At 45.0% G+C, this 121,896-nt stretch overlaps 1 protein-coding gene, 1 long non-coding RNA gene and 2 pseudogenes across 2 annotated transcripts; 3 read left to right on the plus strand and 1 right to left on the minus strand.

Annotated features, from left to right (window-relative positions):
• Positions 1 to 41,817: 41,817 nt before the first annotated feature.
• Positions 41,818 to 48,671, minus strand: LOC110340784. Its single transcript, XR_002382591.2, has 4 exons — positions 48,500 to 48,671; positions 43,797 to 43,883; positions 43,440 to 43,542; positions 41,818 to 42,921 (listed from the first exon to the last, which is right to left on the minus strand). It is a non-coding gene; the product is annotated as an uncharacterized LOC110340784 (long non-coding RNA).
• A 10,049-nt stretch (positions 48,672 to 58,720) lies between these two features.
• On the plus strand, positions 58,721 to 93,331 carry LOC101835491 (annotated as a pseudogene).
• An 853-nt stretch (positions 93,332 to 94,184) lies between these two features.
• On the plus strand, positions 94,185 to 94,872 carry LOC106020735 (annotated as a pseudogene).
• Positions 94,873 to 102,437: 7,565 nt separating this feature from the next.
• Positions 102,438 to 114,106, plus strand: LOC101835754 (placenta-expressed transcript 1 protein). The gene is made up of 4 exons (XM_021226704.2): positions 102,438 to 102,678; positions 107,213 to 107,417; positions 109,175 to 109,236; positions 112,976 to 114,106. The coding sequence occupies exons 1-4, from the start codon at positions 102,498 to 102,500 to the stop codon at positions 113,254 to 113,256; spliced, it is 729 nt and encodes a 242-aa protein (XP_021082363.2). The 5' UTR covers positions 102,438 to 102,497; the 3' UTR covers positions 113,257 to 114,106.
• Positions 114,107 to 121,896: the final 7,790 nt, after the last annotated feature.

Raw genomic sequence — 121,896 nt, forward strand, 5'->3', positions numbered from 1 at the left:
CTCAGGATGTATTGAGTTCAATAAAGGAACTGTGAACTTGATTGGGCAAGGTTTAACTCACTGGCAAATTGTTTGGCTCAATGCCATGAGACATCAGATGTAGGGGAGAAGCCAGCTCTGACAATGCAGTAATGGGACTTAGGTCATTCGATGAGGCTCCAGTTCTTCAACTGAAAAATGAGGACCAAAATATGTCATATTGGACAAGTATACATGGTAATGTGTTTCCCAACTACTGTGATTTCTGTCTGGATGTATCCATGTTCACCTAGTCTCTGAGTAACCCTTCTATGACTGTGACAGCTGTAACAAAGGCCATGCAGGGTCATCCAGGAGCAGCAGCACTCACCAGTGGGGCCCAACACCAAGGTTAGCATGTCTAGTCCATCTCCATCTTTTCTGCTGTCTTACATCACAAGGCCACTTCCGGAAGCCCTCATCACTGCTCCTTCCAGTACAGTCCTGGAGGAGGATTTAATGAGCCTGAAGATCCAGGAAATACACTGAATTAGCCATCAGGGAAATGCAAATCAAAACAACTCTGAGATACCATCTTACTCCTGTCAGAATGGCTAGAATCAAAAACACCGAAGACAATTTATGCTGGAGAGGATGTGGAGAGAGAGGATCACTCCTCCATTGCTGGTGGGAATGCCGACTCATACAGCCTCTTTGGAAATCAGTATGGAGATTCCTCAGGAAAATGGGAATTAATCTACCACTAGACCCAGCAATTCCACTCTTAGGCATTTATCCAAATGAGGCAGGTTCATACAACAAGGGCATCTGCTCCACTATGTTCATAGCAGCATTGTTTGTAATAGCCAGAACCTGGAAGCAACCTAGATGCCCCTCAACTGAAGAGTGGATAGAGAAAATGTGGTACATTTACACAATGGAGTATTACTCAGCAGAAAAAAACAATGGAATCTTGAAATTCGCAGGGAAATGGATAGCACTGGAAGAAACCATCCTGAGTGAGGTAACCCAGTCGCAAAAAGACAAACATGGTATGTACTCACTCATATATGGATTTTAAATATGGATCAGGATAGTGCCAGTCTGCACTTCCACAGATAGAGAGTCTGGGAAACAGGAAAGAACCTAAAAGATATGCATATATGCATAGTACCCAAGAGAAGAGGATGGAGACAAGATCCTCTGAATGGATGGGGAACAGGGCGAGGGGGGTAGTGGGACCTGGGAAGAGTAGAGGGGTAAAGAGGAAGGGAGTTGGTCATGGGGGAACAGGAAGTTGAGGGGGTGGGGGTAAAATAGGGGGAAGAGGGAATCATAGGATCGAAGACAGATCAGGCACCAGAGTGACCTCGAGTGATCTAAAGGTATAACATCAATTGGCAAGCTAAGCAATAGTGGAAGGACCACCTCGAATGCCCATTCCTGATAATGAACTTGATGTCTATAACTATCCGGGAGCCTTCATCCTGGGACTGATGGAAGCAGAGGCAAACACACAACTAAGCACTGAACTGAACCCAAGGAACCCAGTGACAGAGAGAGAGGAGTGATGAGCAAATTGGCAAGGAATGGGCTGGCAAAACCAGCAGAGACGGCTGATCTGAACAGGGGAGTGCTCTTGGACCCCAGACCGACAGTGGGGAGGCCAGAATGGGACTGATCTGGACCCCCAAATGTGAGTGTCAGTGAGAAGGCCTGGGCAACCTATGGGGCTCTGAGCTGTGGATCAGTGTCTATCCCTGGTATACAATCTGTCTTCATGTGCCTATGGCACAAAGAGAGATGCTCTCTCAGCCTGGACTCTTAGGGGAGTGCCTTGACCCTACCAAGAGTGAAATGATAGACTCTAGACATCCCCTATGTGGAGGGATTTGGCAATAGGGTGGGAGGGAGGGTGGAAGGGGAGTGCGGGAGGAGGGGAGGGAGAGGGAACTGGGATTGACATGTGAAACAAGCTATTTAAAATTAAAATAAAAAATGATTAAAAAAAAATTGTGTTGATGTTCTACTTAAAAATCACTGTAACTGGTGTCCATGTGATTCCTTATTCCATTTTTTTCTTAGAAATATGAAAGTTTTCTGTGTAAGTCTAACTCATTTTTAGTTTATATTGTGTAGAGTAGAGATAAGGGTCCAATTTCATTCTTTTGCATTGCATTTCCAATTTTCTCAATACTATTTGTTGTCGTGTATTCTTGGCACTCTTGTCAAAAATCAGTTGTGAATGAATACAAACATATAATCTGAAAAAAAAAAAAAAAATTAAAAAGACAAAACTGATAGCATTGTGCATTTTAGTGCAACAGCAATTAGGAGCAATGTACTCAGAAGGGCAGGAGAGATGAGGAGAAAAGGGATAAAGTGACCTCATAAAGACACTTAATTTCATTACCACCAGACACAGTTTCCCATTATTGCTCTTGGTGTTTAATGGTTTTATGATTCCATCTATTGATGCTTAGCTAGTTCATTAACTGTGCTGCTAAAAATACAATTATCTCCAACAAACCTTTCATCACTAATAAAAAGAGGTGGGGGAAACTCCATCATTACCAGAAAGCAATGGGGTGGACACATTGGTATAGTAACACCTTGGCCCCAAACTAAGAAACCAAGCAACTTCTTTGTTGTTTTTTTAACTGACTCCAACTAGCTTGCTGAACTGATTTTGCATACCCAATGGCACTGACGTTGATTGAGTCAAACTGAGTTAATCTATCATCAATTTAGTGATGAGGCTGAAGTATGAGAATCTACTTAACGGCGTATTCATTCACCAATTGTTTGCAAAGTCTTTCCTGAACACCTTGCTTTGGTCAGACAGATACCATATACATAAAGGAGGCAGGAGACATGGGGATCCCATCTTCAAAGGGTCTATTGAACAAAGACAGACAGACAGAGAGAGAGAGAGAGACAGACAGACAGACAGACAGACAGAGAGACAGAGAGACAGAAAGAAAGAAAGAGAGTACTAAGACTAGGGAGCCCCAGTTATTGAGTTGAGAGTTGCTGTTGGCTTCTTTCCAACCAGGTCCCACCACCCTTCTCAGCCCCAAATGAGCACACAGAGACATATATTAATTACTAAACTGTTGGCCGATGTCTAGGGCTTCATATTGGCTAGCTCTGTCTTAATTATTAACCCATTACTATTAATCTATGTATTTCTACATGGCCTTATCTTACCAGAGAATGCCTGGCGTATTCTATTCTCCCGGTTTCCACATGATGTCTGTTTCACTGTCTTCCTCTACATACCTTTCCCAGAATTCTCCTTGTCTCCTGCTTCAGTTGAGGGTCAAGATTCCTTGAGGGTCAAGACCTCCATTCTTTATTTGGGACAGGGGAGGAGAAAGAAGATACTGAGCAGAGCAGGAAGTGAGTGTGACTCTCCATCACGCTTATCATAAAAGTTGAAATCAACATGATGACCTTTGCAGTGTGGTAGTTTAAATGAAAATGCCCCCCAATGGCTCATAGGGAGTGGCACCATCAGGGGTATGGCCTTTTTGGAGGAAGTGTGGCCTTGTTGGAGGAAGTGTGTCACTAAAAGTATGCTTTGAGGCTTCAAATGTTTAAGCCAGGCTATGTCTCTCTCTTTTCCTGCTGCCTGTTGATCTGAATGTAGAACTCTCGGCTCCTTCTCCAGCACCATGTCTGCCTGCACGTCACCATGCTTCCTACCATGATGATAATGAACCAAACCTCTGAACTGTAAGCCAGCCCCAATTAAATGTTTTCCTTTGTAAGAGTTTCCATGATCACGGTGTCTCTTCACAGAAATAAAACCCTAACTAAGACACATAGCCTATAGGATTTGGTCTGGTCTCCAGCCACATTGTCCTTGCCTCTCTGGAAAGGAAGGCCACTGTATACAGTCTGGGTCTATAGTTAGGAGAAAGCAGAGGGATAACAAAAGTTAGGAAATCTGTTTATCCTAAGGGTGTTATTTATGGCTAGACTCATGCTTGAACATTTTGTCCCCAGATGGAAGTACTGTTTTAGGAGGCTGTGGAACTTCTGGACATACATACTAGCTGGAGGAAGTTGGTTACTGGGAGTGGGTCTTGAAGGCAATACTTACTTCTGGTGCCAACCTGAGCACACCCTTTTCTGATTGGCCAGCATGTGAGTAAGTCACACAAGATCCCATTATAGACCAAGCTGCTTTGGTCATCATGCCTTCCTGACCATGGAGCTGGGAGCCCACCCTCCTAAATTTCTCGTGCTAGGTTTTCAGTCATGGTGGCAAGAAAAGTTACCTCATGCAAAGAAGCCCCATCTATTCTTCTAGATCCCAGACTCTGCTGGGAAACCATGTACTCCTAGCCTCATCTCCTACCTTCCTCTTATGTCCTCTGCAAGGGCGTCATCACTATTCCCTGGCATGGCAGTCATTGTACTTGTCCTATCTCCATCTACAGTGTTCCTCCAATCCCCTGACCCGTTCCCTGTGGCCTCCTTCTGTATGTGTCTTGCCGTCACATGAGATACTATATGGCTCACTATGATATTTCTACTGATAGGCTTTGCATCTGAAATGCAGCAGGGATTTTATGTCTTGCTCACTATGCACTCCCCATCATCACATACACCCTGCCATTTAAATGGTATCTTTTGGCTGAGTTGTCTCCCAGCCCCAAGTGTACCCTCTGGATACTGTAATTCCAGGGTTAGGCTGGCAGATGACTTCCTCAGGTAGTCTCTCAATAAAGATTCTTGGGAGAAGGTAAGAGACTAGAGAAATCGGGAAGCCAATATTCTCCCTCTATGTCCCCTTCACTCTCCTTACTCTGTTGATCTATCTAAAGTAGGGATGTGTTGTTTCTGTCTTTCCAAGGCCAGCAAAAACAGAACCCCTTCACTGCCAGGGCTCCTTGTAACCCATCGCTCTGTGCCCTCAGCTTATGATACCTCTTCCTCCTTTTGCTACTCACCCATAGCTATTGTGGCCATTTCCTGTGGGAAATAAGCTCTGGGTCACTTAAAAATGTCACTTTGCCATCCCAGGCTTCTACCCCTATCCATCTCATTACAAGAGTCAAATCCCTCTATGTTTGATATACCTAGCATGGTTTCTCTTCCTGGCTGAATGCCAGTAGATACAATGAGTACAAGGCACAGGCGGAACTCAAGACACAAGCATGGCCCAAGGGACCCAGACAACTTAAGGATAGGACAGCCCTCTGGTAGAGATGACCCCATCCCTCAACTCCGAGAGATGTCAGGAAGCTCCAAGGAGTGCAAACTGGTCCATCAGTAGCCAGAAGCAAAATGCAGACTGACATTCCTTGATGGTGGAGTGACACTGACGCTCTCCTTCCTCCCTCCCTCCTATCCTTCCTTCCTATGTGTGGACGAAATGTGATGTGCCGGTTTCCTGTTCCTGACACCATGCCATGCCTTTCAGTCCGTGAATGCTCTCCCTCGGGAATCATAAGCTAAAACAAACCCTTTCTTCCTCACGCTGATTTTGGTCAGAGTATTTTTATCACATCAACTAATACAAGTAGTGATTCAGACTCAGCTGAAAAAGTTCTGAGGGTCTCCAACCTTGGGATGTGTCTTAGTTAGGGTTTCTATTGCTGTGAAGAGACACCATGACCAAGGCAGCTCTTACAAAGCAAAACATTTCATTCAGGCTGGCTTACAGTTTCAGAGGATCAGTCCATTGTTATCTTGGCAGGGAAACATGACAGCATTCATGTAGATGTGGTGCTGGAAAAGGAACTGAGAGCTCTACATTTTGATCTGCAGGCAGCAGAAACAATTGTGTGCCACACAGAGCATAGGACAAACATAGGAGACCTCAAAGCTTACCCACACTCACACAATGACACACTTCCTCCAACAAGGCCACACCTACTCCAACTGAGCCACATCTCCTAATACTGCTACCCTATTAGGGCCTGACTCTCTGCTGAGCCTCTGCTTGCTGCCAGGAATAAGGATGAGCTGGGTTGGGAAGCCTTGCTCCCAGGATTCCAGAACTCCTAGTCCAGAGGCCGTGCTTCCCATGTCAATGAACCCCCTCCCTGAAAATGACTTTTGGATTCTGTAATTACTCAGGAAATGTCATGTTTGCCACTGTGCTGTTAGTATAAGCAAACAACTCCACACCAACGTAAATATTTTTCATGGCATCATTCCAGCTCTCTGACGCATGTGTTTCCAGATGATCACACACGAGACAAGAGCACAGCATCCTCTGTTATGAGATGCACTTACAGGCGGCTACCCAGAAGCCAGCGCCACTCAGCTGGAAAGTCTGGACTGGCCCCTGCATTAGCCCATGTCTATGCTCTCCCACTAGAGACTGCTCAGTATCTGCATGAGTTGGGAAATGAAGAACTGATGTTTGAGTGGTTTTCACAGCAGTCATTAGTGCAGGTGTCACGGGGACAGAAACAGTTAGGAAGCCAATTTCCTGCAAGCAAGTTACTAGACTGCACTGGCCTCTGTTGCATGATCTGTAAAATAAGAATATTGATTTCATCAGCTAATCAAAATGAGGTTACTGTCAGGAGTGACTGTCCTCTGAGCCAAGCAACTGTCATCTAGGGGAAATCATCTGTGTTCCCTTGAAAAGACCATCCCAGCAGGGCTGATTGATGGTTTATGTTCTCTTCCAACAGCCAAATGAATAAAGAAAATGTGTTGCCCATATATTATGGAGTTCCAAACAGCTGTTTTTAAAAAAAAAGAACAAAATGATGCCATTTGAAGGAAAATGCATGGAACTGGACATCACCATGTGAAACAAAATAAGTCAAAGTCAGAAGAACAAGTATTGCATGCTTTTCTCTCATATGTGGAGTCTAGATTTGGACATACATGGATCTGTGTTTGGTATGCAGACTGGATATATATTGTATACCATATTAGCCTATATCACATGGAAGTAGAGAAAGGATTATAGTGAGGAGGAAAGGAGACTATAGGAAGCTGAAGGGAGTAGAGGAAAGTAGTGGAGGGACCAAACAGAAAATACAATGATAAAAAATGTATGCAATGTCATAAAGAAATTCAACGTTTTACATGATAACCAAAGAATGATATTAAACGTGATAGCTCCAAAGTTTGCTGGGACATTTTGCTAACAAGAATGTAAGAAACAGTCACATCACCCAAATTCTAGTGGAAAATTCAGAAGCATTTTGGAAACTTCTAGAAAGCCTTCAAATGCAGGACTGGGGATGGAGCATGTGCACATATCTTTAAGGCACTTCTTAATTGCTAATTGATGCAGGAGGGCCTGGCCCACATGGGTGGTGCCAGGCACATAGCCTGAGCTACTTAGGAAAGGTTGCTGAGTAGATGGGAGAATGAAAGCCAGTAAGATCATTCCTCCATGATCTCTGTTTCAGTTCCTGCCTTGAGTTCCTACCTTGGCTCTCCTCAATGATGGACTAATCTGCCAGTCAAAACATCCCTTTCCTTCCCCAGACTGCTTTTGTTCCGTGTTTTATTATAGAAATAGAAAAGCAAATTAAAACAGACTTGAACCAGCAATTCCACATCTAATTATGGAATTTTGAGAAAACTTCATCAAGAAAGAAAAATATCTAGGATGCAATTAATAAGTGGGGTACAGAACTAAATAGAGAATTCTCAATAGGGGAGTCTAAAATGGCTGAGAGACACTTGAGAAAGTGCTCAGCATCCTTAGCCATCAGGGAAATGCAAATCAAAGCAACTCTGAGATACCATCTTACTCCTGTCAGAATGGCTAAAATCAAAAACACCGAAGACAATTTATGCTGGAGAGGATGTGGAAAGAGGGGAACACTTCTCCACTGCTGGTGGGAGTGCCAACTCGTACATCCACTTTGGAAATCAGTATGGAAATTCCTCAGGAAAATGGGAATCAGCCTACCACAAGACCCAGCAATTCTACTCTTAGGCATATATCCAAAAGATACAAATTCATACAACAAGGACATCTGTTCCACTATGTTCATAGCATCATTATTTATAATAGCCAGAACCTGGAAGCAACCTAGATGCCCCTCAACTAAAGAGTGAATAGAGAAAATGTGGTACATTTACACAATGTAGTACTACTCAACAGAAAAAAACAATGGAATCTTGAAATCACAAGCAAATGGATAGCACTAGAAGAAACTATCCTGAGTGAGGTAACCAGTCACAAAAAGACAAACATGGTATGTACTCACTCATATATGGATTTTAGACATGGATCAGGGGAGTGCCAGTCTGCAATTCCACTGACAGAGAGTCTGGGAAACAGGAAAGAACCTAAGAGAGATATGCAAGGTACCCCAGAGAAGAGGAATGAGACAAGATCTCCTGAGTAGATTGGGAACACGGCGAAGGGGGGGGGGAGTGGGAGCTGGGAAGAAGAGAGGGGGAGAAGAGGAGGAGAGAGTAGGTCATGGGTGAACAGGAAGGTTGAGTAGGGGTAGAATAGGGAGGAACAGGATGAGAAATACCACAAAAGAGGGAGTCATATGTTTGAAGAGAGATCTGGCACCAGTGAGACCTCTAGTGATTTAAAAGGAGGACACCAACTAGCAAGCTAAGCAATAGTGGAGAGACTACATTAAAATGTCCATTTCTGATAATGAACTTGACGTCTACCTTATATGCCATCCTAGAACCTTCATCCAGTGACTGATGGAAGCAGAGACAAGCGCCCCATAGTTAAACACTGAACTGAACCCATGGAACCCAGTGACAGAGAGAGAGGAGTGATGAGAAAATTGGCAAAGAATGGGTTGGCAAAACCAGCAGAGACAGCTGATATGAACAAGGGGGAACTCTTGGACCCCAGACCGACATCTGGGAGACCAGCATGGCACTGGTCCAGACCCCCTGAGTGTGAGAGTCAGTGAGGAGGCCTGGGCAACCTATGGGGCCCTGGGCAGTAGATCAGTATTTATCCCTGGCATACAAACGGACTTCATGTGTCCATAACACAAAGAGGGATGCTCTCTCAGCCTGGACTCTTAGGGGGAGTGCCTGGACCCTGCCCTGAGTGAAATGACAGACTCTGGATATCCCCTATGTGGAAGAAAGTGGGGATAGGGTAGGAGGCTGGGGGAAATGGTTGGGGGGTGCGGGAGGAGGGGAGGGAGAGGGAACTGGGATTGACATGTGAAGCAAGCTATTTAAAATTAAAATAATAAAAAAGAAAGAAAAATATTATAGAAGTTTTAGGGGTTTTGTTTTGTTTTTGCTCTGTTTTTGAGGGGGGAGAGGGTATTGGCTAGTTTTATGTCACAGGCTAGACTCATCTGAAAGGAAGAAACCCCACTAAGAAAATGTGTCCATCAGATCAGGCTGTAGAGCATTTTAATTTGTTAGTTAATTAATTTCTTAATGATGTTGGAGGGTTTGGCCTATTGTGGGTGGTGCCATCCCTGGACTGGTTGTCCTGGGTTCTATAAGAAAGCAGGCTGAGCAAGCCAGTAAGCAGCTCTCCTCCATGGCCTCTGCATCACTCCTGCCTCCAGGTTCCTGTCCTGCTTGGGCTCCTGTCCCGACTTACCCCAGTGATAGACAATGTTGTGAAAGTGTAAGCAGCATAAACCCTTCCCTCCCCAACTTGCTTTTGCGTGTAGTGTTTCATTGCAGCAATAGTATTACCCTAACTAGTAATAGTATTACGGGGGGTGTTTATTTGTTTGTTTGTTTTGTATCAGCACCACCCTAAAGGCAAGCCAGAAATCTACAATGCAGAACTATTTAACTTGGCATCTCCTACTGCATCACCTTGCAACAAAACAATAGAATAGACCATATGTGAGCCCATCATAACACAGTTTTCAACATGCATTGCTAAGTGATGCTCGCTCACTCGGGAAATGCATACAGCAGTGGTTGTATGCTGTGAATCGTGTGAAGAGAAAACTCATGTGTACATATATTCAATGTGCAAAGGCTCAAGAAGAACACTCAAGAGAGCATCGTGAGGCTGTATGCAAGTGGCCTGCCTGTCTGGCACAGCTGTGGGCGGACTTCACTTTCATTGTGTCTTTTTTTGTGCCTTTTGAATCTTGCACTAGATATGTATTTTACTTACTATAAAACATTCAAGTAATAAATAATTAAAAGCTTACCCCACCCCTGCATCTGGATCTTTCTAAATAGTATGTATCCTTTCTACCTGTGGCACCATAGTTTATGAACAATTCACAGCATTTTCTACATTTCACTGTTTGTGAGTACAGAATTCATATATAATATAACATGCTTGGATACTTGTGCCAACCCCATCATTAATACTTTACGTGCATTATTTCACTTATTTCTCTATGACCTCAGATGGTAGAGACAGTTATAGCCTGATTTCATAGGTGGGGTGGTGGGAACACTAAGAATGCAGATAAATACTCCCCTAAGTGTCACTTGCACACTAGCTGCAGGCTGGAGATGTTGTCTGATTCCAAGACTATTTGACTCCGGTGCCAACACTCTTGAAGTTGGCCTTAACTGTCTTGCCCTGTTGCTCACATTCCCAACCCCCTCATCACCCCCCACACACAGTCCCTGGAAATTTAGGAAGAACTCACCGATGATTTTTGAATGGATGAAAACATGAGTGAACAATTGCCCCTCCCACAACAGCCTGCACGCTATGCTTCTAGGTCCTATGCATGCTGTTCCCAGACATAGAGAGGAATGGAAAAGAACAGGCCCGCTTATAAATAGCCATAGGTTTCCATTACCGCCTGAAAAAAATATGAAGAAGGAATTTGCCAGCCTAACGAAGATGAAGGGGCTGGCAGTTTCACGCAAGAAAGGATATTTTTAAGCAAAGGTGCTAAAGCTTAAACAAAATCCCAAGGGCCTAATCTGTCACTTCCACATGAAACATAGCTTGCTTCTTAGTGCTCAGAAATGTCAAGGAACCAAATGCATGGTCCCTGCCATGCAGAATCCATGGGCTCCCTACAAAAGCAGCAGCCTCAGCAAGGTCACCCGACAGCCAGAGGGCTGGACAGCAGTGGATCCCACGAGGGATCCCCCTTTTCAGCCAAAAAACAAGAGTTTCTAATATCCATGACACATCACCACCCCAAATAGCCAATGTGTTCACATGTGTGTCTCTGTTACAGACTTACTTGCAGAAAATGTCCCTCGGGTTTCCACTGGCAACTTGAACCAAGGCCACGATTCTCATCTTACATGATTTATATGGGGTTTAAATAATAAATTGCATGGATGTTGTAGAATTTGTAGTGCTCCAAATAGGTCATTAAATAAATCAGTGTATAATTTATATAAATGAACCTAAATCATGTAGTAGAAGGATTTCATTAGAAAATGTGTCCTGTGGGTAGCTAAACAAGAGGTCACGTGGGAACACGACTGTTTTTGGAAAAGTCCCTTCATTCGTGACCAAAGTGAAGTCACTCTGTGCTGCAGGGCATTCAGCCCAGCTTCCCACTAACCTTGCAGTCCTCGGGAAGATCTGCTCCCACCTCTGATAGCACAAGTCAACACACCCAGAGACTGAAGCAGTTCCAAGCCAAGCCAGCCTGCCTCCTACCGTGTCCATGGCAGATCCCTGTATCACAGAGCATGCCTTGTGCATGCTGAATGAGGGGACCCCTGGGGTGCTTCTGGGAACTGCAAGAATGCATGCCAAAAAATCCAATCCATGATGCTTTGACTGCCAGGTGTATTCATCCTGCTGTTGCCATCGGCAGATGTCTGCCTGATGCCGCCAACTGCCAGCTAGTGCTGACCCTGGTCTTCTACACAGAACACATTCCAGCTGCCTCCTCCTCCTCTTCTTCCTCCTCCTCACAGGTATAAAGGACAGACTAATCCAACAAGCAAATCCAGTCAATGTAGATTATGACCCTCAAGGTCTCTGCAACATCACTTAGTGACAAGAATCCCAAGAATCTTCACCCCACTGGAAAATGGACATTGTTAATCTAAGCCTCCACTAACCAGGGCTTGGATCCTGGAGGCTGATCCCTGGCATAGATATCATAGGAACAACTTCAACAGAGAGGAGAGGGCCCTGTACCCTTTTTTATTTTTTTAAGGAAATTTTGCTTTTTGAGACATGGTCTCACTGTGTAGCCCTGGCTGGCCTGGAACCCACTTTGTAGACCATGCTGGTTTCAAACTCCCAGAGATCCACCAGCCTCTGCTTCTTGTGTGTTGAGCACACAAGCCGGCTGTACACTGCCAGACCCATTTAGCCCTCTATTCTTTCAGAAAGATTAATAAGATGGACCTAAACAATATAAAAGATGAACACAATGTTCTAACAAAGTCCTCAAGGAAAGCGGAGAGACAGAGTCAGGGGAGAGAGAGAGAGAGAGAGAGAGAGAGAGAGAGAGAGAGAGAGAGAGAGAGAGAGAGAGAGAGAGAGAGAGAGAGAGAGAGAGAGAGAATCAACCAATCCCATTAGCCTCTATCTTTGTTAGTGTTTCTATTGCTACAATGAAATACTATGACCAAAAAGAAAGTTAGGAAAAAAAGAGGTTATTTGGCTTACACTTCCACATTATGATTCATCATCAAAGGAAGTCAGGACAGGAACTCAAACATGGTAGGAACCTGGAGGCAGAAGCTGATGCAGAGGCCAGGGCTTGTTCCCATGTTTATTCATCCTGCTTTCTTATGAAACCCAGGACCACCAGCTCAGGGATGGTACCATCCACAGTGGCTGGGCCCCTCCCCATCAGTCACTGATTAAGAAATTTCTCTGCAGGCTTGTCTGCAGTTTGATCTTATGGAGTCATTTTCTTAACTGAGGTTCCCTCTTCTCAGCTGACTTTAGCCCACAGCCTACTTTCTTGTTTGTTTGTTTGTTTGTTTGTTTGTTGTTTTCTTGCCTCACTGCCTGGTTATTTTTGTTCGATTAGGGTTATTTGGGGTATGCTTTGGTTTGGGATTTTTTGTTGTGGTTTTTGTTTTTTGTTTTTTTAGTGTTTTTGTTTTGATTTGGAGAGATTCATGTTGGTTTTGTTTGTTTTGTTTTGTGGGGTGTTTTTTTTTTTAATCTTTCACTTTGTTTTTTGTTTCTTTGAGACAGGATCCCAAGTAGACCAGGCTGGCCTCAAACTCCCTATGCAGCAGAAGATAGCCTTGAACTCCTGATTCTTCTTCCTTCACCTGATGAGAGCCAGAACTGCAGGTGTGCAGAGCCATTCCCAGTTTATGGTTTGGGTTTTTTCCTATTGTCTTATAGCTGGGAACGTGTTCCTTTTTATTTTTTAATTAGAAACAAGCTTATTTTACATGTCAATCCCAGCTCCCTCTCTCTCCCCTCCCCCCTCTGCCCACTACTGACCCCCTATCCCATCCCCTTTCTGCTCCCCAGGGAAGGTGAGGCCTTCCATGGAAGATCTTCAAAGTCTATCATATCATTGGGGGCAGGGCCTAACCTCCCACAACCCCCCATGTGTCTAGACTGAGAGAGTATCCCTCTATGTGGAATGGGCTCCCAAAGTCCATTTCTATACTAGAGATAAATACTGATCCACTCCCAGAGGCCCCATAGGTTTCCCAGGTCTCACTGACACCCACGTTCAGGGGGTCTGGATAGGTCCTATGCTGGTTTCCTAGCTATCAGCCTGGAGTTCATGAGCTCCCCCTTGTTCAGGTCAGCTGTTTCTGTGGGTTTCTCCAGCCTGGTCTTGACCCCTTTGCTCATCACTCTTCCCTCTCTGCAACTGGATTCCAAGAGTTCGGCTCAGTGTTTAGCTGTGGGTGTTCCTACCATTGAGCACCAGGCTCAGACTCCAACCATGGACTCCACCTGCTGCCTCTCCGATCCACCGCTATTCCCCCTACACCAGTTCCTCCATGATCCCTGCTCTGGAAAGTAACATGCCTCCTCCTGTTGTTGCTCCTTTGGTCATCTACTACACTGACCCTCCTGAAGCCCTGCCCAGCTTACCAGTTCTCTTTGCAAGGAAACGTACAGGAATGCTTTGGCAAGTAGCCTTTAAGTACTCTCATTGCTCCTCAGGCCTGCCTGTCACTCTTCCCTAAAACAATGGCATCACAGACATCATCAGTGGTATTGCCACAGTCAGCCTTCTCCAAGCCATGGCAGTGATACAACCATCTGCCTTGCACGTCCTGCTTCTATCTCTTCTCAAATGGTTTGTTCATTCTACAACTCTCACACCCTCCTCTCCAGTGTTCTAGGACCCTGCTTACCCCTACACCCTGCCCAAAACCACTTTCCCTGGGAAGCTCTCCTGATGAGTCTCACCCAAATCTAAGCTATACATCTGCTTGAGCCCCAGCTCAGTGCCCTGTTCATACAGCATACTACTTCCTGAGGACTCACTCACTCACTCAGTCACTCAGTCGCACCAGTCCTGGTACAACTTTCAGACATGTGCTCTGACCATCCAATGGTCTTCAGCAACAGAGATGTGGTAACTCCCTCTCTGTAGCATCCATAACATTAACTTTTCACACAGTACATACTCAATAAATTTAACTGTCTGACTGACTGACACAGAAGTCTTAATGCAGCATGCAAACCCCCTCTCCACAGGCCTCTAACCGCCCCTGAATGGCGGGCACCAGGAGCGCCAGGCCTTCCACCTACCCCCAACCCCGAATTACAGTGCACTGTTGCATGACTAACTCACCCTTGGCATGATAAGGTGAAGGCAGAGCTAAGGACAGCAGGGCAGAGTCTCAGGCCTGTCACAGAAGGGCATCATGTGCTGGTCCTCAACTGAATCCCCACGGCAGGATGGGAAGAGCTTCAGATCAGCCCTGGCAGCAGCGTGCCACGAGGCCCAGTGCCTCCTACTACAAACCCTGCCTGCTGTCAGCACCAGGGACTTTTCCTGTTTCCTACCTTGATGCTCCTCCCCCTTGCTTTTAACCATTGTTGTCGTTTGGATCTCAAGTGTCCTCCAAAGGCCAGTGTGTTAAGGCTCCCAAGTGGTACCTTTAAGAGAAAGTCAGATTGCTGGAGGTGCGAAATTTATATATAATCAAAAAGTACTTTCTTTTTAACCAAAAATAAAAACTAACTTTGACCAAGGTTCATATTTTGTGCCAATTAATATATAACTCTTACCTCATTGAAGACACACACAACAATTCCATTAGGTAAATTACCAGTGTTAAACACTGTTTTAAAGAAGGGAAACCGGGGCCTGGAGAGATGGCTCAGTGGTTAAGAGCTGACTGCTCGACACCCACAGCTAAACGCTGAACTGAACTCCTGGAAACCAGTTGCAGAGGGGGAGGAGTGGACCCTCCCTCATGGACCCCAGACTGATGGCTGAGAGGCCAGCATGGGACTGATCCAGACCTCCTGAACGTGGGAGTCAATGAGGAGGCCTCAGCAATCTATGGGGCCTCGGGTAGCAGATCAGTATTTATCCCTGGCATACAAATGGACTTTGGAAGCCCATTCCACATAGAGGGATGCTCTCTTAGCCTGGACACATGGGGGAGGGCCTAGGCCCTGCTTCAAATGATATGACAGACTTTGCAGATTCCCTGTGAAGAGCCTCACCCTCCCTGGAGAATGGGGATTGGGTGGGGAGTTGTGGGGATTGGTGGGGGGCAGGGGAGGAGGGGAGGGAGAGAGAGCTGGGATTGGCATGTGAAGCAAGCTTGTTTCTAATTTAAAGAAAATAAAGGAAGAAAGAAAAAAGAAAAAAAGAGCTGGCCGCTCTTCCAGAGGATCCAGGTTCAATTCCCAGAACCAACATGGCAGTTCACAACCGTCTGTAACTCCAGTTCCAGGGGCTCTGATGCCAATGCACATCAAATAAAGTTAAATAAATTTAAAAAGAAGAAGGGGAAACTGAGGCTCAGAGATATTAAATATCTTGAGTTAGTAAGTATTTCTAAAGTCACACAAATGGAAGGAGTACAGTTGGGATTGGAATCTATATCTGTTCACACTTTGTCTTGAGACAAGGAGTGCTTCCCCAAACAGTAGAATGAATCCCTCTTGGAAAGTAGGAAGTCAGAGAGATCAGCAGAGGGAAGGGTAGCTGACAGGAGATGTCCTTCTGTATGCTGTGAATACATGTTTCTCTTATTGGTTGATGAATAAAACTGTTTCAGCTGATGGACAGGCAGGATGTAGCCAGGCAGGAAGCATAGGCAGGGCTACCAGACGAGGAGAATTCTGGGAAGAGGAATGCAGAGAGTAAGTCTCAAGGAAGATGCCATGCAGCTGCCAAGAAAGCAACAGACCCGGGTATCACTGGCTTACCCAAGACTAAACACAGATTAATAGAAATGGGTTAATAATTAAGAGAGCTAGCCAATAAGAAGCCTGAGCCATCAGTCAGTTTATAATTAATATAAGCCTCTGTGTGTTTATTTAGGACTAAACAACAGTCCACAGGTAGCACAGTGAAGAAGAAGCTAAACACTGAGGGAGATTATTAACTGATTTCTAATGATAACTAATGACCACAGGGCTGGAGAGATGGCTCAGCAGTAAAGGCACACACTTCTCCTGCAGATGATTCAAGTTCTGTTTCCAGCACCCACATCAGACAGCCTCCATCCACCTGTAACTACAGTGCCAGGGGGACTCCAGACCTCTGGTTTCCTTGGCACCTGCACTCAGGTTCACAGATACACACAGGGAAACACACAAGTACACATAATTTAAAAATAAAATATTTCTGAAAGGACACTAGCAACTTTTCCCAGACTCCGGCCCATCCCAAGTGCTATGTCCACAAGTAAGATGGAGGAGTGGCTTGGTGGAGAGCAAGGGTTACGTGACAAAGCTGCAGTGACTAGCTTTGAAAGCAACCATACAGTGCTGTGAGAAAGGGGAAGGGGACCCAACAGACGGGCTTTACCTCCACCGCCACCGCCAACACCGTTAGCAAATAGCATTCACTCTGCACTTGTTGGATGTTACATGTGTGGTGTGGGTTATCCTATCGGGGGTGCGTGGTGAATTGTGCATTTGCACATGGGGGTGGTGCATGCATGGCATAAAGAAGCCCTAGGAGGGCATCTCGGCGGCACAGGAGTGAGCACAGCTGCATTCTAGAGGAGGGCTAGTGTGTCTTCTGTCACTCTCTCATTCTTTTGAAGTGGGATCTCTTACAAAACCTGAAGCTTGCCACTTCATCTAGGCTGACTGGCCAGTGAGCTCCCAGAGTCCACCTGTCTCCTCCCCACAGCAGGTGTTCCAGGGACACATGGCCACACCTGGCTTTTACAGGAGATTATTTTCTAGAGATTCGAACTCAGATCCTCATGCACAGCCATCTCTCCAGTCATGGTTTATATAATTTAACTCTCACAACAACCAATTAGGGGTATTACCAACCCACCTTCCACAGGAGACTAAGACACACAAGGCTGCAACAACTTTCTCCAAGCTTCATAGCAAACCAGCAGAAGGACGGGAGTGAAACCCACAGCTTCTACCTCTAGAACCTGGATCTACAAAGACAACCCCAGAAAGGATTCTTTTATTCAGCACCCTGAGTGACTCTGAGGTCCCAACATGGGCTCAGAGCACTGGGCTGTGGGTGAGCATGGAAGAACACCTCCCATGGAGGACAGAGAAGACCTGGAGAGAAAAGGGTGACCAGGTGTCAGCCCTGGACAGCCTAGAGGGACCAGGGTGAGAGAAACAGAGCATCCTGGCATCTGCTTGAACCCAGAGGCCTCCGAAGGGCCTGCAGAACCTGGAGACAGAGCCCTGAGTCCTTTTGACTCATATTTGCAGCATCCTGGGCTCGTCTAACGCTCCTCTCAAATAGTCACTATCGTGTGTGAGCAGAACTCTCCGGAGATGAGGGGCTCACAAGATCAAAACTAGCCTCGGGGTCAGAGAGAAAGCTGGAGCAGTACAGCGTAGCAAGCACAATCATGGGGACTTCAGTATGATCCCCAGCACTCATGAAAAAGCAAAGGCCAAGGACGGGGGACTGCATGCACTCAGAATTTCAGCACTGGTTAGGGCAGGGGCACAGAGAGCTGAGACAGGAAGATCTCTGAAGCTTCCTGAACAACCAGCCTAGCCCAATCAGTAAGCCCTAGTGAGAGACCTTGTCTAAAAAACAAGGGAGATGGCTCCTGAGACATGAGACCTGAGTATCCACACGCATACTCTCTCTCTCTCTCTCTCTCTCTCTCTCTCTCTCTCTCTCTCTCTCTCTCTCTCTCTCTCTCTCTCTCTCTCTCTCTCTCTCTCTCTCTCTCTCTCTCACACACACACACACACACACACACACACACACCTCGGTTTTGAATGCTATCTTCATGCTACCCAAAACTCCTTTTGTTTTTGTCTGAGGAGGTTATTTGGCAAGGTGTCTGAAAGCCTACCCCCCCAAAAAAAAGTCTAGAATTTACACCCCTTTCCATGCCTTAGAAAGAACTGTCATTTCAGTAGGAAAGGCATAAGAGCTGATTGCAATGCTGTGTGCGCGCAGAGTTGATGGCTGCATGAACAGTCTGTTTGCATTAGGACACGGGCCTGTTCACCAGGGTAAGTGCTGATGACTGCATAGAAATTATAGTGAAATTTCAGCCTGGAAGATTGAAGTTGTAATTGATCTCCATTTTCATATTCTGTTGGAGATTGCTGTAATATAATTATCATGAAAAATTCCACAAATAAATATGAAGCATTTGCAATATCAAATAATTGTGCTAGTGCCTTAAAAATATGCCAGGTTTGTGGTACAATACTCCCTCTCTGTCTACAGGGGACATATTCCAAGACTCCCAGAGAATATCTAAAACAGCAAATAGTGTCAAACTCTGTGTGCTATGCTTGTGTACATACATATTATCCACTTAAAATTAAACAACAGGAAACAATAAACTGAAACAATATTAATATAGTATTGAAATGGCCATCATTTGGTAAAATAACTTGAGCACAGCCCTGTGACACCATGACCTGCTGCTGAGTGAGTAACTGGTAGGCAGCACATACGCCATGGATACTTTGAACAAAGGACAAGTCTCCTATCAGGTAAGATGGAGTGAGGCAACATGAGATTTTACCAGACCACTCAAAATGTCATGATTTAAAATATGCTGTTTCTGTCTAGTGTTTCCCTTTTAGTATTTCAGGCTGCTGTTACCCAGGGGAAACTGACAGCACAGTTTGTGTTGTGGGAAACGGCGTACTGTAAAGACCCACCCTTCCCCATAGGGCATACATGAGAGCTTTGAGGCCTCCCTTTTTGTCTGTGGCAACACCAGACAAAGACAGCCCAAGGTTCCATTCTTTGCTTCATACATGAGCCACTGAACTGTCACGACTGTTCAAATACAGTAGGAGCAACGTGCCTGTTAGATAAACCAGAGTCATATCCGGAGATGTGGCTCAGTCGGTATGCTTGCCTAGCATGCACAAAACCCTGGGATCCACCCCCAGCACTCCATAAACCAGCCATGGAGTAGGCACCTGTGATCTCACAATTTAGGAGGTAGAGCCAAGAGGATCAGAAATGTAAGGTCATTCCTGGCTAGCTAATGAATTCAGAAAAAGAAAAACATGAAATAAGAAGTTGTTTTTTTCCTTTTCCCAGGCCCTTGAACTTAGACAAATCTCAGCCTGAGCCAGCAGACAGCCCTTTGAAGACAGTGGACAGTGTGTCCTCTGGGCAGACCATGTCTGGGCGGGCCACTGTCCTGATCCTCGAAACAATAACCACCTCCATCTAGCCTTGTTCACTCCTCTATTTTAAAAATGTCATTTTGCCTCATTTCTGAGACACTTGTGTGTCCAGGTGTCCTCCCTGTAGTGGTAGGCCCTCTCCATACAATAATTATTCAAATGAAGTCCAAGGCCTCATTTTACTTAACAACCACAGGCACCAGTGACCTATGACTGGCCATAGGATGACCCTGAGGGATCTCAGACTCACGACTATCTTCTGAAACTCTGAATCTTAGAAAGCACCCAGAGGCACACATGTGAGCGTGAGTAACACACCTGTGCTACCACGTAGTCATCGGTTGGGATGCTCCTGTTGCTCCAGGACTAAACCCCCGCGGGTCACTCTGTGGCCCCACGGACAAGGCTAACCAAGCCTTCCTTTACCTTTCATTTTCAAGCCTAACTGTGGGTTCAAGTCCCTGAGTGTCTGATTGGCCGTCCCAGGGCCAATGTTCTCGGGTCCAGAATAGGAAGACATCCCTATGTTGGCATCCTAGGAATGAAGCGGTGCTCCACATTCCACCAAAATTACTCATGGGGTGAAGAGAGCTTATGTCAGGGGGAGAGGAGTTCTGCCACAGCCTCCTGTCTAGACCCTAGATTTTTGCTTGTTTTCCAGTATTATTGTTAAATGATTTGCACTTAATCCATGACATTGATATAAAATCCACAAGTGACGATGTGTGTCTAAGGGCTTCCCAAAGCTATACACGGATTCTCAGATGGCGCTGCTCCAAGCTGCCCTGCCTCCCTCTGCCCCAAGGTGCTGAGGCACAAAGGATTGTTTTGCTAACCAACGAGGTCTTCAGCTCATGAAACTCTTCCCATTATCCCGAGCCACTTGTCACAGAAGAGCTGGGCCCCATGGGACAGAAGGAAGAGAAGGTGTCAGCATTAACCCGGCTACCTGCTTCTGCCGGGACTTCTGCCAAAGGCCAGTGGGGATGGGCAATAAATTGTTGTGCAACATGCCAACATAGCAGCTGGTGACCAGCCATTAGAGTAAGCTACCAAGCATAGGAATTTCAAGGACCCCTCAGCACGCACCAAAGTGAGAGTTATTGCAAAGCCAGGTGTTCAGCTCTAATTGCACGAAGCAGTTTGAAATGTTAATCTGCTCTTGGAAACTTCTCTTCTCTCACAGGGAGTGTAGGAGACAGAATCCAGGCCAAGGCTTAACGGGGACGAGTAAATACTCTGTTCCCTCATTTACTTACTCCTTTGAGGCTGTTTGAGCCACAGACTCACAGAGCAAGGTGGCTAGAGGTGACCTTGAGGGCATCAGCTCTGTGTCCTGGTGGAACCCGGCAGCAGTCATACTGTGCCGACCTGGTTCCTGGCAGGGTGAATGCCTGCTTCTAGAAACCTGTCCAGTGATGCCTCTTGCATGAAACACAGCAAGGCAAGGCATAACTCCAGTTCACTCAGGAATCCCTTAGTGCAGGATGAGTCATATGCACCTGTTCTAAGAAACAAAGTAAGCTGTGAGCATTAACTGAACCTCAGAACAACGGCTTCCATTCTCTTTATGTCCCTGCCAACTACATGACCTGGGACATGATCTATAGTCTGGATGTTGAATGTCCTCCCAAAGTCCATGGTTAAAGGTTCGATTCCCAGGGAGGTGCTATCAAGAGATACTATATCAAGAGATACTATCAAGAGATACAGGGGAAACCCTGTAGAAAGCTCCTAGGTCATTGAAAACACACCCTTGAAGGGAGTTGCGACTCCAGCCTCCTCCTGTGTCTCTTTTGCTTCCTGACTACAGAATGGTCTGTCTGCTCTTCCATGTGCTCCAGTCATGATGCTGTGCCTCCCCACAGGTGCAGTCCCTGAAATCCTCCAAGATTGTGAGCCACAGTAAGCCTTGGGTCTTTATGAATTCATTATCTCGGGTGTTTTCTTACAGCAACAGGAAGCTATGGCAAAAGTCTTAACCTGTCTGAGTTTCTTGGGGCTTCTGTTTCCTCTTGGATGTGGATGGGGATAATGACATGAACCTCATAATCTAAGGTAAGTATCAACTCAGTTACACAGACAAAGCAAGGTCTGTGGGTCATGAGTACACAGCATAAAATAACCAAGTCATCTTTATAGTAGGGCTTTTTCCTACTTCTCAGCCATTGTTTGTAACTGTATCTAAAATTGTTTGGTAAATATATATCTGTTATTACAATATGCAGATATCATAACTCTAGTTTCTGGTGGGGTAAAGAATGTAAGGGAAAGTGAAATAAATTGTGGGTGCCCTTTTAAACAAACTTAGCCTGATATAATATTGTTGCCCAACTTCTGGGCAGAACCCAACAAATTTCCCAGGGCCACAGGTGGACTACCCTGGTGGCTACTCACTGTTTACTTTGTCACGTGGGCAAAGCAAAGTGTCAGCAGAGCTCCTGCCCCTGTTGCCACTGCCTCTCTACCCAGCATTCTCTGTGGCTTAAAAGATGCTTTTTCCAGAAAGGATGATAAAGTAGAAGATGTACTGATTCGCCTCTGCTCATAGAATCTTGTTACATTTCTATTTTGAAACAAAATGAAGAACAGAAAACCTGGGTCTGCTAAAAGGTGGACAGCACAGCAGACCTCTCCAACTGTCACCAAAACAGAATGTTTTTGTAAAGTAAAAGAGAGCTGAGGAGATGGTTCCGTGAGTAAAGTGTTTGCTGCACAAGCCCGGGGATCTTGGTTTGATCCCCAGCACCCACATAAGAAAGCCTGTCCTGGTAGTGCACATTTGTAATCCCAGGATAGGGGAGGTGGAGACAGGAGATCTCCCAGGTTCCCTAGCCAGCCTGCCTCACCTACTAACCAAGCCTCAGGTCTCAGTGAAAGACCCTGTATCAAATAAACAAGCAGACACAGTTGGAGAGATGGTTCAGGTATGAAGGATGCTCAGGCTTGATGCGCAAGCCTGGAAACTTGACTTTGATGCCAGAGACCCATGTAAAAAGAGAACCTACCCCACAGAGTTGACCTCTGACATGTGTGCTGTGCCAGATACCAAACATACACAACATGCACACAGACACAACAAATGTTTTTAAACCAAGGTAAGCAATGCCTGATTAGCCAAACCTAAGGCTTACTGCTGCATTCACACACACACACACACACACACACACACACACACACACACACACTACAAGGAGATTCATTCATACAAATACTGAGAACAGGAGAAAGGGCAAAGAAGTCACAATGAATTAAGCCATATTGACATCAAAGAGCATCCTTCCAGGGCCATAGTGAGACCAGAGTCATTTTTGAAGCAAAAAATCCCCTTCCCCACATTAGTATCTGGAACCCTGGAGTAGGTGAGGGAGCTGCCATAGGGGCCACTAAAAAGGGGGGCTCTCTGGAGACTTCAAGGGTCCATCTCACCTACATCTGAGAAAAACCTCAATTCTTCTCACAAATGGGCAGGATTTCACAGTGTCTGCATCCCAAAGGAGGGTCTTCCCCTCAGCCCCTGGGTCACTTGCTTGTCTCCTTGCTATGACCTGACAAGAAGCCACTTACAAAAAGAAGGGTTAATCTGCGTTTACAGTTTAAAGGGATACATTCTGCCATGGAGGGGAAAGCATGGTGGCAGCCCATTCCACGGTGGCAGCAGTGTGGGCAGGGACTCTGCACAAGCAGTAGGAACACAGCTAGGACAATCCTTTCAGGTCACAGTGAATGTCAATGTGACAAAGCCCCTGAGAAGCCCAAATAGACCTGCTTCAACCCATAGGCCCCTCATTTACTTTGCCCATTCTTTCACCCAGAGCTCCGCTAAGACACGCCCCACCCCACCCCTGGTTCCACTGAATTCTAGGAAAGGGTGAAGAACATGGGCTGTGGATTCTGCTTGACTCAAGCCACAATTAAGGGTCTGTACTGGTTCCTTAGCTTAAAAAATAAAAAGTTCTCCAGACATAAGCAAGGCCCAACTGACCAACCGTGGACCTGTCTGTGAACAGCCAATTCTCTGTCAAATGTCCTTAATATTCCGTAGGTAGCACACATATGGCAGAATCTTCCAGAGCCTAGGATGCAGTGAACCTACCTCTGCAGCCTATGAGCCTTAGTGAGATGCTTTGGACTCCTGGCATTGTGTCAAGCTCAACATTGAATGGCACATCCCATTCTCCCATGTGATCTGTGCTGGGGAATCCAAGAACACCCACTCTGACCCACCCTGCAGAGACATCTGAAACACAGCCTGTCACTCTGGATGGCTTTATCAGCTGCTTCCAACATCACTACCGACTAATCAACCCAACCTTGACCTGCACCCGCACCTACCCACACTCCACTGGTACGCAGAACTTCCTCACAGCTTCCAGCACTGAACTATTTTAAAGTTTTTCTTTTCAAGCTGTTCTTGGGCTATATGATATTTGGCAGAAAAGAGTTAGGAGCACAAAGCTAGCAAATCAAAGGGCACACTTGGCGTTGCCTTCTGTCTCTGTGACGTCTTCATTTGACAGCTGCAGGCCCTCCAGCAGGAGGCCAGGAGCCCACAGTCCCTCCAAATGGCAACAACTTCTGCTGTTCCCTCCTCACCTGCAGTGGCCCAGGGGCTGTCACCTGAAGCCTTGCTGGCCTTAGTTCCCTTCCACAGCTTCACGGGCAGCCAGGCGTGTGTGCTGCTGACACAGGTGCCACAGGAAGGAGCTGAGAAGGTGATAGGAAGTGAGAAGTGGAGAGAGACGTGGTGTCTGCCGGGGTAGTGGCAACATGAGTCCTCTGGCCCTCTACACCATCCTATCCCCCTAGAAAGACTTTAACTGCTCTACCTGAAGACACGAAGTACGCACCACAGTCTCCTCCTTACTGCTGCAGCTGTGCAATCCAGTAACTCCCCCTGCCTCTCCCTCCGTCCCTCTGCAGCCCTTCCCAGACAGCCATTGCTCCCTTCCTGTGAGGTTTAGTCCCACGAATCCCTTAGGTGTGATGAATTGCTTAAAACAACCCTGAAGGGGCTCTGGAGATGTGGCACAGTTAACAGTATTTCCCTAGCAGGTAAAGCACCCTGGGGTCGATTCCAGCTTCACATAAGCCAGGAACGCACGCCTGCAATCCCACCACTCAGGAAGTGGAGCTAGGAGGAACAGAAGTTCAAGGTCATCCTTGACCACATAGAGAGTTCAAGACCAGTCTTTTCTACAAAAGACTCCGATTCAAACAAAATTCAGTTAGACAACCTGGGAAATATGAGAGTGATGGAGGAGATAAAGAGGGTTGTTAATAAATATCCACATTGATGGGTTATGCAAACTTGTTACATTGTTATCTCTCTGCTTCTGAAGAAACAAATGTATTTTTATATAATTTCATATTGGAAATTTAAATTTTAAATCAGAATACATATGAATGTAGGTGTGAATACACATATGTGGTGATATATTGTTTATGATTTATTAAAGTTTGCCTGAGGATTCAGAAAGCTAAGTCAGCCACAAGCTATAGAAGTCAGGTACACACCTTTAATCCCAGCAGCCAGAAGCTAAGAGGTGGTGGTATACACCTTTAATCCTAGGACTCGGGATCTACACAAAAGTGAATCAGTCTAAAAGAGAATTATAGCTCACACCTTTAGTCCCAGCATTAGGGAAGTATATAAGACAGAAGCAAGGTCTCAGAGAGGCATTCATTCTCCAGCCACACTGAGGAGCGGTTACAGTCTGAGGCCTGGTGAGAGCTCATGGAGACAGGATCAGCCCATTCAGCCTGAGGTAGAAGCGAGAAGCTAATGGCCAGCTTCTTTGCTTTTCTGATATTCAGCTTGAAGCTTGAAACCCAATATCAGTCTCTGGGCCATTTATTAATTCATGCTACATACATATACCTACAATGCATGTATATCCTAGTTTCCTACCTGGTGTCACCAGGTAAAGAGTGAGAAGCACCTGCCGCTGGGGTTCATGGGAGAGTGCCTGCTTTACAGAGTGTTGAGGCTGGTCCTGTTTAAGGAAAGCCATAGTCAGTGGTGAGTTTGAAGTCAACCCAGGCTACACAGCAATACCTTGTTGGAAGCGGGGAGGGGATCAACTGAGAAAGGAAGCACCCACATTGGAACGGCATTTGGTAGAGGAGCCGCAGGGCCATTGGCTCCTAACAGAGCTGACTTCTGAACTCTTAGGCTTTTTACCATTCACCATCTTCTGCAGTTTGCATCAAGCAACTTGAGTCAGAAGCCAAGGGGCAGTGCTGAGGCAGGAAGTTTTAAAGCTGTGCACCAGTCCACCTGCTGTTTCTATGGACCCAGATCCGGACTCACTCACTAACCCTCTCCCTGATCACAAAGACACCGTGGGCAGACTTAAAAGAACCCCTTCCTTACCCACTGTGTATGGAGCCATTTCTCATCAAGCCTCGAAAGTAAGGCCGCCCTTCCAAGTACAGGGAAGTGGGATTAATTGTCCAACCCAGCCCAGGCACCCAGCCTCTTCTCTTTCAGTATGTCCTCTGTAAAATCATTTCAGAAAAGGCTCAGTAAAAACAATGAACATTGTATTCTCTTCCATGACTCAGGTGTCCTTGTTTTTCTAGTTCCAACTCTGTTATATTTTCTTTTCTGAGGAGGATAAGTACACAAATGTATAATTAATAGAGTGCATGGCCCCCCAATTGAAACACTGTAGCTTCAGAATGACGTTCTAACTGTATAAGAGTGCATTGGATGTAGAGTTTGGGACTGGGCAAGTGTTTGTTTGAGTGGCTATGTTAATCTAGCTGTATGATGTTTCTATTGGTGAGTTCATTACAATAAAGTTTGTTTTATATTTAACAACCAGTAACAAAAAAATGTAACTGTACCACAGGAATATCAATTTCTAAAAAGTTCAGGAGTCAAAATCCACTTAAAAGAATTAGCAGAAGGCACATAACAGAATATATGTGGAGTATCAAAAGGTTGAATTAGATCAGTGAAGCTGAGACAAAAATAATCTCCAGGATATACTATTTAGCTTGTGGCAAAAGTCCAGTTGCCCTATGGGGACAAGGTCATCCCCTGCCTAGCAAGGAAGAGCTACCAATTAATCACCAGAACTAATGCTGGCAAAGCCTGCCCCTCAGCTGACAGCCAGATCCAAATGGTTAAACACAGTGGGACAGACTTTGGGAATAGTTTCCAGGAAAATCAAAGCTATTTTCTTCTGAACAGAAACATAACTGCCATTGAAAAGAATAAAGGCAGGCACAATTTTGTGTGTGTGTGTGTGTGTGTGTGTGTGTGTATGTTATGGTTCTTGGGGATAGAAAGCAGTTGATTTGAGATCAAAGCTAGAAGTTTCTAATCAAAGGACATCTTTGGGAAGTGGGGACTACATGCATGTTCATGTGTGTCCACGTGTATGAAGGCAAACGACAACCTCATGTCATTTCCTTGAGTGCCATCACCTTGGTTTTTATAAGATTTGTTATTATATTTGTTTTTCATTTACTTATTTATGTAGATGTGTGTATCTCTGGGAACCGAACCTGGGTCCTCTGAAAGAGCTGCAAGAGCTTCCCACTCCAGTCCACTTCTTGGTGTTTGAGACATGGTCTCTCACTAACATCTGAGACTCGATTAGACAAGGCCAGCTGGCTAGCAAGCCCCAGAGGTCCTCCTGTGTCCACCTGCTCATTTCTGGGATTTCAGGTGGGTACCACCATGCCCATCTTTTTATGTGGGTGCTGAGAATTGTACTCAGCTCATCGTTTGTATGCAAGAAACACTTGGCCATCTGAGGTATCTTCCCAACCTCTAAGCATCTTTATTTTCTTTTTTCTACATCTTCTTAATTAAAAAAAAAGTGAAGCCCTGTTCCTAGAAAGGACAGAGACAGGGAGCTGCTGTGTTACCTGGGTCTAAATTTCAAATGGAAGTTTTTTCCCCTGGGGAGATTGAAGATGAGACCCTCAGCAGAAAGGATGCTTCGAGAGCCACTCCTTTCCCTTTCACCCGAGTCCAGATATTGTTCCTGCGATTTGTCTGTGCTAGAAGTCCCATGGCCACCTCCAAAGGCTGTGACATAGACTTCCACATCCTCACTTTAGACTATGTATATCCTCTATTGGTGTGTGGAATAGAGATCATATTTCTCAGTATGCCTACTAATAAGTATGGAAAATAGGCGGAGCCAAAAGAAAGGTAAAGGCTGTTGAAATGACTCCGTGGGTAAGAGCACTTGTTAATTTCATGACTGGAGGTTGAGCAGCCCCTTGGGACCACATACTATGGGACAAGCACTATCAAATCCCTGCTTCAACCAGTTGAAGAATGAGCTGTACGTGTAAACACAAAACTGCAGCCTGCTAAGAGTTGACTTTTGTGCCCATCTTTTAAATGCAAGATCTCATTCTTGAAAACACAAAACTATGGTTTTGGAAAATATATTATTAGTTGTTAGGGGTCTCACGTGAAGGAAGGTGTGGCTACAAAGGGACAACAGGAGAGAATTTGTAAGGTTAAAAAAAAATGACAGGCCAGGCGTTGGTGGTGCACACCTTTAATCCCAGCACTCGGGAGGCAGAGGCTGGCAGATCTCTGTGAGTTCAAGGCCAACCTGGTCTACAGAGTGAGTTCCTGGACAGCCTCCAAAACAATACATAGAAACCCTGTCTCGGAAAAAAAAGACAGTTCTCTAACATCCTTGTGTTGGTGTGATCCCATGAATATATGATAAAACTCATATATCAAAATCTCAAGTCCAAAGGATCTTGCCTTATTTCTTGTGGGGGGAGGGGACCTGGGAAATAGAGTGGGGGGAAAGTGGAAGAGTAGGACGTGGAGGATCAGGAAGGTCGACTGGGGGGGTAGGATAGGGGGAAGAGGGAATCATAGGTTAGAAGACAGATCAGGCACCATTATGACCTCTAGTGATCTAAATGGATGACACCAATTGGCAAGCTAAGCAATAGTGTAGAAACCACCCAAATGCCCATTCCTGATAGTGAACTTGATGTCTATAACCATCCTGGAGCCTTCATCCAGTGACTGATGGAAGCAGAGGCAAACACCCACAGTTAAGTACTGAACAGAACCCAAGGAACCCAGCGACAGAGAGAGAGAGGAGCGAAGAGCAAATTGGCAAAGAATGGGCTGGCAAAACCAGCAGAGACAGCTGATCTGAACAGGGGAGAGCTCTAGGACCCCAGACCGACAGCTGGGAGGCCAGCATGGGACCGATCCAGACCCCCTGAATGTGAGAGTCAATGAGGAGGCCTGGGCTACCTATGGGGTCCTGAGCAGTGGATCAGTGTTTATCCCTTGAATACTAACAGACATCGTGTGTCCATAACACAAAGAGGGTTGCTCTCTCTGCCTGGACTCTTAGGGAAGTGCCTGGACCCTACCCTGAATGAAATGATAGACTCTAGATATCCCCTATGCGGAAGGAATTGGCAATAGGGTGGGAGGATGGGGGGGGGATGGTGGGGGGGTGCGGGAGGAGGGGAGGGAGAGGGAACTGGGATTGACATGTAAAACAAGCTATTTAAAATTAAAAAATGTTAAAAATAAAAAATAAATTCAGAAAATAAACAATTTAATAGCACTAGGAAGTCCCTGAAAAAAAATCTCAAGTCTACAAAATGGTAACTTGAATTAAAATTTCAAAAGGTATCTTCTAAGTAATCAAAAAGTAAGCAGGCCCACCAGCCCATGGTAGCACACCCTTTTAATCCCAGCACACAGGAGGCAGAGGCAGGCAGATCTCTGTGAGTTCAAGGCTAGCCTGGTCTACAGACCAAGTTCCAGGACAGCCTCCAAAGCTACACAGAGAAACCCTGTCTCAAAAAACCAAAATAAAACAAAATAAGCAGGCCCCTAGGGCAGTTCATTGCACAGCTAATAAGGGATAGGTAGTCACTCCTTCTAGGTTCTGCCAGTATCTAGGAATCAGGAGTGCTGATACCTATACCCACAGAGACCACTGTGTCATTCAGAGATGGCTATGGAAATGAGCTCTTAAGTGAAGGGGATGGGGGAGGCAAGTCACTAGTAGCAGTTAGATATTAACAAATCACAAGCTATTACATCCTGTACTGGAGCATTCTCTGCATATGGCGGTACATGGGAGACTTTTGAAGTGAACAAAATTAATCATCTAAAAAAAAAGAAAGAAAATGCTTCTTGTTCACTCTAGTTGGTTATAATAATTCTCTCACCACTTCCCCCTCCCAAAAAGAGTATAATGCAAGAATTATGATTTATTTTCTATACATATATGCCCAAAGGCTTCCAGTGATTTCCCAAAACCTAGAAGTAAGCATGGAGTTAGGGGGAAAAAGGTGAGGGCAAAGCTAGAGACATGCATGAGATTAAATCAGTCACCAGCACAGGACAGGGAGAACACAGACTCAATGTTGGGGATTGATGAGCAATCCCAAAATTGGGATTTTCTTACTCGTTTATTTTTGGGGTTGAGACTGGTGGTCGCTGTCTCAAAGCTCACCTTGAGCACTCCCGCTGACTCCATAGATCCATCCTCACACCCCCTTGCTCCAGGGGTAGTGTAGTTTATGACTTAGACCCCTTCTCAGCCCACCAAGGACTTTAGCCCCATCTCCGAGAGATGGTTTCCATGTGAAGTCCAACTGGCCTTGAAGCACCCTCCATGTCTTGTTTATCTAGCTCAGGGCCTTTTCCCCTCAATTCTAGGAGCCAAGAACTCAACTTCTCTAACAACAGAGAGAAGCCCTCACCCATCATAATCAAGAAGGGGTGCTGTCTGGAGAGACGGTTCATCAGCTAAGAGCATTGTCTGCTCTTCCAGGGGACCTGCGTTCAATTTCCAGCACCCACACGATGGCTGACAACTGTCTATAATGCCAGTTCTGGGGGGATCTGATGCCCTCTTCTGACTGCAATGGGTACTACATGCATATGGGGCACACGCATCCAGGTAAGAGAGATGCCCACAGACATAAAGTAGAAATAAAAATAAATAGGGAGAGAAAGAAAGAAGCAAACACACCAGCTCCCCAGAGGGGTGCTGTGAACTCCAAGCAGGTCCTCAGCAGGTCTGAGCCCTGGGCCCACTTGAACTACCAGCCACATGCTGCCTGGGTGCCCCAGCTCTTTCCACAGATTGAGAGCTGCTCCCAAGCCTGGAAGAATAAGTCAACTAAGACACATAGCTGAATTACTCCTTTCTACTCCATCTCACTCACCCCTTGCTTTCTGAGAACCAGCTCCCAGAACATAATTGGACATTTCCATCAAACGCCACTGGGTGGGAAAACTGAAACCTCTTAATGTCAGTAACTAGGCTAAGGCCCTTTGGCTGTTCCTAATTAGGAGACTGCAGCTAATTCTCTTTGCCACTTCAGGAAGCTGCAGGTTTCCACCTTGTCCATGCAGAGTCCTCCAGCTGGGATTGCCCAGGGCCCTCAGCTGTATGGTCCTGACTACCTCTCCCCTCTACTCTGTTCTGTGTAACAAGCTGCAGGAGGCTCGAGCGTTGAGCCTCGCAGTGGCCATCAAGGGGCTGGTGACTCTCTCACTAATGAGGGAGGTGAAAGGGCTGCACAGAGCAGCAGCCTTTACCCACATCCGACTCCAGCCTGGCACCAGGTGGTCCCTCCTTCTCCCTGCCCTCACCGATCTGTCCCAGCCTGCCGCCTCCCTGCCACAACTACTCAGGTTGTAAGAGGCGTCAAGACGGGAACTTGCCACTTGATTAAGATAAAAATAAAATAATCAAGATACGTACCATGTTCCTCCTCTGAACAGATGGCCGGGGAGCTTGCCTCATAACACTGAGCATCAAAAATGAACCAGAGACTCATCTTCCCGCATAATCAAGAACTTGCTCACTGTTTGTGCAGAAGCCAGGCGGGAGTTGGGGATGCTATCGGCAAAGGTTGAGAGATGACAAGGAAACTACCAGTATCGCAAGCACTCAGTCTGTGGGATGACACTAGTCTACATCAGACACCCCCCCACGTCAGTGTGTGCAGGAGGCAATGTGGGCATATAAAATAAATGACAGATGTTGCCAGAGGGCCCGAAGCAACCCTTCATCATACCCATCAATGTTCTCTCCGAAGAAAGAGCATTCCCACTACCTTGTGCTTTTTTATCTCAGAGAGACATCCCAGTCTAGACACTTGTCACCTCACCCCAGCGACAAAACCCCAACCCACTGTGCTGCGATTTGTGTGCTTGCATGTTTTCCCTCCCTTGAGCTCTCAGAAAGCAATGATCGTTTCTTATGTAGCCTGATGAGCCAGGGCCCAGCAAAGGCCTAGATCAACGTTTGGTGAATAAATGAATAAAAATAATCAGAATTACTCAGAGTTTCTTAGTTAGTCTGGCTTCCTGTGCCACACTCGCTCTATTCCACTGGACCACCAACTTAAATCTTTTCAAACCCTTCCATAAGACAGATCTATCTGTGCTATAAAATTATCCCTAAAATATATGGGAAGGTTAAGAAAAAGATACAAAATAATGCGTGCTAAAGACATAAATAATTGATTTAGGATAAGGGGAGACATATAGCATACAGACACACACACACACACACACACGAGTCAAGAAGTACATGAGAAAGTCACTCATGTGTCACCCTCTCCTCGTGTGTGTGTGTGTGTGTGTGTGTGTGTGTGTGTGTGTGTGTGTGTGTGTGTTTTCCTCAATATTCCCAAGGTATCTGCAAAAATATTCTGGAAAGGGCCCAGGGAAAGTACAGAAACTTATTTTTATTTACATAACTCTCTGGGCCCTTAATATTAACCTTGCATATGAATTTCTCCTTTTTAATTTAAAAGCCAGTTAATAATAATCATTTTAAGAATCATTGGTTAAATTACTCCCCTGCTCAAAAATATTCAATGATTACCCATTTCCTTCAAGTCTGTTAAGCTCTTAAACCCCAACTTGATTTATTAACTTTTGCTTGATTAAAACTCTCCAGAGACCCTCTCATTAGTTAAGTCGCTATGCCATGGGACCACATGCAGCATCAGAGCTGTTCACAAATATCCCAATTCACCTTCCAAGGCATGGGGCAGGATTGTATTTCTCTGGTTCTCTAGCACTGACAGTGTCACATCCCTCGGGGGCACGGAGAGATGGTGGGAGCTTGCAGAGCCTACAGCAGACACCTAGGATGTGTCCTTGACCTTTGCCCCTGGGATCTGCCCACTTGTGTGGTCTCCTCCCCTTGAGTGTAGGCTGGACCTGGTGGCTGGTGTATAAAGAACAGACTATAGTGAAAGCAACACTCACTCTTCTTTGCCTCCCCATGTCCATCCTTATCCTAATGAAGGTCACCTAGGAAGAATCTACAGCTGGTCTCCAGCCCTCGGTGCAGCAAATGCTTCCAATGACCACATGGGTAAACTTGGAAGTGGATCCTGGGCCCAGTTGGACCTTGAGAAGACCATGACCCCAAGAGACACTTTGACTGTGGTCTTATTTAAGAACCTGAGCCAGAAATCCAGTTAGGCTACATCCCTGAGCTCAAAGTAGTGGCATAATAGTACATGTTATTCATAGTCACTAGTTTTAGTCCCCTATACTCTGCAGCATTAGTCACTAACCGTTGCTCTCACTGTGATGAACAGTCGGGCTAGTCAAAAAAGACTTCCTTGACTGGACACGGTGTCTCATGCCTATGATTCCAGCACCTGAGAGACAGAATTAAGAGTTCAAGGCCAGACTGAAAGCTCGTGTGCTTAAGTGGACATTTTTAAGAGAACAGAGAAACAACCTTACTCTTAGCTGGTTCCAGCGTCAGGCACCAGGCCAGATGCTATGCATGTGTGCGTTCTTTACTTGCAAACCACTCTCCTCAGGTTCTATTTGTCTCACTTTGCAAGTGAGCACACTGGAACAAGGAGAGAGCCTAAGAGATTTGTCTAAGACACAGCAGGCATAACAACCAGCACAGATCCGGCCCTCTCTGAAGCCCATCTCTACATGCTGCACACACAGGTGTGCGTGGAAGGCTAGTCCTCCTGGTACCCCTGGGAAACACACTTGTCTCCTTTTGCCTTGATTTTCAAGTTGGGATTAATCATACTATGTAGCTCATAGGGTTGTTGCAGCATAGGATTAAGAGCACATATGCAACATAGCTCAGGCTACCATCTGGGCACACTTCCTGTCACTCAGTGACAAGGGAATAGATGGCACAAGGAGATCAATGGCATAGGCAGAATGTTTAGGCAACCATCAGTAATTCTCCTTTGCTACTGTGTGTCCCTCAGGTGTCATTTGTTAAACTTTAATCCACACTGTCAAGGATGTGGAAACTGAATCTGAGAATGGTGTTTGGAGGTGTGGCCTTTAGGGAGTGATTAGATAAGATGATATTGTCCTGGGTTGATGTCCCCATAGTTAGATCACAGTGCCTTAGAAGAAGAGGGTGTATTAGTTACTTTTCTGCTGCTGTGATGAAACACCTTGAACAAAAGCAACAGATGGGACCAGGCTGCAACAGCTCACACCTTTAATCCCAGCACTCAGGAGGCAGAGGCAGAAAGATCTCTGTGAATTCAAGGCCAGCCTGGTCTACAAAGTTACACAGAGAAACCCTGTCTCAAAAAATAGATAGATAGATAGATAGATAGATAGATAGATAGATAGATAGATAGATAGATAAAAATAAATAAAAGCAGCAGAAGGAAGGAGGAGTGGAGGAGTCTAGGCTGATAGTTCAAGTCCACAATGATGTGCAGGCATGGCAACAGGGGGACTGCAGCAGGAAGCAGTGTAGTCACATCTTCAGCCACAACACGAATCAGAGAGCACTAGACTATAGACCCTCAAAGCCCGCCTCAATGATGCATTTCCTCCAGTCAAGACACACCTGCCAAATACTCCATATATATAACCCTTCCAAACAGCGCCACCAACTGGGGACCAAATGTTCGAACCCATGAGCCTCTAAGAAATATTTCTCATTCAAACCAGAGAGAGACAAGAAATGACAAAACATAAACACACACATACATAACCACAGTCCCTGCCTCTTGTCTTTCTATGACTGTCAGGCCTTGCGGCCCAGCCAACAAGGAAGATCTTTCCAAATGCTGCCCCACAGTGTTGGACTTCCAGATACATGAACCAAAATAAACCACCCTCTTACTTATAAGTTAAAAATAAAAATAAAGGCCAGAGGACTCCCATCCAACAATGTGAGATGCACTCTCACCCTGAACTCTTGGGGGAGGGTCTAGGCCCTGCCCTGGATGAAATGACAGACTATGGACACCCCCATGGGGGGCCTCACCCTCCCTGAGGAAATGAGGGGATATTGGGGGGTTTCGGGGGAGGGCACGGGAGGAGGGGAGGGAAACAGAGAGGGACCTGGAACTGACTTGTGAAGCAACCTTATTTCTAATTTAAATTTAAAAATAAATAACAAAAAAAATAAAAATAAAGGCCAGATATTGTTAGACCTTTTCAAAAGAGGTTATTTTTTAAAAAAATTTGGAAACTGATGTTATTGTTAAGGTTTTTTTATTTTTATTTATGTGCACACACAAACGTGTGTGTGTGTGTGTGTGTGTGTGTGTGTGTGTGTGTGTGTGTGTGTGTAAGTCACTGTTGTGGGTACTGGGAATGGAACTCTAGTCCCCTGCAAGATTAGCAGGTGACCTTAACCTCTGAGATGTCTCTCCAGCCTCCACAAAAAGCCTCTCTCTTTCCCAAAAAGAATTTCGATGAATGCCCCTTTCACTGGTGTCTTCTTTCACATGGTGTCCCTACAGTCTGGGCTTTAGGATTACAAGAACAAGGGGTCTTCAGGGACAAAGATCACTTGGCAAACTGAGGATCGGGTCTCACCTATGTGTCTCCCCAGCCTCCTCCTAGCTCCCCATACACAGCCTTCCTCTGCCCACAACTCCGAGGAGGACACAGGGAAGCCACTCACACACTATCTTCTAGTTCAGCTGAGGTTCATCCTAACCCATCCTCACACTGGAAAGGCTAGAATTTTGAGGAACAGTACCAAATGAAAAGGTGGGGTCCTGGTGCAATAGATGCTCAGACTTTCAAGACCGCAACCAGAAGCATTAAACCAAACTTGGGACCTTCTGAGCTAAGGGTCTATACGGCCTCAGCATTTACCCATGAAATGATCCTTGTCTTCAGACCCCTCTAGTAGAGGTCAAAAAAGCTGTAAGGACTGATGGGCCATGAGCCAAGATATCTCCCCCATGACTTCTCCATCGAGCAATACCTAATACCCCAAACCCACACTCCTAGGAACCACCACAGTGTCTTGATTAAAACCCTTGATAAACTTGTGGGTTCAACAAAAGAAGAAATTGATGTTTTAATACAACTCATTATGGCACCTCTATTAACTGCAGAAATAGAAAGAGGATATAAAACAGAAAGATTAGTTTAAAATCAACACTGAGCTGGTAAGGGCAGCGTGATTCCATGAACATTAATTGCTAGGTAGTCTCATTACTGATTAAATAAGAAATCTCAAATACCATTAAACAATTGTGATTAAATGCACGTCATCCTAATTGAATGTGTGGTTTATTGCCTTCCTCTGAATCGGCAGGTCACCTTCCTGCTTTGTACCTTTGGAAAGGGCACATCTATGCGGTGACAGTGTAGTGCCATTATTTCTGAGAGCCTGAAACCCTCAGAGTTGTATCCTAAAATATGGCTGCATGTGCAGGTGGTGAATGAGGGTGTCACACAATAGGAAGCCTGAGATGATGAAAATAAATCCCATTTGATGTCACAGCCAGGTACATTTTCCTCTCATCTCATTACTCAGCGCTGACTTTCTGAATCCAGGGTTGCTCACGGTCTCTCTGGCTTCGGGGCCATTTGAGAACAAGGGGAGTCGCTATCTTCACGGTTCACAGAGGGAACGCGGTTCCCTTGCAGCTGATTCTAGTCAGGCAGAGACAGGGGTGGGTGGCAATGGAAACCCTGAGGTCTGCTCTCACTCTTCTGCTAAGAATTCTGGGCAAGCATCTTCCAAAGCTAATTCTTTGGGGTTTGGATACTTTAATACTTTACCCTTTGGGCTGAGCTTCATGATCACATGTCCTGAGGTATGGTCTCTCCTACTGTCCTTCTCTTGGCTGGGACTAAGTACCACAGTGAAATGGGAGGGATGTCTTATCCTAGGTGCCTCTGGTGACACATCATCCCGTAAGGCATGATATAGAGCACCAATCCCAGCCCCAACCTGAATTGCACAGTAAATTGTTCTTGCTAGGAGAGAGACAGAGATGGAGACACAGAGAGAAGTAATTCTAAACCTCAGATCTGGTGACATCACTACTATGCTTCAAGTAATAGTTTGAATTTTCCCACTTCCAACCTCTCCCTCTCCCACCAGGTGGCAATCCACACTACACCTTCATGACACTCAGTAGACACCACTGAGCTTTCCTTTTGCAGTCTGTCCCCCTGGGATGCTCTTGTCACAGTTGGGAAATTACTGTGCTTGGCAGTCTTCAGAGTGACAAATAAGGACTTGTTTCCTATGGATAGGGCTGTCCTGCCACAAGGGGTCAGTCAAGACAATCTCCTATGCTGGATACTGGAGTGATACCCTCTAGCAGTCTGCTGGTGAGTACTGATTTGTAGTGCCAGGAAAGATAAACGCAGGCATTATGTCCCTACATGACAGAGTAATGTAAGACTGGAGCCACCCCCCAAAGCTGTCCCGTCTGAGAAATCAGACTTGCCTAGGCAAGGAGCTGTGGAGGTGTCACAATAATAGATGCTGAACACAACACCTAACCTAGCTTAGAAGAGGCACTAAGTAATGGATGGATGGGTGGATGGATGGATGGATGGATGGATGGATGGATGGATGGATGGATGAAGAATGGTGCTAACTTAAGTTCTGCATGCAATGTTATGCAAGCCTGTGGAAGACAGAGATGGTACAAGGGCTATGGGTGATGTTGACTTTAATTAAGTCTGTTCGATAAAGAGCAAACAAGTTTGTGATGGACTGGGAGAAATGAGCAGAATCTGTAAGGGACATGGGGCCTCCTTAGAATAATTGGGTTCCCAGAATAATAGGATTGAGGAGGGAACTTGAAAGGGACAGAGAAGGAAGCAGCTGCATCAGCTCCCCCACCCCCACCCCACTCGGCAGCTTCAGCACTCTCCTCCCCGGTTACTTCTGCTTCCCCTTCCATTCTCAGAAAGAGCAAGACACAGCAAGGCTGGGGAAAGGAAGTGCCCTGGGTCACTCTTCTTATGTAGGTAGACACAGACAGAAAGGCTTACACTAGAATAGCTGCTGCTGCTTTCCTGGCCAGCATTCTGGGGCAGAGAAAGCTTCTGCACTTCTGTGAGCCAGAAATAAACGATGGAGGAAGGCCGACTGCTCCATTGACAGGCTGCTGCTAGATGCTCAGACAGGAAGGCTTTCTTCCCGAGCTCATCCATTCTTCCTCAGTATGAGACAAAAATCAATAACAACTCACTCCAGATTTACTACTTTCCCAATTTGGAAGTCCAACTTTTTAAGCCTGCCTTAAATATTCTGTCCTAGGGCCCCAAATCTGAACACAGAATGTTCTATTCTGTAAATGCAGCCAAGAGAGGGTCTGGCTGAATCTGGATGCTTCTCCTGAAACCAGGGAAACAAGAGGAAGGCTTTGAGCACAAGGCTAGCCTGGGCTGCATAGGACGTGCCGGACCAGCCTGGGCTACTTAGTGAGACTTTATCTGGGTTTTAAAAAAAAGGAAAGGCAAGAAGATATTGAGGTCAGAGACCCCAGTGCACCCTGGTTCCAAAGTCTCATTTCATATCTGCCCTGAACTGTGGACTAGGAGGTGTGACAAATTGTCTTATATTTGTCTAACCTTTGCTGGACCCATGCTTGTTTCAGGGTTTAACTTTAATATATGGCTTCAGTTCAATAGCAAAGTGGTTCTCTTAAAATGTCAGGCCATAAAATGCTGAGTCACTGGCAAAGAAAGGTTCCATCCCGAGTGGAAATTAGAACCGCTGGAGTGAGAAGACTAACACCACATATCCTGGCTCTAAATAGAAGGAGACAGAGCTTAAGTTCAGATCAAATTTAGGAGGTGGTGTTCAGCTGCAAGGGGACCGTTCTCCCTGAAAGACGAGAATGAATCAGATAGAATGATCCGGCATCCGTCGAGATACTGTCACCCTAACTGTAAACACAGCCGTGTATATGTGACAGTCAACACTGTGTACTTAACAACTGACTAAGCTGCACTAAACAGAACCAAAGCTATGAAGAGAACCGAGCAAACAGTGCCTGGGATGTGCAAGATGCTGCACTCCTGCCAATAAATAAGCCCTAGAAAGTTCGTTTGTTTCTTTGTTGATAATTGTGTTGTCTTTATAAGTGAATCCAACTGCACAGTAATAATTGATCCAGGCAGAATCATTAATGAGTCCTAAACTCATCATGCAAAACACAAGGAGAAAGGGGAAGTTTACGTAGTATTCAATCATGAAATGCACAAGAAAAGTTAACATAAAGTTTTACCTAGCTAAGGTAACAAGGAGGACCCTAAGAGGGACCCACAGGGTAAACTAGGAGTGGGGGTGTTAAGGGAGAGGGAGGGGATGAGAACAGGAGGGAAGAGGTGGCCTAGGCGGGGAGGGATGCAGTGGAAGAGCAATGAAAAAGATATCTTAATAGAGAGAGCCACTGTGGGCTTAGGGAGAAACCTGGTGCTAGGATAACTCCCAAGAATCCACAAGGAGGACCCCAGATAAGACTCCTAGCAATAGTAGAGAGGATGCCGGAACTGGCCTTCCCCTGTAATCAGATTGATGAATATCCCAACAATCATAGAGTCTTCATCCCAGATGCAGAGATCCACAACCAAGCACCAGGCCGAGCTCCGGGAATCCAGTCGAAGAGAGGAAGAAGGAGATCAAGAGGAGGAGGAAGGAGGAGATCACGACCATGGTGAAGAAATATACAGAGGCAGCTGAACTAAGCTTGTGGAAACTTATGAACCCTAGATCTACAACTGTGGAGACTACAGGGGACCAGACTAGACCTTCAATATGTGGGAGACAATTGTGAAGCTTGGACTATCAGAGGGACCCCTGGCAGTAGGACCACGATACAAACCTGGCACGTGAGCTAGTTTGTTGGATCCCAACTCCCAATGGTGGGATGCCATGCTCAGTCTTAATTCATGGGAGAGGGGCCTGGCCCTGCCCCAACCTGTTATGCCGGAGTATGTTGACTCCTCATGGGAGCCCTTACCCATGATGAGTAGACTGGGGGGTGGGCTAGGGGGGGAGGTAAGGTGGGAATGGGAGGAGGCAAGGGGGGGTTGGGAGGAGGTGTGGGAGGGAGAACTGTGGTTGGAATGCAAATTGAAATAAAAAAATTAAGGAATTCCAAAATGTTCCTTCCAAAAATATAAATCACCTAGCTAGAAGGACCTCAATTTGGCAATTACATAGGGAGGGGATCCTTGTTCTTGTTCTGAAAACGTCCTTCCCCGCCTGGGCAGCATAGTTATCCTTCAGACACAAAGCCCTGGGTTCAGTTCCCAGCACTGCATAAGCAGGGTGTGGTGGCAGCATGTACCTGGAATCTCGGCACTTAGGAGGCAGAGTCGAGAGGACCAAAAGTTCAAAGCCCATCAAGATTATCCTGACTTAAAAAGAAAAGAATGAAAAGTGGATCCAGCTACGCAATAAAGCATTTATCACAAGGTTTGTGTGCCCCTACTCGTGTAAAATATGCAGATCTTTTCAGGCGAACAGCTCAGCTTTGGAGCTCCCAGAGCTGGTAGAAGACTGGAAGACGAGACCAGGTGTTTTCCCACCAAGCAAAATCAAGCCAGCACCTGTGCGGCGAAGCTCCCTCCCATCATCTATGAAATGCGTTCACCTTGCGCCTGTGACAAGAGGCAGGATGGGACAGGGTAAGCTAAGGGTCAGTCACTGTCCTGTCGCACAGCGTGGGCCATCACACTGCGCTTCCCTGGTCAGAGAGGACATCAAGCTAAGATTTCCGTTTCCCATCGACAGCCTGGCTCCCCCACGCATGCAAAGGCAGAGGCTTGAGATGACACGCATGGGTGTCTGATGGGAGGCAGTGGGGGCGTGGGCCACCCATCCCCAGGGGCTGCTTACATGGAAACTGACTGGGAGCCCTCCAGGTGCCATTCCCACCCAGGCTGGTGCCAGAGGGAGACGTCATTCATTCCCCATCCGCTGCATTCACACCTGCTGCCACCTGCCTACCCTTGCATACACCAAAAACTGCTCTCTGTTCCTAAGAAGGGGCAGAAGGCCCTGTGGACCCCTTGAGTCATAGGCAAGCGGGCAGTGTATTATTGTGTGGCCACTGAAGTCACTTTCTGACCTGACCACCTCTTAGCCTGCTGCTGTTCCTACCCACCAGGAAAAGAGGGAGCAGGAAGCCTGCTTCCAGCCCTCTGTGTGCTGTTCTCTCTCCTCACAGACAGCTAGGCTGACCCGCTGCTTCCTGTGCTCCAGACACTCACAGCTCTGTCAACGCCAGACAAGTCAGAAGCAAGTTCTGGTCCTAAAGCTTCCTCGATGTGCATCCGTAGGTGAGTTGCTGCTCTATCTAATTCCAGTTGTGTCATTTGTACAATAGAGAAAACTATGTGAACCTTGCAAAGTTGTTCTGAGGTTCAGAGCTGTCATCTACTATAGATGGTATGCCGGATATTCGGTGAGAGCTTATTCCTACACTGTGTGGTGGTATACCCCTTTAATCCCAGCACTGAGAAGGCAAAGGAAGGCCACTCTCTGTGAGTTAGAAGTCGTCCTGGTGAGGGGCACCCTGATCTGAGGATCCGAGAGCAGAAGAAATGGTCCCAGCTCCTTACTATAGGCTGCATTGGATGAGCTAGCTAAGGCAGTGTTGGAGAGCTCATCCAGGTAATGACAAGGAGGGAAAGCTAGCAAGCTGATCAACCCCAGCTACCACCCAGGACCAGAACCAGGGCTATGAGTTGGCCCACCCCAGCATCCACCAAATCTATAAACTGTTGGAGCGTGTGAAGTAGACAAACCTACAGATCCAAAACAGCAGGACCTCCATGACACAGGACAACAACAGGATATCCAAGAGGAACCCCAGTGAGAGCCCATTATTGATGATGAAGCAGAAACCAGAGTCCTCAAGCCAGACTTGCGGCAATGAACACTTGCAAGTAAAGATGAACAGACTAAAGGGTAAACTGTGCGACTCAACAGACCACACTACAGCATTCACAACAAAATTTTTTGTTGATGTTATTGTTATTGTTTTTATTTTGTTTCTTTGATTGGTTGTTGGTTTTTCTTTTACATTTGGTTTTAATTTGAGGGGTTGTAAGGGCAGAGGGTGAGTTTGAGGAGACAAGGATATAAGTGGGATCAGAATGCATGATGTGAAATCCACAAAGAATCAACGAAGTAAAAAAAAAAAAAGCCAGCCTGGTGTACGCAGCTAATCAAGGCTAGCCAGGGCTACATATAGTGAGTCCCTGTCTCAAAAAGAGAGAAAAAACTTTTTTCTAATTTCCTCAGTGAAATAATTATTGGTTGTTGAGCATGGCAGTCTCTGATATATATATATACATCTTCTTACTGCATCACACCGATATGAGGTGGCCATCTTCATGCCTCTATATGTAAGGACAGTAAGGCTCAGAGACGTCAGAAAACTTGCTCAAGGTCAAAAGTCCAGGAGGCCACAAGATCAGAGCTCAACTATCTTCTAATCTTCACAGTCCTGCCTCCCTCATGCCTTCTAGTACCCCAAGATGGGGCCGACATAGGCCAATGAGGCAATTTGAGATGCTAAATCCTGGAAGCAGAAGTGGCCAGGTTCAGGATCCATGGGAGCAAACTCAGTGGCAGGAGAAAGGAGCTGTCCAGCTGTGAGGACTGGAGCCTCATGCAAGTTGTAAGACGTGGTTTTCACTCAGACACCTTCTAGTAAAATTCATACCATTGTGGAAACTAAGTAGGTGACACTAAGTGACTGCAGGTGGTCAGTGTCAGGGAGGTGTGGTTATCAGATTATCTCCCTTTCCTTGTGGTTCCCAGAGCCACAGAATCACCTGAAAGCTGGTCCCAAATGCAAAGTCTCTGCCCTCAGAACCTGATGTCTAAGGTGATCGATCCACGGGGGTTCTTGTCACAGTAGAGAAGGATGGGTCAGCAGAAGCTGATCTCCAGCCTCTGGAGTGGGGAGAGCAGACAGCAGTAGTGCTTGGCGTGGCTGGAATCGCCTGAGAAGCTTTGAAAACCCTGGCAGCCAAGCCACAACCCAGCTTCCTTAGATCAGCCTCAGTGGGAAAGCCATGGAGGGTCAGCATTTCAAACTTCAGTGTAACAGGCACTGCTGTGTGACTGTTAAGAGAAAGAAATCAGGTGACAAGTGGACTCTGGTTCAAGTTCCGGCCCTGTTTACTGACCATTTCACCAAGGGCAGGTCACCTCATGTCTCAGGGCTCAGGGGTCCTCGTATGAATAAAAGTGGCAATAACCATTTCTAGCCCACATAAACCATAAGCACCTCATAAACTGTGAAGTGCTGTCATGGTGGTACCTACTCTTCCGGCTTCCTGTGTCACGTTTGCTCGGTGGCTGCGAAACCAAAGGAAGACTGGACTCATGTCTTTCGGTTCTGTCATTTAACCTCATCCTATTCCAACCCACAAGGTCCCTTGAAGGCACAGAAGGAAAGGATCATCTCCTGGATGTGCCTCACCTCGTGCTCAGTGAGCGTTCCGCCTGCGGCAGCTCAGCTCATTCCCCTCCTAACACCCACAGTGTGGGGTACAGTGGGGGAGACACAGGAAAGCGATCAGGTCAGATCTCACAGGCTTGCTGTCTGATGGGCCAGTAGCTTTCAACTACCAACTCACGTCCAGGAGCCCGGCCGGCATACTCTCTCTCCATGTGGGCCAGGGCCAACAGCTCGTCTGCATTTTCAACAGTCTTGTCCTTCAGTTCAACCCAGATGAATACCTGAGAGCGGGGGTGAGAGCATTTGCTGGAAAGATCCATGGAGACAACCCATTTGTAACTCTTTTTTTTTTTTTTTTTTTTTTTGGTTTTTACAAGACAGGGTTTCTCTGTATTGTTTTGGAGGCTATTGGTCCAGCCCAGCCTTGAACTCACCAGAGATGCCTCTACCTCCAGAGTGCTGGGATTAAAGGCATGCGCCACCACCGCCCGGCTTCCGTTTGTAACTCTTAACTGCAGCTCTGCATCTTACTTACCTATGCCAGTACCGGGGTTGTTTCCCGGTTCTTCCTATCTCGCCTTCTAATGTCACGCGCTGCAGGTCCCTAGTGACCATTGAAATCCTGTTGGAAAGTTACAAATATTCACCCAGAGCCAAGCAATACGGAATGTCTTCAACTCATGCATTAAATTACATAATAGATGGAGAGCAAAGAAAATGCTATCAACTGTCTAACAGTTTAAAACTGAGGTTTGTGTTCCTTTTGAAAATTACCCGTGGGGCTAGAGATGTGGCTCAGCTATTAAGGGCACTGGCTGCTCTTCCAGAGGACCCAGGTTCTATTCCCAGCACCTACATGCTGACTGACAAGTGTCTGTAACTCCACTTCCAGGGGATCTAACACCCTCTTCTGGACTCCACAGTCACTGAATGCACAAGGGGCAAGCAAAACATCCACATACTTTTTGTTTGGGGTTTTCTTGTTTGTTTGTTTGTTTGTATCGAGACGGAGTTCCTCTGTGTAGCCTTGGCTGTCCTGGAACTCACTCTGTAGACCAGGCTGGCCTGGAACTCAGAGCTCCACCTGCCTCTGCCTCCCGTGTGCTGGGATTACAGGTGTGTACCACCACCACCCGGCTCATATGCAATTTTTATTAAAAATCTTAAAAGAAAATTACCCAAAGTCTTGGAGCTTTACCTGAAAATCAATGTCACAAATAAAATCCAAGACAAATGAAAATTTAATGTATTATGTTATATAATATTATGATATTTAATAATATAATGGAAGTTAAATATATTTAACAAAATAAGATGGTTACAATATGCATGCATTTAGGAATTGATACATCAAGCTAATTAGCATGTGAATTACCTTGCATCTTTAAGTCTCTTAAACTTATTCCTCCTGATAACTGCATTCTTTGACAACTACTTTCCCTTCCCCAAAACCCTTTTAACACCATCCTATGGTCTATCTTTATGAATTCAACCATTTTAGATCCCACATAGAAGCAAGATCTCAGAGCATCATTTTCTGTGCCTGGATTATTTCACTTAACATAATATTTTCCATTTCATCCAAGCCTCAGAATCTCCGAATGGTATTTCACACCACATCATTTTCTACCTGCTGACAGAAATTTCGTTATTTTGACCACTATAAAAAACTGCAAAATGAACGTAGGAGTATAGACATCTCTTGAACATCCTGGTTAACATCTTTTGGATACAATGAAATCGTTAAATAATATGAGAGTTCCATGTTTAATTTTTAAATAGCATCCACATAGTTTTCCAGAATGGTAGTAATTTACATTTCCACAAGCATTCTACATAAATTCTAATTTATCCCCATCTTTGTCAACACTGTTTTGTCTTTTTTGATAATAGCTATTCTAACAATGTGGGTGGTATCTTTTGTGACGACTAATCTTCAGCTCAACAGGTTTGGGGAGAAGGAACCTCGGTTAAAACACTGCCTCCATCCGACTGGCCTGAGGACCTGCATCCTGATTGTTAACTGATGTAGAAGGGCCCAACCCACTGCTGTCCTTAGGCAGGTGGGTCTGGACTGTATAAAAAGGTGCTGATGTGAGCCTGGGAGCAGACCTAGTTCCTCCAAGGTCGCTGCCCCAGGTTTCCGCTGTATCCCTGCCCTGATATCCTTGATGATGGTCTGCAGCCTGTAAGATGACATGTGCCCTTTCCTCCCCAGGGGGCTTTAATCATGATGTTTACTAAAGCAGCAGAGAAAGGTAAATGAGAATTGAGAATACTTATCGAAGTTTTAATTTGCATTTCTGATGATTAGCTGTTTCATATACCTATTGGGTACCTGTAAGTAAAAACTAGTATTTATTAAATAATTATTAAACAATAAAAAACTGTATGTGAGAAGTAATAAATGAGGAGAGTGGGCATAGTATACTATCCAAGATATATTATGGGTGACAAACATTGTCAGAACGGCCTTATTTCATAAGCTCTACAGGGTCTGTTTTTTACAAATGGGTGAAGACATGCAGTCGGTGACGTCTTACAGTCACAATGCACCAGGGATCTGTCATGATAAGGTTGTCACAGCCCAGGCTCCAGTAGACTTGGTCTCGGCTGTGCCTGTTGTGAGCTCTTTAATTGAGTTATGTACTTTGTTGTGATTACATGTGAATTTAATTGCCACTTAAAATGTCTTTTAAAAGATTCCACTATGGTTTGGCATTGAAACAAGAAGTCACTGTGCGCATAGAAAGGAGTAGAATTAGAGCAGCGGGATGTAATTCGATATTCCTGAAGCAAAAGGCTGTTAGTGGAATCATGGTTGAAATCCTCTCTTTGGGTCTTTCTTTCTTTCTTTCTTTTTAGTTTCTTAAGAAAAAATGTTCTTTACAAGACTTAAGAAAGGAAGCTATTACATTTATAACTGAGCTATATGCATATATACATGCACACACACACACACACACACACACACACACACATGACATTACATGTCAAACAAAGCAAATGAAGACAAAAGACACTGCCAAGTCCTCAAGAACAGACAAAACAGATCAAACTGAGATCTGGTGTGATCAATTTAGCAATTTCACAGGGCTATAATTACAGCATTATGTCACAGATTACACTATGATTTTATGTACAAGTAACAAAGGAAAGTGTTGTCAAAGCATACAGGAAGCCAGTATGGTGGCTCACACCTATAGTCCCAGCTACTCAGGAGGCCAAGAACAGAAAGATCACATGATCATAGGAGTTTGAGGACTGGGCTAAGACCAATTCAAAATAGACATTATCCTAAAATAATTCAAATAATATTACAAGACAGTGATTTCAAAAATATAACCAATACTAGAAGCATTAATTACATTAGAAACAGTTATTATCAGAAGACAATAGCAACAGAAAACCAAGAAAAAACTCAGCATAAAAATTATGTTTCTGAAGAATTCAAAATGGGAAAGGGGAGCAACAACTGAAGACATAATAAAAGAAAGCATTCCAAAAATAAACACTACGTGAAGCTGTGAAGAAAGAAATGTTCCTCAGGTACCAATAACAAAAGCAAGAGGTAGGCGTCACCTTTAGTCCTGGTATTTAGGAGACTAAAGAAAATGGATTGCTTAAGTCAAGGCCTTTGAGGCTAGCCTGGGCAACAAAGGTGGACCCCACTTCAAAAAAAATGGGTGAGGTGTGGAGGAGAAGGAAATAACGAGGAGTCAAGAGAAAGTCGGGTCCAGAAATATTCCAGCAAGTCCCTTAATTCTAGACAGCAGCAATAATATAAACAGTTATGTGTGTATCCTGAAAGGAAAGAGAGAGGGAAAGTGAGAGAGAGAGAGAGAGAGAGAGAGAGAGAGAGAGAGAGAGAGAGAGAGAGAGAGGAATGCAATGAGAAAAAGGCATAAAAAATATAAACTCAGCTGGCCTAGTCTTCATTTCTACAACAATAAAGTTACTGAGTTCTGACATTGAAAGGATACAGACTCAAGAATTTACTCTCCAAAAGACTCTAGCGTTTCAAAAGGGACCACATTCAGAATGCATGCTACTCACATTTTCTTTAAATCACTTTATTAATTTACACTTCAGCTTCCCAAGTGATGAGCTGGCATAGGAAATTTTGAAAAAGAATGGGAAGTAGAAGGATAGGCAGTGGGCATAGGATCCAGTTCAACAGAGATCAGAGATCAGTCCCATGTTTGTTGAAGCATAGTTACAAAGCCTCCATAATCTCAAGAACATGCTAGAATGGAAAGCCATACAACACCAAAAAAGTAATTAAATGGTAACTCAGACCCCAAACTCAAACACCTCCCTGGAGACAGAAGCAAAAGTACACGAGTTTCTTCATTCTGTGCAGCTCAGAGTCTAAAAGTAAACACTAAGACCCCTTTGTTCTTTAACAAGAGAAATATTGTTTGGTAACTGCATACATTTAATTTTATTTATTCTTTGGCAATTTCAGACTCGAACACAATGTGTTTAGATCATATCCAGCCCCACACCTCCCAGACACACCCACCCCAATACACACACACACACACACACACACACACACACACACCCCTCCCCTCCCAGCTTCACACCCTCTTCTTTTTTTCTAAATAACCCCCTGAGTCCAATCAGTGCCTCCTGGACATGCACAGGTGTAGGGTGCCATGGATGGAGCATGTGCAGTGTACCATGGCCACACCCTTCTCAAGCATTATATAGGGAAGTAGGGGCTGGCCATTAAAGAATAAACAACACTTGGCCTCTGCCTCATGGTATCTCCACCCAATATCGTTTGTATTTGTTACAGAAAAGAACATTAAATTCCTTGAAGGAATCTGAAAAGAGCCAATGTTCAAATGTTATTTAGGCCTTCAGGTGTTTCCATTCCTCCTTGGTAAAGATTCCTGAAGCTTAACATCAAAGAACAGCAGAGTCACGGGTCAGTGTGGTGCGGTGATGTCATGCTTGTACAAATAAAGCCTACCTGAGGGTCAGAAAATGGAGTTTGCCACTAGCTAACCATAGAGGTCTGGAGGTCTGTACAGACAGAGAGGTAGCTGGGTAGAAACAGGATATAAGCAGGGAGAAACAGGAACTCTTCTCTTGTCTGCTGAGATGCTAAGGAAGTAAGGTATGGTGGTGGTCTGCTCCTTCCCTCAGCAGTTTCCTCTATATCTGACTCTGGGTTTGTATTACTCAGACCAAGTAAGAACTCCATGTACAGTGTGGTCCCCTCCATACCTGTGGGCAGATCCACCCGGTGCCAGATTCGTGAGGATCCATATTGGTCTTGTCCAATGTCATCCCTACCGTTGACATCTATGATGACATCTTGTCCAATGTCATCCCTGCCGTTGCTGACTCAGAGCATAGGGATGGCTTTCATGTTAACTATGGTCACACGCAGAAATCACTTAGGCCTGAAATTGGGACAGGTAGCAGACACTGCAAGTACTATCCTAATTGGTAAAATTTGTTTCCTGTTTTAAATGAGTCTGAGAAAAATTATTTTTCACAATTACGATAATGAATGGTGGGGAAGAATCAGTTTCTGACTTAAAGTTCATTGGGCCATACCCACCATTTCCCTAACCCAAGAAAACAGAGTGTAGAGAATAATCCTATAATTTATTGAAGTATGAGAACAGAGGCTTCCTTTTTCACAAAATAATGAGAATAAAGCAATGCACAAACTAATCGTGTTGTCCTCAGTGTTCATCAATTCTCCCTAAAGCCTTCGCGGATTGGATAAGGGCAATCAGCTTTTTAATAAGAAGAATCCTGACCTTCTCTGGATGTGCTGGTCTCAGGTTTGCCTGGCAGGGACCAATTAAAGGACCTTCCATCCTCTTAGCGTCTCCAGTACCTAAGTTAACCTTTCTCTTGCTAAGAAGGGTGGTCCGATTCAGTCACTGACACGCCCTGAGAAATTTAGGTTCTAAAGGACTGCTCTTTGCTGGGGTCCTAAAGAAAGGACAATATTCTGATTTAAAATAAATAAATAAATCTCTAGGGGTTTCCGGTATCCACAAAGCGAATTTTTTTAATCCCTCTTCTCCCGATACACACACCCCAAACAATTCTCACACCATGCCATACTGAGGCAGCGATGTACCGGGGTTTGCAGTGCTCCATGACTTTTCTCCCCACAAGCCATAAAGACTAAACCAGAGTGTGTCGTGCCTCGCTGATTGAGCTAACTCCAGCTCCCACGCCAGCCCTCCCAAAGGCATGGAGCTACCTTTCGTTGCTCCAGAGACCAACCTCAGCCTCAGGACTCCCTCTCCCAGCCAGCCCAGGGCCCAGGAAAGGAGCCGCGCCCACCCCAGCCCTGGTGTTGTCCTCGCCCTGGGGCTGCCTGCGACCTAGCTGCTTGTGGGTCTCTGCTGCCACCTGTCGTCCGCCTGCCTAGAGCCGCCGGTGGCAGAATTCACAAGGAAACCCTGGCCCTGCAAGGTGGTGACTGTTCTAGTTGAAGGAGACATCTACTGGGTCACTCATGCTGCCCGCGCAAATTAGAGTTGGAAATGCGTGTGCCTATGCCTACCTTCCCCTTGGCTCATGCCAAGGCTCACATATACCCCTCGCTTTACCTGAATCAAAAATCGATCCAGAAAGACCATACACCTGGCTCCCAGGCACCCCATAACCACCAGGCCTCACAAATCTGGGTTAGCTAGCCTCAAGGTGAGCCATCCTGGTGTCTCAGATACAAATGGAAGAATCCCCACAGCAGAAATCAAGATGCTATTGGTTAATTAACTAGTTAATACTGGTGCAAGTTCCTCCAGGTGTCCCCAGTAGTAACACAGCTTGGAGACCCACAAAAACAGATTCAGATGACCTTTTTAACTTAGCCACACACACCTGAGTTTATGAAAATACCAACAACAATCTGTAGACTTGGAGTAGGAAAGATGTTCAGCGACTTGCCCAGCAGTCTTCAAGCTCTCGTTGGCCTCCTAGCTAGTTAAGTCAGTTCTTAGAAGTCGGTGTCCTAACTACTGACTAGTCACTAACAACAACAAAAACCACTGGAAAGCATGGCTTTAATTCTTTCTTTTAAAAAGGTCACAACAACTTTGAGACCTTGTAATTAAGTTAAACACTGCCTGCCACACCCTCTGTTCCTATACTGACTTTCCCAGGATTCTTAATATTGTCACTTTGACAGGGTCTGGAATCACCCAGGAGACACACCACTGGACGTGTCTTGGAAAATTCCTAGATTCCCTAATTGTGGTTGGCACCATCCCATGGTCTGGGGCCTGAGTCTGAATTAAAGGAGAAACAGCTGAAGCCAAGCACCCCGCTCTTTGCTTCCTGACTGTGGAGGCAACATGGCCGCATGCAGCTTGCAACATGGCCTCATGCAGCTTGCAACATGGCCTCTTGCAGCTTGCAACATGGCCTCTTGCAGCTTGCAACATGGCCTCATGCAGCTTGCTCTTGCTGCCATGTTTTACCCCTAAGTCCTTTCTTCCTTAAGTAGCTTTTGTCTGTTGTCTTGTGAGAAAAGTAACCAATACACTTGCTTCCTTCCAGCAACCTCTGAAAACCCAGCTCCATGAAGATGTTATCCAAGAGCACACAGAATCTGAGGCTGAGACCGAGAAGCATCCTAAGCTGGTTAGTCATTCGCATGGAGCCGGACAGACATATGTCACCTTAGACTTGTAAGGTCTCTATGGGTTCACCCTGGCACCCCAACACCTCAACTCCAAGCGTAGGGACAACTTGGAGCTAGCCCTGTGACGTCACCTCTCCCATGCTCCCCAGTTCCACTGCACCTGCAGGCATCTCCCCGCCGTAATATGCTTTGCCCTATTGTTTTCTTTGCCTGCATGGCACGTCTCCAGGTTTTAGCAGGCTTGAGCTCTCAGCCTTGGGTTCTCAATTCAAATGCCACCACCCTATCCACCCTGGGGACCAATACCCAAACACTACAGCTTGTCCTTGTAGCTCCCCTCCCTGACTGCAATGGCCGGCTTCTGTGTCAGCCTTCTGGTTTTCCCTCTCTCTGACGGAATGTGGGCTTTATGAGAGCCAAGACGACTCCAGGGAGCCCAGGCCGGATCTCCACACTAAAAAGGTGGTTCTCTGTGAGTGAATGCAGCCACTCTACCCAGCTCAGACAGATAAAAGATATGAAGACTGTACAGCATGTGCCTTATCCTCTCCAATCTTCACAACAGCCTCTTAAAAATAAATATTGACCCTGCTTAATAAATAAGGTGATCAACACTTACAAACACTAAGCTTTCAAGGCTGTACAGCTAAAGTGGGAGGGACTGAGAACAAATCAGCTCTGCTGGATTCCAAAGTGTGCTTTTGTGAAACCATGCTAAACATCTGCTGTTTAGTTTAACATGTACATAATTTTTTTAGAAAATATTTTGGATTGGAGCTAGGGAGATAATGTGATCTTTACCACTTCCCTTGCCAGCATGAGAACTTGAGGTCAATCCTCAAAACTCTAAAAAGCCAGGCTTGGTGGTTGGTGCTTGCTTGTAATCCCAGTGCTAGAGAGGTGGAGACAAGTGGATTCGTGGGGCTCACTGGCCGGCCATCCCAGACTACTCTGAGAGTCCCAGGCCAGTGAGACCAAGATGGATAACATATAAAGAATGACACCTGAGGTCATGAACATGTACCCCCACACACAGACATGCACACACACAAAGGGAAAATATTTTAAACCATGGGTGGTGTTTCCCATGTCCTTTCTGTAACAGGCCAGAGGTAAAATTAGGAAATGGCCTAATGCCCAGTGTCCTTAGATTGGCATTTGTCTTCTAACACCCCAGCCTCCCCCTCCAGTGGCATGGAGGTACCCTGGGAAGGCCTAGCCTGCCGATTCCTCTGGAAGTGGCTGGTACCAAGGATGCCTCTGGCAGCCATGTCTTCTGGCCTGGACTGTGTTCCTCCTTAAACTTAATAACAAGTATGACCAACATGGCTGCTCTGACTGATGTGTTCCTGTTGATTGACAGGCAGGAGGCTGGCAGACACAGCTGTAGTCAGGGACCTGGCAAGCACCAACCATGTGCCCTCTGCTGTACTAGATGGCAAGAAGTCACACGTTGAAACAGTCCTTCTGTAGGATAAGGGTTATTAAGGCCTCTGTGCGGAAGACATTCCCTTAAGATCTCAAACCTTAGGGGTCATCTCATACAAAACATGAAGAACCTGTATCCAGAGGTCTCTGATGTAGGAAGAGTAACTTGAAAGGACACAGAGACCAAAACAACAAAGACCTAGGAAAAGCTAACCACGAGTGCACACACACACACACACACACACACACACACACGAACGTGTACACACACCACCCAGGCCACTATTATTCTGAAGCTCTCAATGCATCAAAGGCTATTAACAAACTGTCGATGACTCAGCGTCATTGTCTTCTTCCCCAGGTCGGAGGTGGAGCCTCATCTCGGCTCTGCATCAGGTCATGGGGACCACCTCCTCCACAGCACCCCCAGCCTGCTGTAGGGTACAGACAGCCTGTCAACTCTTAGCATGGGGCTGAGGAGCAAGAATAAGGAAGCACTGGAGACAAAGGAGATGGTCTTTGTTTTGCCTGCCGCAGAGACCTGGCATTAGGAGGCCTTGGCAGCAGGCTTTAATCACCAGCCTCTGCCCTGGTGTCTCGTTTCTTCAGAAGCAGAAAAGCATGACAGGGTGGGGCCTGAAGAGACTGGGCCAGTCATGAGAGAGAAGGCTGCAGCTGAGGGGGTTGGCTGAGAGTCCAGCTTGCCTGCCTGTGGAGGGCAGGCTGCTTCCTTACAGGTGAACTCAGAGAGGTCAGAGAGGAGCTCCGAATGACCAAGTGTCCATAAATACAGAGAACACTGAAGGTCGTGGAGAGAAGAGAGAGATGGGGACAGAGGATGATAAATCCAAGCATTTTATCTCCAGAAGAGACAGAAGTTAGGAATTTGATGAAGGTCAGGCAGTGGCGGCATATGCCTTTAATCCCAGCACTCGGGAGGCCAGAGACAGGCGGATCTCTGTGAATTCGAGACCAGTCTGGTCTACAGAGTGAGTTCCAGGACAGGCTCCAGAGGTTTAGAGAAACCCTATCTCAAAAACAAACAAACAAACAAAAGAGCTTGATGAATCTGTTGGGAGGGGAGGGAATAGTGTTTATCATCAAATAGAGTTGTCAGAGTATGAGAGGCCCATGGGAGAAAGAGGACTAGGAAAGGGAGCCAGAATGTTCTAGGCCTCATCACAGGAGACTGCAAACCCAGGCCCCTTGCTTTCATCCCTCAAACTGTGACCCCCTGAGACTGAAGTCCACAGCCCCCAGCTACTCATTGTCATCAGTCCGAGTCCTTTGTAATCTTATTTAAATAAAAGTCAAAATTTGACGACCCAGGCCCACCGAGGGTCCCCTTCCCACGTAGACAGCAACGAAATCTTTCCACAGCACTGCCAACCTTACCTTCACCACACATGCTTGATGATCCAGTGCTGCCTCTCCAGCCCACTGCAGCTACTCCATCACAGCCAAATCTTTCTGCACCCCACCCAAGTCCAAGCCTTGCCCAACCTGTTCCTTCCATCCAGACTCTAGACTGGTCCTTCTTTTTTGTTGTTGTTGTTTTGTTTGTTTTATTTAGAAACAATCATTTTGCATATCAATCCCCCCCATTCCCTCTCCCTCCCACACCCCCTACCAACCCTCCCAACCCAACCCCTACCGACTCCCCAAGGATAGTGAAGCCTTCCATGGGGGATCATAAATGTTTGTCACATCATTTGGGGGAAGGCCTAGACCCTCCTCTGTGTATCTGGGCTGAAATAGTATCCCTTCATAGGGAATGGGCTCCCAAAGTCCATTTGTGCACTAGGAATAAACACTGGCTCCACTGTTAGAGGTCCCATAGACTGCCCAGGCTTCCTAAGTGGAATCCACATTCAGAGGGCTTGATTCGGTCCAATGCTGGTTCCCCAGCTTTAGGACTGGGGTCCATGCTCTCACTAGCTCAGGTCAGCTGTTTCTGTGGTTTCTCCAGCACAGTCGTGACTCCTTTTTTTCATCCCTCCTCCCTCTCTACAACTGGATTCCAGGAGTATGGCTCAGTGCTTAGCTGTGGGTGTCTGCTTCTGCTTCCATCAGCTACTGGATGAAGGCTCTAGGATGGCAATTAAGGTAGTCATCAATCTCATTATAGGGGAAGGGCATCAAAGACAGCCTCTCCACTACTGCCTGGATTCTTAGTTGGGGCCATCTTTATGGGTCTCTGAACATTTCCCTAGTGCCAGATTTCTCTTTACACCTAAACTGGCTCCCTCTACCAAGGTATCTCTTTTCTTGTTCTCTTCTATTCCCCTCCTGACTCAGTCTTCCTCTTCTCTCTTGTTCTCCTCCCTGGTCCTTCTTTTAAAGCCCTACTTACCCCCTCCATGGGTCCCCAGAGACATTGCTGCTTCTGGGGAATGAACTTGCTGAGTCATCCCGTCAAGACACACCGGCTTCACACAGTATACCTACTTACCAGGAGGAGATGAAAGGGGTTGGGGGGACGGCTCAGTGGCTGAGTAAATCAGTTGGTGGTGAAAGCTGAGGATGAAAAGTCCTGAGGTGGAGAGAGTGGGAAAGGTGAAGAGACTACAGTGAGCCGGGGTCAACCAGAGCTCGGAAGAAGCAGACGCTACCAGAAGAGCGGGCAAGGGCAGGAGACGGGGCAAGAAGAGACTCAGTGACATGCATGGAGAAGACAGGTCCCTTGCCTGGGGCTGGGCCAGACCAAAGGCTTGGAACTCCTGCTACAAGGACCTACTGCTCCGTGGACATTTCTGTCCGTTTATCCTCCCTGCTCCCTCCCTGGCTTCACTTAAGCTGCTGTGAAGGGGACTGTGGCAGAGAATGTGGCTGGGGTTTTTGTTTGTTTGTTTGTTTGTTTGTTTGCCCTTGTGCTAAAATTCTATCTGAAATTAAATTGAAGACTTTTGGATGAATGCTGTTGGCAGAGACTTCAAGACAGCCTAGTACTGACTGTGTCATGTGGTTCTGAGTAATCACTCCTCTACAGATCTTTAATGAGAAGGAGCAAGTTGAGCAAAGAGACATACAACATGTACAGTTTGAGGAGAAAGGGGTCACCAGGAGCTAAGCCCAGTGCTCCAGGAAATACAAAGTTTAAAGAAAAGCCAGGAACTGCTTATTGGCAGCAATAAGAACTCAATGGGTGTCAAGTAGAGATGGACAGAGAGAATCAGGAAAGAAGGTACTAGAAATGGAAGCCATCCAAAGGAAAACTGTATCAGAGTTTCTGGGAATTGTGCTAACTGACACACATGTAACAATTTTGTCTTAGGAGTGTGTGTGTGTATGTGTCTGTGTTCCCACTGCTGGACACTCTCCAGTCACCATGCAGAATCACTCGTTTTAGTTAAAAAGTCAGATGGTGGGCTCTGCATTTATAGTTCTCCTGATCACAGCTCAGCACATTCCCTGAGCTGTATAGAAAGCCTGCAGTCAGGCAAATGGATGGCACTAGAAGAAACCATCCTGAGTGAGGTAACCCAGTCACAAAAAGACAAACATGGTTTGTGCTCACTCATATATGGATTTTAGACATGGAGCAGGGGATTGCCAGTCTACAATCCCACCGCCAGAGAATCTGGGAAACAGGGAAAACCCTAAGAGAGATATACATGGTACCCCAGAGAAGGGGAAGGGGACAGGATCTCTTGAGCAGATTGGGAGCATGGAGGAAGGAGAGAGGGAACTGGAAGAAAGAGAGGTGGAGAAGAGGAGGAGAGAGGAGGACATGGGGGAGCAGGAAAGTTGAGTTGAGGGAAGAACAGAGGAGAGCAGGATGAGAGATACCATGATAGAGGGAGCCATTATGGGTTTAAAGAAAGATCTGGCACTAGTGAGATTTCCAGAGATCTACAAGAACGACACCAACTGGCAATCAAAGCAGTAGGGGAGAAGCGTCTTAAATGCCCTTCCCCAGTAATGAGATTGATGACTACCTTATATGCCATCCTAGAGCCTTCATCCAGTGACTGATGGAAGCAGAGGCAAACACCCACAGATAAACATTGAACTGAACCCATGGAACCCAGTTCAGAAAGAGAGAAATGATGAGCAAAGGGGTCAAGACCCACAGAAACAGCTGACCTGAACAAGGGGGAGCTCTTGGATCCCAGACTGATGGCTGAGAGGCCAGCATGGAACTGATCCAGACCCCCTGAACATGGATGTCAGTGAGGAGGCCTTGGCAATCTATGGGGCCTCAGGTAGCAGATCATTATTTATCCCTGGCATACTAATAGACTTTGGAAGCCCATTCCACATGGAGGGATGCTCTCTCAGCCTGGACACATGATGGGGAGGGCCTAGGCCCTGCCCCAGATGATATGACAGACTCTGGGGGCCCCCATGGAAGGCATCACCCTCCCTGGGGAACAGAGGGGACATGGAGTATGGGTTCGTGGGGGTAGGGGAGAAGGGAAGGGAGAGGGAGCTGGGATTGGCATGTGAAGCAGGCTTGTTTCTAATTTAAATAAAAATAAATTTTTAAAAAAGGAAAGAAAGCATGCAGTCATCTGCAGAAGAATGGGCCATGGATAAAGGATGTGTCCATGAGGGCCATCCTGAAAAGTCAATGATTGTCAGGAGCTGCTGGGATGGGGTGCATGTTAGCTTCTTTAATAATGTAGCCACTGGGGACTCGGTGGAAATGGGTTCAGAGGGAAAGGAATGAGTTGGCAGGGGTGATGAGGGCGAATATAATCACAATATATTGTATATGTGTATGAAACTCTCAAACAATAAGGAGAGAAAAGTCTTGCTGGAGTCAAGGGCTTGGAGACAGTAGGAAAGGCATCTTGTTGTTATACACTCTGGAAGCCACTAGAGGGTGGAGCTTCCTCATGAAACATTTGACCAGCTCAAGGGCGTACAAGGATAAGAAAATTACATTCCATGCACACAAAATACGTTTTCTTGGGCGTGGGTGGATCCACAGCATATAAACCCAAAAAATGTTCTTATCTGGTACTTCTGTAACACTAAATATTCCTGATAAAATGTGATATCTCAGCAAGACAGCGTCTTAGAACCAGTTTTACCATCATCCTAATCTGAGCTATCAGATAAAAAGAATTCATCGACCAAGGGCTATGAGGAATTTGTAGCACAGAGTGAATCCTGCCTGCATTAGACTTTACCAAATTTGGAGTCTTCAAAGCACTGGTTTTGTTGTTATTATTGTTGTTGGTTTGGGGGGGGTTGGGTTTTGTTTGTTTGTTTTGCTGCTGTTGTTTGTTTTTGAGACAGGGTTTCTCAGTGTAACCATCCTGGCTGTACTGCTACTAGCTCATAGACCAGGCTGGCCTCCAACTCACAGAGATCCAACTGCCTCTGCCTCCAAAGTACTGGGTTAAAGGTGTGTGCCACCATGCCCAGCCTCAAGTCTTAAAGATTGTATATGTGTATGAAACTCTCTATCAGTTCCATCTCTGTCTCCCAGAAGACAACTTTGCAAACTCAGTTGCTGCCTTCCACCATGTGGCCTCAATGTCTCTCTTGTTTCTGCAGCTGCGCAGACCCCTGGCTTCTGGATGATTCTCCTGTCTCCACCTCGTAAAAGGCATGAATGCTGGAATTAGAGGTCCACGCCACCATGTCTAACTCTCATGCAGATTCCTGGGATCAAACTAGAGTTGTCAGGGTTTCAAGCTAGCTCTTTTACTCACTGAACTCACTGAACTCCCAGGCCCCGTTAAGAATCTTTTTATTCTGTTTTCATGTCAACGACGATCCAAAACCTTTTATTTAACATCCAGGATCAAGCAGATGGCTATCTTTCCGTGAAACCTGGTAACTGAGTCTGAGCTGTGCATCACCGAGCAATGTCCCACACAGAAGAGGACCCTAAGCCAGCACACCTGTCTAGGCACCAGCAGGGCAAACTGGCCTGCCCCATAAAATGGATACTTGAGGTTTATTAGCCTTTAGTTTCGTTTTTGCCTTTAGATTTAAGAGGCATGTATCAGAGCTATACAGACACACACACACACACACACACACACACGTAAATATATACATACATATAGTCATATATACAAAGAAGTTAAAGCTTTTGTTAAATAGATTAAAACATAAGAAAGTAACAAATTGAAATAAAATATATGAGTTTACTATTGAATATCCATTTATAATCACTTTTATTAGCCATGCAGCAACCAGGCAACCTCTGAAGAATACTACATTAATTAACATTTGATCTATTTTAAATATTCCAAAGAAAATATGTTAAAATACTATTAGTTCCCCTCTGTGAGTCAGTGAGAAGGTGTGTGTGGTGGGTTGTTTTTAATCATAATTTTTTAAATCAGAAAAAGAAACATGGGTTTTAAAAACGCAAGAGCTGGAGGGTGGTAAGGAGAAATTGTCTTCGGGACATACAGGACAGTTGCATCCTTGAAACCACAATGGCTGTGGTTGCCAGTGCAAGATCAAGACAGCCAGCCTTCCAGCAGGAACAGGTGAGGGTCCCACGAGCCCCACCCTCAGCTGAGGGACTGGTGGCTGCTGGAGATGGAAAAGTGAGTTTTCTTCAGGGGAGTGGCCCCTGATAGGTTGCTCACACACACCAGATAGTCCTACACCCATGCTCAGATGTCCAGCATTAGCTGGACTCGGTTAATTAAGAAAAATGAAGGACTTATAAAGGCAGGAGGGAAATACAGGGAGAGGAAGGATTAAGAGAATGGGGTGACCAAAATATTCTGTAGGTATGCATGAAATTATCAAAGAATAAATAATTTTCAGTGTGCTTTCTTGAACTAAACCACTTTAGGCTCAAAAGTGTAATGGTTTGAAAAAAACGGTCCCCATTGACTCATAGATTTGAATGCTTGGTCACCAAGAAGTGGCACTATTTGAGAGGAATTAGGAGGAGTGACCTTTTGGAGTAGACATGGCCTTGTTGAAGGAAGTGTGTCATGGGGTGGGCTTTGGAGTGTCTCTCTCTTCCTGCTGCCTTTGGATCCCGAAGTAGAACTCTCGGTTACCATGTCTGCCTGTGTACCATCGTACCCCCCCCACACAACATAAAGATAACGGACTGAACCTTTACAACTGTAAGCAAGCCCAATTTAAATATTTTCTGTTATGAGAGTTGCCATGGTCACGGTGTCTCTTCGAAACAAAAGAACACTGACCAAGGCAGAAAAAGTTTCAAAACTGTAGTCAAAGAGCAACGGGTTGTGGGTGTAGAATCATGGGGTCAAAAAACAATAAAAGATTGAAAAATGCAAACCTAGCAATGGTTGCCAGTCTCACGAATGAGCTTGGTTTCTGTCATTTAGAGCTAGTATTTAGAAAGGAAGAGAAAAAAGAGGAGGGGAGGGGAGGGGAGGGGAGGAGAGGAGAGGAGAGGAGAGGAGAGGAGAGGAGAGGAGAGGAGAGGAGAGGAGAGGAGAGGAGAGGAGAGTGTAGGAGGAAGTCTGATGCCGCCATTAAACATGTGACTTACTAGAGGCGCATACAGATGAGGTAATAAAAGGGCGGTTTACCACACCGCTAACCACACCCACTTTAGGCAGGACTAAAGACGTATATGTACGTAGGCGGAACTACGTCACTAGCCAAGCCCACTTTTGGGCATGGCTAGGGGCGTTACGGGGGAAGGCATAAAAGACAGCGCACAGGAAGTCTCGCTCTCTTTTCCTGGAGTTCGGCTTCCGGTCCAGTCGCTAGCTGAGATCTGCTGGGCTTCTCGGGGTTTGGTATCTTGTGAGTAATTTTCTATATAAAATACTTAGCCTTATTTTCAGTAATTGTGTGTCGCGTATCGTTACAGCATCCGTAAAGCCAACAGGAGAGGAGAGGAGAGAAGGCACAAAGATCATTGTTGGGTGGGGTAATATGTAAATGAGGGCAAATTAAACCCCATCTGCATTCAAATTTTGTTATAATTAAGAAAGACCATAGAACACAGTGATTAAAAATTCAGTTGCTCCTATTTCTTCTCACTTCATATGTCAACTTCTAAACTCATTCTCCTCTCCAATTCCATCCTAATCCTGCTGCCACAGACTGTATACTCATACAGTGACTTTTAATTCTGTGCTTATTTATTTCACTGCTGTGCGCATGTGCATGCTGTGTGTGGAGGCGCATGCGTCACAGTGCGTGTGTGGGAATCAATGGACAGTTGTGTGGAGCCGGCTCTTTCTCCACGTCTTTGCGTGTTCAGGGATGGAACTCAAGTCACCAGGCTGGCACAGCAGACGCCTTCCCAACTGAGCCATCTCTCCAGCCCCAGCATGGTAGCGTTGTGGAACTAAGATATAAGTACATTAAATGTAGGGATTTTAAAATAAAATTAAGAATTTGGTGTGAAAAGATGGACCTCATTGATGTTTTTTCTACTTAAATGACTTACAGTATTGATTTTCCAATTTTTGAAAGAAACAGGTTTCTATTTTTCTATCTATAAGTTCACTGGAGATTTCACAGGCTTTTCTGGGCTCTGTAATTATTAGGAAACAATACAATGCAAATACCACAGATATTTCACCAGGCAGGCTCAGCTTTAATGCAAATCAATTGTGATCTATTTACTCAGCACCTCTCATGGGCAAAGAACAGAAAGCCCGACTGTGTGAGCGTAGATTCCCCCAAAGAGACCCAGTGAGTGACTTATGATTCTCATGATCACAAAAAAAAAAATTGTTGCAGGAAGCTGAGAGAGTGAGGATAGAGATCGCTGGGTAGAGCAGGCAGAATGTCCCACACAGGTGCTGAACCTGGATATGAACACACAGATGGGCTTGGTGCCTGTGCATAGAAACAGCACAGCTCACACAGCACACACACAACAAACACCCACACACGCAACAAGCACACACGTAATGTGCTTAGGAAAATAAAGCTCACCAAGAACAAAAATCCGTGTGTGGAGCAGAAAAAGAAAAAGGTGGAGGAGTCTGCCAACAGTTTCGTTCATGAACTTCCTCAAAGAAATGGAAGGAGGACTGTTCTTACCGTTTTAAGTTACTGTCTGAAATCGTCCCAAATTTGATTAGTTGCAAGAATGTCTGCCATGATGAAACCCATTTCCATATACAATCCCCTCCAAAAAAAATTAAAAGTGAGTGTGATTTCTGTAAAACAACGTTTTTGTTCTCTTTGAAAATAAAAATACTAGATAAGCCGAACTTTGGTGGTGCACACCTTTAATCTCAGCAGGGGCAAGCGGATCTCCGTGAGTTTGAGGCCAGCCTGGTCTACAAAACAATACAAAGAAACCCTGTCTCAAAAAAACTAAAAAGAAAAAAATCACTGGATATGCCATTTGTCCACATATATTAATATAAAATGATATGCTAGTAAAATTTTCACTAGTATATTCTAGTGTACAACTTTAGAAAAATCTAAATTTGTTAAAATTTTCATGCCCTTTCACAACTGGAGTACATACACTCTATAATGGATTAAAATATTCCGTGTTTAGATTTTTTGTGTTGTGTTAACCAACAGGAAATTACAAAAGGGGAAAGTCCATAATAACATCATACAAAGTTCCCAACAGCATCTACTGTACAATAATTCTTAGGCAAACCAGAGGGACCAGTCTCTCCTCCCTGGGACACTGGGCAGGTCCACCAATGTTAAAGCACTGCCAATATCATTTTAAAAAATTATGCAGTGTTAATTTCTGTACATTCCTATTGTGAGCCCTCCTTCTGGTATTCATTTTCCTGTAAATGAGGAAAGATTTTGGAGAATGAGGTGATATGATTCCCCAGTCAGCAGCTGTTGGGCTCTCCCTAGCTGCCCTGCTGCCTTGGGCAAATCAACTGTCAGTCAAACAGCCAGCAAGACTACCTGGCCGTTTTGAACACTGACACCTTAAGGAGAGGGTGTACCCATCACAGGGGCTAGCTCTGCATCCTGAAGGTGTGGCTCCACACAGGACTGACTTAAGCCATTTGCACTCAACTTTTTAACTACCACACAACTTGCTGAACTCTAAATGATGCTACCATTTCTACTTGGCCAGAGAAAACACTGCTCCATTGCCCAACAAGAAAACAATGTGAGTGTTGCTAAAAGAATATTGATATGATTGCTGCAAACACAACAGCCATTTTTATGCAAAGTGTGCTGTGGTTAATGCAAACACTCTCTTTCTACATCTTCAGCCAGCCTGTTTATTCACCTGGTAGACACCCTCCTGGGCTGCCTCCCCTAGTGTTGCAATATTAGGCCCAATAAAAGGCTTCTCTTGAGTAGTCATTTCTTGGCCACTTTTAGTAAAGTGAACTGAGCTGGTGTATAAGGGTTTCTACTGCTGTGATGAGACACCATGGCCCTGGCCATTCTTATAAAGGAGTAGCTTACATTTGCAGAGGTTTAGTCCATTATCATCATGGTGGAACGTGGAGGTGTGAAGGCAGACGTGGTGAAGGAGAAGTAGTTCAGAGTCCTACATCTTGCAGGCGACAGGAAGTAAACTTGAGCGTATAAGAGACCTGAAAGCCCACTCCCACAGTGACACACTTCCTCCAACAAGACCACACCTACTCCAGCCAAGCCACGCCTCCTAATGGTGCCATTCTCTATGAGCTTATGGGAGCCACGTACATTCAGACTACCTCAGCCGGTAACAAAGGAGGAAGCAGCAGGCAGGCAGCAGATGGCAGAGGCAGTGGAGTGATTTAGACAGCCACGCAAGAGGTGACCCGACAGTCCCCAAACAGGGCAGAACAAGGTGACAACCGAAGCAGAGAGGACAGTGAGCCAAGGCTAGAGAAGAATGGAAGGCTGTAAGGACCCCGATAGGAAGAACTTCAGACCCTCACCAGCAGAGGAGCTCCAGAGAGCTGGAAGGCATTTAGGACAAAGGTCTCAGACACCACCTTCCTGGGAACCGGCTGTACCACTGACCACCGTCAGGGGCTAAGGAATACCCATAGCCAGGCCTCCCTAAAAGCCGAATCACCAGCTGACAGGCACTCAGGAATCTTGACTCTCTAGGCCCACACAACAGGTGCAACACTTGCACAACTAAGAGTTCTGGTAGCCTGGGCCTGCACAAGCTGACACTGTAACTGCAGATCCCCATGTAAAAAGCATGCACGAGAGTCTGACACTAGAGGGCGCCACCAGCTGCCACTGGGGGGCCTGCCTGGGGCTCACTACTGTCAACACTGATGGATAGGCAAACTGTCCTCCCAGGCCAGCTGTGGGAGAGCCTCTGTTGGCCCACTCACAGCTCCTGGTTAACAAAAGGACTCCAGCCAGCTGACGAGTAACACTTTCGGTGACTGTGGACTGGTCGAGTCCTGCAGCAACTGTCACACAGCCTACAGTTGGATAAATTAGGCTACTACACACCAGCCTTCTCAATTTTTTCCCCCTGAAAACCACATTTTTACAAATTACAAAATTAGCTTTCAAGTCATGCGTAATATAATATCAGTCTTTGCATCCAATTTTTGTAAAAATCGTATGATCAGCAGATAACAAATTCCCTTATCTGTAGCAGCTGGGGTAGGGACATAAGCAGTGCTGAATAACTCTAGATAGCTGTCCTCAATAGGCTTTCCATTATTTAGTTTGGAGCGAAGTTTTAGTAACCATCTCTGCAAAACACGAACGATCAAAGCTCTTCAGGAGTAAGCCGGGAAAGCAGTCACACCTTCACGCATCTCTACTTCTGCATTCCCAGGTTCGTGCAGCAAAGCTCGGTAGGAAAGATGCTGGTCATGCAAGTCTGGTGACCTGAGTCTGCCCAGAACCCACATAAAGATAGAAACAATTGACTCCACAGAGTTGTCCTCTGACCTCCACACAGGTGCAATAGCATATGTAAACACGTATGCACACCACACCCTAATACCATAGTAATAATAATAATACAAAAAGTTATATCTACCTCAGGGTTTATCTGTTAAGATCACTAGGGAAAGTGGAGTTCAGCCTCCGGCTCCTTGTAAATCTTAGATTTATCTATTCAACACGATGGGAGTAGCCTGAATATTTGCAGTTTCTGTAAGGATTTTCAAATGGGATAACAGCTCGTTTTTTAATAACTGTTTCTTTTTAGACTAGCATTTCATAGCAAGAACAAACAAACAATGGCAGGCTTGAATCCATACTGCCGTCTTCACAGAATCCAATTTCGATTCACTGGAAGACATTTCCCCCAGTAAGTCCATTATGTTTCTAATCTGTATTAACATCAGAAACACCCACACCTCTAGTTTTCATATCAAAACTCAATTTAAAACACATTTTCCCCGTCCATTTGCATCCCCCATACACATGTACTTTACTTTCTTAGTAACAGGAAGACTAAACGCATGGGCTGTGACAATTTCAAGCAGAAAGGCATTGTGCTAAATGCTAGTGTTTTGATACACTGTTTTCCCATCAGTCCTGCAGGCCCTCATAATTTAGGCACAACTTCCATACTATACCCGCGTCCTACTTCTCTGGGGACTCACAGTGTCCATGGAAATGGTAAAAGGCTCTGATGAGACTAGATATGGTGGGGTATACCTGTAACCCCAGCTTTCAGGGGGCTGAAGCAGGAAGACTACAAGTTCTAGGATCCCTGAGACCCACATGGTAGGAGAGAAACAACTTCCAGGAGTTATCCTCTGACCACTACACACACCATAACACATGCTCCTTTACACTGCCACAAAAATGTGATTTAAAACTACAACATTGACATTGCTTTTTCCTTTCTTCCTTTTTTTTTCTTTTTTGGTTTTTTTTGAGACAGGGTTTCTTTGTATTGTTTTGGAGGCTGTCCTGGAACTCGCTCGGTAGACCAGGTTGGTCTCGAACGCACAGAGATCCGCCTGCTTCTGCCTCCCGAGTGCTGGGATTAAAGTCATGTGCCACCAATGCCCGGCTTTTCCTTTCTTTCTTTCATTTTGTTTTGTTTTGTTTTGTATTTTGAGACAGGGTTTCTCTGTGAAACAGCCCTGGCTGTCCTGGAACTTGCTCTGTAGACCAGGCTGGCCTTGAACTCAAAGGGATCCATCTGCCTTTGCCCCCCTGCTGGGATTAATGGGGTGTGCCATCACAGCCTGGTTTGACATTGATTTTTTTTAAGTGGAATTAAAGTGAAAATTAGTTTAGTAGTACTTGGGACAAGATTGTCATTTTTCAGGGCCAATGATATTATGGGATTCCTAAGACCAAAGAAGCAACTGAGATGTAAGTGAATTCGTAAGCATTTCTACTACCCTACCACTACAAAGAACAGTACCGACAGCCCAGGAAATGCTCAACAAATCCCCTTGAAATGAGTATCCCTCAGCTTTATCCTAGATAGGTGGAAATTGTAAAAACCACTGGCAGGCTTGCAGGGGTGAAAGCAGAAACAGCTTTCCCTGCTAGGAATCCTGGGAATTATATCAAGTGAAATAAGCCAAGCACAAAGACAGAGCAGGACCATTCTAAACTGCCACGATGGGATACTCATCTCCTTCAGAATGCAATAGCTTATAAAAGTATACTGATTTCTTCACTGCGATAAGTTACTTCTGGTGTCTTCCATGAGCAAGGCCCTGTGGTAGGAGTTAAAGAGTGTGAGAGCAGAAAAGAACAAGGCAGACGTGGCTCCTATCTGGCCAGGAACACCAACATCAAACAGCTGTTTACCTAACTGTTTTTCTTGTAGGTACAGAAGGTAATAAAATTATATAATAGAGGCTCTGATCCAAAATAAATGTACTTACTGGAATAAGAAAAGCCAAAGTCTTGCCAGATCCAGTTTTGGCCGCTCCAAGCACATCTTTACCTTGCAAAGCCAACCCTATGGTCTGCTTTTGTATCTCTGTTACCAAGTAGTACTGGGTACCTAGCAGTGTGGAGAGGAGAATAAAACTGAAGAAATTTCCTATAGGATGGATGTCTCTCTGTATCAACATTCCTACATTGTCTGGGTGTGGTATCATGGTGTGCCTGTAATTCCAGAATTTGGGAGGTTGAGGCAGGGGGATCACAAGCTCCAGAGCACTGGACAAAGTAGTGAGACCTTGTCTCAAAAGGGGAAGAAGAAGAGGAAAGGATCGGAAAAGAAAAGGCCAGGTAGGTTGGGTCGCACCTTTAATCCCAGCACTCGGGAGGCAAAGGCAAGAGGAACTCTGTGAGTTCAAGGACAGCTGGGTCTACATCATGAGTACAAGGACAGCCAGGACTATGTAGAGAGACCCTGTCTCAAAAAGAAAAAGAAAGAAAGGAAAAAGAGGGAACCTACATTAAAGCCCTGAGTCTTGGTAACTCAAGATGTGTCTGTTCTGACATGGGTCTTGCAAGATGTGATTCAGTTAAAACTCATTCCCAAGGGCAGGTTCCAACCCAACAAAATTGATGCTTGTATAAGAAGTCATTCAAACAAAGAAACACCAAGAGTATATGTATACACAGGAGCAACCATGTGGGGAAGCAGCATGTCACCCTATGACCCAGTGACATCCCAGCTACATGGAATTGGTACTTACAGACAGATATCCACTCTCCCAGGTTCACTGCAATACTATTCACAATACCAAGATAAAGAATCAACCTGTACCCATCAGAGAACGAACAGATAAAGGAATGTAGATACATCCATACATGTGCATACATACAGACCTATGTATATACATAAGACAATACAATCTTCTCTGCCTTAAAGGACATCCTGACCTTGGTGGCAATACAGATGAGCCCAGAGAGCATTATATTAAGTGAAATGAGCCTTAAATATAAATACCTCATGTGCGGCATCTACAAAAGCCAAACTCATAGAAACTGAGAGAAGAATGGTCGCTATGAGAAGGTGGGGGTGATGGTGAGGGGAATCAAGACATGAAGTTGCCAGTTAGACAGAGTAAGTTCAAGAGATCTATTGAACATCACAATGACCACAGGTAATTATAATATTTGACACTTGAGATTTTCTGAAAGATTTTTAAATGTCTTTATCACTAAAAATAAGTATGGAGCTGGAGAGATAACTCAGTGGTTACAGTGCACACTGCCCCTTGCAGAGGAAATGAGTTGGGCACAACAGTCTGTAACTCCAGCTCCAAGGGATCAAGCACCTTCTTCTAGCCTCTGCCAGCACCAGAAGTATGTTTTATGTGCATACATAAAGGCAAGCAAAATACCCATACACACAAAATTAAAATACACAAATCTACTTTTAAAATTCAAAGCATACATAACACACGCCACCTTGAACATCTTCTGCCTCCAGAACATGAAAAAGAGTAAGTCATCACACTGATTGTGGGAGGAGGAAAATTCACCTTGCTCATCCTTCAAGGGCCAGCCTCAGAGAGAACAGACATCTATAAAAACAACTCCCACTTCCAACGCCCAGGGCACATTGCGGAAGAGGGGTGGAAAGACTGTAGGAACAAGAGTTTGCTGTGAGATTGTCTCCTAGTGATGTCAGAAGCTCCACCCATAAAGTCTCACCAACTTGACTGCCTGCACTTGGGCTGAAAAAGAACAGTAGGAATGCCAAAGAGAAGGGGGAAAGCCCATGAGGCCTCAGCCCTACACGAAGAACTGCAGGCAGCTAAGTAACACTGAGTGTGGGAGAAATAGCCCTCTCCGGAGAAGAGAGCATCGACTGGTTATGCAGTAACAAATGGTCAGCCCTGAAAACATGCATACGCGTGATACGCAGACTGAGTAGGTCATATTTAGGAATATAAATGTATGTACATATATGCATATAAGAACATTAGTAGTAAAACTAAAGGTCATGAATTTGAAAGAGGGCAAGGTGGGGCACATGAGAGTTTTTGGAGGGGAGAAAGGGAAGGGAAGAACAATATAATTATCATCTCAAAAATAAAGGAAAAAAAAAGAAGAGAAAAGTGACTTCAAACCCCAGCCCATGATGAGAATAGCTCTGTTTATACATCTTGGAGAAAATACTGGAATTAGTTGAAGAAATAAACTGACAGCAAGCCCCTGTCAAAGCTCCCACCATGCATTCATTACTGGCACAAACACCCAACTTGATAATTCTTAATTGAAACATACAGAAAGAGGGACATTGTTCTAGTTTCCATTTTAGTGTGAAAAAATAGTAACCAAAAGCACCTTGAGGAGGAAAGTTTTGTTTGACTCGCATATCCTGGTCACCATCCATCATGAATGGGGAAGCCAAGGCAGGATCTGACGCAGGGCAGGGACCTGGAGGCAGGAGCTGAAACAGAGACCACACTGCCTACTGGCTTCCTCCCCATGGCTTGCTCACTTTGCTTTCTTAATATGACTTAGGACCACCCACACCACCCAAAGTAAGGTAGGCCCCTCCCACATCCATCAGTAGTGAAGAAGATGCTCCCAAAGACTCGTAGACCTCCAGGCTAATCTGATTCAGGCGCTTTGTCAGTTTAGGTTCACTCTTCCCAGATGACCCTGGCTTGTGTCGGGTTGACTAAAAGCACTAGCAGTAAGAGCATTACTTCAGAACAACACCTATGTTCGGGATGTGCCTTGCAGACATCATAAGGAACATGCTTTCTCCTTTAACTTACACCATACAAGTATTCTTTAGCAAAAACTGAATGTCCTGAACTTCATTTAATATTCTGTATCCATTTATCACAGAGGCTGGAGGCAAAACTATCAGATCATTCATGACTTGATATGGGGGAGAACTACATGTGTAAGGTCTAGTAAGTTAAACTGTCAGTGTTGGGGGGGAATGGCAGCTGGATCTCATTGCACAACCTAAATATTATCTTTCTCACAACTTTCCTTGAGGTGTGGGAAGGGTCTTGATATGTTGTCCAGGCTGTCCTTGAACTCGAGATTCCCTTGCTTCAGATGTCAAGTAAGGAGTACAGGTACGTGTAACATGAAAAATTAAAGATCCAGAGACAGATATTGGGGTTCAAGCTTCAAGCTGAAGATCAGAGAAGCAAAGTAGCCAGGCCAGTAAATCTTGCCTCTAACCAGCTGAAATGGCAATCCTGTCTTCAGGAATCCTCAGAGGCAAAAGCTCTCCATTCCTGTCTCCTGCTGCCTTGTATTCCTTTCTCTGCCCAGCCATATCACTCCTGTCTCCACCTCCCTAGTGCTGGGATTAAAGGCTTGTGATCCCAAGTGCTGAGATCACCTTTGTTTGAGCTGTCTCTTTTAGGACTGGATCATTTTCATGTAGTCTGTGTGGCCTTTGAGCTAACAGAGATCCCTCTACCTCTTAATCCTGAGTCCTTGGATTAAAGGTGTGTACCACCCCACCTAACTCTATGGCCATAGATTATGTATCATCACTGCCTGACCTCTATCTATATCTTATGGCTGACTTTGCTTTCCAAGTCCTTAGGCAAGTTCCAATAAATCACAAATAATTATATCACCACAAGTACACACCACAATATGCAGCTTTCCCCACAATCCTTAGTTTGGCTCAGGCAGGAGTACTCATTGACCTCAAGTCAAGAAAAATACAAACACTACATCAGTTTAATCCCTACCAGTGTCATTAGAACAGAGTAGAGTCACAAGAAGGAATGGCTTATTCAAATAACAGAGTCCCATCAGGGACCTTCAATGGCAGATCCCCTTCCGAGCAAACATCAACATTTGTCCCTCCTTTCATGTGCTTGTGGTACCATCAGTTAAGGAACTGTGTCCTCAAGTAATAGAATACCCAAGGAAGAAAGACTAGGCAGCCAGCTCTGTAATCTCCAGCAGATATAACACAGGCAGGGAGTGGAGGTCGTTATCAAAATGCCAAGTTCAGAACACCTTCCTAAGGTCTGTTAGCCTCTTAGAGGGACAAAACAATCAGGATCATTCCAGCACAGCCAGTCATTGTGGTACAGAACTATTCAATGTTATTAAAAGAGAATGCCAAGGCAAGAATAGGAAGTTTTGCCGCCCTGATGCCCTAGAATGGGCTTCAGCAAACCATGGCTGAACAGGTCAAATCCCATGTGCTACCTGGTTTCCAAAACACTCACTGAAGCATAGCTATAGCTACAGCTGGTCACATACACATTGTCATAGATGTGACTGGCTCTATGTCCCACAAAGCCTAAGACTGACTGTCTGACCCTTTGCAGGTCCCCACACTAGAAAGTTCTGATCAGAGGAATGCTTAAAAACCACAGCAGACAGTGGTACTGATTCCCACAAACAAAGTCACACTTGTTCCTTCCTTTATCCCTTTCTTAGAGACAATGGGACAACCTCCAGCCCTGGCACTTTACCTTCCTCGATAGGCTTAATATCTAAGTCTATGTTACTACCTCTGTACTACACACACACACACACACACACACACACACACACACACACACGCACGCACGCACGCACGCACGCACGCACGCACGCACACTCCCACCCCATAGGATGGCCTCAGAAGTGCACCCCTCAGACCACCTGCTTCAGGGAGAAGAGATGACCAGCAGTGCTGGCCACCCACCCTCCTTTCCCTCAGCTGCTCCCAGTCAATGCCTGAGCTCAGCCACTGCAGCACCCTAGCCCAACCATGGTTTCCCTTATCCATGGCCCAGAAATAATACATAAAACTCCAGGAACAACTCCTAAGTGGTTTGCTACATTTACCACAGCACACAGTTATGATGGTTGTCTTTTATTATTGTTGATCTCTTACTGTACCTAATCTGTAAGTGAACCTTATCATGTGGAATTCAGGGCTTGGTTTTCACGTCTCAGATATCCACTAAAGTCTTCAAATTCATCAGTCATAGCAAGTGGAGGTAACTCCTCTACAGCTGCTCCATTGCAGCAGGGTGGGGATTAGGAGGGGAATTCCTTAGACCAATTAAATTTGATGCCATTTATTTGAGCAAAACAATGTATAATTCAGGCATCTCTAGAACCAGGGCAGGTCCAGGAACATCAACAAAATTAGACAGCCCTTGGAGGAAAACACAATCGAGCCATTGAAAATTACCCAAGTAGATACAGCCTGGTCAACAATTCAGTTAGTACAGCTTAGTTAGTTATCTACAAAGATCTCTGTAAACATCCCAACTTATTATTAAGATTAAACTAATATTGGCTTGATTTGTTGGCCCAGAGCAGGAAGTCAGTCCAAAACTATGGCCTCCTACAAAGTTTAACACAATCAACTTTGAACCCTGAGTCACCATCAGCCTGGCAGAAGTGATCTTAAAATCTATCTTCATGGATTAGGAATGAAACTCAGTTGGCAGGGTGTCTGCCTAGTGTGTATGAAGTCCTAGGCTCTGTCCCTAGCACCACATAGACCAGACAAGGTACCACATATTTATAATCCCAGCTCTCAGGAGGTGGATGCAGGAGGATCAGAAGTTCAATGTCATCACCAGCTACATAGTGCTACATGAGACCCTGTTGCAAAAATAAATAAATGTTAAATTAAACATTGAGTGAATATTCAATACTTCAGGATATAGAGCATTGTCAACACTTTCCAGAGTTGGTTGATATTTAGACCTGCCAATGACATTGACCTGCCAATGCTGAGAATCTTCTTCATGTAAAATAATAAGTCCTGTCTTAATCCCAAACCAAACTTTCATTAGAAGATTTTTAATGAAATTCAAGTCACCAGATCCAGCAGCAACTTTTCCAATCAAGTGTTCTAACACAATACGATCCTAAGATGTGTTCACCAATGTTTGCATGCTGAGGAATGATTGTGGGGAAATAGTTAAAATCCTTTGTTTTCCAAAGCTAATCTATTACTTTTCTGAAAGAACAGAAACTGGGCGTACAGTAAAAACACTGCAGTTGGTAGCACACAAAGGTTCCAGTCTGAGCAGAGGAGCCATGGGCAGTATTTGCTGGCACTTCACGGTGAATGGCAGCATGTGCAATGCAACGTGTGTGCGCTGTCTGTCCAGAGCCAAGGCTGCAGCACAGTCCGTTGCTGCAACATAGAACAGCAAGGCCAGAGGCATCATAGAACAGCAAGGCCAGAAGCACTGAGATTCATTGTATGCTCTTTCAGTTATCTTTTGATTGCTGTACATAGAGACACCTTTTACTGTTCCCAAGTTTTCCTCCTCCTCCTCCTCCTCCTCCTCCTCCTCCTCCTCCTCCTCCTCCTCCTCCTCCTCCTCCTCCTCTTCCAGCGTTCAGCAGGTCACAGCCTCAGTTTAAGAAGCCATAGACTAGACCACCAATGTCATGTCTGGCTTCTCACCGTCCAGCCCCTCAGATCTTGGATGAGTCCCCTGAGCACTTCCTGTCCCTCAGGCATTTTCTATCCCTACTGTAATGAGTGTTCAGCTCAATGCAAAGAAACCATAACTACAGTTCTGCGGGCCCCAAGTCCAAAAATATCATTTCACTTGCCTGAATTCAGTAGTCCTGTGTTCTTTCTGGTAACTCCAGGAGAAACGCCATTTCCTTCCTCTTGCCATTTTCCTTGGCTGTGGTCTTGAACCGCCCACCCTTTTACAAAAGGAAGCCTTAGGCAAACCATCTCCAGCCGGTTAAATCCTCGCTGAAGAACAAGCTCCGCTCATGGTCACCATAAACACTGGGTGGGCAGTGGGTTCACTGCACGGTGGCACTGGGAAAGGCTTAGGCGTGAGGCTGAAGTTCAGACCACTCAGCACTCCACCTTGCTCTGTGTTACAGCCACCAAAGGGAAAGGAGCATGCCCAGAGAGAAGAGGCTTTTTCTAACACATCTGCCCAGTAGTGACATGCAGAATAATCCAAGCCTTTCCCCTCACTGCACCATCTTCTAACTCCTCAGTCCTGAGTCCTATGCTTCCTTCTTATTGGAAAACATTATACACACTTAGTATTATAGCACTTGTCAAAATGCAACAGCCTTGATGCCCTCTTAGTTGCCTAGGGACCTGGCTGTGTAATTTTTTCCATGTGTATTTAAATAAACTTAGATTAGCACTTGTCAAATTATTCCCGTTTCTCTGCATCAAATTGCTCAGTATTTCTCCAACAAGGGTACGGAGCACCATCTGTGTCCATGGCTCCATAACAGGTGTTAGGCACAAATGGTACCATCTGAGGAAACAAAGAGTGAGGACTTGCATCAGCGACCTATGGGGTAACAAATCTGCTCTTGCAATGAGTGTGATCTAGTACAGCTCACTTGGCAATGGAGCTCACTCTGTAATCAAACCTTGCGCAAATCAAGAAAATATTGAGAGAAAAAGGGAGAACTTGGGGAAAGATGTTCCCTCGACTTAATAATTTTTTAAGATTTATTTTTACTTTTTAGTTATGTGTATGTGGTAGATGAGTGCAGTGTCTGAGGAGTCCAGGAGAGGGTATCAGATCCCCTGGAACAGGAATTAGATGCAGTAGGAACTGAACTCAAGTCCTCTGCAAGTTTAGCTTGTACTCTTCACTAATGAACCATTTCTCCAGCCCCAATCCGGTGAATTTTTAACAAATTCAACACAGTCCCTCAGAGCCAGGCTACTGGTCTGTAGCTCCTGATTAACTTTACCAAACTTTGAAGCTTCCCTCCCTGTGCAAGGGGAGCAAGTTTTTAGAGAGGGTGGTGTGAGGAGGACCTAGCAATCTACAGTGTAACAACTAGACTTTTTGGTGGGGAGACTGGGGGCTGTGGGCGGGGAGCTGCTTCTCTTCTGTCTTTTTTAGAGTGACAAGCCAGCATTCTCTCTAGAACAAAACAGGCTCCTTTGAGGCAAGGTCATGTTTCACAAGATTCAAGTGAGAATCCTAAATTCACAGAGCCAGGCCACAGGAGTGGGCACTGTGTATGTGGGGGGGGCAGCTAAAAGAGGAATCCAGGGCTGGTTCATCAGTGGGTAAAAGACCTGATGACCAGAGTTTGAACCCCAATCCCACAGTCTGACTTGGTGGCTCACAGCTGTAATCCTAACACTCCTTAGTCAAGATTGAAGGTGGAGACAGGAAATGTCCCAGTACCTCATGGGCCAGGTAGCCTCGAGTACACAGTGCAGAAACAAGAGACACTCTGCCACAACAAGGTAGGAGAGAACTGATGCCTGAAAGTTGTCCTTTTCCACCAAGGTGTACCATGTATGAGACTAAACACACACACACACACACCATTCACACCACATATGTATATATCACATACACTCATACATACCATACACATACAACATAAGTACATATATACCATACACACACAACATGCACACACATACTTACCACACACCATACATGCTCACATCATGCACACCACACATACACAAATAAAAGTATATTTTAAAGAAAAGAAAGAAATCTGGGAGAAGTCCGCCTTCAAACCACTGGAAGATACAGGGAAGGGTCACTGGTACACACAGCTTCTGTGGGCAGAGGTAGCCCGATAGCCAAGAGATACAAGGAGGGACTTGACTGTTCAATAAAGGAATTGATGGACAGAGAGCTAATCAGGCATAGACCATCGCTTGGGTATGGAATAGACGGGGCACGTGGTGGGTAATCCCCACTGTCGACTTGGCCGGATTTGAATCAGGATATGATAGACACATACCTCTGGGTGTGCCTGTGGAGGTGGTTCCAGAGAGCAGTTAACTGAGGGGGAAATTTCACCTTAAATGTGGGTGGCACTATCATGTGAGGCCGAGACTGGAAAGAATGAGAGGAGGAAAAACGCTGAGCAGTCTGCGAAGGCATTCCCTTCCTCTGCTTCCTGGTTGCCTGTGACTCAAACAGCCTCTTTCTGAACCCTCTGAAGTCCAGGGGACAAAGTAAATCCTTCCTCTGTTTCAGTTGTTCTGTCCGCTATTCACCACACTTTGGCAAAGTAACTAGCACAGGACATGATAGGGCTGTGGCTGGATTGTGGAGGATTTGCTCAGGACCTTTGGGTCCCTCCCACCTCTGAGAAGCTACAGGTGACCTTGGGCCCTCTCTTGCAAGGGTCTTCACAGGCCCGGACTATTGCCTGCCACCAGGGGGCCACAGCTGCTCCAAAAGAAGCCTTAGCTGGGAGGTGGAGGTGGGATGCTTTTCAAACCTGTCTGAAAGGCTTGCGCTGTCCTGGGCAGAAGACTATCCACTGTGAAATGAGGGCTTAGGTAGCTGTTACTGCCTTCTAACACATTGCAAATATGGGTGAATTGTTGAGAGAGAGAGAGAGAGAGAGAGAGAGAGAGAGAGAGAGAGAGAGAGAGAGAGAGAGAGAGAGAGAGAGAGAGAGAGAGAGAGAATAAAAGAAGCTTGGTCAACAAAGCGGTTGACATGCAAGAAAGAGTTCAGCACTGGGGGGTGGGATGGCAGAGGTGGGTCCCTAGGACTTGCTGGTCAACCAGCCTAGCTTGATCAGCAAGCTTCAAGTCAATAAATAAAGAGACCTTATCTCAAACAAAAAACAAGGCGGATGGCACCTGAGGAGAAACCGGGTTGACCTGTGGCCTCCACATGTACATGCACCCAGAAAATGATCAAAGTATCCTTGTGGCTCTGTGACGAGAAGCAAGGCGATGAACGGGACCAGCGGATGCTGCAGGATGGCTGAGCCACAGGTTTGGACCTCACAGCAATGTCTGTGGGCTCAGTTTTGACAACTGCAATGACATGGAAAAGAAAGGCCCTAAAAGCACTCTACCGGTGCCCAGTGGGTGGGCACCCCCGTAATCTCAGCACTCAGACACAGGGGCAGGAGGATTGCCCTTAGGTTCCAGGCCAGCCAGACCTTGTCTCAAGCAAATAAAAGCGGGGCACTGTACTCCTTATGTCAACTCTGGGAGGGGTTACCTCCAATGCACTCAACAAACAGGCTGAACAAAGCAACCGCCTGGTGAGGAAGAAAGAGGGCCCTTCCCAGGATCCGAGCCACGCTGTGCACAGGGCACTCCCACTGTCCCATCAGGAAGGCCTGTGCCCAGGACTGAAGTTCCAGGAAACCTCAAAACTCTAGACAGGTAAAATTGAACATATAGAAAAAGAAAGGGGGAAAAACCCCACAATTCTTCCATTCCAAATGAGCCCATAGGGAGTTAGAGAGACAGCTCAGCTGTGAGAAGCAGTGGCTGCTCTTACAGTGGACCCAAGTTCAGTTCCCAGCACTCACATGGTGGCTTAGGACCACCAGTATGTAACTCCAGTTCTAGGGATCAGACACCCTCTTCTGACCTCCGTGAGCACTGGGTACGCATGTGATGCACACACATGCAGGCAGGCAAAACACTGATACACATAAAATAAATAAGTCTGAAAATAAATAAATAAAAATGAGCCTACGAAATTAGTCCTACAAAACACATGAAGAATCCTCCTGCTGAGTGTAACAGCCAACAGCATCAGAAGTTGGAACATGAACCCACCCAGGTGAAATGAGTTCTAGGAAGCAGCCTGCAAGCATACCCAAGTGTGTTAGGATGTCTGAGTCCTAAAGGAAGACTTGACTCAGCACACACAGCTAACTGCTGCAGCAGCATCCATTGGCTGAGACCACCCAATCAGAGGGCCAGGGTCCCCATGGCCCATTTCTATTGGAGGTATAGAGGCTCTCAGATTGGGAGCCTTTGAAGCTGTTGACTCGGCAAACATCAACCTCTTCCTGGAATAATTGGAGGTGGGGTGCAACATCTGTAGGAAATGGTAGAACTGGACCCCAGTGTTCTCAGTGGGGGGTAGTGCAAACATTTCCTCCAATGTGCAGATACTGAAGAGCCAAACTTGTGGCTGCAGCTGCTGCTGTAGCAAGATTGTGGCAGGGATGCATGGCAGCGGGGAGCATTGATTCCCTCTCTAGATATGATGGGCAGCTGAGGGTACAGGGTAGGATATAGTCCTTACTGTCAACTAGGATTATCTGTCACAGAACAGTACCAGTTCCTATAGTTTCCTGCCAGAAGTGAATTCCTCTTCTGGGAGGTCCCTCTATAAAGTAACAAACTTAAGAAAGTTGACCCTGCTGGCTTAGTACCCATAAATGAAACAGGACAGTTTTTAAATTTAATTTTCGAAAAGAAAAAAATTGTCATTACATTTAAAAACAAAATAGTTGCTAAAATTTCTACAATGGCTGGGTGGCGTTGGTGCACACCTTCAATCCCAGCACTTGGGAGACAGAGGCAGGCCGATCTCTGTGAGTTAAATGTTGATTTGGGGGACTGAAGAGATGGCTCATCTGTTAAAGGAACAGCTAGTCTTCCAGAGGACCTGGAAGCCACTCATGAGATGGCTCACATTCCGTCTGTGACTCTGGTTACAGACGATCCAGTGCCCTCTCCCAGCCCCTGCAAGCGCCAGGCACACACATGTGGACAAAGCATCCATACACAAAATAAAATAACAGCAATAAAAAAATCCCATCCCCAGAACCACATAAGTCAGGCTCCACAGTGTCCACCTATAAACCTAGCAGTGGGCAGGGAAATGTCAAAGCCATCCTGGGCTACACAAGACCCTATATACAAAAATGTAAAGAAGGAAAAGCCTTTTAAAGACCCACATTGAAAGGGAAAAAATGTAAAACTCAAAACAACACTGACCATAAAATTAAAGGTCAGAAATGTGATTGTGTGGGGATTAAAATGCTTATTCAAAAATATATGCCACAAAGAAAAGTAAAAATAAGCTACATAAATAAATTTTTGTACAATTTCACATATGAATCCTATGTTTATGTTATTTTCTTTCAGTTGTTCTCCATTCATAACTTCTTCCTTATTAACATTAATTATTAATTAATTGGTTAATAATTATTTATATTACTATATACACATGCCTCTGTGTGTGTGTGTGTTCACAACCCATTGAGTCCATTTAGTATTGTTTGATTGTTCGTGTGTTTAAGGCCACTTAGGATTGGATAACCTATCAGGGGGCTGCTCATCTCCCTCTCTAAGTAGCTGTTTATTGTCCACAGCAATTCATCTAGGGATAGAGTCTAATGAAGTTTCCCCCATCTACATCAGCATGTTGGCTGGCAACAGGCTTCCTGATCCTCTGGCTCTTATGAATTACTCACATTTTAAAGACAGAGGTAACTCACAGTAGTTTCGTGTTTAGTATCCAAGTAGAATAATAAACAAAGGTCTATGCCTTGTAAAACAGGAAGCCGAACTACCTCACGTGGTAGAGCAAACAGTCAAAGCTTGTATTCACTAGCGTGAAGTACACTTTGCTTTAAACAAAGAGATCCTACTCTGCACAGGGTTTCCAAAAATTACTTTTTGTTCATTCTAAGAAGTAACAGAACTGTAGAGTGCTATAGTAGCTCCTAGGAGGAAATGGCATTGAACCAGAGACCTGAAAACTGAGAAGCCTTCAGTTTGAGAAGCTGAGGGAAGAACTTCCAAGAACTCTGTGTGAGGAGGCCTTGAGCTTTGGAGGAACCAAGAGAAGGGCCACGTGGCTAGCTAGCCACAAGAAACAAAGTGTCTCACACTGCCAAGAAGGATGCGGTGGGGAGAAGGGAAGAGAAAGAGTCTGTGTTGATGGGACTGCTAGTGACATGCCTGTTCAAGCATGTCCCTCCCCACCTCCTTATTCTCCATCCCATGGAGCCAATAGCATCCCGGTGACATGAGACCTGAAGCGTATCAACATAGAGGACCTTCCTCACTTCAGAAAAAAGATTCCCTGTAATTCAGCTATAAAGAATAGAATCCTGGAATTTTTTTCTTTTGATTTCTGGGTTTTTTGTTTGTTTGTTGTTTTTCCTTTTCTGTAGCAAAATGGATGAAATTGAAAGACACTGTGCTAAGTGAAGTAAGCTAAGCATATAAGATGAATACCTCATGATCTCTCTCATACGTGGAAGTTACAAATCCATCTAGGTGCCATGGTATACACCTGTAAACCTAGCACTAACCATGCTGAGGCGGGTAGACGAAGATTTTGAGGCCATCCTGGGCTACAAACAAGCACAAAGAAAGAAAAGGTAGTCACATGATTTCTAGAGTTTGGGAATGGGAGTCTTATAAGACAAAGGGAGGCTGGATTTCAGGTTTGATCAATCTATGTCTGTGTTGGACTATCACATTGGACCTCACTAATATGTACAATTAAAATGCTTTTAAACTCTAAAATCACACACTCGTAACAGTTAAGCCTGATGCACATGAAGGGCCCTACCCCATGAACAAGACAGACTTATGCAGCAGAGTGACAGTGGAGGGCCCTGGTATGACTGTGCCCAACACCTCTTCATGGAGAGTGCATCTCACGTGAAAACAACTAGGAAGTTCTGCTCGGAAACCTTGATTCTCTATTGTGTTCTGTGGTCCTACAACGAACTGGAGACCCTGTAACGTCCAGTGGGTTTGATGCGTTTTGATGTTTGTTTGGTGGTTGTTGATGCTATTGTTGTTGCTTTCATCTCCTGGCCTTGTGTCCGAAGCAGGAAACAAGAAACTCAGACTCCGTGCCCTTCTGAAATTAAGATGAGCTAAGATGCTGTGCATTGTGCTTCTATGCTCATGGCACCCTGAAATTAAGTGACACAAGATAGAGGAGATGAACACATAAAGGGATATAGTCATCGTTTCCTGGCCTCTTGGCTAATATCGAGTGCTGAGATGTGGTTCTATAAATACAGATGCCCCTCTCCCAAGGACAAGCTCCTTGAGGAAGGCACCGGTGCTTCTCTGTTTTCTCCTGTCTTAACCACTAGCCATACACAGAGTCTTGTGCTCGTTAACAGTAGGAAGGCGGTGCTGATCCACACAAGGGCCTGGCCATTTGTTTGTTTCACAGTTTCTATTGAGTACCTACTGTGTTTAAAGTTGAGTGCCTGAAAACAATAACAAGCAAGGCATGCTTGTCAACAATAACAAGCAAAGCATGTTTGTCCAGGAAACTGGGGAAAGTACTGAGAATGGGCTTTGATATAGACCCAGGACCTGGGGAAAGCTTCAGGGACATACCACTGAGCTGAGCTGGTGGGCCAAAGGGAAGCTGGGAATATCTCAGGCAGTAGAGCCTGAGATCCATGCACCACTACTTTTTGGAACTTGAAAACAGACTGGAGGAGAACCACAAAAACACACATACTTCCTTACCACTCATCTGTTCCCTGGCCTTTCACCTCCCGTGTAACATACCTGATGACCACCCCTCAAGGCTCTAGCCAACAAGGAACCAGGAACCCTGAGTCTCTGGGTAAACTGCTACTGAGTTCACAGGCTGGCACCCCTTCCGATCAATCCCCGTCTCCAACAGTGAACATTAGTCCAACCTCTAGTGTGCTGAGGCCTCTCTAGCTTCATGTCCCATCTGCAGCTTCTTTTGCAGCAGCCTGACACACGAGGGGCCCAGAAGACAAGCCATAGGAGTTTTGCTGTTCTGACCATTGAAACGAAGGGGCCAGCCATTTCATCTACACCTTTAAGAACCATGGCATTCTTCTGTTGTATTTGGCTGCCACTTTCTGCTAGAGCAAAGGCGGAATTTAGTTTCTAAGCCTATCCCTCTGGAGGAAGTAGGGCAGAGCTCTCCCTGTCTCAAGTCTGATAACATCAGCAGAGTCCCTCTTCACCCCTACCTTACACCAGGAAAGGACCATGCACATTCTCCACTTAGAACACTGGTGATGGCTAAGACAGAGATGCACATGAGAATGACGTCATCGTTGGAGCCACTCACCAGTGCAAGCAAACTCTGACTCTTGCAGTGAGGGTGAGAAAGCTGTTCTTTCCCCAAGATGACTCAGGGGTTACATAAAAACACAATTTCCATACCTTGCTTTCTGCTATAAAACATGACTCAGCCTTTTCTGTTCTTAGAGAGGCAGAGATCCTTGTAGATAAGAAGCGGAAGCAGCTGACCTAAAGACTAAAGTTTATGTCACAAGCATAACCCTGCTTGCTAATGCTTGCCTAAACACACTGTGAATTATCATTCAGCTGCCCTGTTTCGAAAGCCCTCTAGGGGAGAGCTGTCTGAGCTGGGAGCTGAAGGGCAGGCATGAGGAAAAGATCTCTGACAGATGGGAGATGTTAGCAAAAGATACTAGCTAATGGAGGCATCTGTTGACTCTATCCAGTGTGTGGCTGGGGGACTCACAGGGCCTGTGTCACCAATGTTGCCTTAAAAGATGCTCTCTTCTTAGTCTGGATGGGAGACAGAAGAGACTAAGGGCAGAGGGACTAGTTAGGAAAAACTCTTATGTAGACTGAGCAAGAAGTACCAAATACTAAAAACACCAAACACCACATAAAGTGCTGTGGGGGAACCCAAAACGTTCCCAGGAGTCAACACCTGCAAGACTTAGTCACTGCTCCCTGAGATCTTAGAAGGTAGAGGGTGGAGACAGCCTCCTGTGTTCTGCAGCTGGCATTTTCCACAGCAGAATATAGGAGAAGAAACAGGTTTGGAAAGGAAGCTAGTAGCTGCCTTTTAGACACACAGGACACCCACATGAGATGAACAGGTGGGACTACACCAGGAAAAAGGGCTGGCTTGAAAACAAACTATTTTCTGGGACACTGCTCTCCCCACTTAATGAATTTTTTTAAAAAATAGGCATTGGAGAGGTAACTGTGGATTTTCTCTAGCACTGTCCAGCCTGGAGGAAGGAAGGAGGCAGAAGTCACTTCCTGGGAGAGGAAGGAAGAGATGTGCCTCAGGGGACTTGGGACTACCAGGAACCCTCCTCTGTAGTCCCATGCTCTCAGAGATTAACAGGATGGGGGAATGGAACAGCAGCTCAAGAAGTATGTTTGAACCCAGCTCATTATTTCCTTAGACAAGCTGCTTTCCCTCTCCAAGTCGATAAACTGCAAAATGAAATTACACAGATGGTCCCCACAATTCTCACAAGTAAGAAACTTATCTCTTTAATTCTTTCATTTTTTTTTGGAATTTTTTCCCATTACAGTATTGGGGATCAATCCAGGGCCTTGCTCTTAGGCAAGTACTTATCATAAGCCTCAGCCTTAATTCCTTCATTTTCTTAAACCTAAGGACTATTTCTTTTCTAAATACATTGTTTTTTCTTATATATTACATGTATTAATTGTAAAACAATGGTAACAAGGGAGAGTTCAAAGGAGGAAATAAAAACCACTGCTGGCGCCCTAACGTCTTGCTGATTGTATGGCCTTTGACTGTGCAGGTATTCTTGGGTCCTGCCCCCTGGCCCCTGCACAGAAACGGGGAGTAACACCCAGAATCAGGCACATCTGCTCCCTGTGAGACAGAGAAACATACCACCGACCCTCAAAGCAACACTGCAAAGGAGAGAGAGTTCCATGTCTCCATTTAGTGAGAAAGAACACAGAAACACAGCAGCTCAGGTCATCTGTAGCCACAGGACCAGTAAAGAACAGACCAGAATCCCAGCCATCTTTCTGCGCTGTCTTCTTTTGTAACATTTGCTTACGTCATCTTTAATAACTTCTCACTTTTCAAATACTTACATGCCACATTATTACAAATGGCTTCAAGCTATTGCCCACAAAGTCACCGGTACACGTTTGAGATGTTTTCCATCTTCACTCTGGTGCAGAGGGCTATGATTATCTTCCTCCGGTGTAATTCTCTCCACTCAGCAGTGGTTATTTTTTTAGAGCAAATTCATAGAGGCTGAACATGTCGGTCAAAGGATTTGTGTATTCTCAACACAGTTGACAAATAATGTCAACACAATTGGGTGGACATTCTTCCTTTTATAATTTATGAGTGTTCTGTTTGTTTGCAATCCTATTAATGTTGAGAATTTGTATTTGTATTGATATTCATTCTCAACTGAGGTTATGAATGAAATTCTTGATTCTCGAGGAAGTAGAAATTTTTTTCTAAAGTCATTGGACATTTTATAATTCATTTTAATAAGCATTTACACACAACCCTTGAGGGATGGGAGAATTAAGGGAATATGATCTGAGAGAAAGACAACAAATTTCACTCATCTAACAACAAAACCAACCACCTAACTCATTTCAGCTAATAAAATGAGTATAAGCAAGCAAATACTGAGCGCCTAGAGTATACTGAACACTTACCCTAAACACCACAGGAACTACAAAAGGAGACACAACATCCATCCTCCAAGAATTTAAAAAAAATAGTTAGAAAAGAAAACAAAGCAGCAATAGGAGAAGGTGTCTTAAACTTAATTGCCCTCTCCTCTTGTTATTCATGGCCTATTTCACCTTCTTTATGGCCTGCTTGGATTAACACTAACCACTGTTGTTACCATATGCCTCTGTTCATATCACCTGGGAGCTCGGGGGCAGGGATGGCATCTTACTCATAGATACGTCACATCATGCCCATGAGTGGTTTCATAATGCCTCCCTAATTACTCAGTGATGTACACGAGGGACGAGTTATGTCCTCAACCCACTCCCTGCGGCCCACTCCTGTAGTATTAGTTCACTGCACACCTGAGAGCACCAGGAGCATAGGCCGGGTACTCAGACATTATGTGATAGCAGCAGACATCCAGTTAGCATCAACAGCTGATATCAACCTTCCGACCAGCAAAACCGTTTACCCTGCAGAGTCAGGGCATTCCCACCCAACAGCGGCGGATGCCACAGATTCTGGGGGATTAAGAGTTCTGGTTTTAACTGTTTCTTATCACTTGTTGATGTCCACGGCTCCCTGTCCTGCTGGGATTCCTAGAACACGTGATTATCACCAGGGTGCTTAGGAAGGAACCCTGGGACCAAGTCCGCTTCACTGCCCTGTGTGGTAATAGTGTCCCGTGTTTGCCCCTCACCCCATCCCCCCTTCCACTCAGCTTATCCAGTCTTCTCCCAGCTCTATCCCTCTGTCCTCTCAGCCATGTCTCATGTCACCACAGATGTTCCCCCAAGTCTTCCCTTTAGTACTTACTAATGCAGTTGCCTCTAGGACCAGCCTGCTGAATAAACACTTCATTCAAACTCAGTGAGTGTCCCACCGCTTAGAACAGAAACATCGGATAAGGAGGGGAGAGGGAAATGATTGGCCGCTTAGGCCAGACTGGACCCTGACTTTAAAATATAAATAAGGGAGTGGAAAGATGGCTCTACAGTTAAGGGAGCCAGGGTTCCAGGGTTCTTTCCACCTGAGAGGCCTTCAGTATCAGTATCCCTGAGGTTGGGCAGACACATGCCTCACATGTGACATCATCCCTCTCAGGTGTGGTAGATGCCCCCCCCTTCTGGAGAACAACACTAAGAAGACTGTGGAAGAGGGAAGACCACCAGAGCAGAAGCCAGTTCCGAGGGTGTGACCTGAGTAAAGTGGAAAGTGTGGAAACATCATGCCCCATCCCACAGCCTGTCTAGGCAGAAACTGAAGCTCTCTTACTGATAACACACTCCACACACCTCCCCCGGGTGCCAGGGCACACCATAGCCACCCAAGCCACACCAGCCCTGCACTAGGCACTGTATCTTTGTGACCTCATGGGACACTACTAGGCATGTGTCTGCAATCCTTCCTCCATCCAACCAAAGTCCTGTGTTTTCCTTGCTTGGAACCACTCAGTTTTCATTCCATATCTTTCTTTTCTTAATATGTATTTTAAAATTACTTTTCCATGTTTTATTTTTTCTTTATTACAGTTTTTAAATTTTATGTGCATTAGTGTTTTGCCTTCATGTATGTTCAAGGGGGCCAGAGAGTTGTGAGCTGCCATGTGGGTGTTGGGAATTAATCCTGGGTCCTCTGGAAGAGCAGTCAGTGCTCTTAACTGCTGTGCCATCTCTCCAGTGCCTCATTCCATATCTTTCTCTTCTCTAGTGTTACCTGTCTCGCATCCTAGAGAGATGCTCCAGCCTACAATACTTAAAAGCAAGTACCGGAGCTGGAGAGCTGCCTTACTGGGTAAGAACACTTATTGCTCTTGGAAAGGCCCCAGGCTTTGTTCTCAGCACCCACATAGTGACCCACACCCATCAACAGCTCCAGTTTCAGAGGATCCAATGCTCTCCTGTGTCTTCTGAAGGCATGCACACCCTGCACATACATACACTCAGGCAAAATATTCATATACATAAAATAAATAAATCTTTAAAAATTCAAAAAAAAGCTGGACATGGTGAATTCAGCTCACCTGAAATCCCAGCATTCATAATGCTAAGGCAGGAGGATTGTGAGGGTAAGGCAAGCCTGGGCTAGATAGCAAGACCCTGTCTTAAAATGGATGGATGGATGGATGGATGGATGGATGGATGGATGGATGGATGGACAGATGGATGGACAGATGGATGGACAGACGGACGGACCAACCAACGGACATCTGTCTAGACAGATCAAGTACATCAGAACTTCCGTTCATATGGATCCCAAAGAAGGAGATGGAATGAAGGAAGGGGAGTTAGGCACTTAGGAACTGGCCCCAGTGAGACTCTGACCCAATCATCTGGAAAACTCCCCTGATGCCAATTTCAAACGCTCCACGGATCAACGTCCCTGTGTAAGGTGCTCCATGGATCAATAGCCTTTACATAATTATATTAGCTCATAATAGAGCTCCAGTGCAAGGAAGTCTACTTTATCTTGTGCACCAGAGACAAATAGGCGTTTCACTGGTCCTCACTGTTGTTTTCTTAGTTCTGTAACCATTTAAAGACACACAGCCCTTTCCATTTGAATGATGTTCTCTATTGGAACCCCTCCTGCTTTGGGAGTTTCTCTTCCCCTTTCATTTCATTTCAACAGAGTTGGTTGAAGCACTCAACTCTGGTGTCTGTGGGCTTCGTTCTTGATCATCCATAGGATACGATCTTGGGGTCACAGTAGCTACAATCTCTGCAGTGTTCTGTTTGCTGTTACATCCCCAACTCCTCTTCACTGGCTGCCTCGTTCTCTTCTAAACCACAGCTGCTGTCCCTGCTTCCCCACCCTGGCTTACTAGCTCAGTCTACTGCTATCTGAACTCATAGTCACTCATGGCAAGGGCAACACCCACCATTGTCAGATCCATTGGGGAAATCCACTTCAGTCAACCTTATGCTCTCTGTCTTGAAACTGTCCACCCTCTGGTACTATAATGGTACTCCTCTGTCATCGTGGGTTCCTCTTGGACACTTCATCCTCTTGCCACCCAGTCACAGGGTTTCCTGTCAATCAACTCTTATACCCATGTTTATTGTTTCTGGACAAGTGTACTCCTTGTTGAAGTTTTCCTTGACGCCTCTAATTCCCAGGTTTATACATATAGTTTGGCAATACTTCTTGAATGACAGATTTGTATATGGAACTACAAGCTACACATCCCTGTCAGACTTGCCAAGGTAATCTCAAACTGAACTACCTCAAAATGAACTCACAGTCTCCACCCTGGCTCTAACCCTTCTCCTCCTAGAATCCCTGTCTTACTCAGTGGCACCACTCACTACTCACCTATCCAGGCAAACTGGATAGTTATCCTTAACTTCACTCTCTGTCTACTGCTAAGATCTGCTCTTTGAGTAGCCCTAGTCTTCCCAGTCTTATCCTCTTCCCTGACTATTTTGTGATCACTCATCTGGAGAATTGCCACAATCATATCATTAGAACCCCTGGTTCCTACTCTGACACCTACTTCCCTATACACAGTCACTAAGGAGACCATCTAACCCCAGATCTGTGAATATCATGCTCTTGCTTTAAAACTCCCTATTGTCTATGGATAGGATTCAAAATCTTTGGCATGACCAACAAGGCCTCCCATGACTAGGTGCCCGTTCATTCATCAACACCAGCACCTGTCTCTCTTTGTTCCAAACAGTTACCTGTTAGTCATCTCCTGCTCACACCGTGACATTCCACACAGTCACACTTCTCTCTTCAGGGACACTCACCCTTTCTCTCCCATCCTTCAAACCAGCTCGTCTACTGTTTATTGTAAAAGGCATCACAGCCCCTCCCATGCACTCTGCTTACCTCTACCCCAGTGTTGGTCTGCTATTTTGAAATTACCTCTTGATGGACCTGTGTTTCACCAAACCAAAAGCTATTGAAAAGGAGGACTTAAAAGTGTTGCCATAGTACCTGGCATGTATTATGCCCTCAAAAATATGAAATTGACTAATTCTCACAGCAAGGATATGAGGCAATGTTACCCATGAAGAGACCGAGTCTCTAAAGGTCAGGGTGTTTCCAGGTCTAAGAAAGATAGAAATGAAAATGAGATGCCAGGGCCTTGACTCTGGGAGATGGGATTGGTGAGGAATCTAACTAAATGAAGGAAGGAAGATTCTAGCAAATAGGAAAATTTAGACTTGTGGCCTCAGCATTGTTGGTTCCTTTTCCCTTTCTTTTCCCTTCCTTTCCCTTCCTTTCTCTTTTTAAAGACAAGCTTTTTGCCATGTAGCCCAAGCAGGACTGGCACCTGTGATCCTTCTGGCTCAGCCATGTGTGTGATACAAGCACATGCCACTGTATCCAGCTAACCTTATTTTTTCTAGGTAGAGCCCTGAGACACTAAACCACCACACTGACCACCTAACTCTAGATGCTGCCGACTCTGACACAGCCAGCGTGCCCATGAATATTCACCACTCTGAATCACAACCAACTTCTCCCTCACACTTACTCCTCCTCTGCTTGCTGAGCAAGAAGACATCACCCCTCTGACACAAGCTTCCAGGAGATTCCTAGTATAAGTCATGATGGGGAGTGTCCGCGATTACCCTGCTGCTAGATGATACACACACGGACACGCGCAGACAAGAAATGCCATCTCTCAGCCACTACTGAGAAGACTGTGGGTCTCCCACCTACTTTACAGCAGCCTTCCCCTACAACAGGAAGACGGCAAAAGGGGTCAAGACAAAAGGCTCAGACATGAGACAAGCCAAAGAAAGCTGAAGCCCAAGACGAAGCAAACAAAGGCAACATTGTAGGACCACAACAAAAGGCAGGAAGGGTTAGAGCCGATGGCCCCACACCTGCACACTTCAGAACATGGCCCTTCCCCGCACTCCTTCCTCCAGAGGTCCGTGGAGGAAGGTGACTGCTTTTAGAAGAGGAAGACAGGGCTTTAGGTTGCAATAATTCCAGCTAAAGAAAACTAAACCTATCATCTTACATCTACAAAACACAAAAGAAGTCGGGCAGGGGGAGGATAGCACATAACAAGGGAGAAAGATTCTATCCCCTTCTCTGGTAAACCCCAAGCAAAACATAGGTGAAGAGCCAGAGATGTGTGGTGAAAACACCCTACCCTCTATCCGCTGTCCTTACTTAAGTCAATGACACCCAAGCCAACTCCTCACCTCCTCAAGCTATGTCATATTCTCACTTTAAAACCCACAGTCCTAAGGGGCAGTGGAGGTGTTTCCTGACTGGGGAAGGGGAATGGCCAGAGGACTCCTGGGGCCTACAAACAGCCTCAGCCCTGCTCACATTCCTCATTCACCAGTGGAGACCTTCGGACACCTGCCCACCCCACTCCCATTCCCTCTGAAACTGAGATAAGGGCCTTTTGTTGACAGAGTTTCACAAGGAAATGGAATTTGTTGTCTTCCTTTTCCCCCTCTCCTCTGTCAGCTCCACCCCAAGTCAGCTGCAATAGAGGGCACCAGCAGAGTAAGTCACATCCCGGTGTCTGAGAGGAGCACATGCTGTCCTCCTGACTCACCTTTCATTGCTCAAGAAGGGAAAGAAGCCTGGGAAACTTGGGATCCCTCTCCGGAGAAGAAATGGCAGCTTGCAGGCACTGCCTTGGTGGACCCTTTCCAGTAGTATGAAGAAAAACAAACATTCATTGTATGTTTTCTCTTTGCATATATTATCTCATTAAAAGCTCCCAGAAATCATGCAATGTGAGATCCCATTGTATCCACTTGATAGAGGAAATGGAATTGTAAACTGCTTGGAGGCCACACAGGTAACAGAGTCACAGAGACACAAACACACACCTCCACTTTAGAGATCTGGCTGTCACCAACCATTCAGGAGCCATCCTTCTTCCCCTGAGGAGGACTTTCCCCTTTGCATGGATGACGATGGTGCTCCCAGTATCTGAACTCCTCATTCCCATCAGAGTATGGTTAGAAATCACTTTCTGATGGTCTCAGGAGTAACAGCAAGAACACAATGCGGATCAACTGAAGCATATTTAATAAGTGCGATTTATTGGATGCTATTGAAATTACATTTCATCAGGTGACATCAAGTACTATTTTTCTCTATATCAAGGTTTCGTGATCTCAGCATTACTGACATTTTAGGGCAGATCTGTCTTTGTCATAAGGGTTGTTCTGGTACTGAAACACCTGACCTCTACCTCATAAATGCCGGTTGTACCCTCAGATGCCCCATATACGACAGCCTCAAATGCCCCCAAACATTGCCAGATGTCCCATCGGTGGCAAAAAGAAAAAAAAAATCTCCCTCACATTGGGCACTACTGCTTGAGAGTGAACAAATAAATCGAATAAAAAAGCAACTTAATGACTCCTATCTCTGCTCAAGTAGTCCCTATCATAGTTAATAAAGTGAAAACTCCTGGGAATTATCATCAAAGCCCCAGAGCATGAATTTCAGAAAACCAGGAGAAATCTTCCTATTGTCCCAAACTAAATCGGGAATATCACAATGCTGTTACCAGCTAGAGGGACTATGTAACCAAACCGGCCTGGGTTCAGAGTCCAGGGCACTGTCCCAAGTCACTTTCTGAAAGGAAGTGTGGCAGAAATAAGCATCTAACTGGCCTTCCTGTACCCCACTCAGTTCATCTAACCTCCATTCCTGCAATGGCTCCCAGCTGTGAGGAGTAAATACAACAGGTAAAAGCAACAGCTTAGTGCAGTTTGGCTCAAGAAGTCTTGAAAACAGCCACTTCTTCCCCTCTTCCCATTTGTCCCCAGACCCTTGAGGCCATCAGAAACTTATGGTTTGTTTGGGTCTTTTTCTACCATCCAGAAGGTGACTGTGAACTCAGTCAAATCTGTCACTTGAGAGTGCTTAACATAACTGTTGATATATTAATTCATAATAAACTAACATATTTGTTCATGGAATTTTATTGATGCCAGAAGTTGATAGTATAATATCTGGGTTAACTCTGAGTGTGATATATCAACTATGTAGATGAGTACATCTCCATATGGCATCTACTATATTCTCAAGATAAAATTATTTCATTAAAATGTCTGTATACTTGTGTGGCAATAGAAAGAAAGAAAGAAAGAAAGAAAGAAAGAAAGAAAGAAAGAAAGAAAGAAAGAAAGAAAGAAAGAAAGAAAGAAAGAAAGGGAGATAGATGGATGGATAGATAAAGGGTCTTATGTATTCCCAGTGTACATGATGATCCCCCTGCCTTACCTTCCAAAAGGTGCAGGGATTATAGGCATCACACCATGGTCAGTTTATTTATTTGCTTAGGATCAAACCTAGGGCTTCTTAAGGAAGCCCTCAACCAACTGAGCTATATCCTCAGGCAAACTGTTTAATGATAAGTAAAACAAAACAAAACAAAACAAAAAACTATGATCTTAGTGAGTAAAAAGAGACATGGGTTATATGACGATGTTTTATTTTGTTGCTTTGTTTGGTTTGGGTTTTTCAAGACAGGGTTTCTCTGTAGCTTTGGAGCCTATCCTGGAATCACTCTGTAGCCCAGGCTGGCTTTGAACTCACAGAGATCCACCTGCCTCTGCTTCCTGAGCACTGGGAAAAACCTGGAGAACATTTGATCGGGTGAGTCCCATCCTTCCCTTGTATCCTTATTCTTTCTACCATTCTTCTCCTTTTACACCCTTAATTTGGTATTTTTTAATCTGGTATTTCTCTGATATATCCAATCACTGCCTGTCCTAGTTAGGGTTTCTGGGATAAACCACCATGACTAATCTGGGGAGGAAAGAGTTTATTTCAGCTTACAGCTCACTCGGGGCAGGAACCTGGAGACAGGAACTGAAGTTGAAACCATGGAGGAATGCTGCTTACTGGCTTGTTTTCATGCTTTCTCAACTAGCTTTCTTATATAACACAGGCCTACGTGCCTGGGGTGACACCACCCATGATGGATAGGACCCTCCCACATCAATCATTCACTAGTCAAGAACATGCCAGATAGACCTATAGGTCAGTTTTATGGCAGCCTTTTCTCAATTGAGAGTCCTCTTCCCAAATGGCTCTAACTTGTGTCAAGTTGACACAAAACTAACCAGGACATTCCCTGAATAGAGTGGGGTATTAGAGAATCCATATACTTTTCAAGAACTGAAATGGGGAAAATTCCATGAGAAGTCCACATTTTTTTTATTTTGCAACTGGAGAGGGGTCTCCATCATGACCTTGTTAGATTACCCCACTAACAGCTCATCCCCAGAGTTCCAATGCACCCACATCGATCAATCTGCCCGGTATTTTCTCACTATGGAATCTTTTGCTTAGACAGTAGGGACAACACTCCGGGGTGTCTATATTCAACATTATAGCTTTCAGCATAGCTGAATGGGAACGTAAAGGAGCCTTGCTTTTCCAGTCTCTGACACACATTTGCTTAGCTCTCTGCAAGGCACTGCAATGGACTCCTCTTACACCCTTGCCTCTCAGGGAGGAGGCCTCATATACCTAACTGGCCTTGGAGTGTCCAAGCACCCACCTCCACCCTAACTCTTATTCTCCTGTGGGAGACACCTCTCCTCCTTCCTCTTCTGTTTGGAGATGCAAACACGGAACTGTGACTTCTCTTCTTGTCTTATTTCACTTCCTCGTCCACCAACCCACTCTCACCGAAATCCAGTGTCTTCGACACTTCATTGTCTGCCTAAAGTGAATGAAATCAACTTCTGCTTTAGGGAAGGCTGTGGAGTCTAACCGTGAGAAAACACTCAGCTAGTGAATACTCTTCATGAGACACAGCCTTCAAGGTCCCCCTGAAATGCCACCCAAGCCTGTCTTTGCCACAGCAACACAGGGCATTTCCAAACACTGCAATGCAAGGCAAACCTTTTTAGACTCCTGGTTTCTAGGAGTTCAAAAACCTAGATATAGCACCAATTTTTCATTTTTCCAAGTACATTAAAAAATAAACAGTTAAAATGAGGGAAAATCTTTCATCTACAATATATATGATTTCATTTAAAAAGGACATTATATATATATATATATATATATATATATCAGAAATATATAACCCTAAGGTTGTGTCAAACAGTCAACCCTGAAAACAACATACATACAAGTAAGATTGCATGAACTCAACAGGTTATATTTAGGAACTTATATACATCTGTAAATATATATTTCCACACAATAACAATTGATGAAAAAAGAGGCCATGAATTTGAAGGAGAAAGGTGAGAGGCATATAGGAGGAAGGAAAGGCATGGTTCAGCAGATAGAGCTGACTGCCACCAAAACTGATGCCTGAACTTTGACTCCTAGGACCCACATGGTAAAACTAGAGAGAGAACAGACTCCCCCAGGTTGTCCTCTGACCTCCACATTATGCCATGGTGTGTGTGTGTGTGTGTGTGTATGTGTGTGTGTGTGTGCCTGTGTGTGTGTGTGTATAATAAGCAAATAAATGCAATAAAAATTTAAATATCAAAAAGCTTCAACTTGAGAGTTGCTTCAGCCATCTGGTGTTGCTACATTGCAGAGCCTGTGTGGTTCCTCCACCAAGGTGCCTGAGGAAACACAGACCCAAGACCAGCTAATGAAGAGGAAGAGGGTGAGACTTTTGCTTCTCAGTCAGAAATTGCACAGTTTATGTTACTGATCATCAATATTTTCTACTCAAACAGATCTTTCTGTGGGAACTCATTTCAAATTTGTAAGACATTCTGGATCAAATCAGATATGAAAGCTTGACAGACCCCAGTACCTAGATCTCTGGGACAGAGTCACACATTAATCTCATTCCCAACAAACACGTTCAAACCCTCACTGCAGTGGATTCTAGAACTGGAGCGACCAAGGCCAACTTGGTTAATAACCTTGGCACTACCACCAAGCCTGGAACCAAAGCCTTCACAGAGGCTTTGCCGGCTGGTGCAGACATCTCTGATTGGCCTGTTAGGTGATGGTATTTATTCTCTGCATGTGTTTCCTGGGAAAATGATCACCAAACAGATGATGAGCAGCATGCCTGGAACTCCTCAGCAGGGGACCATTCACTGTGAGGACCCGAGCACAGACCCTGTGGGTCTTGGAAATAAAGTTATCCTGCATCTGAAAAAAGACCAGACTGGCAGGAAAAACGAAAAAGGGGGGTGTGAAGAAACCTCCTCTGGCTATTAGCTGTCCCACTCTCTTGTCAAAGAGAATTAACAAGATACAGAAGTCAGTGGTGATGAGATTAAAGAAAGGGGTGAGGAGTTAGGAAGAGGAGGAAGAGGAAGAGAAGGAGGTCATCCTGGTTCTGAAGAAAGGGGAAAAGAGTGAAGGAAGAGAGGAAGGAGGAAGAATGGAGAGAGAAAGGCGACAAGAAAATTATGATTAAGAGGTATACAGATCAAGAGGACCCCAAGAAACAAACCCATTTCGACTAGAAATGCTGCTGACACTGAGTGTGCCTTGAGTTGCAAGAGTCTGACCTGGGGGCAGGGTTTCTTGTTGTTGGAAGAGGACAGTTGGAATTCTGAGCTCTTCTTTTTGTCCCAAGATGTGCTCCTTTTGATCCCTTTGAAAACAGAAGAAAAAGAACAGCTCAGCAGCGGTAGCACACACCTCTAATCCCAGCACCCAAGGGACAGAGGCAGGTGGATCTCTGTGAGTTCGAGGCTAGCCTGGTCTACACAGTAAGTTCCTGGACAGACTCCAAAGCTACACAAAGAAACCCTGTCTCGAAAAACCAAAAAAAATTTTTTTTAATTTAAAAAAAAAAGGAAGAGCATTAAGTTGTGCCCACAGACTTCCATTGTGGGTAGCCGTGAGGATCCAATCCCCCAGAGCCTGAATTTTATTGGAGAAGTGGTGGCTTCCAAGCCGTTCCCTCTAAGGAATTCCCATGAAATGTTGCAGAAAAGGAAAATTGTGAAAGTTGTCAGAAAGAATTTGATAGAAAAAATAACTGCTTAGAACTATCCACTGAAGTTGGAGAAGACAAAAAGGACTGCTAGTTTTACCGGCATTTCTCTAAAGCGTGGGATTCATGGAGACTCCTAAGAATCCCACGCTTGGAAGCCACCACTTCTCCAATAAAAAAGAGGGCTTGGGACTTCCAGAAGAGGAAGAAGAAATAAGAAAAAGGAAGATAAGAAGACAAAGTGTGAAAAACCTCCGCACCGCTCCCTGTCCTTCATCATAGCACAAGATCAAGGAGAAAAGGAAAAGGTCACGTGGGGACTTGGAATCCAAAAGCTCTGCCTCAATATCAACATGGGGAAAAGTGGGAACAGACTGACCCAGGCAGCCATGGTGTTGAACAGCTCACAGGCCAGACACCTGTATTTCCAAAGCTAGATTCACTGCCAGGTCCTTTGACATCAGGAAACAATGAAAAGATTACTGTTCACTGAACACACAGTCTGTGAACCAAGGCAAAGAATTTCTGGAGAAAGGCCTGAAGGTGCAGGTATATGAGTTATAGAAAAATAACTTCTCAGATGCTGGAAACTTTGGTTTGGAGATTGAAGAACACATTGACCTGGCATCAAATATGACCCAAGCATTGGGATCTACGGCCTGGACTTGGTGTGGGACTGGGTAGGCCAGGTTTCAGCACTGGACACAAGAAGCGCAGGTCAGGCTGCACGGGTGCCAAACACAGAATCAGCAAAGAGGAGGCCATGTGCTTGTTCCAGAAGAAGTATGATGGGATTATCCTTCCTGAGGAATAACTTTTATCTAAAAGGTCAATCAAATTTTCTCAGAATTGCAATTAAAAAAAAAAGGAAGATAGAGAAGTGGAGAAAACGTCTGCACAGATGTCAAAGACCTCATGGGTGTGGGGGGGGGGTTGGAACGGAGATCAGGTTGGTGACATTCCCATGTTGTATTGTCACAGGCACGTATGGGTGGACAGCAACAATGGGTAACCAGGCAGCAGAGAACGCCTTGGAGATGCACCCTGACTACTCTGTCATCGAGACCTTAAGGCAAAGGCAAAAGCTGACACGGACAGTCTGCGAAAGACCACGTCATCTTGCTGCCAGGAACTTTATTCTCATCTGCTAGCTTCAGTGGGGACAATCTCCAGACCTCTCCTAACAGGCTCCACAGGACAGTCAGACTGACAAGGGTGACCTTCCATGGACGGCTGAAGAAGTGGCAGCCCTTGAAGGAGATGACAATGCATCATATATGAAGAAGGATACGAGATTTAGCCAGGAGAAACACAGATACCCATGTTCAGTTCTTCACTCCTGATGACACATTTCCCAGGAAGCTTTGTTCTGTTTTGCGCTAGCATGCTAAGGTTCTCTAAGGCCTGATAATTGAGATGTAGATAGGATTTCTTTCTACTGTCAATACAATAAAATACAATTTAATATTGTATTAGGCAACATAGCAAAGCTAGAAATGCTTTTTCCAGTTTTGCCTCAGCTTATTTAATTTATTTTTAAAATATCTTTAGCTTATTTTTTTAGAATTTTTACAAATATTTGACCATATTCACTCGCCTCCCTTAACCTCTCCTTGTTGTAAAACCTTCCTTATAGATTTATTTTACTTTGTGAGCATGTTTACATGTCTGTACACCACGTGCATGCCTGGTGCCTGTGGAGGTCAGAAGGTGTCAGTCCTGGAACTGGAATTATAGGGAGTTTTAAGCCACTGTGTGGTTTCCAGGCCCTTTATTGTAAATTTTCGTGTAAGGTCTTGTTTACCTCAAAGTGTTTTGGTAGAGATGGATTTCTTGGTAGATCAACTATTTTGTCACCAATGTGTTCTGAGATACATCTTAAGTTTTTAGAAGAAAAATTAACTTATAATGGCTTGAGTTTCATCCTGGAGGATACACTTGTTAAATCTTCCATCTCCTGTGGCCAATTTAGCATGAATTAGTACGCTGGGAATAAGTTAAGCTGAAATAAGTTGGTGGGAGGAATTCCCCACAGCTTTTTCCACAGTAAAGTATTGGGGAACAAAACCCTAACTTCCCCATGCTGTAAAGCTGGATGAGAAGTAACTAAACCAGGCTTATGAGTAGGAATATCACATCCCCTTTAAAAGGTAAATGCAGATAAGTTAAGGTGGAGGGGACCAGAATTAAAGGCAGTCAAAAGTTGTCAGTTCCAAATTAACAGAATATATTTTGCTTTCTTTTTTAAATCTCACCATTTTGTTCTTGTTTCTATCATCCCACGAAGACAAGTGAAGAATTTTCCAGACTCTCTCTGGGTGCTATGGACAGCCTGGAGTTCAATAATTGACTATAGACACTGTGAACTTGAACAGCTCACTGAACACCCAACTCCAAACCATGGACCATTGATTGTCACATACCCAACCATCAAAGTACAGCATCAGGAACATCCCACTGTGCGCTTAAAGCAAGTCACATAAAATTTAAGGCACAGAGTGACCAGTGAAATCCTAGAGCAAAGATATAACAACTGACTGTGGTAACAGTAAACTTTAAAGTCCACAAACAGCAAGTACGCTGGGCAAGAGTCTTGGATGTACTGGAGAGCACATGCATGGCAAAATAAAATTCTCTGTATTTTGGATACATCTGAATAAAAAATGCTAAGCAGAGCAAACATATGCTAACTATCCAGGAAAGTTGAACAGTATGGAAGCTATACAATATGGGAGCTATATAGTATGGAAGCTATATAATGTGGGAACTATATCATAGGGAGCTATAAAATATGGGAACTATATAATATGGAAGCTATACCACATTCAATATGGAATCTATACAGTAATGGAACTGTATCATGGAGACACTATACAGTATGGAAGTTACATAATATGGAAACCATACTACAGGGGAGCTATATAATATGGGAGCTACATAATGTAGAAGCTATACCATAGATAGGATATATAATATGGGTTCTATACAGTAATGAAGCTATATCATAAAGAAGCTATACAGTATGGGAGCTACACAGTAGAACTCTGGCCAGTAGGAAGAGGCCAGGATCCGTGTACTTGCCTATGCTTAGGGCAAGTTCTTTCATCTTTCTGTCCTGTTTTCTCAAACATATATGAAGGAGTAACATGAAAATTATTTCTCAGGGGAAGATGAAGTTGAACTTCCTAATGTGACATCTAATAGTGAAGTCTGTTGGGCAATGAGAAGGATAGTCTGCATCTTATAAATGCTGGCCACTGCTACCCTTGAAGCACAGAGGTTATCTTCAGGACCATTAATGTACCACTGTAAGGCATCAGCATCTGTGGACTTGAAGGCAGAGGCTCCCTTCCTCTTTGGCCCTTCTCCCTAGAGTGACCACAGTGACCTGCCAAGGTGGTAAAAAAAAAACTAACAACAAACAAAACCCTACGGTAGAAAGGGCCTCGCTTTGTAGCAGGCATATTGCATTATTTCCTTTAAACCTGCCTGTCTATCATCCTACTGAAGATGCAGTGTTGTAGTAGGAATCAGACAAAGGACTCAGGCAGGTTAACTCAGCCTCTTGGCTTCTCAGCCTGTGCTCTCAGCCACATCATGATCCCACTTTTGACATACTGACGAGACAAGATCAAAACCCCAGGGTTCCTCAGACAGCAAGCCCTGCTTCAGCCCTCTTCTGGTGAATTTAAGAGACTTTAGGCTTTGACCTTGAAAGGACAGATGCTCTCTGTCCCCTGATAGCGGTCTTTCCCAGAGGGACCGATGAGGGCCTGCAGCAATTGGTACTTTCTACAAAGGAAGAGGGAGGGAAAGAGGGGAAGAAAGGAAGAAGGAAGGGAAGGTGGGAAGGCAAGAAAAAGCAAATTATCTTGTTTAAAATGCTTAAAATACTGCTCTAACAGCCTACCCCACTCCCCAAAACAAATCACACATAACATAGTGTTCATAAAAATTGGTTTTATCACCCCAGTTCTCAGAAGAGGAGACTTGAGCTGGAGAGGGGTAGCTCAGGGTATGGTCCCATGCTTAGCAAGTTCAAGGCCCTGGGTTTAATTCCTAGTCCCTACCTCACCCCCCACCTCCCCAACCCTTCAACCCCCACTCCCTCAGCGCCCCCCACCCCTGCCAAAATATGAAGACTAAAGTTTACATAGGTTAGAAAAAGCCTGTGTTATGAACAGAGCTGAATATGAAGCCACATTGTGGCCCACAGCCCCAGCTCACCTACAGAGCACATAGTATAAATAAAAATGTATATTGAGATAAAATTCACAGGCCATAAAATTCACTCCGATGGTCTTTAGTTCATTCTCAGGGTTTCAACATCATCACCAGTTTCCAGAACACTTCCAAATCACTTCCAAAGAAGCAGCAAACCAATTAGCACTCACTTCCCTCTCACACCTTCCCCCAGGCCCTGGTAACCACTTCCTGTATCTGCAGACTTGCCTATTCCTGGACATTTCACATAAGTGAGATCACATAATATGTGGTCTTCTATGTCCGGCTTACTTCACAAAGTATGACCTATCCAAGGTTTCTCCACTGACAGTAGGTGGATCGATACTTCATTCCTGCTTTTAAGTAACAGTCTATTATAAAAAATATTCCGCATTTTGTTTATTTATTCAAAGTTGATTTGGGGTTACTGGGATTAATGCTTCTATGAACACTCATGCAGAGATTTTTGTGGGGAGTTGAGATTTTTATTCCTTTAGATGAATACCCAGGATTGGAGTTCCTGGGCCACACAGTAGCAATTATTCTATGTTTAACTGGTTAAATGCCAAACAGTTTTGAATGGCAGGCACATTGTCTTTGAAGAAAGTATTCAAACTCTTAAAGTTTCATAGTTACATTTAAATCTTTGATCCATCAAGAGTTAATGTTTATATATGGTTCGACCTCACTCTTTTTGCATATGGATATCCAGTTGTAACATTTGTTGAAATAGTTGTTTTTCCCCATTAAGCTATATTGCTACCTTTGTTAAAACAACAGTTGGTCAGGGCTGGTCAGGGTAACTCAGTGGTACAGCACTTGCCCAGCTTGTGCAAAACCTAGGTATAAGTTTAAGAACCAGAAAGTACTAAATAGCTCATCTGCTCATAAGCACAGTGGCTTACTTCTATTCCACTGATCTATATGGCTGAACATAGGCCATTACCATCCTGTTTTGTCATAGCTTTGTAGTAAGTTTTAAAATCGGAACATATGAATATGCACACTATTTTGTTCCTCCAAGACCATTTTGGATATTCTTGGTTCTTGTGGTTTTAAGTATATAAATCTTGCATTCCTCTTGTTAACTTTACTCAGTTGAGCAATCTCAAAGTTTACTGATGCTTTGCATAGCCAGTTGAAACCTGTTGTCCAATTTTAGTAGTTTTTAAATAATTTATTATCAGGGGCTGTCTTATCGATGTTCTATTGCTGTGAAGAGACACCATGACCACGGCAACTCTTATAAAGGAAAACATTTCATTATGACTGACTTACAGTTTCAGGGGCTGGAGATTAGCTGAGAATTCTACATCCAGACTGACAGACAGGGAGAGACACTGGGCCTGGCTTGAGTATTTGAAACCTCAAAGCTGGGTACCCCCAGTGGTATATTTCCTCCAACAAGGCCATACCTCCCAACCACTGTCAAGTAGCACCACTCCCTAATGAGAAAGCATTTAAATATAGAAGCTAATGGGGACCAATTCTATTCAAATCACCACAGGGGCTACCTGTGATGGTACATGTCTTTAATCTCCTCACTAAGGAGGCAGAAACAGGTAGATCTCTATGAGTTCAAGGCCAGCTTGGTCTACATAGCAAGCTGAGGGCAGCCAGGACTATAAAGTGAGATCCTATATCAAAAATAAACTAATTTAATTTATTATTGGGATTTTTAACTGCAGGACTTCTTTTGGGTTCTCTATTTTTTTTTAAAAATCTGTTTCTTTATAGTTACTCTTTGATGAGACACAATTTTATGTACCTTCCTTTTATGTACCTAATTCTTTCAATATAGTAATATATTATCTACTAAATATAATAATGGGATTCCCTCAATTACAGTTTCAGTTTACTGAGCAAATTTTTCCTTTTTTATGTGCCATATTTTGGGGTTTTGTTTTTGTTATATGTACTGTAGTTCTGCTTGCTTGTTTGTTTTTCAGTGCTGGGAATCGAACTCAAGGTCTCATATATGTTAGGCATGTGTTCTATCAGTGAAGCTACACTCCCTGCCCCCCATCTTGTAACTCTTTGTTGAAGACTGGACATTCAAAAACTATGATGTGGCAGCTCTGGTCCTCGACTCCCTCCCTCTTCCTGCAGCTGTTGTCTGTTGCTGCCGTTGTTGTTATTGGTTCCTGAGTTTCTTGAATTGATCTGTACAGTCTGGATCCTTAGCATGCCTGACCCCAAGTCTCCAGTTAATTAACCTGCTGGCCAACTCATGAGCAGACAGAAATTTCCTTCAGTATTTTAACCAAGAATGGCCTCAGGCTTCACTGAATGCCCTATCTTCCTCTACATTTGGGGCAAGGCTTCTGTGGCCAGCTGGACCATTTTATGACTCTAACCTTAGCCTTCTCTTCCTGTTTGTGAGAGTCTCAACATGTGTCAAAGGTGAGAGGGGTTTTCTGGTCCTTTCCTAGTCACGTGCAGAACCACGCCCAAACAGCTTAGCTTCCCAAAAATCCAGCCAAAATAATTTTTAAGAACGCAATTTTACAAGCAGATTCCAGAGAGGCCATACAGACAATAATCGCACCAGAGATTCGACTGTTTTGGAAGACTCTAATTCCATGCTGACTCTTTCCATCAGCTACTAGTTTTCTCGTCTCCACAATCATCATAGTAAAATGTGAATTTCTGTGGCCACCCTGGGGATGAGGTTAGAGAGTGGGTCCAGACAAGCTAAAATGCCTCAGCATCACTGTTTTCAATGACATTCAGCTACTCTTTTTCTTTAAATACTTGTTTCCAGATGGTTAATTTCTAGAGATTCGTAAAAAGCAGATTTTGACCATTATTGACAATATTCTAACCGCTGATGTTGAACAGGTGTTTTGGAGGTCCTCACCCCAAGACCCTGGTTCTATCAGAAACACCTAAAACTGTTATTGTGGCTCAGGTCCTGTTAGATGCTTCAGCAGGTAAAGGGTGATGGCCACCAAGTTTGACGGCCTCATTCCAGACCCAGAACCCACATGGTGGAAAGAAAAAACAGATCCCACAAATCCTCCTAGGACCTACATACAGGGGGAAGGGGGTGCATACACAAATTAACTAACTGAAAATTTTTAAACTGTTGCCTTATTCAACAGTAGTTTTATTCCCTTTCTACTCACAAAGTAATCTACTTCTCCCTCATTTCTTTCAGTGAATAAATAACAAAATTTTAGGGGGGCGCTGGGGCTATGAAAAAAATTTCCAACTTTTACAAATAATTTCCCTCTGCTCTGGCACTGTTGAAGGAAGTTTCAGGAGCAATGTGGGCCTAATCTGTTTCTTTCCAAACAAATAAATAAAAATACAAGGGATGTGCCTGGGTTGGTAGAGTGTCTGCCTAGCCTGCAAGGAGCTCTGGATTCCATATAAACTGGGTGTGATTGTGCACCCCGTAATCCCAAAACGTGGAATGCTGAAGCATGAGGAAATCCAAGGCTCTGGGCTGCAGTAATGATTTGGTGGTTAAGAGCTCATACTGCTCTTGCAATGGAAGGGCAGTCCATGCCCAGAACCCATCTTATAACTGCCTGTAACTCCAGTTCCAGGAGATCTGAGACCTCTAACCTCCCACGGTAACTGCACTTATATGCACAGACCCACAGGCACTCACATAAACATGTAATTAAAAATAAAATAAATCTTGGGTGTGGTCATACAGACCTTTTAATCCCAGCATTTAGGAAGCAGAGGCAGTAAGCAAATATCTAGACAGTCTTTCCAGCTCTAGGCTGGTCTTAAGATGAACTGGAAATTGGAGGAGCATCAGGAAAGTCTATGCAGTGTTCTGAGGTAAAAAGGGCACCCATGCCTGAGTTTCTGCAGAGAAACGTAGAGCTTCCAAACAGATCACCTACATGATAATTACTCAACTGTGGACCTCACTTCAAAGCTTACCACCTCTCTACTGCTTCAGCTGTCATGTGCTGAGGTGAGGGACATGCACAAGAGTTTGTCTAGTCCTCTTCTTGAGCAGAACTGGAATTGGTCAAGTATTGCTGCTGACACAAACGTGGAGGCTGGTGATTCATTCCTGGTGATGTCTTGGGCCAAATTCCAGAAGGCAGTAATTTCAGGAGGGAGGGGGGAGATTTGCATACATGACCTCACCCAGAAGCTCCGGCCCCACAGCATATAAACTGGAGAGTCAGGACTCCTGCTCTGTCTTACTACTTACTGCCGGACCCAGCCAGCAAGCCACCCAGGACCATGGCTGTGCTCCGTTCCTTGCTGCCTCAGCTGGGGCTGTTCCTGTGCCTGGCTCTGTGCTTTTCTCCTGCCTTGTCTGCAAGTTATAATGACCCCTGCACGGTCTTTGATACAATCTCCACCACCAACTTGAGAGTCAACATTACAGCCGAGGGTTCTGGTGAGAACATAACCTACACAGGTGAGTCGAAGCCATTCACTCTGCTGTCTTTTGTTCTCTGAACAAACCCCTCCATCCTGCTCTCAATGTGTGTGGGAACAGGGCGGGAAATGAGGAGGGCTGGTTAGGAAATGCGAGTGGATTGGAAGAACTATTTCTGCAGTTTCCTGTCCATAACTGAATCCAGGGTGGTATAAAGCCCCACAGCACAGGTTAACTGGGCCCTGGCCAGATCACACCTGGGCAAACATATGGCTGTGTTAAAGGGGTATTGTGTTATTTTGAGGGATTTCATTGTGGTCTTGACAAAATGATTACACCCTGCAGGACACCAGCAAGGATAGTCTGTATTTAGTGCACAGGAAAGACCTTGTGAGCTAGAGGAAAACATCAGTAGCCCACCTTATACGTGAGGAGCCAGAGTGCAGAGATGTTAATTGACTTGCTGGGGACTCATTGCCACAAGTGGCAGACGCTCCCTGACCCTTGGCTATTCAATCTTAATCTAATGTTTTTCTTAGAGATATCTGGAAGTATTTCATAATCCCTTTCGGGATTCAATAAACCTACAAGTTAAAGAGCAAGCATTCTAATTAGTCAAGCCTATTAGTCAAGGGAAATGGTTTCTACCTAGCTTTACTTATTCTTTTTTTTAATGTTCAATTTATTTTTTAGATTTTTTTATTGTTATAGCGTGTGCTCTCTCAGGATGAGTGTATGTGTGTACACAGTCGTACACATGCCCTGGCACTCATGTGAAGGTCAGAAGAGAACTCTGTGGTGTTGTTTCTCCCCTTCCACTAACTATCACGTGGGTTCTGAGGCTCAAACGCTGGTCACCAGGTTTCACAGCAAGCGCCTTACCCACTGAGCCCTCCCACCTGCCCCTCGGCCTAGTCTTGTAACAGCAGCAACACCGGTGCTTCATAGAGGAAAATGTTTAGTCCCCATCCTGACCCACTAGGCATATCCATTGATATCCCTGGTTTGCCGATGAGCAGACAGACACTGACGATGGGTGCCGTGCTCCAGTCACAGAGCTATGAAACAGTGGATCTGAATTACAGCCGCGTTATAATGCTAAGTCTTACCCTGTGCTACATGTTGCTCTAAGGGAAAATTCAATTATTAATCTCCATGTCACGGGGGAGAAAAGGAGGCATATAGAAGTCAAAATCTTACCAAGGTCACTAGACTGTAACAGAACTAATATTTGATCCTAAGGAACGCAGCCAAGAGCCACCCTTCTTAACACGTATGTCGCCCTTCCTCTCTTAAAAAAAAAATCCAAGCAAATCTTGCAGAGACCACCTCGGTCATGGCTGTACTCTGTAACCAACCTCGAAGGTGAACCACCATGCCCTGCCTTCCTAACCAAGGGTGTCCTGCTTGTCTCCCTTATGTTTCTTGGGGGCTGTCCCTAAGCAAGCGCTCCTGCTGTAATAGGACTGTGCCCTGCTCCCTGGAGAAGTGGGTCTTCTCATACCAGAACAGGGAAGATAGGTCTGTAATTCAAGATGGACACTAGGTGTGTGTGTGTGTGTGTGTGTGTGTGTGTGTGTGTGTGTGTGTGTGTGTGTGTGTGTGTGTGAATTCATAACTGGACTACAGGCCTCTGATGTAAAATGGCACATCAGGAGACAGGCAGGTCTGCTGCAGAAATGGGAGAACAAGAAGTCTACTGAGGGAAGATAGATGAAAACGTGGGAGCCTTTCTGAGTAGAGGGAGGAAGGAGGAGAAACCACAAGACAATGGGGAGAAGGGGGAAGGGCAGCCACCACAGTTCCTGTAGCCTCGGGAAAGGGAAAAGACCTCCACTTCCTTGAATGCTTAGACCTGCTTTGCTCTTCATCAGATTCCATTTCAAACCAGACCGTGTGCGAGCTCTGAGGTAGCTCTGACTCATACTTTAAATTGAGGGTCACAAATCCTCTGTCCTTGGGGATGAGAGGCTGAATTCCGCACCTACAGTTACAAAGAACATTTACCAAGGCCGTTGTAGAATGCCTTGGCCTGGCCGGGACTCAGACCTTCTGAGACCTGGAATAAACTCCAGGTCAGCCGCCTGCTCGTGTTGACTTGAAATCTTTTTTCACTGCAGCATTGTGTGAGCCTTGGTGAGCCGTATGCAAATGGCTTGGCAGACCCCTAGAGACATCTTCAGTGTAGCCAACACCTCAGAGCACCTTCCCAGGACCTGTTCAGGGAAGAAGCCTGCACTATTTACATTACGACTATACTAGGCCATCCTCTGCCTCATTGCTCACTTCTACAGACAAGAAGGATGTAATTTATTACTTCCTGAACTTTCCAGCTTTAAGGGCATTGTCCTCCATTGAATAGAGGATTTTTTGAAGTGCTAGAGATAGAATCCAAGCCCTCAGAAGTGCTGGACAAGTACTTTGCCCTTAAGCTTACATCCACAACTGCCTGATGCATGCCTTTAGGATCAATCAAAAGTAGTTGTTTCATGCGAAACACTGGGCTGCCCAGATACCGACACCAATAAAACCATAAAATACAATTTAAAGTATATAAAAGCCTCTAAGCAGAGTGTCAATGTCTCAGGTCTGAGGGGAAAAGAGGGCTAAGTTAGTCCCGAGGAGGGAAGTGAGCAAGATCTGGGTGCCTAAGTGGGGACGGGGTGAATGATAGTAAAAAAAGGAAGGCTCCAGACACGAACAAACACCAGGCCCAGGTGCGGGTCTGACAGGAGCCAGGTGCAGCTGCCAAGCAGCTGGGGATGGGGGGAGGGGTGGGGGAGGGGAGCCGGCTGTCGTCCCTAGAGTGGAATGTGGACCAAAGAGGGAGGCTAGGCTCTTGGGGTCCTGAACACCGTCACTGTCACTGACGAGGAAGAGGCAGGAATGGGAAAGCAGAAATGTTTAGATTCTCTAGATAGGAGGGCGCACTTCCCACTTGACAGGTTCTGTGAGGAAGTCTGGTCTGGTCACCCCTGAGGGAGAGACTGAGGTCACAATTCCACAGAATGCCTGTGTTTAGGAAGAAAGGAAAGAAGGCTTAAACCCACAGCGAAAGAGAAAAAGCAGGGAAAGGAAGAGTCAAGAAAACATCCTTGGAGAGCTAAGAGGATTGATGACTGTCTATCTAAATGACACTGCTGTGCATCACCTACCCCACCAAGAAGCAAAAATGTAGGACAAAAGTCAGCACCTCTCTTCGTGAGTCAGCGCTTATGGGATTTGGGTCAGCTGACCTTCTTGGCAAGCAACTAGGCCAATGAAATATAATGTGCTGACATATAGCTAGTAATAACATTCACAATTCGTCCAATATGAACCACATGTTAGCATCTTCAGTCCTCTCAGGAACCTTTACTGACAAGTAGCATTATCCCAGACGATGAGGGATAATATCATTGTTCTCCAGACCCATAGCAACAAAGTGGGAACTTACAAAAAAAAGGTGTAGAGGGTAGGTATATAGTTAATCAGTATAGTACTTGCTAGTATATATCAACTTCTGATATCTAATAAACTAGCCATGACAGCACACACCTGTACACAAGACATAGCAGCAGGAGAATCAGAAGTTCAAGGTCATCCTCAGCTACACCTGAGTCCAGCTTGGGATGAGGTCCTGTTTAAAAAAAAACTGTGTACAGTGACCACTGAGCAAGAAGAAACCAAGGCCCACAGATGATTTGTCTTGCTCCTAAGTACTAGACCCAGGATGAAGACCCATGACTGTCAGACTGCTATGCTACATGAGTCCTTGCTTTGCTTTGTGGAGGAGTTTCAGATGACTTGAAACACCCCAGTGTTGAAGCATTTACTCATGCAGGCTCTTCTAGGGTAGAAAACCAGAGAAAATGAAATATCCTCAGGTTGAAATTAACAAAGGTCTACAAGGTCCCTGTATGGGCAGATGGCTGGGTCACAGACCTCAGCTGGGTAGAGAAGACCCCTAAGGGGTTATTTGATTGGTCCTTGGATCAGGACTCTGGCTCAGACCTCAGTGCCACACATCTACCCCAACCGCCATCCTACCCCATCCCCACCTTCAACAACAGAGCAGTCGTTCTGGGGTCAGGAGCAAGGCTCTACTCTTCCATATACATGAAGCACTTCCTAGGATACGTACTAACTTTTTCAGGGGTACCTACCTTTGAGGAGAGGTTAAGCTATGTGCTCTTAGAATCTGCCCACTAGCATGTAGCAGAACCAGGGCCAGAGGGTGATCGGACTCCACCTCCTTTCACTGTAGACTATTTGGAAAATAAAATACAAGCATGAAGAAGAATATTAAAATCATCTGAAGCCCAGGCTGGCTTTAAACGTCTTCACAGCTGAAGAGGACACTGAACTCATGAGCTCATGAGCCTCCATCCCCACCTCCCAAGTGCTGGAACCACAGGTGTGTGACACACTGGGTTGGTTCCCAGGTGCTATCTTTGTACTTTCTTCCATCTAGGTCTTCAGTTTCTTTTACAGCAGCAGGACCATGCTGTCCACACTCGGGACTTCCTATGTTCACACTTCGTTTTGGTTCTGCTTGACTCACACTAACTGCTTCCTGGTCCTTTTCTCCTAGTGTGGGTTCATGTGAACAGCTCCGTCAGTGTCGTGATTCTGAAAGCAGTGAACCAGGACAACAAACCCGTGGGTACCTGGGTTGGAGCAACTCAGGAATGCAATGACAGCAGTGTCCTATATCGCGTGACACCCTCAGACAACTCTGACTTCCAGGCAACGTGGATAGTTCCTAATTCTGAGGATATAACTAAAGTCAACCTGCAGTAAGGATTGGTTCTATTTTACTTTGGGTGTTTCAATTTTTATAACAGGTTATACAGTTTCACATTAACCTAAGACTAAAACTAGACTATGGGTGAGAATGGAGAACCCAGCAGCGGCATTTCTTATTTACCTCGCCTTCCTTTGTTGTACTTTTCATGCAAACACACACGCACACACACACACACACACACACACACACACACACACATACACACACACACAGTATATATGTAAATCTAGTGGAGAATCATCTGTAAAACATAGCTAAGAGGAAATGTGACAATGAGTACACACAGTAATTTCCTTCTGTCATAATAAATGGATGCCCTGAGGTTCTGAGAAGAGACCACCTAGAGGCTGGCATTATTCTTCCACAACAGATGCCTCTCACTCTGAGGGTCTGATACTACACTGACTTTAGAAACCAAGTGTTCGAAGAACTTAATGCTCCTGAAAGTTACCCTGGCATGCCGTGTCCACTATAGCATCCTTGTCTCTGTGGGACCTGGTGATGCTGTCAAGCCATTCTTCCCTCTCTTGCCACACTCTGGACCTAGCCAGGCTTCATTGGCTTTAGAGGAGGAACCATCACACCCATAGAGTGATAAACAAAAGCAGAATCCAGAGGGAACCACTACTACCAACCCTACCATGGCAACAGTTGCTTAGAAGCCAGCTAGTTTTACTTAGAATAAGGATGTTGACCACACTTGATGTACTAGCAGGTACAGTCTGCAATGACACAGCAACAGCAATCTGCAGGAGAAACAGCACAATCCCACCAACAGTGCAACCTCCATCCTCACTTGCACGTTTACTATGCTACACTAATCTCTCTGCTTATTCATAATGTGTACACTCATGGTCTTGGTCAGTAAGGCTGACTCAAGGGGAGGGAGACAGAAGGAACACCATTGTGCTGAGTAGGTTGCAAAAGGGATATCAGAGGTCTTGGCCTGTAGGATTTACAATGAACTTGGGAAACAGGACCCACACACATATAAGAATGAGGTGAAATGTTTCCTCTGCTTTCCCTGAACATGTAGATTCAGAAAGAGCTCTGCTACACACTCTCCAGCCTTCCTCTGCTTCGTCACCCACATCACAACCGCAACTGACTCCTTACTAATTATCTGGATATTCACTGTTTGCTGCTGTCCACTCACACCAGACTCAGGGACTGGCATTCAGACTGTGTCCTTTCATGAGTGACTTGCTGGATGTATAGACGAGGGGCTAATGTTATAATGTTAATGACAACAGAATGAGATCTGTGGATCATTTCATGAACACTAAATACCTACAGTGTGTCAGGCATTATTCAAAACAGAGCCTGCCCTTCCGAAGTCAGCCCTCTAGTGAGTAGAGAAGCCCATAGCAATTCAATGTAACAAAAGATCTGTCAGGGTTAGCCACAGGGAGACTGGACTTGAAGGATATCGTTGAGTTTCTGGACAGATATTATTACCAGGGAAGGTATTTCGGGCAAAGAGACTCTCTTGAACAAGGGACAAAGATGTGTGCCAGCCTGTGGGGGGTTCCTAATGATGAAGCTAGTGGGGATGGGAGACGAGAGAGCTGTTTGGAGTTAAGACTAGTCAATATGAACTAGGTCAATATTTAATGATCAGCTTATTGTGCCATATAAGAAGTTCAAGAGGATTAATGGGAAAGGGTGGTCCCAAAAGGCTAAGACATAGCTTGTGCGTTCCACAGATAAGACCCTGACCATTTTTCTTCCTGATTTGCCCTGCAGTGTCTTGATGGCTATCGGCAATGGAACAGCTGCAGTGACATCTGTGAACCTGGGAGAGCCACGTAAGTTCTGTTGCAAACTCTTTGTGTACTTATTTGCCAGTAAACTCAAGCAGTCTGGAAAATTATTTTACCTACCTATCAGCCGAGTTCCCTACCATCCTAGAACCTAGTGTGAGATTTTTCCCAATCTTTTGTTTTATGCCATATGGAAAACAAATGCCCTCTCCAAGATTTGTGCAGCTTCTCAGAAATCTCCATGGTCACCTGTGTCTCCAAACCCCTGCTTCAATGGGGACTATTTCTGTTCAGCACTAGCTAGGCACCAATATGAAAAAGCAACATGACTCTCAGCTTCCACTCAGAACCTGAAACCCATTCACACAAGGCTTTCACGGGGTCAACTTTAACCAAAAAGTTTTCAAGGGAATTTTGCAGAGTGGGGGATGGAGAGTACTAGTTATACAAAAAGAACTGGTATCACAGAAATGTCAATAATGTCATGAGTTCTTGTTAGCTTGTTTTTTGCTTTTTTTCTTTTGCAAAGGGTAAATTGACCTTAGTACCTTGACACAAACCAAGAAAGCACATGATCCCTAACCTGCATCCTGACCCTTTCATGAGTTTTCTTCTTATTCCGTGTGTGTGTGTGTGTCTGTGTGTCTGTGTGTCTGTCTGTCTGTGTGTCTGTCTGTCTGTCTGTCTGTCTGTGTCTGTTTGTAGGTCTGTGTATCTGTGTGTCTGTGTATGTATGTGTCTGTGTGTGAGCACCAGCATGTACAGGCAGGCACACATGCTTGTGCATATACATGGATTCAAGCTTGTGGCGGTCAGTGGTCAACCTCACCTTGTTTTATGACACAAGGTCTGGGACTTAAAAGTAGGATGGTTGGCCAGTGATTCCAGGGATCTGCCTTCTTGGCCGCTGTGGTGCTGATTTCAAACATGTGCCACCACACCTGGAATTTGGGGTTTTGGGGAGATCAAACTCAGGCCTCACAACTGAGCAAAGAACTTCACTGACTAAGCCATTCCCCAGGTCTTTCCTGAGTTCCCAACAGCCTCAGTCACTCTCACCACCACCAGGCACTTCCGCCAGCATTCCCCAGGGTACAGACCCCAGACTCACACTTTCCCCGGGCTCCTCATCCATCCGTTCTGATTCCCTTCTCTCCTGTTTCTCTGTAAGAAGCTAAAAGCACTCCAAACTGAGCTTCAGAAAGGATAGTCAACCTAACCTAAGGACACAGAGAATGTCCAGAGCAGAGCGAGGACTCCAAGTTGGCATCTTACATGTCTTTCTACTTTCCTTAGACTTTCGTTAAAACTAACGAGATCATTTTAATGCAGCTTTTTAATGTAAGATGTAGCCAAGAGCATGTGTGAGGCCTTGGGTTCAAAACCAGCATGGGGGAAAGACAGAGAGAGAGAGAGAGAGAGAGAGAGAGAGAGAGAGAGAGAGAGAGAGAGAGAGAGAGAGAGAGAGAGAGAGAGAGAGAGAGAGAGAGAGAGAGAGGAAAGAGAGAAATAAGAACCATTAGTTTCTCTCAATGACCAAATAACAAGCCTTCCTCATGAGTCTCAGAGCATGGAAAGACAGGCAGTATGTTGCTGGTTTTCCTGTAAGTTATCTACTACAAAATGCACCAATGGAATAATTATTTCCAACAACAAGTTTTAACATGCCTAATCAAACTATTATGTGACAGTCTTCACTGTTTCCTTGGTGGGGCCCTCTGTGAGGTTATTTTTTTCCCTCAAGGACATTTTCGAGAAAAACACTTGCAGAAATGCTAATAGAGCAGGAAATGTTTATTTCTAGTCAGGACCCCTTAGCTCTGTCCTAACAAAATACAGTCTAAAAATCAGAGGAAAAGCCCAGAGTGGTAGTGTGCACCTGTGTTCCTAAGCAGTTAGGAGCTAAGGCTAAGGCCTGATGGTCACAATTTCAAGGCCAACCTGGGATTTACAGAATAAGACTCTTGTCTCAAACCAAACAAGAGAATGAAAGAGAAGGGGAAGAACGTGGCTGTGCTCTGCTCCCTGGCTCATAGACTGCCAGAGAAACAGTTGTCCTAAAGAAAATCTGAAGAGAAAGAAAGACACTGTCTCAGAGCAGGAGGGCATCTCCCAAGCAGGCAGAAGGATGCCTGGGCCTGGGACATTTTTCTTCTTTTCTTGTTGCCACATTTTAAAGGAGAAGAAAGTGAGAGAGAGAGAGAGAGAGAGAGAAAGAGAGAGAGAGAGAGAGAGGAGAGAGAGAGAGAGAGCAGGAGCATGCACAAGCAGGTGTACACACATGGGGAGGACAAAGGAAGACACCCTGTACCTTCCTCTAGGCTGTCTTTCTTATGACTAAAGATAGGGGCTCTCACTGAGCCTACAGCTTCCTATTTTCAGTTATGCTGTTGGCCAACAAGTCCCAACAATCCTCCTGTCTCTGCCTCCCCTGAAATTGTCCTTCTATCCAGCGCTGGGGTTATAGACCCCACTCCCAGCTCAGGTTGAGACACCCTTGAAAGTCTGAGCTCCAAGAACCAGATTTCCTGGTATCAGATAAGTCCCTGGGAGTGGAGGCCTGGTTCTCTTTGCTTCTCTAATAGATAATGGCTGAGAACCAGTGTCTGGCCTGAATCTACAAGAGAAAATGGTCTGTGCAAGCCCAAGAAACAGTCAAGGATTTAGATAGGGTATCTCTATATACCTATCTAGATAAGATATCTCCCACTAACATTAAGGCAGAGGTCACTGTTTTTGGTTCTACATGACACTGAGTTCTCACAAGGTCTTGGGATTAGTAAGAAAATTATAATTATACTACATTGGGTCATGTTTTCACTAGAGTTAAGAGTATGAAGATATTTGATGGAACACTATCTATCCAATGACAAATTCATGTTTCATAAATTCTGTGGGTCTTCTCATCTCAACAGACTACGTGGGTGCTGGAGAGATGACTCATCTCAGCAATTAAAAACACTGGATGCTGTCCCAGAAGACCCAGGCTCAATTTCCAGCACCCACATAACCCTCACAATTATCTGTGACTCCAGCCCTAGGAAACCTGACACATATGTACATGCAGACAAAACAAATATGCACATTTAAAAAGCAGATAAGCAAAGTAAAATGAAGGAGAAAAGACCATGCAGACCTTAAGGATCAAGACTTAACTATTTTTTTTATCTTGCCACTTGGTTATTAGTTTTCCTTTCATCTTTTTTATTTTCTATTTGAGAACAAGATTTTTTTATCATTTTGTTACCTTTTTCATTTATTTTTATGTTTCCTCATTTTTCTTCTTTTTTTTTCCAGTTTAAATTTAGATAAGAAACGAGGTTGCTTCACAAGTCAGTTCCAGGTCCCTCTCCCATTCCCTCCCCTCCTCCCGTGCCCTCCCCCAACCCCCCCCCCCGTTATCCCCTCATTTCCCCAGGGAGGGTGAGGCCCTCCATGGGGGTGTCCATAAGACTTAACTATTTTTGTTATTTCACAGTCTGAACCTTCTAGCTCCCTCCCCCACATGGTACTGGAGGAATATTGATTGGTTTTGCTCATGATCTCTGGCTTTACTGTCTTGAAAAAACATGTATTATTATTGTGTGTATATGCATGCAACTTGTGTGTGAAGGTCAGAGGATAACAATTTAAGATCACTTCTCTTCTTCTACCTTTACATGAAATTGAACTCATGACAAGTGCCTTTACCAACTGGGCCATCTTGCCAGCCTTTTTCTAGTGCCTACCCACCCCCCAGCAAAGGTCTAATAACATTGCTTCTTTGATTTTTGTTTCTCCCCAGAAACATCTACACCCTTGAGGCCTACCCCTGAGATTTCAGAGACCAACCAAACCACAACCATGACTACAGACAAGACCCCAGCCATGACCACAGCCAAGACTCCAGCCATGACCACAGCCAAGACCACAGCCAAGACCACAGCCAAGACCACAGTCAAGACCACAGCCATGACCACAGCCAAGACCACAGCCAAAAGCCTGGCTGTCAATGCTCTCGGCAGCCCCCTCGCAGGTGCCCTCCACATCCTGCTTGTTTTTCTCATCAGCAAACTCCTCTTCTAGAGCAAATCTCCAATCTACAAAGCATCCTCCAAAAGCTAATTCCAGGCCAATGCTTAAACATGTGTGAATGAAGGTTTTATGTTCTCAGGGTACAACTCCACCACCTCTGATCACAGACCTGTGACACTCTTTAAGGGACAAAAACGTTTGCCTGGATCTGTATCTTTCAGGGCACAAAGTCTGCTTTTTGTAAATACTTAGGCCAACCTAATTCTGACTCTCAGTTTTACATGCTGACAGTCAGTCTGAACTTCTGTTTATTGCCAAAGGATTCCCATGAGCCTCTTGGGTTTGTGGTGGAGAGAGGGATCCTTCTTTGCTTTCAAGATGATTTCAGATTTCTGGCCAAATCTACTCAGGTTACAAAGAATGTCTGTGACTGAAGGAAAAAAAGAAATGAGTGATAGTCCCATGGCTATTAGTAGATCCCCATTGTGCCCAGATAGCAGGTTTTGAAGAGAAGTATATGAAAAGTGTCTCTAAGAAGCCAATAACAGGATACGTGGTTTTTTTCCCCCTAAGTCAAATAAACGATCCATTGAACAAGAATAATGAATGTGTTAAATTGAAAGATAAGCTTTAAACAAAGTGTTACTCAAATTTGTTTGTGTTTTGAAAAATATGACTGAAATAGTGTGTGTGTGTGTGTATGTGTGTGTTTTCAAGGGCAGATACAAGGTTAATTTATCTCAGTTTTGTTTTGTAACTAGTCAAAACTGGTTACTTCTTCCTTGATGGTAATTTCAACCAAGAAATGAGAAAAAAAATACTTGTAATATTTATCGTACAATGTAAAACTGAAAAAAATATTTCCAGCAGTAAGCCTGTTAATAAATAAAGTTTTCCTTAATAATTGCTTTCTTATACCTTCCAAGGCCACCTACCCAAGGGTGGCATTGCCCGCATCAATCATTAATCGAGAAAATGTTCCACAGAGTTGTAGCATACAGGCCAATCTAGTGGAGGCAGTTTTCTCAATATTAAGTTCTCTCTTCCTAGATGACCTTGGCCTGGGTCAAGTTCACAGAAAACTACCCAACCTACAAGAGGAAGAGATTCCTTCATAACATTATTCTCTTCTATTAGCTGCTTTCACAAGTGTCACGAAAATGTGCTAGCCTGGGGGCTTTAGAGATGGCTCAGAGGTTAAGAGCGATGGCTGCTCTTCCAAAGGTCCTGAGTTCAATTCCCAGCAACCACATGGTGGCTCACAACCATCTATGATAAGATCTCGTGCCCTCTTCTGGCGTGCAGGCATACGTGTAGGCAGGAAACTGTATACATAATAAATGAATCTTTCAAAAAAATGTGCTAGCCTGAAAATTGCCTGATTGTTCTATACAATTTTGAAGGAAGATTGAAGAAAGCAGCCCTAGTCACAGAGCTACTACAGCTGGGCATGGCAGCACTCCCCAGTAACCCAGCACTCAGGAAGCAGAGGCCAGAGGGCTCGTAAGTGTGGGGACAGCCTGGTCTCTGAGTAAGTTCAAGGATGGCCAGGAATACATAGCAAGATCCCGGCAGATGGGAGGGAGGCAGGACAGGGGAGAGCGGTCACAGAGATGAGAAAAGGCAAGACAGAAATACAGAACTGCGCCACACGCATAGCTTCCCACTTAATCACGAAGCTCTGAGTTGGCCCTGTCCTTTAAAAGACTGAGATGCAAAATGAAAGCCACCCTGCTTCAGCGAGTGTGTGATGGGGACAGTGCCATGCGTTCTCGGCAGAAGCAGTGACTCGGAGTCAGTTGTAGTTGTCATCACAACACATCTCAGTACACTCTGAATTTCCTGCAGCTCCTTGTTTTCTGAGTGGAGACAGACACTCATGTCTTTCACCAACTTTGGCAGTTTTCAACCCTTATTTCTTTGTTCTTTCAGCTTCCTCTTCTCCTTCTGGAACACCAGCTATATGTATGCCAGTGCATTTGCATCCCACAGACCTCTCGTTTTCTTTGTTCTTTTTCTTCCAGCTCCCCAAATTAGGTCATTTCAACTGACCCGACATCGTGATCACCAGTTCTCCTGCCTCTTCAGTCTGCGGCTAAACCTTGAAATTTTTATTTCACCACTTATGCTTTTTAGCTCCCACATTTTTTTTTGTTTTGTTTTTTTCGAGACAGGGTTTCTCTGTATTGTTTTGGAGGCTGCCGGTCCAGCCCGGCCTCGAACTCACAGAGATCCGCCTGCCTCTGCCTCCCGAGTGCTGGGATTAAAGGCGTGCGCCACCACCGCCCAGCTAGCTCCCACATTTTTATTTGCTTTCTTATTATAATTCTTCTCTGCCCACCAATATTCTCTGTTCAGAAATAATTTCCCTGATTTTAGCTTTTTTGTCACTGTTTCTTTTTCCACTTTTTGTGTAATTTAATGGTTGACTTCAGGTCTCTGCTTCTTAGGCCCAATGGCTGGGCTTTCTTGGGAACAACATCTACCTTGCTTTTTCCTTTGAATTGACCATACCTTTCGGTTCTTTTGTATCTTTTGTAATTTTTTTTCGAAAAGTGAGTATCCCGAATATTGCAATGTGTTGACCCTGGAAACCTGATTCTCTCACGTGTACAACTGGCATTTGCTGTCACCGGTTGTGGTGACTTTATATCTGCAAACTGCATTCCTTGTGCAGCCTGAATTTCTTTCCTGATCCCTCGGCAGTTAATTAGTGACCTTATAGATTTAGTTAAATGACAAAAGTTGGCATCTTTGCCATGATATCTGGGTATTTTGTTCATTTTCTTTTGAATACATGGCAGAATTCTATAAATTTTGACAGGTGTTGCCATCTTCATGGTTGCTCTGGTGGAGAGAGAGACCAATGCTTGGAACCTTTTGTTCCTTAGTTTTCTCTTACATCATCAGGTGCTTACTGGTGACACCTGCTAGCCCTTGTATTAAACGGGAATCATCTCCTTCAATCCTTACACGAACTCTACGAAAGTTGCTCATTTAGACAGATGAAGACACAGCTAAAGAGGAGAATCTAAAGTTCAACTCTATATTCCCAGCACTCCAGAGACTAAAACAAAGGGTTGCCATGAATTTGAGGCCAGTGTAAACTACATGGAACACCCTGGGCTACAGTGTAAAACCTTGTCTCAAAACAAAAACAAAGGAGAAAATAAAAATGAGAGGCAGAGTCATTGAGAAAGTAGTGAAGCTGCCTTCTAAAGGCTGCTGTTCTATCTCGCTTCTCAGCCTGCCCCTTAATAGGACAACTTGGGGTTCCTGAAGAGCTCTGGAAATTATCAGGGATTTCCCCAGAAAAACTGGCTCACCTGCTCATGTGACCGGTAGGTGTGGGTGTTACTGGCTGACACCCAAGATGTCTTCTCCGGCAGTACTTCCCCAGGCCCCTCTGTTTGGCGCCATCTCCAAAGTAAACACTGGTGAATCCTGACCCAACATGCTAGGAGCAGTTTCATGTTTATCTTTCGAGGCTCAACCTGCCCCTCATCTCAGGTTCAGTGTGGAAGGTGTGACAAATATTGACTTTGCTACAAGTTGCAATCCTGGCAAAACATTTCTCAGAAGAGTCTTAGACATGAAGAAATCTGGGTAGCAGTGTTCAGTCAGGCAGCACAGAGTCAGCTGAGCAGGAAAATGAGATTAGGAGGCCAGACACCCAACAGGCCTGACCTTCTAATAAGAAGGAAGGTGAATGCAGACAAGCTGTTGAGTGTCTTCTGTCTTGTTTCCTGCTCTGTTAGTGCTCAATGCCAGTTCTCACCTCCCTTCCGGGGCTCAACTTGGGTTTCTGTCATACCCAATTCTAATTTTCTTATCTTTTGTTCATTTTTCTCTATTTTTATTTTATGTGTCTGAATGTTTGCCTGCACAAATGTCATGGGCCGTATGCATGCCTGGTACATACAGAGGTCAGAGGTCAGAAGAAGGCGTCAGATCCCTTGTAACTGAAATCATGGATGGCTGTGAACCACATGTGAGTGATGAGGACTGGACCCTGGATCCTCTACAACAAATGCGCTCTCTCTCTCTGTCTCTCTCTGTCTCTCTCTGTCTCTCTGTCTCTCTGTCTCTCTCCCTCCCCCCCCGTCTCTCTCTCTCTCTCTCTCTCTCTCTCTCTCTCTCTCTCTCTCTCTCTCTCTCTCTCTCCAGCTCCTCAGTCCTAGTTTAAGAATCTAGTCAGGTAGTCAGGAAAGATACCTAGGTGTTTCCCTGTGCTGGATCTGAGTGGTTAGCACTGCAGGGAGGACTGTTAAGCACAGCCCAGGCTTGGGCATGCGCAGTGCTCCACAAGAGACATCCCTGTGGACTCAGGAGACAGAGCTGAAGCAGTACTGGAGCCAGGCGACAGCCACGCCTGTTGCTCTATAAAGGAGTTCACACACAGCAGGCAGAACAGGCAGCAGATTAAGACAGAGCTTGTGCAAGCCCAGTTTCAAGAAGCGCTGATCCCGGCTTCCTATTTGCATTCTATCTTCCGAGCCTCATTCATAGGAAAGTGACCCCCTGCAAACACACACACAGCTAAGTGGACAGTTGTCACTTGCTGCTCAATCTCAGTTTCCCATGTGTGCTTTGCTCTCAGCTTCGTGCGTTGTAAAAATCAATGTGTTTCCGTCATTGGGAACAAAAGCATCTACCCACCTGAAGGAGATGAGCTTTCTTTCTGAGAAAGCAGGAAAGGGGACAGATGTCTTCCAAACCCAGCTACTTCCAAGAGCGTCAGAGAGAGCCCCAAACCATTAACAGACAAGTTATTATACCAATAATTCAAAGCAGGTAGAAAACCTAGAATGGCGGATTGTTAACCCTTCAATTTTTTTCTCGTCTAACCAAGGCTGGCATTGAATTTCCGATATGCTTGCCTTCCTCCTCCTTCATGGTGCTGAGTTAAATGCACCACCATATCAGGCTATTTTTAAAGTAAGCGTTTAAGATCCTAGTAACTAAGGGGAAATCCTACTCTTTCACAGGACAGGTAGCTATGCTAAGTGGCTAAATGAAAACTCCTAAAGTCACATGCTGGGTCATTGCATTCTTACTAGTTGTGGGACCTTGGGGAAGTGACTTAGTTTCTGTGTGGCTTGGCCATATCATAGGTTTCTGTGAAGGTGAAGGAAATTCACACACAAAAGACCAAACACTACAAACAATATAAATATGGACAAAATGGTGTCTAGAACAGGGGCCAAATTTACAAACTTGTAGCTTTTCAAAGAGTAGCCAATGCAGGATTGTGTCTCATCTTCGCCTCCTCCAACCCCAGCTTCACCTCCGCCCTTCCCTCTTCTAAGCAGAATGTCCTCTAGCTGTCAGGGTCAGCGGCTGGCTGTCCTCTTTACAGAGAATTCAAAGAACGGATAATGGGGAGAGAATATGAAATTGTTCTATATAATTAAGAGCTGAGTTGGGAAAAGGGACCAAGGGAAAAGAGCAAAAGCAATCTTGGGTTTAATACTTTGGGGACATAGATCAGAAATTAGAGTCAGTAGAAGAAAAGCCCTGGGACTTCTCAGACGCCACTTTGGGTTATAGACTGGGTTTCCCTTGATGGCCTTCAAGAGGTGCAAATGAAAATTAATATCATTTGACTATGTTTCCATGGATGTGACTCAGCAAAGCTAGTATATATGCACTGTTCCACATTAATTTTATGTACATTATGCCCATATAAATAGGTATATGAAATTACATATATCTCTATGTAAGTGGGAAATAAACTAATACATGCAAAATCTCCATACTCGTCTGTTTATACACATGACTCGTGTAAAAATAACTGTGGGCAGAAGCTTGAGCCCAACAAACTCCAACAGCCTTTTGAAAAAGTAAAATATGCACATAATACAAATTTAAACAGCTTGGGAAATTTTTAAATAGTTATTTGAACTATTGTGCTTGGAGGGTGTGTGTGTGAGAGAGAGAGATCATCCATACACATATATACAAGCTCACTTATGTTTTAAGCCAAAGAGACCCAAGTTCAAACTTGGTTCTTCAGTTATGGGGTGACCTTCAGCAGGATTCTGAATCTGGCAAGGTGTATGGTACACTATAAGTCCAGCTGTTGGGAGGCAGAAACAAGAGGCTCAGGACTTCAAAGCTGTTCACAGTTACAGGAGATCCTGTCTAGAAAGAAGAGGTTCTTAATCTCCTTGAACCTCTGATTCATCAGTAAACTGGAGATGATTGCTGCCCTAAAGAGTTGAAGTGATTAACATAGCAAATGTACCATGAAGGACACAATAGTCATTCACAAGCCAGAAAGTGCCAAACCCTAAAATGTGCAACTACGCAAACCTCACAGTCTCAAGTGGGAATGAAATACCTTTATAATTCACCACCTGGTTTTCTTCTCTTTTTGTTTTTTCTTTACATTTCATTTATTCTGTAGATGTGTGTGTCTTAGGGTTTTCATTGCTGTGAAGAGACACCATGATCACATCAAGTCTCATACAGGAAACATTTAATTGAGGGGGCTCACTTACAGCTTCAGAGGTTCAGTCCATTATCATCATGACAGGGAGCGTGGCAGCATACAGGCAGATGTGGTGCTGGGGAAGTAGTGCCACACCCTATGAAATTATGGGGGCCAATACATTCAAACTACCGCATTCCAGGAAACTGACTATCACAGTGAGGGAAGCTTGAGCAAAAGAGACCTTAGTTAAGGTTTCTATGGCTGTGATGAAACACCATGAGAAAAAAGCAAGTTGGGGAGGGAAGGGTTTATTTGGCTTACACTTCGGCATTGCTCTTCATCACTGAAGGGAGTCAGGGCAGGAACTCAAACAGGACAGGATCCCTGAGGCAGGAGCTGATGCAGAGGCCATGGAGGAGAGCTGCTTACTGGCTTGCTTCCCATGGCTTCCCAGCTTGCTCAATCTACCTTTTTATAGAACCCAGGACCAGCAGCCCAGAGATGGCACCACCCACCACGGGCTGGGCCCTCCCCCATGATCACTGACCGAGAAAATGCCTTACAGCTGGATCTCAAGGGGGCATTTCCTCGGCCGAGGTTCCTTCCTCTGATGACTCTAGCTTGTGTCAAGACCACCCAGTACAGCATGGTAGTAGGCAGTCTTTGACAGGTCAAAGGAAAACTTGCAGTAGTTCATTCTTTCCTACAACCATATGGGTCCTATCATGCGGGTCCTAGGTATCGAACTCAGGTCATCAGGTTTGGTGACAGATGCCTTTACCCTCTGAGCCATCTCAGGAACCCCCTTTTCTTTCTTTTTCCATTTCTCATATGTGTGTTTGATGAGTACATGTGTGTAAGTATGTTTGCCTGGGGGGGGGGGCACATGTAAGCACATGTGCGTGTCTGTGGAGGCCTGAGGAAGACGTCAGGAGTCATTCCTGACTGCTCATAGTCACTGAGTATTATCCGCTGAGGCAAGGCCTCACACTCAAACCCACGTTCACCAATATGGCTAGTCCCCAACTCAGCATGGAATCTGGAATCTGAAATCCAGTCCTCAAGCTTGTCTGGTAATGAGCCACCCCACCTTAGACCCCACCTTTTTTTCAATTACATTATTTTATTTGGAAATGTTTGTTACCCTACAGTGAAACTAACTTCAGAGACAATGGATGTCATTAGTTTAGGCATCACCAGTTTATTATAAAAGGGAAGCATGAACATTATTTACATGATGAAAGGTTCAGAACGTCATCGGAACAGACAGCTTCATGTGACACCATTTCAGCAGTGGTTTCAGGCCACATGCTTTCAAGAATGTCACCATCGCTAAAGAAGGAACCGTCCTTGTTGTCTGGAACGGCTTTGGTGCCTCCACACTCGGGATAACTTTGTCTGCAGCTCTCACCCTGACTGGCTGGGTCTCTCCACTCTTTCCTGTTTTCCCTGATCCCACTGAACTGCTACTTTCCCTTGAGACGTTTCTGGAAGCAGAATGCCACCTCTGGTTACAGTTTCAGTAGTAATTTCAACCAATACTCTGTCAACAGTGGAAGAAACTTTCTTTTTTTTTTTTTTTTTTTTTTTTTTTTTTTGGTTTTTCGAGACAGGGTTTCTCTGTGGCTTTGGAGGCTGTCCTGGAACTAGCTCTTGTAGACCAGGCTGGCCTCGAACTCACAGAGATCCGCCTGCCTCTGCCTCCCGTGTGCTGGGATTAAAGGCATGTGCCACCAACGCCCGGCGGAAGAAACTTTCTAAAGCTTGGCCAGCCATGACTTGTGCCACTGCAGCTCAGACTCTACACTCGGGCTGCCCCTGCAAGGAGAGTCCTAACCCAACTTTTCTTCCTCTCCTCCTCTTCTTCCCACTCCTTCTCCTCCAGAATAGAGTCTTGGGCTGGAGGGATGGCTCAGTGGTTAACTGCACTGACTGCTCTTTCAGATGACAAGAGTTTGGCTCTCAGCTCCCATATGGTGGCTCATAAACATCTGTAACTCCAGTTCCAGGCAATCAGATGCCCTCTTCTGGCCTCCACAGGCACCAGGCACACGTATGAATACGCGTAGGCAAACACTCATACACATACAAATAAAGAAGACTGCAGCTTCCAGTTTCTCACTAGTATTAGAAAATTACTGAGATTATGGTAATAAGCCAGGCCCTTCTTTGCGGAAAAAAAAACACATTGTCTTTGGTTCAGCATTCAACAAGACAGCCTACTCTGTAGCCTGAAGCAAATCTACAAGAACAGC

Source organism: Mesocricetus auratus, unplaced genomic scaffold, assembly GCF_017639785.1.
Source record: "Mesocricetus auratus isolate SY011 unplaced genomic scaffold, BCM_Maur_2.0 Super-Scaffold_100022, whole genome shotgun sequence".
Classification (NCBI taxonomy): Eukaryota; Metazoa; Chordata; class Mammalia; order Rodentia; family Cricetidae; genus Mesocricetus; species Mesocricetus auratus.

What these genes read in the sequence shown, in the direction of transcription:
- LOC101835754 (XM_021226704.2), top strand. Translation starts at nt 102,498, where the DNA reads ATGGCTGTGCTCCGTTCCTTGCTGCCTCAGCTGGGGCTGTTCCTGTGC. An exon ending in ATAACTAAAGTCAACCTGCA is followed by an intron (nt 107,418 to 109,174) that starts GTAAGGATTGGT and finishes TTTGCCCTGCAG; the next exon opens with TGTCTTGATGGCTATCGGCA. An exon ending in TGTGAACCTGGGAGAGCCAC is followed by an intron (nt 109,237 to 112,975) that starts GTAAGTTCTGTT and finishes GTTTCTCCCCAG; the next exon opens with AAACATCTACACCCTTGAGG.